Raw genomic sequence first — 144,179 nt, forward strand, 5'->3', positions numbered from 1 at the left:
GGAGTACCTGCATTTCCAATTTACGTTTGTCTCATTTCAGCTTCCCTGATACAGGATTTGTTTTGCATCATTTATCCACCAATTAAACAATTTTGAAGTGCTTGGTACTTTCTTCCCCTGAGAGCTTCTTCAAGTCAAGCCACCTTTCGATTTTCTTTTTACAACAATGAGTAGAGGAGGTCTCCCATCTGTGTCACCTCCAGGGGTTTCCTACAGCTATTTGCTGCACTCTCACACCTGAACATCCTCAAGAGTGGAAACCCAAACTGCATGTCCTGGCAGGAGTCTCAGGATTCCAATGCATCAGTAAATGCAGATCCTCTCCTTCACTTCCATTTATATATCCAAAGATGGTGGCAGCAACTGCTTCTACACCATCATGCTGGGGCTTTGCTTGAACATCGTAACCTCTAAATGTTCTCTGAATCTAAAACCTCCCCAAGGCAGCTCTGTTCTTGTGGCATGAGAATACATTTGCAAACATGTTTTAATTGGTGTAGGCTAGTGAGAGACTAAGCCTGCTCTAAATGATTTCCTTTCCTCATTATTTACTGGTGTAAATATAGAAATAATTCACTGTTATTACCTCATTATTATTTACCAACATAAGTTTATAAATAATTCAGTGATATTCATATTATTATTATGCATTATACCATGAATCATAGGAATAAAAAAAAAAATCACAGTGGTTACCATTAAAAAGTCAACATTAATCAACTTTTGCCTCAAAGTTCTGTAAGAGATAGTGTAGTCTGCTCTGTCCTCAGAATAGGAAATAAGTGTGGGACCTCAGATACCACAGTAGGGTAACAGTTGGCAGATGGTTCTTCTAAAATGGTAACCACTGCAACTAGAAGTGTAATTGGAAAACACATCATATCATGTTTGTTTAGAAAAAGGGAAAGCCACAGTTATTTAGCACTCACCTAAACTATCAATTGCAACACTTTCAAACAAATCTGTCCAGAGAGATTGCTCAAAGTGCCACCAAATATTTCCAAAAACTTCTGTAGATCTGATTGAAAAGCTTCTGTCAAGCTGTTTGGATGGTAAATGGGTCTTGGGGAGAGAATAAACCAAATTTAGGGGGTTTTGTTTGTTTGTTTGTTTGTTTGTTTTAATGTTAGACTTTTTAATAAATAGCACTAGTTTAAAAGGCAGGGCTATACACACACACACACACAAAAAGAAACAAAACACAGGAAGAGGGTCTGGGTTTTTTTATGCTAATTTTGTAAACATTGATAATTTTGCAAATACCTGTTATGTCACAAAGCCTTAGGCTGATGTTTTACTACCAGGATTCTCAGACAGCAAAGGTAAAACATCACATTTCTTCACTGCTCAGCATTTGACTAAATCTGCTTGTCCCACAAGGCTGCTTTAAATTAAAGTCTAATGCCTTTGCCCTGGGAAGGGACACGAAACATCAATGACTAATTCTTCCCTTTTCACTCCTATATCTAGATTTTAAAAGAAGCATTTCCACCAGTTGTTATGGTCAGACAATATTGTCTCTCCTAAAGCTATTTTGGAGCGTCTTCCAAACTCCAGCTGCTTTGGAGGTAACTTGTATTTGACATTCAGGTCACTCCTGTCAAAATTGTCTGACCATAAATCCATCCCTGTGGGTCATGTTGCCATCACATCAGAAACACACACACTTACATAAACTCTTCACAGGACACTTGGGCAGAAGAGAAGACAGAAAATTTCCCCATATCACAGAGACATTAATAGCTGATGGAGCCAGCAATGGGCAGAAATTGATGCACAGGAAGTTCCACCTGAACACGAGGAAGGATTTTTTTACTGTGCAGAGCCCAAGCACTGGAACAGATTACCTAGAGAGGGTGTGGAGTCTCCTTCACTGAAGATATTTCAGAGCCATCTGGCCACACTCCTTTGCCATGACCCTGCCTGAGCAGGGAGATTGATTCAGACATCCCACTGCGGTCCCTTCCAATCTGACCCACTCTGTGAATCCTTAAAGGATGACCAATGACGTAGCAAGCTCTCGATCTTTTACTCCTTCCAAGCCTTATTTTAGTTCAAAATTCAAATTCTGTCTTTCTAACTCGTTTGCCTGTTACTTTGTAGTTAGAACAGTGACTGAAGAGTTTAAGCCTGCAGTAGCACATGATGACTTTGATTAAAAAGGGAACGGTAGTTAAGATCTTCAGGAGCAAATTAGTTAGGCATGCTCAAACTGCAGATTTAAGTTCCTGTTAAGGGGACCAGAGTGAATTAAAATCAAAAAATAAAATCAACATCCCTAATTCCTTTATGGAAAAACAAAATTACCTAATCAGATGTTGTCAATGGATAAAGGGGATGTTTCCAAGAGTAAAGACAATTAGTAAATTAGGAAATAGTTGAAAAAGCAGTTTCACAAGATGTAGAAATGTCTAAAATTACTTTTTTTTTTTTTACTAAACTCTAGTATAAGAAGAAAAACAAGGAAAAAACACACATCTTGCATCAAACTAGTGGAATATTCTACAAGACAAAAAGAGACAATATCCCTCTCCTCAACTATTCTTCTCCCACAGTTCATCCCTGCTTTCCTCACCATGGAGTGACAACCATAGCAACTCGCTTATAATTCTCAAATTTGACATAAAATTACTGTTGCTGTGCCAGACTATCCATGGTTTGAGAGGACCAGCACCCAGAGAGTAAGGGTGATGAAGAACTCTTCCATTTCACAGAGACTTCCTAAACTGACAAGAGGTTACAAAACATTTCATCAATATTCCATACACATCCAGCCAAATGACATATTTTTCCTCTGAACCTAAAAGTGCTGCAGCAAAAATCATTCAGGGCTTTCATCACTTGAAAATTTTTTGTGTGGTGATGCAATGGACGTTGAAAACAACAATGCTCACTTTCTTTGATGCACTTCATCAGAGAAGATGCGACAGTTCCAGGTGACACATTGTTATTTATTAGATGCATCATGCTGTTTCCAGAGGAAAACCTGACTCTCAGCTATTTAGAGTGACAGCTTTCAGGTAGGAACAGCACAGCTCGAGGCTGGAATGACTGAACACCTTCAGGGCTTGATTCAAAACACAAGCAGCAGCTTTTATTTAGCTGGGTTGTGATAAAACCTTTTGCAAATGGCACAGATGTACATCAGCTCGTCTGCATTTCACACAATGTAACTCTCACATTAATTGTTTTAAATACTGAACTCAGCGTCAGGAAAGAAAAAGACATCTCACTGAGCTGGCCACTCTGGGAGCTTTGTGAAGTTATCAAGCCACCTTTCAATTTTTCTTTGCATATGAATGAATATAAGGGAGTTGTCCAATACCTAAAAATGCTTAATTACCTTAATTACTTTGGGATTGTTTCTCACAGCCTGTACATAAAGCGTGCTTGTTCCTCCCTAACTTAAAACTTGAAGAACAAGATACAGTGTGGATTTTTTCCTCTGGCTCTTACCAAGCCTTGATACCAGTCATTTATCCAACACCCCAATAAAACATGGATTTCAGAAAAAAATATTATATTTCATGCAAATAAAGAAACAAAACACCAGTTGAATTTTATCTGATGAAAATGGCTGCAAAAAGTCTCGATAACAGTACAAGAGCAAGTAGTTATTTTACTGTATTTAGGAAAACTAGAAGGAAAGAAGAAAATTAAACAAGAAGCATCTTAAAGATCAGAAAAAATGTTTTAGGGGTTCGGAAAAAAATTTGTCAATGCCATCCTGCACTGTGAAATTCATAGAGTTGGGAGAAGCCCCAGAAATTAAACAATCAAACCTTTTTGAGGTTCACCTCTCTGCAAAAAGGAGACCAAACCCAACATGCAACTGTGTCATTAAGCCTAAGAGCACATTCTTCCAAGTCTTGCCTCAAATTCAGTGCGTGTGGTAACTCATGAGTCATTAAAATGGAAAGGCTCCCTTTTGGCTTCAAGGGCAACTGGATCTGATTATACATGCTGCCGTACCTCGGCACAATGGGATGAGTGAAATACACACTGTCAGCCCCGGCTCTGAATTTGCTTTCTCACAGCACAAGCCTCACCTGAAACGGAGTACTTTATGTGTTAATAACATATTTGTTACAGCTATCCTGTGCAGTGCTTAATTAAAGTGATATTTTGTTTCAGTTGAATGATCTCTGGCTGTTTTATTGTCATTTGACATTAAATTGCAATTTGCCATGCCACATACATTTCTGCACACGTTGTCAATGTGATTAGAAAGGCAACGTTATTGACCAAGAACATAATACTTACTGAGTGTCTTGAGAAAATAGATTTTTAAAGTTCTACACATTCTCTCTTTTTTTTTAATTTTTTTTTTTATTTTTGGTTGTTAAACCTAAATTGCTTTGGTTTCTTTAAAGCTCTTTGCTGCTGAATAGCTCCAAGTGCTAACAGAATTTAATATCCAGTTGTCATGCATGTCTCAGGTCTCACCACAGTGGACTGTGTTCAAACTCAGGTCAGCTTTTCCCATTCATTTATAGGTGTGTGTGCATATTTTTGTGTATATATATATATATATATTTATATATATAAATGAGAAATAAGTATATCCATATATCTGTGTCAGGGCTCAGGTCACCACATGCACACAGGACACCAGATGTGATGCTGCCCCCTCCACAGCTCCTCTGTCCCTCCTACAAGAGCCAGCAAGGGGAGAGCCTGGGACGGGGGCACCCAGCAGCATCAGCCCCCACCCTCCTCTCAGGTCTCACGCCTTGGATTTGGGCTCCCTCCTCCAGGCTACATGAAACATTTCTGCCATGAACTTGTGACCCTGGCTCTGTAACAGCGCGCTGCTCCACCAGGACCATACGGCAGATAATGCACGGCCACTTTGGTCTGTATGAGACCTGACATTTGCAAAGCTGCACTGAATTAAGGCAAGACACTACAAACTGCAGCGCAGTTCAGGGTGCTCTGGGAATAAAACGCTTGGGTACTGTTTCCTAAATTCGGAGGGGAAAAAGCTAAATCCATGCCCTCTCCTATTTCACTCTGATTGAAGAGGTAAATAAAATAAAATAGGCTTACATGAAAATGTTGTCTGTTTTACTGCCATGTTATTTCTGCTTTACCAGCAGGCTGAAAAAACTTGTTGTACGTCTTTTTTTCTATTTTTTTTTTTTCTATTTCCTGCATTAGTTTTGGATAACTGGAATTGAGAGTGTGTTTTCTTCAACAAGAGTTTCAGCATACTACATTCCCTCTTGGTTAAATTTAATTTCAGCTCTATATTCCAAGTTTACTGATCTTAAATACAGTATTACATAAGAAGTATTCCTGTAACAACCTGAAAAAATAACCAACCAAAAATTACTAAGCTGGATGTAGCAGGTTACTGTTTCCCAATTGCAAATCCAGCCGTGATGGTAAATAAGAACATCCCAATGATGTACAGGAAAGCATAAGCATGGTTTGGTCTACCAGTTACAGTAAGGTCATCATTAGTTACTCTTTTAATGGCTCATTTAATTAAATACAGAGCTATTGTCTTGCAGTTACGTGTATCAAGTGGAATAAATACTGAAGTTCAATTAGGGATGTATTTTTTACTGGAATGGGTTTTATTAAAGTTGCTGTGTTGCCACAAATGACTGATAATGAATACACTTTTCTGACAATGACAAAATAAGTATTCTCACAGAAGTGGCTGGTATGTGTAATTCGATGAGTTCACTTAAATAGTTCGACTCTGGATCAAAAAAGCAAATTATACTCACTTGAATAGTTCGACTGCGGATCAAAAAAGTAAATTATATAAGTGGATACTGCAAGGCAGAAACATGTGGACACAGCTGTAGTGTCATGTGTCACAGCTTCGCTCTGTGCCAGCTGGCACCGGCACAAAGGCAGGCCAAGCCAAACAATTCCTGTTATTCATAACAGCAAATGTGCATTCAAAACACACAGTGAAGGCTTTATAAAATAACTTGGTATTCAAATGGATCCACACTGTGGAGTTGTTTTTTAATCACACATTGCTCTGCGCCAGGCCGATATGCCAAATTGTCCTGGTAGTCCAGAAGTTCTTGTCTTTACCCAAAACAGTGCAAACGCAGGTCTTGGCCCACATATCTATGGGATATTTGTGCTCAGGGTTCGCAGCCTTCCTTGTGAGCTCAGTAAATAGATGTGCACCCTCAGCGCATTAAATATTCAGCCTTTCAATTAACAAGGGTGCACAACATGCACATTTGTGCCTATATTATAATCAGAACTTGCCTAGCATGGAAAATCACACCATTTAGAAGTCTAGCTAGTGAGAAAGCAAGCAGTTGGGATAGTTTCACAGACAAACTCCTTCTAGACTGCGTTTATATTTAGAACTTAAATATGAAATGCAAGAGGTATTCACTGTACTCCTCTAAAAGGGGACCTCTTCCAAGTATGCAAATAGGCTCAGTGTATCTAACCTCAATAGGGACTTCATGAAATATGCCCCTAGTGATGGAAAAAAAAAAAAAAAAAGAAGAAAAAAAAGGAAGGGGGGGCTCAATTCAACTCTTTTCATTGCTATTGAGACAACTCTTACTTGAGAAAACATCTTCCCCAGTCATCAGCCTCTTTCTCCTTCCCAGTGATCCAAACCAATTTTACTATTGCAGGATCCAGCCTTATTTTAGCATACCTGAAGTTTCATCATACCAAGAAAATGAATGCTAATCATGGACTATTGTGCCTGAAGTCGTGCAAAAATGGGAATTTTCAATAAAATTTGGTTCAGTTTCTCAGAAGGTGCTGGCTGCAGGAGCTTTGTGTGTGCTCAAGGCCACCTCTCCAAGTGGGATTACTTTAGCTGGAAAAGGAATAACAAACTTTCCATGTAAACAAAACCAATGGAAAAGGCTTAGCAGCAATACCCCTTTTTTCACCTTCCCCACCCTCTGGCTCCATGTTGTAGATAACTGGGCATAGCTTCTGCTGAGATGGCTTGAATTTGCTTCAGGGAGGTCTCCAGGACTACTCCACTCTCCACCTTCCTGGGGATCTGGCCCCTTGTTTTTTTCAAAACCAGGCCTTTCTTCACTCCAAGAACAAGAGACCTCTTTTCCCAGGAAACATAAAAAAAGGGCTGTACACTGAGGTGATGGGGAGAAGTGACATAGCTTCTATTACCTTGTTTACAGTAGCCACTCTTTAATGTCTGGTGCCTAAGATTTGCCAAGCACATTCCATTTTCTCCCCTTTGGAAACAGAGGTGAGGAAAATCACCCCAGCATGTTCATTCCTGCCCATCTTTTACAGTTTGTGTTCTTGAAAAGTATCCTTCTTCCCATCTTCTGGGTGTAATTGGCATTTGGGTTAATAGATACCAGACATCTCCTATCAGGCAACATGGTTTAAATAGGCACATCATTAACATGGATTACTTAGGCCATGTCTCCTATTGAATTAGTGGTCTGCAGGCCAGCTCCAGGGAAGGGCTTGGGGGCCTGTATGCCGGGTACTGAAACATCTAAACTTTGGCCCCAACCTCAAAAGAAAGTGTGAAACGCCTTGGAAAGAATCCCAGCTCTTAGGCTATAACTGACGTTAAAAGCAAAGCTCCTGCAGACATCCAGAGGACTATTCCACCCCAAACACAACAGCACGACGGCAAAATCAAGCAGGAAGTTTTAAAAGGACTTTGGGACTCCACTTTAACCCTTTGCTAGCTAAGGCTGCTGCCAGCAGGAGGCAAGAGGGGTTGGTATCTGTCCCTTTGGAAGCTCCACTCCCCTTTTAATTATGCAAATCTTTTACAGGTTGCTTTCAAAAAGTGGATCTGAAATGTCTGGTGGAAGATGAAACCAGACAGACAGAGTGGGTACATCTAACAGATGCCTGCAGATGTTCCCAAAGCCTTTAGTGGCGAGTGGCACAATCCCATGTGGCTGATCAGGCAAAGCTGGGTGACTGATTCTCCTTTTTACAGAAGGAAGGAAAGGACATGGTACCAGCAAGGAGAGGTGGTCAGCACAAAAACAAAATAATCTTCCCTTTACCATGGTTAAAGACCTTAGATATTAATAAAACAAGGAAGGATATTCGTTTTTTTTCTTTAAATACAGGATTTTTTGCATAATATTACTCACATTTACATTACACTCAGTAATAAAGTTAACTGAGTTCCATGTAAAGCACCAGTGTTTGGGGTGTTTTTCAGTCCACATATAATTGCTCACAGATGTTACCTGCCCTATCCCAGTGATGTTGTTAAACCCTCTGGTTTGTGCTTAAAGTTAGTGATGAGCGAATTGAAAAGCTGAATATAAAGCAGGGAACATGTAGTTGTTATCAGCTGATCTGTCAGATCCACAAAAATTGGGACTGATGTCCCATGAAAGGAAACCAGAAGTAGACATTTCAAGCACATTACTGCGCATCAAGCCCTGGCTGAAACTCCTGCTGAAACTGTTTATGACAGCATAATCCTGTCCAAAAAGTGCTAATATAAAATCCTACCTTTTTATTTGGCCATGATGTGGATAGCAAAATTAGATTGACTTCACTGATATCAATACCTTCTTAATGGGGGGGACACATAAAAAAGGCAATACAATCTTGAAAATTCCCTGTGTTTCCTTTTTTTCCTCATATTCTACTGTAATAACTTTACTGAGCTGCTGAAAAAAAGGTCTCTGGAATAAAGACATATTGTTACAGCCTCTGAACTGGCAAACAAATGCTTGTGTGATGTGCTTAATGTGATGTAAAGTGTTTGCAGGGATGGAGCCACAATCCTGAGATGGATCCATGCTGCTTACAAGACTTGCTCAGCATCCCAGCTTGTGGACCAGGCTGTAGCAAGCTCAAGTCATGCCCTGCCATGGTCACCAAAACCATCTTTGTATCTCAGTTCATGGGCAGTGCAACACTGAGAATGGAGAGAAAAGAGCAGCAGAAACTCTGTTTCCTTCCCTCCACTGTTAAAGAGGAAAAGTGCACAGAAGGAAGAGGACATTTCTCCCCCTCTTCACCTGAACAAACAAGATGACAACTTGAATGGAGGTTACTGGTCTCTGTTGGGAAAGAGTAGATTTAAACTCAGATCAGCACCAGTCATGCTTTGGGTGGGCCTCCTTTATAAAGAGAGCATTTTATTTGATTAAAAAAAAGTAAAACAAACCAACAAACAAATAAACACACCTCAGAAGCTGTTTGACCATTTTCCAGTGCTTATTTTCTGAGTCTACTCTTATAATATCCCTTGCTAAAACAGGCTCATTTCCAAAGGTCTGAGTTAGACAGTTAAGGTGGAGCAGGAACCTGAAGTGGCTGCAGAGGTATGAAGTACCTGAATTTGACTGGCCTCATGTCCAAAAATATGCTGTATGCAGTTTGGATTTATACTCTGTAGCCTTACATATTTAAGGAAAATGCCTTAAAGAAGATAATTGCTTTTAATTGGGTGATGTTCTCAAGGCTTTTGAAGTGTCATGGTAATTTTGGATTGGTTTCAGTGGAAGTGTCATGCAGAGCAGCACAGAGAATTTCTGAGTGCCAGAGAAGATGTGGCAGGCACTGGGACCTAGCAGTGATGACCACAAAAGAAGGCAAAGCAACAGAAGTACCAATTATTGATCCTTTCTTTCCTTTAGTTTTGGGACAGATTACTTGCCTGGCTTTGAAGAAGCCATCTGGGGCTGCAGCCATCAAGAATAGCTGCAGGACTGATAGAGGACAGGAACTTCAGCAGTGCCCTGCCCATAGGTGCTGCCCTAGCAAGCAGCCTGATAGCTCCAGCTAACAAGCACCTTATTAACTCCAATCCCCCATCCCTTTCTGCAGCATCACCTTTCCCCCTGTCTAATTCCCATAATCCCAAGGAAAGTCAAAAGAACATGACCAAAACATGGTAAAATCCTCAACTGGTAAATTAACTTCCTTCTTGTAGCCATAGCCTTGATGTATTAAACCATCTCTTCCATCAGTCTTGCCAGTTTTGATTGAAAACCAGAGGTCATCTACAAGTCTGTACTTATATACAGTCACAGAAATTTGTCTGTGGTTGTCTGCCAAAAAGCAATGCAAGATAAATCTGGACTATATTCCAGTAAGGCTTTATCTTGTTGCAGTTTATTCTGTTTTCTGTAGCTGCAAAATTTACTCGCATCAGAAGTCTTCTAGAAGGAGGTTGAGCTTTTTTCTTAATTCTTGACTCAAAAATGTGTTTTAATCAGACTAAAAAGGAAGAATTGACCAGCAATTTCTGCAGCAGCTAATATTTACTGTGTCCAAGACTATACAGATGTTGATTTTAAAGAGGACAGATGCCCTGGCATTTTAGCAAAGGTTCTGCCTGAAGCTGAGTCCCACAAATCATTAGTCAACATCCAGCAGTAAGAACAGGATTTTGCTTTGCAAAGATGGACCCATAAAAGCACCCAATCAAGTTGAGCTTGAGGCGGTCAAGACATCAGTGAGAACCTCTAAGTAACAAAACATTTCTGCACATTTCGTTTTGGAAGCAGGATACCAAAAGCTCTCAAAGCCCCTTGTTGCCAGGTCTGATACAAAGCCAACCCAACAGCTCCTGCATGTAGAGCCACGAAGGAGTCCCTCCACATGATCTGGGTTTGCTCACTCCCGATCAGCCTTTGCAGGGAGGGAATCCCATCCTGCAGGCTGCTTCCCCAGGAGTAACTTGAGGTCCGACAGCCAGTGAGGTCACCCCCAGTCTGGCCAAAGCCTGTATACCATTACAATGAAGTAATAATGTATTTATAACACACCTAACCACTGATGGCTTCTATTCCTGTTGAGGCTCTTTTTTATTTTTTTCTTCCCCTGCATTTGCACAGATGTTTTTTGAGAGCTGGTCTCCAGAAAGAGCCTCGCAGAAAACAAGCTATGTCTGTTGATTCTGGCTGGCTTTTATAACGATAGTTGTTAGCACGCAGGATTTATGTTTCAAATATCATTTTAATTTCTTGGGCTGCATTTTTAACCACAAAATGTTAATTCAATGGTGCACTATAAATGCTGCAGCTCCTTTATAAAAATGTAGGACAAGCTGCTTCTAAGGAAGAATTCTGAGAGTCTGATTCATAGAAATACGACTCACATACATTTTCCATGGAATTTTCTCTGAAATATGTGTGGAATACATTCTACAATAAATTATGTACTTTTGTGATTCATTAAATCCTCTCCCTGCTCACAAGTAGTAAGCTCTTCATTATACACAGAAAAAAGTGCAATCAGCCCAAACCAGCAGTATTCTTATCATATGTGGCGGTTGCTTTGTTTTTGATCTTAAAAAACACAAACTGTAAAGGCATTTAGAGAAAGCACATAAATTAAGCTGGCATCCAGCTTTAATTTACACTAAAGCAAATTAATGATATCTACACCCGTAATTATTTCGATGTTCAATGGAAGGAGTTAGGGCTCAGAATGACTCTCTCAAAAATCACAGGGATTATTAGGAATGGATGACTACTGAAAATGACATTTCTAGGAATAATTCCTCTCACGTTATCCTTTCTTTTTATCACTTTGTCCCTGCAATGGTAACACTCCTTTTGTGCTTCCTGCCAGTGTGCAGGTACCTGTGATGTGGTTTCACTGGCATGCACCTTCCTGAACAGAGATTGGAGGTGTCACCTGTGACATTATTCATGTGCCATTTCAGCTCACACAGGGCACATTGAAAGCACTTACTGGACAGCCAATTAGGGGGAAAAAAATAATGTGTAGTTTATGTGGCTGATGACATTTAAACAATTTTAGCCAACTAGCTTGGCTAGCAAAAACCCAGATACCAATCTGCTCACAAGCACTTCCATGGGATAAACGACCTACTTTGCCTTTCCTAGAATTCCAGATATGTTGAAAATAGATATTTCTGCTCTTAGGCTTCAGCTTTCCCTATTCTTCCCCACTTTGCCAACAAAACCATTTTTCTTGAATGCCAATATCACCAAAGCCTAGTTAAACCATCTTACCTCTTGCTGGGAGTTACATCTCTGAAATATTCTTTCTCTGCCTTTCTACACCCTGCTGCCATTTGTCTCCAAGAACGTCACAGGGGGCAGCCCTACAGTGGAGGCCCCTGGTAGTGCTGCCCATGGGCACTGGCCAGGGGAAACTCAGGATCCAGACCTGGCACTCCACTTTGGGTACTGTCTGCAGCAATAAGACAAAAGGGAAAGAGGGAGGAGTGGACAGTGTGGCTTCTATTTTGAAGGCAAGAACCAGACTGGAAGTACCCCACAATCACCCACTCTGTACAGAAAGCCAAGATGCATTCTCTCTGCACAAAGGAAAATAAGAAATATAATTTCACCATTCTTCTTAAATGTCATGTCCCAGCATATCAAACTCATTTCATCTTCAGATCATCCCACCATGCTCCGTTAGCTACCAGAAGATGCGAGCCAGTGTTACCACCACAACAAACTCCCAGTACAACCATATAATTTCAATTCTTCACACATTTTCTTCCTGTGCACACAATGCCTTTGGTAGCTCAGTAAGTCTCCTCTCTCCAGTCCACTGCCACGGGCTACCAGGCTGAAACAAAGCTCAGTTTCAAAGCTGAAGCATAATGACCAAGCGGGAGGGAAAGAATAAAAGAAATAATCGGCGGTAGCTGTGCCTGTGTCTCCAGAGGTTCTCCTGGCTGAGGACTCGACCCAGGGTGGGCCATCAGCTCTGCTGCCCGCCTTCCCCATCCTTCTTGGATGTGTGGCATTGAAATGCCACCTCTTGAAGAGCCGCATGGCGAAGAGAGGCAGGCTGCCAACCAGAAAAACGTCAACATGTGAAAACCTCAAGGCCCCTGCAGCGTAGTTTTCTTTTGTCCCATTTTCCCTCTGCTAATACAGGTTGGGAAACAGGCAGGCTGAATGAAAGATATTCAGGGCAGGAATCATCTTTTGTTGTTGTTCCAGGCTGTACCCCGTGTATTGGGGTCATGATGTCCATGATACGAACGTTTGCAGCAAAATAAGCGGGAGCCATAAAAATAGCAAACAGCACCAGATATGAGATCTCTGACAGGGCAAGGAGGAATAGCAGTATCCCTGCCAAATAATCTCTGTGGGGCAAAAAAGAAGCAGGTAGCTCCCTGGATGGCATGGAGAAATAATGTCTAGATGAAGAAGGGGTTCAATAGTCATACTGTAAAAATACTTATAGATAGTGCTTAGTGCTTTCTAACAGAATGAAAAGTGCACAAGGAGAAAGAGGGTAGCAAGAGGAAGAGAGAAGGAACATTTTTCCTCCTCTTATTTTTCCCTTCTGGAGTGAATTTCAATCCAAGAGATCTTTCAGCCAGTTCCCCTTTCCCTTGTGAGTCTGGGCCTGACTTTTCACTCTCCACACCTTGCCTAGTCATTTGCAATCATATGAAGCCAAGCCAGAGATAAATAAAAATGCTCTCAAATTTGGCAGCATTTTACACCTCTGTGGTTAATGCAAAACAGAGCTGCAAAGTTGGCCTTTTTTTTTTTTTCCTTGTGAGAAAACCACACATATCTCACCAGTGTAACCATCTGTTGTGTATCTCACTTGGAAAAAAAATAATAGCTAATAAGGAATGTCACTACTCTGAAAGGAGGAAAAATGTTCTCAAAGAACATCAGGTTAAGACAAGAGTCTCCAGCCAGTGTGGCAGAGGTGTCTGTAGGATTTCTTTTCTTCTCCCACTCTCCTGTCACAGGACACAGCCATGGGAGGTCAGACCTCAGAGACCATCACCAGCAGCCAGCCACAAGGACAATTAATCCTCTGGACAGGTTTCAAGGCATGAAGGCATTAGTTTGATGTTGTGTTTAGGGTTTTTTTTTTCCTCTGCCCTCCCCCTTCTCACTGGTTAGACAGGTACTGACAGTGTTTTTGGCTATGTATTGCCCTGTCTGGATGTACCCCAGAGAGCCACAATGCTGATCAGTAGCTCTGGGCAGTCACAGCAACAGTGCAACAAGGCCACTCTTCCTCTCTTTTTACTGTCTCCCTTACCCCCTGATCATTTCACCCATCTCAGAATTCTGCACAATAAAATGAATTATAAAAATGAAATGTAACAAAGTTAAAACTCTTTTTTTATTTTTTTTTTTTTGCAACACTAAATTGAAAAGACTGGTTTGAGTTTCTACATTTCCTGAGTACTTACAGGCACCTGCAGAAGAGCATAAGGACTGGCAGAACACGGAACACACTATCCTGAAGTAAGTGCATCACAATAAAACATATTTTGATATAGCAGCTCTCACAAGTAATTATCACAAAGTGCTTTACAAGGATAAGTAAGTAGAATTTTGAGGGCAAAGTTTTAAGAGAATGAGAGACTCATCAGTATACTCCTGAAAAATGAAAGTTTGGAGGGGAAAAGAAAGGAAAAATTCTATGTCAACCTGACCTAGATTTAAGTGTTTGTTTCTCGCAAAACAAAGTACACATAAATTTATTTAGCTTGAAAATGCCATTAGACCTGAAAAAAACCCCAACATTTTGCTGCAGACACTTGTAAGAAAAATCAAACAACCTAGAGGGCTGGATTTTTCACACCACTGCTGCTGGCTTATTCCATAGTTCAGTGAATAGAGTGATGATGCTTAACCTTTCTATAATCCAAGGTCCAAGAAACATTTCATATGAAACCAAGTAAAGACAGATTTTCTCCCCATGAATTCCTTTTTTATTTGCTACTTCTTTGCAGATTTGCACAAATGGATTTAAAAGTACAATTACAACAGTTTCATGGAGCATAGCATGTTCCCTACAGTCTCCAGCCCCCAAATGGGACATCTCCACAGAAGGGATCAATGCTGGCTTCTCTCTCTCTAAAGGAAACAGCCTGGGGATTTAAGCTATTCACCCAGGACCAAACCACACAATCAAACCCTGCCATTACTCGTCTAGAGCAGAGTTTTGATCCCAATGTCTCCCACATTCTTGCAAAAATATCTCAACCCGTCAAGTTTTAGGCAGGGTTGCCATAAATTTCTGTTGCTGTGGTTGCCCCATTTTCACTCATAATTAAACATTCATGGGGTAAGGAAGAGATATGTTTATGGAGGAGGTCATTCATGTGTATTCAGTTCCCTTCGACAAGTCTGAGACAAGTGCTGTAAGCTGCAGTTAAACTTCCATTTTCCATTTTTATTTAAAATATCTAGTCTGAATTTTGTTTCTTTTCTGGCAAGTTTGGAAAGAAATTTTTAAGTCTTTTCAGAGAAACAGAAATGTAACTAATTAGCCCTCAGTGTTTGAAAGCAGTTCAGTTAAGTCTGTTTGGTAATACAGAAAAACATTTGACGATTAGGTGAGGCAACCCAAGGTATTCTTACTGGCCCAGGCCAAACTGAAGGAGTGCTAAGGGAAAAAAAAAAAAATGTGGAAGAGGTAAATTTTGGATGAACACAAGATAGAGATGCAAGAAGTGGGGAGCTCTGCAATAAGACAGATTGAATCAAATGTAGAAACCAGGGACAGCAGGGAACTTCCAGCAAAACCACTCAGGATGAGAGAAGCTGATGAACCGGTCAATGTTTCCAAAGGGAAAGCAATGTTTCCTTTGGTTTAATGCAGAAAGTCAGGAGAAAAATCGAGATTTTTCTCCTATTCTGTACCTTGCTCCATAAAGTGGCATAGGGCTCCCAAAGGTTTATGAGAAGGGGAACGACTTTCCCAAGATGTGGGTTGGGAAGTGTGACAGGGGCCAGGTGTGGGAGCAACTGCACAATCTCTGAAGATGCTGCATTTAATGAGCCCCCTCTGCAACTCACAGGGAGCTCCTTGAGCTCTTCCCCAGCGATGCATCTTCGTGTCACCCTCTGGCTGCCAGCCACGACAGAGGTTTCCGTGATGACAGGGGAAGCCTGGGTTCCACGGTGTTTGGGGGAACGGGGCCACGGCCCCGTCAGCTCAGCCATTAATCCAGCCCTGGGCAGAAGTGACAAGGGCTGAGTCTGACATAAAAATTCCATTTGCTGGATGAACCGGTAAATGTACTTCATCATGTCCATGGGACACTTCAGGAAAGCTGCTTTTCTCTCTCCTAGGTTCTGCCTAAAGTCTGGAAATTCCCTTAAAAACACACACAAAGTATCCATGGGGAAACTGTGATAGGCAGCAGACTGAATTTTAGGGAAGCTGGCTAGTAGCACAGGAATCACAGAGCAATACCACAGGTACCACAGCCTATAAAGGGCCAGAGATCCTTCCTAGGGACACAAACTTCATAAAATCTACCACACAACTGAAAAGGGGGGAAATTTTGTTTTAAAAAAATACATATGAAGAAGTCGAGATTCCTCTACAGCATGAGAACAAGCATGAGTCAGGTATGTTCAATGCTATATTGCCATGGAATACCAACCCAAAGGCTATTATCAAACAGATTTTAAAAAATAAAAATAAAAAAATTGAAGTGCATAAGGAGAAAAAGGAAAGGAAGCAGCTATTCTCCAAGATATAATGAAAAATCATTTTGGTTTCACCAAGTATTTTAATCTCCTGACACAAACAGGGAATTGAGTAGCTCTGTGCTGATCTTGTGGTTGTACAAAATGTCCAACATCCCTAAAAGGAGAATTTTCTCATGTGATGCTGAGCTGGGCTTTGGTGAACATGAATTCAGTGGGAAAAGGATGTTGTACTGTCAAAGGATTTCACAGTCTAGACCTTACAGGGCAATTAACTGAGCAGCTCACTTTCAAGTGCTTCCCAGTTCTGTAATTCTTCTTTTCTCTAACTGATTTTTTCCCCCAGGTACTGAAGACTCAAGGGCAACCAAATAAATGTAGATGCGTAAAAAGGTACTTCCCATAGAATTGTATCATCATTTGCATTAACTAGAGGGGTAAAAACTGATGCACTGTGTATTAAGAGTATCAGTTTCTTGTGCAACACCAAACATCTCACAAAATGCAAACATGAGAGGATCCTCCAGTTATATGGCTCTACTGCTCCTTTTCTAAGTTTACAGTCAATTGTCATCACTACAGAAAATCACCAGGCTTCACTTCAGAAAGTTCTTCAGCAAAAGCACAGATTGTGCATCCTATGAATTGTATGGAATTAAATTTTAACTATTTGACTTAATTAATTTATGCTACTGCCCCTGATGCATATACATGCAGAAGTGGCTGCAAGCAATTGGGACATACAATGAGCCCAACAGTGACACAAAATACCCTTACAATCAGGGCAGCAGATTTTAATAAACACAAAATGTAAAAAATGTTTCCTCTTATCAGAAAACAATTATCTCCTTTAAAAAAAGTCATAAAAGCAAAAAAAAAATCACAGTAATAATTTATCTAGAGTGAATATCTTTTCAAAGTGGTTTCCACAGAACAAATCCCATTTAGGACAAGAAAACACAGTCCTAGGCTGCACCAGGAGAAGTTTAGGTGGGACATTGTGAGGAACATCCTCGCAGAAAGGGTGATCAGACATTGGAACGGGCTGCCCAGGGAGGTGGTGGTGGAGTCACCGTCCCTGGAGGTGTTTTAGGGAAGACTGGAGGTGGCACTCGGTGTCTGAATGACACTGTGGTGTTCAGTCATGGGTTGGACCCTTGAGGTCTTTCCCAACCTGATTGTTTCTGTGATTATTTTTATCGGTTTCCAGATATCATTGCCTACTGCTACCTGTACTGCGCCAATAATTGCCAAAAAATGCAGGAGAATTGCAAAATTCACAAAAAAAGTTGATCAAACTTGTCTTTACTCTTGTCTGTTGGTTTGCTTTGTGATTTTTGAGGAGGATTGTGACCAAGCACAGAAGATGGTCTCTCCTGGGATATTTCTTTGTCATGGAATGATAAATTAAAAAATGTCACCAAAGACATTGGTTTCACTGTTGGTTTTACTTTGTTTTTGAACAATCCAACCTTGTTTTCAGGTGTGGAAATACATCCTATATACAACCTCAGACTGAGAGAAAGCTCCTGAAGCAAATGGCACAGTATTTTTGCAGTCTGAATAACAAATCACTGTGGATCCAGGAGCTGCCACACTGCAAGAGCAGAGCTGGGTGACAGTAGCTACAATCAGGCACTGAGATATATCAGACATTTGACTCCTTGGGATTAATCCAAAGCCCACTGACAAACCACAGACATTAGTTATTGTGTGTCGGGGGAAAAATCAGTTCAATGTATACTTGTATCTCTGCCTCATGTCATGCTTCTCATTGAGAGCATGGTCTGAATCCCACAGATATTCCTCACTAGTGGCTGATCTGCAATGGGATTGCAGAGTTCAATCCCATCTTGAACCATAGCAGGTGCCCAGACATGGATCCATTACCATCATATATGGAAAATCATAATTATGCTACTTCTATAGGACATCCAGTGAAAGCACAATGTACTCAAGCTAGGAAACGGTAGAGTCTGCTTGCAAATACTGCTAAGATTCCTTAACTTTCACAGGTTATGTTGCTATGATGGCAAACAGCTAGTTACTCCATTTAGATTTAGATATAATTCTTATCACATTAGCAATAGCATCAGCAGTACCCTTTAAAAGGAATTTGAGGCACAAGATTGCAGAGGACTGGCTACAATAGTAAATATTTAAAATGTTGATTCTTCACCTGGAAGAAATCTGTAAGGTTTCCTGAAAATGTACCAATTTCCTAGCATAGGATCAACCCCTTGGGTTTCAAAGCAAGATTTTTTTTTTAAGACTAATATCAAGCTAGAAAAATACCATCTGAAATAATTATAGCCTTGTTGTTAGCTTTTAGAGTTTAGCCTTATTACACAGAGCTCCACAAGAGTATTTTGCAGCTTAAAGCAATTCAACAGTATTTAAACACCAACCTTATTTGGGGTGGAAGAGATAACAGTCTGTAGTTCAACACTTGCTGAATGTATTTTCTATATCTTTAGGTTTTGCTTAATTACTATTACTTCTACTTCAAGTAGTCATAAGTAACTCTTATTAATTAATGGGGTATTTGCTGAAGTTCATTTCCTTTCTTCTTTCCTTTTACTGAAAAAAGGCACAGGGGGACAAGCAGAGAAGAGCTGAAGACAATGCGTATTCCATTTGAAATCCGTGATTAAAAAGCTTAAAAATTCAAATCAACGTAAAAAACTGTTTTATTTTAATACTGTGGAAGGTTTCAGTGAACTCCATTATTTTCACTCACTATTTGCTTGAATAATTTAGGCAAGAAAGCTAAATTATACATAAAGTGTACAGTTAGAAGAAAAAGTTCATGCACAGCCTCGGGCTATAGCCATCCCCTAATGATGTCTGTAGTCAGTGGAAAAGAACTCGTTAGACTGAGAGTAATTTCTCAGGGCTTAAATTTTTTTCTTAAAGCAATAATGTTCTTATAAAAATCTGACAAACACACTCAACCAAAAACCACAAAAGAGAGGCCGTTCCTAAAACCACAGCCTTATAACTTTTCATTTAATTTCATTGGAAATCTGGCTTTTCGCATACTATTTGTTCTTGTTGGCTGTCCTCAATGAACTGATTAAATGAGGGGAAAGCACGTCTTGATATCATCCAGCTCCTACTTTGTTTAATCAGAGACCCAAAGTTTGCAGGGAGTTAAAATAAATGCTATACAGCTCTCTGAGCAAAACTGAAATCTGCTGTGAAAGAAGGTTGTTTTACACTCAGTACACAGTCGTTTTTGCTAGTGGTTGCAACTTGCCCCGCTATTGTATTCAAGGAGCAACTCATACAATTAAACATTTACGGCTCAATTCACTAAAGCTTTACACGCCCTTTAAACTTGACTGGGGAAATGTGCATGCCCAAGTGGACCAGGTTACCAATAAATTGCTTCACCTCTGATCTCACATCTCTTCTCTCTGTTCCTCAAGATCAGATGCTGTACAGAGCAGAGCTCCCGAGAGCAGCGAGCTGGGTTTGAGCTATGCATGAGCAGGAGTAAGAACAAGAAGTCATTGTATGGAAATGAGCTAATAGTAAGTTTGTTGATCAGGCTTTTGATCAAAGTAACTCAACTAGATCAGAGAAAGAGACAAGGAATTTTATTCAAATTACTCCTTAGAATCCTTTGTATAAAATGAATAACTTTCTATAATATTAATGGTTTTACATCACTTTATACTTGTATTATTCTGTCACATTAGTTTAACATTACTACCATGTACAGTAGTTTAGCATTAATGTGATCAGAGGACAAATTACACGTGCACTTCCATATTGTTATATTGAAATCAAGGCCTTCTATGACACTAATACGAAGCAAACTTCAATAAAATATAGACTGTCTAATATAAAGTCATTTTTATATCCTGTTGGAGCAAGAACATGCATTATTTCTTCTCAGAATCACTTGCAGCATGGCACCCAAGCAAGGTGAGCGGAATAGTGCTGTATCAAGACAGAAATCAGTGGAGCTCTTGCCCATCCATGAAGGGATCCCACTCCATGGAGATCCCTGGGTTCTCTGGGTGACACATGCTCCTCAAAGCCCACAGTCAACAGGACAGGGGGATGTAGCCCAGTGCCCTTGAAGCAGATTAAGAACTGCTTCCCAAATTTCAGGGATAATGCAGGCCATGGAATAGTGACCAGGTTTCCACTGGTCTCCAGCAGCCCTCTCCCAAGTGAGAGCAGGCCTGGACCAGACAGACAGGAAGGTTCTCCATGACCTGCCTCTCTCCTCTATGGCACATGGTGCAGCTCAGAAGCAGCAAGCTTTGGAATAACCTGGAAAGGAAGGAATTTTGGTCCCTCTGGGTGACATCCCCTCCAGCAGATTGAGGACAGAACAGCCAGAGCACCCTGAATCTGAGAAAAACCAATACAGCTGCCTTCCCTTCTGCTTTCCACGCTCCAGGAAGCACTGGCTGGAGGACAAGGAACCAAAGACAGCTTGGGGAAAGATCAGAGTACAGAGTATTTGGCTAAGAGATGGGTAGAAAATAGGAAATAGTGCTTACAGACACAGCCAAGACCAAGTCAGAAAGAACACAGGCTTTGTAGCCAGCTATGAGATGACCCCAACCTCTCCTGAACCAAAGCTGGATGCAGTGAAGAGCAGCGCCCAGCAAATCCATACGGGCATTAGGCTATTTAGGATGTCTCATGTTACAAGTACAAAACTTCATTGCTCAAAGCAATTTCCTGGGCTTATTGTACTTACCTTTTTGGAAGATGAGGATATTACAAATAGAGCAGATGAGTCCACAAAAAACAAACAAACAAACAAACAAACAAAAAACTAAGGAAAGCAGTACTGATGAATTAAAAGTCCTAAACAGCTAACTTCCATCCAGCATAGAGGTATGTCCTGCTGCTGGATCATACAGTGGTAAAGAGTTCTCACCAAACACACCTTGACAAAGAATAATGTGAGTCCATGCTGGAAAAATAGGAAATGCCCCAGAAGCACCCAGGCAGAGTGTGCACATGACAAAGTGCCTCTGTGTGAGGACAGGCAGTACTGAACCTCTGGACCCACCATCTGGCACATGAACATCCTTCTCCCCACAGAAACAGCTGAATTAGGTAAGTGTTGGCCTCATCTTCGTCATATAGCCGAGGAAAGCACCAGCCATCCCTCCCTCAACCTCAGTCCCACAATGCTGTCTTAACCCCAGGAGCTCATTGCTGTATTTTTTCCTCTTTGGTAAAATAGAAGAGAAACCTTTATTATGCTTCCTGCTCTATGCATTTCCTACACCTGCTATATTCCATCTTATTATTCCATCACATATCTTAAAAACACCACCATGATCTTTCCACAGTTTCTCTGGCAGGAATTTTTACAGAACAGCAATGGAACTGAATCTCCAAAACTTAAATGAGAAAATAGTTTTAAATGTGGAAACTAGTAACTGACCGACAATGTCTCTACAGAAATCAATAGTAAAAGTACACTTAACAGAATTTTTATTGAAAATGGTTTATTTTTAAATTATAGCAGCCCCTTCATCCCAAAATTCAGTTTATCCATGTCAAACTGGTTCACCATTGTTATTAAAAAGCTCCTCTTCTTGATTTCCAAGGTGCACTCATCAGTTCTACAAGCTAAATTGTTACCTCCCTCCACATTGCTTTCCCCACCTCCCACAAGAGTTTTCTTCCTGGCTTTTTTCCACACCATCATCATCAGATCCCAGAAGAGCACGTCTGCTTGGGAGCTCTGAGCTTTGCACATATTTCAGTCACTGAAACTTTTCAGGCAATGGCAGGGTAGGGAGAAATTCTCTCAGTAGAAGGTCATGATTATAGTTTGCTGGTTTGTTCATATAACCATTCAAAATCCCACCTGCCACACCACAGGAGCTCATAGCAAGACAAAAGGAGTTACAAGGAGAACTCCAACTTTAGATCCACCAAAGAATGCAGAAGGAGACTGGCCAGGCTTAAATCCCTAGCTATGCCCATCATTTGCTGTTGTCCAGGAAAGTTCCCCTCCACTTTCTTCCTAACTGTCCTCAGAGTAAAATTCTTCAGACGGAGGCACAAACACTTGCTTATCAAGCTGAAATTTTTTACAGAATCATAGAAAGGCTTGAGTTGAAAGTGACCTTAGAAATCATCTTGTTTCAACCCCCTGCCCTGGGCAGGGACACCTTCCACTAGACCAGGCTGCTCAGAGCCTTATCCAGCCTGGCCTCAAACCATTCCAGGGATGGGGCATCCACTGCTTTTCTGGGCAATCTGTGCCAGGGCCTCACCACCCTCACAGAGAAGAATTTCCTCCTATTTTCATCTCACTCACTAAGCAGGAAATGTTTTGAGCTGGGCAGATCAAAATATTAACCACTGAAAGCAGGAAAATGCTTCTAAGATACATGGAAGTATTTCTGCACCCACTAAGAAGCAGCACTGTAGCTTCTACCTTCACATCCTTCACCCACTTTCAGCACTGACCAGAACAGATTTTGCAAGTGTGGTATGCTTCATTTGGGTGGGAAAATCAGGGGGATGGGAAGAGCTTTTGATGCTCCAGCTGTGAAGCAGCAGGGAACATGTGCCAGACTGAAACCCTGTAGACTACTATCTCCACTTTCTCATCTGAGACTGTAGCTGGCACAGTGAGCCAGGACTGACTGACCACAACTTGTCAGGGCTAAATATGAAATTAGCCTCAAGATAGATATTGGGTTTTTTCCTGCCAATGGTGTTTATTCCAAGTAGCACTTTAAGCACAGGCACTGGAAAGGAATTCTATTCAAAATGAAATGTGAATTTATTATGTTTTTAAACCCCCAAGGTTCCATTTTGGTATGTAAAACTGTGACCAGATTTTCTGAGTAAGGGGAACTCTTGCTGTTCAGGATGCTTTTGAAATCTGACTGCTGCCATTTTACAGAATATTCTGAGTTGGAGGGGACCCACATGGATCATCAAGTCCACCTCTTAAGTGAATGGTAATATGGGGATCAAAGCCACAGCCATGGTGTTATTAGTACCATGCTCTAACCCTGAACTTATCTCAGAGTTAAGAGACTTTATATTTTTCTCCCTAATTATGGCTGCTGAACAGTGAAAAAAAACCAAAACAAAAGTCTTCTGAAATTTTTAAAAACATGCTCCTAATTATATAAGTCATTAGATTGCTCTTCTGTTATAAAATTAACAGCACATCTTGAAAAGAGGGGGGGAAAAAAATGGTATTCATCTTTATTTAGATGCTGACGCAAATGAGAGGCAAACTGCTGAGCACGTTCAGGCTGGGGCTCAGTCAGTGAGCACCAGACCACAACGCCATCGATTATGCAGCCATCAGGGACAAACATGCTCAGCTGGCACAGCCACAGCGCTTTGAGAGCTGATTCCTGGGAAAGATCTCTCTCAGAAAACTTGACATCTCCTTTTGAACATTTTTCGTGATGAACAACATGCTGCCTTTCCCTCTCAGCCCTTGGGAAGTTCATGATCTTCATCCTGCTGCATTTTGAGGCTGAATGGGTCGAGCTCCACCAAACATTGTTTGGGTGTGAGGGGCAGGGTGGGGGAGAATGGAATGACAGGCTGGGAAGTCTCTCAGAACCCCTTCTGAGGACTGCACTGGGATCTGGCAGATTATCAGGGGCTTTGTGCTCCCCCTGCATGCTGTCCCAGCAGGTGATCGAGTCTCCCATAATCCTCAAGCTAACAAGGCTGGGCTTTCCTAAACTTCCCATAGTAAATCGGGTTTCCCAGTCCTTCAGTCATTCTTGTGGGTTCCCTGATGCTCACTCCTCACGAAGCCCATACGCCAGAACTGTTGAAACTCTGACAATTACTCACCCCAAACCAAGCAGCTCCGGCATTTATTTGCTTACTCAGACACCCTTTCCATCAGCCTTTATGACTTTAGGACTCTCACACACCAAGACCTCCTCACTTTAGACAAGTACATCCATTCAGCAACCAGCACAGGAAAACCTCTGCAAGGCTGCTGCTGCAGGATGGATCCCACAAGAGGCCCTAGAACACTGCAGGCAACCATCTCAAATCTCAACTTCTCACTTAAAACCAATGTAGCTTTCTAATTTCTCATTTATTTATTTTTTTTTAATTCCAATTATTCCTTCAGGAAGTTTGCTCCAGTCTCCCATTTCAGATGGTTAGGCACTTTTTTCTCCTCCCCAGCATAAAGGTATTCATGGCCAACATAAAGCCATTTGTTCTCATTTATAGCCATTTGTCCCTGTTCTGATGCAGTGTTGCAGGGTAGCATTTGCCTGCCACAAAGGACACTGAGGAGACTGGGATTCTCACCATTAACTCTGGAATGGGTCACTGCAGCAGGCATGGGGGAGGAGAGAAGGGATAATCTTCATACAGAATACAGAAATATGAAAATAATCATATTCAAGAAGCTACTTTATTCTGATTTGTTTATACATTATCCAAGCATTTTATTTTATTATGCATTTTAATAATGCAAGGGCTTAAAAGCTGAAAATGAGCATATTCCATGAGCTCAATATATTTCAGTTTGTACATCATCAATTGTTTTTCCTTGCAATTATGCAGTTTTACTTTATCATCCCTTTGATAACAATTTCTGCATAAAACCTGACTTTATATTTCATTTTTCCCGTCTGTTATCTTAGCAATACATCCAAAACACCCTTTGTATTGCTGTACTAATATAACAGATCAGGAGAAGCTGTGGCATAAGAAATCAAAACCATAATAATGTCTTTGGGTTTTGCATTTTAAATACTGCATTCATTGTTGCACTGAGGTTTGAGATCCCTTTTCAGACATTACTGAGATTACCTTTGGTAATGCCTATTTCATTGTACTTTGATATAAAATAATGTATGTCATAAATCATCTAAGTGACTGTCATTAGAGTGAAAAGCACCTACTTATGATATGTAACAATTTGCTTTTCTAATTTGAAGAGGATTGAGGTATTTTAATTATATAAGGTCTAAAGCCCTTGTGAATGAAATTACAATTCAATGTAAAATCACTTTCTGCAGAGAGCTGTAAGATAGGAAATGATAAGAGCTATACTCATCAATTTGTACATTTTGTCTGGACTAAATACAGGAACAAATAGAAAAACTTTTAATGGGAAAAGATTCATCATTTCAGTTACTAAAAACCTGAGAAAACCCTTCATATCTATTAAAAAAAACCCACTTTTATTATAGTAGACAAAAATCATCTTTACAGATTATAAGCAGAATTTTTTTCAATATCAATAATACACAAACAGACATATGAACTTCATGGAAGCATGGGCAGGGTTGGGCAGAGAAGTTTATTTAAAAATTATTGCCATGCTTCACATTTTCAAGACTGCTTCCATTTGGGTGTGAAATGGGGGTTCAGAGCCTTTTCTTTGTATAACAATTTAAAGTTTTTGGAGCACTTCACTTTCAAGGTGATCAGGGCTCTGAACATATACATTGTAGAGGGATTTAAAATAATGAGAGCTTTTCAAATTGTTTAAAACATTGATTTTTTTATAAAATTGATTTTTCAACGTTTTATTTTTTCAGTGACTGGGTAATTACAGTAGACCAGAAGCTGAGGTGCTTCTGTCTGAAACCTGGACTCACTTTCAGCCTCTCTCCCTTCTCATTCCCTCTCTTCTTTCCCCCTCTCTTCTCTCTTAATAAGTTTTCTGGTTTCCCTCGCTCCTGGGACAGACACATCACACTTTGTTCTTGCTCATAAATCTCTCTGACCAAGCAACCAGGAAGTTATTAGAGGTGAGGAGAAGGTCAGGTTGAAAATGCAGTTTGATCAGACCTGTTCTGGCAAAATAGCACTATACCCACCTCAAGAGTAATGCCAAACACAACTGGGATGGGGCTTTTAACCAACGCTCCAGCCACAAGCTGGAACCCTCCCATGTCTCTCAGAGGAGGTTACAGGGACTCCAGAGGACTGAGGAAAAAAACCATTAAACTGGGATTTAGTTACATGCACAGTTTTCCCCAAAATTCTTTTTTCTCTTGCTAAACACGAACAACGATACAGAAAACCCCACGGACTCATTCAGAAGATTCAGGTGTGCAGCACTTAAAAATCTCCCTGAAGATTTTGGTTCAATCAGACAGAGGGATGATGCATCTAAAGTTGACATCCTTTCCCATATTTATGAATTATGATTTTGGGAGGGTTGGGAGAGTGTGGGGTTGCTGATGGTTTGGAATTTTTTGTCTTTAAATAGAAATACAAGTACTAACCCTGCAGGCTAAAGAAGTTTTCTTACACAGACTGTATTTAGGATGCCATGGATGTATTGGGCAGAACAACCATATATCAACTGCATCTCAGCTCATGCAAAGCAGCAAAGCTCAGCATGGACCACTAGAACCAGGATGTTTCATGCTGCTAAAGATTCCTCTATACAGATCACTTTCATTATGGTTGTTGGACTGCCAATGAGAAGTAATTAATCAAGATATTTCTGAGGAATTTATATATATATAATGTGTGTGATAATATATATAAGAAGTTTGCAACTTGCCTCAGTGTTATCATTCTTGGAAAATAAGAGCCCAAAATATTTCCCTGATCCTCCAGAAAGTACATAAGTGCATCTTAACAGAGAAGATTTAATTGTAGGGAATAATAATAAATAACTTCTTAGGGAACAATTTCATGAATGTATTTTTAAATAAACACAAACACATGCACATATTTATATATATGTAAGTTGATTGTTAATTTCTCCTAGTCCAGAAGATGCCCCATTTGCCTGTTTTTAAAATAAAACTACATTGCCAAGGTTTGAACCAGGGTTTTATGCATTTTTGTAAAAGGCTATATCAAAGTAAAATGAACATATTACTGAATTTTTGTCAGCTTGAAATAACACCTGCCACACACAAGGTCTTTAGCCTTTCATGCACATCATAACTTCAGTCTAAATTTAAAGGAACAGGGAAAGCAATAGAGCAAAGCTACCCAGATGTTGTACGGTCTGTGCAATTGTAAATTTAAAAGTACCAGCTTTCCATCCAGATTTTAACGCACCAGAAACAATATGAAAATTCCAAGCCACACTGGATTATTGAAATGTCTGGCCATTTTGAAATGAATTTTGGAACAGATGTACAGAGGTAGGCAATAAAGCTGTGATAATAAGGAACATTTCTACATCATCTCACAAAACTACTAATCTATAATGAGGACCAAAACTATTCGTGGGAGAGGATGGTTTTCATTATTTTCTTTTTCAGCTTCAGTTTGAGTATTCCAATTCCTTTACTCGCTTGCTAGATTTTGATATTTTTGTAAAGCATTTGGTAGCTATTTGACTTTATCACTTCTAATCCACAACACAGGCAAGCATTCTTCTTCTTTGCTGAAGACAAACAGTGCAGACAAAGAGCAACTTAATGAATTTATTGTCCTTTATCTAATTACAATTAACTTCAAAATCTGTGCTTTTCAACAGTGGTTACTGATTTTAAAAACCTCCTTTGCATACACAAATTCAGACATCACAAGAGGCTCTGACTTTAAGACAATACAGAATATGTACAGCACAGAGTAGATGGATGAGCAAAGAAAATCTGGGTACCCCAAAATGTAACATCCCCCAACACCCAAGCCCAGCTGTTCTGAATTTTTTCCTGTTAACACAGAGTAACATTTGAAAGAAAGAAATTATTGTACTCTTGGGTGGATAAGGTGGTCTCTAGACATCATGTAGACAATGTAGAATAAATCCTTCATAAAACTAAGCAGAAAAGATTGAGGGAACAGACAAGCTTTAAGCTCTCAACTGTTTCCACAGGTCAGCTAAAAGCAAAGGTGATGCCTTCTTTTAAGCTTTCAGGTGGTCTTGCAGAAGGGCTTATGTGCCTGAAACCTTGTCTAATACTACTAATAGATAGCCAACTAAATTACTTTGTCTACTAAAAGATATCATCACTTCCAACAAACCTTGTCATGCTGACATAAAGCAGATTAGTCAGGCAAGTTGGGTGCTGTGCCAGATTAAGCTGCATACCAAAGGCTTGAGTTTACACATATTACTCACTGCATTTTTCAGCCTATCTGTTCAGTTCATCCTGTTCTGAAAAAAACACACATACACACACTAATCTGGGTCAGTCTTAATTTTAAGGTTTCTAGATTTAAGCTTTTTTTTTTTTTTTTCCTCGCAGGGATGTGAAATTTTTGTCTGTATCTGAACATCCCCTAAGCAAAGCCATCTCATTTTTCCACAGCACAAAGAAGGAGTAAAAGGCTGAGGGAGGAGGGAAGAACAACTAGTTCCAAGAAAAGAGCAATGATATCTTTATTTAGGCGAGTTATCCCCTGGAGTTTGGCCAGCTCCCTGAAGCATTAACCTGAACGTAGGTGACTGACAGTACTGGCCTGACAGTCAACAGATACTCAGCTTCTAAGTCTCTGCCAAAACCTGGCAGCTGGGCAGCTAGGAGCAACTGCTGGGCTGATCCCAGGAAAGCCACTGACTTCTGAATTGCCATTTCCCACTCTTTCCCTTTTTCTTGGAAGTTTCCTATCCCCAAACCTGCTTAATGATTATGAAACAGGACAGGAACACAACCCAAGATAATTTTGCTTTGGTATGCACCTGCTCATTCACTCCAACCCCACCCAACAACTGCAGCGTTTTAGATTTTTTTCAGCTTTGTTTTAGCTTCAGGTGTATGTACAACACTCCCTGTGCCTTGCACAGGTCACCGGAGGATGAGAGAATGTCACAGAACGAGTTTGCTGTTTTCTTAACCTGAAGAAAGGCCTTACTAAGCGCACTCTTTCACACCCACGTATGTCTCTGAGATTGCACATATTTCTCCCTGAACAAGCTCCTATGATTGAAAGCATGGTGGGGGGAGGGGAGGAAAAAAAAAATTGCTGAGTAGAAGTTTTCATCTGATCTCTGGAGTTTAAATTATCTGGGGGAAGTGAGAGTGGGGGAAGCAGGAGAGCAGCAAAGAGGAGGGGTCCAAGAATGCCAGAAGCAGTGCTGATATCCCAGCCACACTGGCTGCAGCTCCAGCTTCCCACGATGGCACTTCTCTAACAGCACAGCTGGCCTCCGTGTCCCAAGCCAAGGATCTCGAGCGATAACCGCGGCAGAAGTCACACCAAGGGCTGCGGCGGCAAGCGTGAGATACATCACAGAGGTGCAGGGAGGCAACAATGTGGCACTTCTTGACGCGACACCTAATGGGTCAAGCCTTATGCCAGACTGGTTCCTATCCATTTGGCCACATCTCCCTAGCTTTGGTGTGAAATCATCATTTTCCAGTTAGTCACACTAGTGTTCCAGCTCCGTCTTCCAGCAGAGCGAAGAGAGGTTTAATTTAAAAACAAAATATTTAAAGGCCTGAGTGACGACACTTGTTATGTGTAAGACAACAACTTGGAAAATTTAAAAACAGCCTTGTAATTAGGGATTTGAGTGAGTTATCACAAAGTTCAGGCTTGAATCCATGCTCTGCCTCAGTTTTTCTGTATTATTTTTGGACAGTCTCTTAGTTCTGTGTGATTCAGTTCCCCATCTGTACAGTAAATGCTTCTTTCTCTTTTTTGTATCTTGAATTACATGCATTTAACCGTACTGAAATCCAGATTTCATCTGGGACTTTGAAGAATCGAATAAAGGAAATTACTATGATTATTTAGACACCGAGGTGCATGCACACATAATGAACCGTTCAAATGACTGCTCCAAACTCTCTCACTATTCTAAAATGCAGAAAAATGGTCTCCTCTTCCTAAATGCTGTCCCAAGCAGTAAACTGCCTGTCCACACTGAAGGCATAAAAGCCAAGAAAATGCTTGATTATGTAAAAAAAACAGTATTTCCAAAGATGATGAAATTTTGGGAAATTTATACGTTCTTAAATGTTTTAATGTGATAAATTAAGCAATATAATTTGGTATTTGCCTTTTAACTGTGACCTCTCCCCCAGCCTTCTCTTTCAAAACTATGCAATGCATTTTCCAGATGTGTGCTGATGGAGAGGATTCTATCTTCAGCAGTGCCCCACATCACAGGGGAAAAAAGCTGATTGGGGGGTCCTCCATCCTACCTGCCTGCCCTGTGGTCTTAGGCAGAGGTAACAGCAGTAGAAGGGACATGATAAGAGAACAAGGAGGTTGGCATGTTGCTCTAGATGTGTTTAATACAGAAAAAATACATGTTCATATAATTTTATTTCCTATATTTGACAGCAAAAATATTGCCAGATTCTAGTCCAGCATCCTCTTTGGAATGTTATAGTGTGATTGGGAATAAAGCTTCGTAGAGAACAGCCATGCATTTGAAAAGCAGATAACCCTGTGTACTCAACTGAGCTGCTCTCAGAAGGTCCTCATCCTGATCTAGCTGCTCATAGAGTCTAGAAATAATTAAACTAATTACCTGCAAAGATTAAAGCAGTAGTACAAATATGACTGAGTAACTGCTGCCCCTGGATACTGCTCCAAGTACTGTACTGATTGCTCTCAATCCCCCAGACCAAAAAAACCCCAAGAAGTCCTCAGTCATCCCACAAGACAGGGTGACTATATTAATTTCACTGCTGATAAACTCATTTCTCAGCTCTTTCTACTGACCACCAATAACAGAAACTACATGGCCCCACCAGGCACCCTGTTCTAACCCAGTGCTACCATTATTTCTGGGGAAATTTTCCTAGCATCTAATCTGGAACTCTCCTGCTGTGATTTTGGCCCCAACACAAACTTGTAAAAGAGGTAACAACCTAATTTTTTTAGAAGACTTTAATGTACTTAAAGAGTAACTTCAGTGTCCCTTAGAAGACAGGAGAACTGTAGTTTTTCCAGTTTCTCCTCCTAAGCCATTTTTCCCAGACCCATAAATATTCTCAGTGTTTATTCAAAATCTTTCCAACTCTGAAGAATAGTAGCAAACCTAGTCAACACCTTATCAGTGCCAAATGACATAACAGTGTCTTGAGAGGTAAATGCCTTCTAAGTTCCAATTACAAGGTCTGCCTTTCTTTGCAATACCATGACCTGCCTGGTTTTAGGGTTATATTTGCATTCAGCTTGTGATATAACCTTAATTCACCAAATTTTTTCTCAAGTGTCGTCACCTGCACGTTATGCATCCCATGTTCATGAAGTCAATGAATTGTGAGCTTAGTCCCCAGTTGAATTTTATACCTTCTACTTTGTTGAGGTTTTTTTATCAGTTCCTCAATTTCTACATGCCTTTCTAAATGCCTAATCCTGTTCCCTAGTATATTTGCAGGCCTTTATAACTTCATGTTGTCTGCAAATTTAATAAGCATGTTCTGTACTGCACTGTGCAAGTCATTAATGAGAGCACTGAACAGAGCTGGAAGCAGGACAGATAGCTGTGGAATATTACGCATCACATTCCTCCAGCTGGACAGGGAAATACTGATAACAATACTTGGGATACAATTAACTAACTCAGAGAAGTCTCATCTGGTTTAATCTCTTTTCCTTTCTCCATTCAAGTACATGTATTCCATCTACCCTTTTCCAGTCCATTTTCAATGCATTCTCAAAAAAAAAAAAACCCAACCAAAACCAACCAAGCAAAACCCAAAAAAACTAATGGTTCAGGAATGTAATCAAAAGCTACAATTAATCAGACCCTACATAAGCAGGCAAGGTCCCTTCTGTCTAGATATTTCTTACTGGTCTAGGTTGAGATCTAACATCCTCACTGATGCTATATCAAATTTATTTATTAATTTAAATATTCTGATTTGGACTGCATGTCAGTTAGCAAAGATGTCAGAGAATCTAGTTGTGCACCCAGCACTTAAGCCCAGCAATTTGAGAAGAACTCAAAGACCCTATCTATACCTCATGGCTTCCTCTGAAATTAGAGCCTTGATTGCCCAAGAGAAAGGTCAGATGTTACCTGAAATACAAGTCCCAGCTCCAATAATAACTTTGGAAGTGAACTGCACAGACTGAATGGGTGGCAAGTTTAGATTAGATAATACAAGTTCTTTGCTCCCCATCCCAGTGGGCTCAAAACATGGGATGCTGAAGAAGTACTTTGTCCATCCCAGAATGTGATGGCATTAGTTACTAGGAGGCCCAAGCACTTCTGTCTCTCTGGGGACAGCCAAAAAAATTAATCCAAATTAATTTTAAAGAAGGATTAGTTAAATCAGCTAATTAGCTAATTATATCTCAGCAAGAAAATTCTGACTGAGACCTAGGGTGGACTAAACCCATTTTTAAAGCCAAGCCAACTTCAGGCAGCTTTCATTTTTGCTCAAGGGTGTCTGCACAGTTCATACACTGTGAATTCACACCTAATCCGAACAAACTTCCTGAGTGTCCCTCTGGGGGAGAGCTAACATGGAAAGGAGCGAGCACGGATTTTGAGGAAAAAAAAAAACAAAAAAACCCAAAAACCACTTTTTAAAAAATTAATAGCTGGATGATTCAGACTTGGACTGAAATCTATTTCCTATGTGTTACTCAATCAGACAGTTTCATTTGAGCAAGTGAAGAGCCAAAAATAAAGTTGTGTAAAAGCGCTCTGAGCAGCACGCAGAATGGAGCTCCATCCCTGTTCCCAGGCCTCCCTGGCATCCCATGCCTTTGGATGGCTGGGGACTGTCTGATGAGGTCTGCAAGGTTCCTGCAGGATGTGGTGCTAGTAGTAAAGCTTGCCTAAAATATGGGTTTGCATCAAAATGACGTATCAAAAAAGGAGAGAAAGTATGTAAACAAACTAGTTTAATGGCATTTTGACAGCAGAGCAGAGTGAAAGTGGTCTTGAATATGCCTGCCATGAGAAAAGCAAAGGACAACTCATTTCTGATTCTTCTCCACCCCCAAAGTGTTTTGTGTAACTGGTAAAGCAGCACTTTCCACTGACCTTTGGAAGCAGTTAAGAGGAAGATATTTTTGAATTTCTACCTAAAAAGACACTCATAAAAACAGGCAAAGATGGGCCAGCCTTACCCACCAAGCTAGACAACTGCTCTCTCGCAACCAAAAAAGGAGATTTTGATGTTTTTATGGCCTTCACTGCAATGCAAAAACTTATACCAAATTCTCTGGCATCTAGCTGGCACATCAAGGAAAAGATCATTTACAAGTGACTCTGGAAAACTGCCATTTTATATAGGACACGTAGAGAGTGGAAAGTCTGCATTTCCCTCCAGATCGTTCACACCATTTTTTCAGACAAAACCCAGTTTTATGGGAGAGCACTTAACCCCTGAACAGAACCAAAAGACTGTCAGTCTTTCTGGATGATCACAGGTTCTAGCACCTTCCCTGGACACAAGACCAACCTTTTGGCACAAGTTCTCCTGTCTGCCTGCTCGTGCGGCCTGGCCTCATGGCAAAAAACACATGGTTGTTCCCAGAACCAGGCTGCATCACCAAAGCACAGCTCATTCTTAGGGGATGCAATGGAATGTTGTGCTCTGGAGAAACTCTAAGGGCTTCAGATCTCTTTGACCCTTCTGTACTTCCACAAGCACTGTAGCTCCAACACAAGACGATGCAAGGCTCAATGACAGATTCCTTTAGTGTCTCCTCAATCTCACACCACTAAACCAGATCAACACTTAGTCTGGGGTTAGGGCTCCACTCAGTGAGATTCAGGAGAAGCAGACAGCTCTGGACAGCTTGTTTGAGCACATTGTGACTTCAAGCACATCTGAAGGGGCCCCAACTCAGACAGAACTGAACCTGCTGCTTAAACAGCCAGTATCCATCAGCAGTTCCAAAGACACTCATTAGTTCTATCACTAGATGTTATCAGAACAGAAGCTGGAGTAATTGGCTTTCAAAATAGCTAAAAATCAGTGGGCCAAACAGAGAATAAAGAAAGGCTTTGTCAACTAATCATCCCATCCTAACTAAATAGGTCCTTTCCTGCAAGGCTGCTCTCAACCTTCCCGAAGTTCCCGAGTTGCATCAAACTCTCAGGCCTACAAATCACTTCCTGATCTTGCTAAGATTTAAATCCATCTAAACACCCATTAAAATATGTTGCAAGGTCTAGAATACCTCTTGTGATGTTCACAAACCTTACTGGAGTATGAGGGCTTATAGAGCATTTTTGGCATTTTGCAGAATCAAGTACTGCTTGAACCTGTATTAAAAGAGTGTCTCAACCAGATAAGAAAGCTGTTGAGTTGACAGGTGTTGGTAAAGTTGATTTCAATGAAGAAATCACTACAGTCCCTTGAATGCCTGAACCTGTGCAATTAGTAATTTGGGATCTAACTTCATAGCTATGTATTAGCCCCCAAAGTGAAAATGACCTGTCAAACCCAGAAAATACTTTTTTTTTTATTTCAGCAATTCCTTAAATGAAAGTCTGTCTCCTATAAGGGTTATTCTTTTCTCAGGCACTTAGAAATACTATTTTTTTTTTTCCCTTCTTGGAAAGACAGTGGAGAAAAATGGGAAGCATTACACACACATACATAAGGAGATGGTTAAGGAGCGGATGGAACTATTGGCTCTTTGCTCCATCATCTGGGTATTTACCTTTTGTTGAAACTACTGAGACATTGGTAATTGCATCTTTATGACAAGGACAGGTTTCTGCTGTAGAATTTGTATATCAGCTAGGAGTGATTATCTTGTGACACAGTTTTATTACATAGTCCTCCCACTGACTCATTTTTCTTGGTGTTACTGAAGCACATGAGTTTCTTGTTTTTTTCTTTCTTTCTTCCTTGTGCCTCAGAAGAGCAGAATTACTGTGTGAATAGCTCGAAAATGAAGAGTCCTATTTATCCAAATGAGTCCTCTGATGCCTCCTTGCACCTAGGTTGTGTTATTCTATTTAGCTTGAATAATAAAAATACAAACTTTTTGTACTTCCTCTTTTTCCTCCATCAGCAATTAAAGGATGCAGATGCAAATAAAACACACCTTCACGTGGATACCCTTTCATGCATAAACTCCTCAGAAGCAAATGTATTTCCAGAGCTCATGGGTAAATTCCTTCCCACTGAGGAGTTTTCCCCAAACCCATCACCTTGGCAATCACAACCAAAATAATAAGGCATGGACACAGGCAAAGTTCTTGCTTTACCTGAGGGTAAGTCCCAAACCACTCTGTACGTGAAGCTGAAGGAAACACATGGCTGTGCTTCCCTAGGATATGAGACCTCTCCCACAAAGAAGATGGTGCCATTCCCACCTGCTGTAGCAAGCAGCTCAGCAATGAACCCCTGATGATGGATATCACACAAGAAGAAAATCATATTCAGTATCAGCTTCAATGGTCAGGCTGACTAAATTCTGACATTGCCATCATCTAATTTGAGGTGTCAGAGATAGAAATGGCAAGAGCAAGTCCCAGAATGAATGTTTCCTGAAAATCAGTCTGTCAGAAACCAGGAAAAAGCCACCTGGAATGGTGATGGCTTGGCGTTCAGCTGGTGGTCCACCAATTCAAATAACAGGGTCACCCCCACCATAAAGCAGACCACCACAGTCCTTGTCATCAACACAATCCTGAGCTCATCCAAGAGCTCTTTTGACAAGGATATTTAAGTCACTGAGCACTATCAGGCATGGAGCCCTCAGTGTCAGCAGAGGTGACAAAACTCAGCGGCTCACAGAGGAAAGCCGCGGTGCTGAAGGGCACTGAGCAGCACTACACTGTTCCTGCCTTGGGTCTCCTCCAGCACACCAACAACACTGCCCAGCTTCCAACCAGACCTTCACCTCTGGATGGGAGGGAAGTCCCACAAAGCACTGCAGTGGCAATAATGGCACACAAAGGCACACACACGTGCCAGAGAATCCTCTGGGCAGGTTTCAGTAACAGAGGAAAAGCCCTTCGTCCGAATAAGGCTCGGGAAGGTGCTTTATTCATCAGTGACACTGATGGCTGTTAAAAGCATTAGAGATTTTTCCCAGCTGTCACCACCCCTGCTCCAGTGTTCAGCGTAGGTAGAAGCTCTAGTTCTGGAATTAAATGCAGCTGCTCAGTGCACTTCAGATCACCAGCATAGGCTCCAGGAGGTCCTTCCTAGCTTAACTCTGCTCTCTTCCCAGCCCTTGTAGGCATTAAGCTTTAAGAATGACAAAGGTGGTAGCTCTGAAGTTGCTAATACATCCCCAAGAAAACAGGAGAGCCCCACATTGCTTTCACAGCAGAAGCCCAACCACTTTAAAAATTGAAGGGAAAGAGAAACCAAACAAAGCCAAAAAAGAGCAAACAAATTTAAAGCAAACAAACAAAACCCCCCAAACAAGCAAACAAACAAAAAATCAGGAAAACTTTCACAAGACCTGAAACCTGCTCATTGGTCTGAGCCTACACATATAGTTTTGCCGTCCATCCAGCTTGACAACATGAAACAACAGTTCATGTGAATGTGACAGAGCCAAGCTGAAAATAGAGAAGGCCAGCGGAGGAATTGGTGACTGCACAAAGACACCACAGGCACAGCCTGTCACTGCCCCCTGAACCTGACAGAGCACCTACAGTTATCCTGTCCTCAACAACGTTCATTTATCCAGGACTAAATATGAGATTTCTAAGCTGGATTTGTGAATTCCTGCAGAGGCTTTGATTTAGCTCCTGACATGCTACAGGGGAGGCATAACCGGAGTCAAGAGTTACACGCCATGCTCGCTTAATCTCCTCCACAAAATGCTACAGATAGGAGGTCCCTTTAAAAAAACACATGAAAAAAGGAAAGTGCAGCAGCAAAAGCACCTTTTCATGTCAGGGGAGATTTTGTGTGAGAAGCAGCGCTGGTGGAAGACGCTTTCTGCCACACTGTTAATTACCTAGGGTTGCCTTATCAAACAAATGGACTGGGATGATACGCCAATAACAGGAGGAAGGATCTAACTGGGGGATACCAGGGGGTAACACAGAGCATCTTGTTAAACTAAATTTGTTAATCTAGTGTATATGGGAAAAGGGCAAATGGGAGGGAGAATTCGTCCTTGTTAAACATTTACCAAATGTTGGGTTATTTGAGCCCTGGGGAGAAGTAAATGTATTCACTACTTAAAGGCTGCAGCATTTGGTCTTCTCAGTTGGAATTTATCCCTGATCTGAAGGGAACATTTTTTTCCCCACTTGGAAAGGTTAGCAGTCTTTGTCTGTGCGAGTGATTTAATATAATGGACCATGATTATTGTTGGATTATTATAATGGCACATTGGCACAGTTATAGTTAAAGTTTTGGCAGAGTTTGTCTCATAAACTGCTATTTTACAACTCGGCTGTAAAAGTTTACTTCGGACTGAAACTTGAGATACAAGATCTCAGTCCAGAAGGAGTCTTTTTTACATTTTTTTAAGTCAAATTAAAGGAAAAAAAAATGTTTGAAATTCTCTTGGCCAGTGTTTAAGTTGTGCAAGTATTAAATGCAAATTGAAATCTACTGGCTGAAGACACTTGACAGCATTTGCTTGCTCCTGAATGCCTTTGAGTTAAATCAAAAATAGTTTCAAGCACTTTTATGTAGAACCATGGTTTTCTCACTTTCAGTATTTTGAAGAAAAATGTGGACTAGTAAAACAGCTGGGATATTAAACAGAAAAATGGAGAGTGTGTCACAAGCACTTTTTTCAACAGAATTACTGGCATATATTTCTTATTAAGAATACAATTGATTTTTACTTTGCATATGTAAATACACAATCATTAGTTTAAAACCCAAAGCTTGCAAAAGTTTTCAGAATGCATACTGAGGAAAAATTCAACTTGTTTTAAGAGCCCCTGTGGCCTTTGTAGAGTAAGACTACAGGACAAGCTAAGTCCAACACCGTATCATCTTCACAAAGCCTCCAGATTTCTCAGTTCTTAAAGGCACAGTAGCCAAGAGACCACGTCAGTTCTCATATCTGCTTCCCCAAAGAACTCCAAAGGAACTCAAACACCAGACTGTGAAAACACTGTTTACTGGTACTGTAGCTATCATTTATATCCACCTGGTGCCAGAGACACTGCAGTTGGCAAACATACAATCGACCCCAGATGAAAAGTTTGCAGGAAATACAGGGCAGTAAGTAATTTCTGGACTAAAGCTGCAGAAACTGGAAAGAATAGAATCATTCAAGATAAAGCTAAACACAATAAGCTGGGGAAGAACCAATATAACTTTTTTTTTTAGGAGAATGTCGCAGCTTAAATTTGGGGGTGTGAAGAAGGAACAAAGATACATCCAATACAAGCCCTGGCCAGTTCCAGGTGCCTTTAGCCAGCAAACTTATGGCCTGAAGTAATACCACGAGAAAGTTACTGTTTTGGCATGAATGCAAGTTTCCAAACTCATAACATGTAAGCTATTTCTGCCCAATATTTTGAGGTTAATCTCTGTGTTTTCTTTGAAGCCTCTCTTTCCCTATTGAGACATTTATATCCAGGGAGGTGATGCAAACAGCCAGAATAATGAATCTTTGGGCACTTTTGAGGAGATGTGGGAGTATATCCCTCCCTGCCATATGGTAGGTCTTGGAAAATGCTGGTGACTCACCAGTGAAGACTTATCCATCCAGTTTTCTACGTAGCAAACAAAAACTGTTTCCCAAAAAAATTTCCTTCCAGGGAAGCTTTATCACCTGATCCCTGTGGTTTGTGCTCTTGCTGTTCAAAGCACAAAAAAATAAATAGAAGTTATTTTTCCCTGAGTGTGGCCCATCAGCCCACATGGAGACTGGTCAAAGAGATCTCAAGGTCAAAAAACTCAAAATTAAAACTAATCTGCTATCTGCTTAATCGGAGTTAACATTTTTCACAGGTTGAAAAGCATTAAAGGCAGCCTATAGCTTTCATTATTGAGTCAAATTAATTTTTTACTTTCAAATCCCACTTGTAGCACAGTTTTTAACATTCCAAGTCATATTTATCTTTTGCATATTAAAATATGATGCCTTTCTATAAATAGCTACAGGTTTCTTGGCAGCATTGGTGTGACAGAGGATTAATTAAACTGGAAAGCAGGGAGTGTGGGGACCAGATTTATATAATGAAAACAATATATCTGCTAACACCAGAGAAATGCTGACACTGTAATAACGCTGATATTAATATTTGGTACAGAACATTGTAGAGCACATTAGTAAGGTGGTTAAACTGGTGGGCTGAGAAATGATCAGAAATTACCAGAAGAAAATAAGGCTGTTACTTTGCTACTAATATTACAAGTCTCACTCCCATTCAGAAAGATTCACTGATATCTTGTGTTTTAATGCCCAGAGCCCACAAAGAAGTCCCCTGAACTCCCATGAGAGCTCCACTGCAGCTGCAAGATTATTCAGAAGTTTTATGGATTTTTTCCCTAGATAACACCACAGCAATCTACAGTCAAATGGGGACTAGAGAAATCAATAAGAAAAAAGAATTAAAATCTATCCCCTCTTCCAGTCTACCAGCTAGTTAATACAACCAGCTTGTTACATGGTTTTATGTTAACATAGCCTTATTTACTTCAAAAACAGTGAGAGAATGAACATCCAAACACCACATCAAAACAACCTATTTGACCTTATGAACATTTTCCAGGATTTCATAGAAAGTCACAAGCTAAAAATTACCTTTGAAGTTTATACAAAACAGGGAAGAAAAAAAACAGAAAATACACAAAGAAACTAATAAAAAAAAAAATCTTTCTAAATACAAGATGCCCTAGGGCATTTAAATATTCAAGAATATTAAAACACATTCAAACTTTACTTCACTGCTCTTGGAAAACAAAAGGCACCACCTAGTAATTTCCACTTGATTCCTTCTGCATTCCAACTTCCACCCCATCCCAGGACATTATACACGATGAAAACAAGTACTAAAACTAAGTTATTTATTAAAACTATAGAATAAAATGCCAGAGTAAAGATATATATGTATGTCGACAGTCCAAATAAATTAGGGTCATTTTCATCAGTAGATGACAATTTTTACATTTATTGCAATATTTTCCCCATAACTATTCTGTCTGATGACATTTTTGCACATATATAAAATATATGTGACAGTATATAACATATAGCTAGATATTTGACCATTGCTAAATGCTGCAGTATTTTGAATACATTTGCAGACTGTCAAATATTTTAGACTTTCAAGTGATGCATTTTAAAATACAGTAAAATGAAGATAACTTACAGAGTAAGAGACAGATTCTGCTCTTGGCTACTAATAAGAAAACTCAGCCTCCTGGCAGGTCTGAGAGTACCAGACCACATCTTTATTATCTTTAAAGGCATAAGCCATGTTAGGAAATAACAGAGGTGGGAAGATGCTTATAGGACCAGGCTGTCTATATAAATCTGTAGGAAGCTATTGATAAAGTTAAACCAGGTGTCACAGGCTGAGAATCTGGTCAAATAACTTAAATTCTAGCTCCTGAAGACTATGTGCTGACACAGGAAAAGAAACACGATCAAAGGCAGGGATGTTTCAATTTGGGGGGGGGGGGGCAGTTTTTATCCTGGCACTTGTCATTTTTATTTAGCAGATTTAGCCTGGAATGAGCACAGATGAAGTTTATAGTGAGAGAATAACAGAAGCCTCACCTACTGCAACCCAGCTCTTGTGTCTGTTCTCCTCCCCAGCCAGATCTCACCCTTTCAAACCTGTGTGCCTTCATTCACAACCCTGCCCTTCCATGCTCCAGCCTCTTCTCCTGACCTCATCCCTCATCTTTCTGGCCACAATCCAAGGCCTTGGCTCTTTGCCAGCTCCTCACCAAGGCTCATTGTCTCTTGTTCCTCCTCTCCCACCTTCCCAGTCCTTCACCTTTCCAACCAAACTCCAGGCTTCTGCTCTGGGGTTGCCTTCCCTGCCGCTCCTCTCATTGACATTCAGATGGGGAAGCCCTCAAGGCTGCTCTGGCAAAAATAAACCAACACAGAGGTGCAGGCTTCCTAACACGAGGGCTTGCCATCCTCCAAAAGCCCTGAGGGAATGGGAATGTGTATCTTCACCTTCCACCCTGCAGTGCTCTCTTTGGGCAGCTGGGCACTGCTGAAACCCAGCTCCTTGCTGCTGAATATGCATGAACCAAGATCGTTAAAAGCTTGTCAGCTTTGCCAAATTTGTGTGGATTTTGACAAAAACTGCAAAAGGCATATCCTTGAAACAAAAGTCAGTTTGTTGCCAGCTTTCCTGTCTCTGCTCCAAAACATGGGTGTGCCATACAGTTTTAAAGAAAATATCACCAGAATTGGGTGTTTCTCTGTCCTCACCCACCCCCTACCCCCATTCTACTACTGCAATACACTGTTCCAGCCTTTTCCCTGTACTGCTCCACCCTACCAACCCTATTTTTTGGGGGATTGTTTTGGCTGAAATTTTGTCATCTAAAGCAGATAGCTGAACTGGAAAGCATGTCTCTGAAATTATTAAACTTAGAGACACACAAACCCAGGACCTCCTAAAGGTCCATTGATTGTGAAATGCTCTTCCAGTTCTAGTTTCCCAAATCTTAGATCACACAGTGTACTCCACCTTCTTTCACAGCTAGATCCACAGGCCACTGCAAGGTGTCTTCCAGCAGCCTTGGGATGGAGCACTTCCAGGGAGCTGCAGGCTTCTGCTGATGTGCCAAGGTGTTTAGATTTTTGCAGGAAAAAGACTTTTCATTAAAATTCAGTTCCAGGAAAAAAAAAAAGGATGAACCAAAGTACAGAAGATGTGCATCTAGTATTTGTTAATGGCTTGTTTTAAAAATTTGTGAGGTGCTTTAAATTCAGGGTGGGTTCCAGACACACTGAATAAAGAAAAGCAGTATTTCCTCTCTGCCACAACTGGGATATAAGTAACGACTGACAAGCCTAGGGAAGGAAACAGATGTAGAAACTTTTATAGGTAATTCCTTGGATTCACTAGGAATACTGGTTAAGAGTTAAAAAAGAAAGAGCTCAGCATAAACAGTCTTTTATGTGCATCTAAAACTGACTTGAGCCGAGAGCCAAGACAGCCTCCAAGCTATCAGAGATACCATCCTGGTCCTCACTTTCTCCAGGGGAAAACTAACCAGGCAGCACCTGTCCAAGGGCTGTGCTGCATCCCAAAAGGCAGCACAGCACCGTCTGTGCTTCTCATCTATTTATTATAAGCCTTGGAAGCTCCAGCTTCTGTCAGTTTTAGCCACTAGTGGATTTGACAAAATTTTTCTGCTTCTTGCAGCAGACAGGGAAGCCAGGAGCTGATGAGCCACCACCACCCTTTCCCCATCCTCCATGCAATGCAAGATGCAGTACTGCAGCAGACCATCACTCAAATCCATCTCATATCACTCATAAATTCACCTAGTGAAGACCTAAGAAAGACCCCAGTATGGCTTTCTACTTTTGAACTGAGATTTCAAACTACTCAGGGCAAAGTTTCTTCTCAGCCAAAATCATAATATTCTGCATGGTTCAGGAGGAGAGGAATGTGGCATTATCAAGTAGCTCAGATGATGGAAAACCATGCAAATGATTTCCTTCAGAGAGTACTGCAGAAAGCTCTGCCTGCAAGTATTGTACATGGCCAGGCTAGAAGCTTTACAACAATTAATGACAACACAAAAAAGACATGGAATCCACTGAAACACTCAGCTCCAGTTTTGGAGGTCCAAAATGGCATTGGAGGTCTGGGCAATGTCCCAAATTCCCCAGTACGTGCCTTTCCCCATTTGGAAAAAAACCCTTATGTTCCTACAAACCTGAAGAAATTCTCTGATCCCCAACCTCTGTACCAAGACAGGGGCTCAATTAGATGAGAGTCAGCAGGTGATGGGATGTTTATCTCTTCCAGCATCCCATCAAAATCCTTCCCCTTGAGGGTCAATGCAGTTTCAGGCCAGGCAGGTCTGCCAGAACTTCCCTCTGTCAAAGCCTCTTCGAGGTGCACACGTAAATTTAATCCCTTCTCTTGAGAAATGATTTCATTAAGAACACCCAAAATGAAGGTTTTACTACAGGCTCAGCCTTGTCAGATACTAAACACCTCTTCCTTGCTTGATGACCATCAAGTGATAGCCCTGAAAGCCAAAATCCCATCTCTGCCTTGTGAACAAGGTCAACAGGAAGCCCAGAACAAACCAGCCCTACTTCATTTACAACCCCTCACAGGTCAGTCAGGTTTCACATGCAGGAAAACTTGTAGGTTTCAACTGCAGGAAAATCAAAGCAGAATTTCCCATCAATAGGGCACAACCCTGATAGTCAAGAATCAATAGATCAGCTTCCCCTTCTTGTTATGACACCAGCTCAGTGCTACTGAATGAAACACTTCCTTTAAACTCATCAGCTCAAATTCCTCTGCTGACAAACATCTGCACACACACCAGTAAGACAAACATTAATTATTTCCCCAGAGAAAAACAATTCTGCTATAAATTTCAGAAGCAGCTTGATTTAACAAATTAAGCTAAGAGCTAAGGACACAAAATGCAGTTAACTTCTTTGAAGCTAGTGGAATCAGAAATTATTTACAACACCTCTTTTGAAAGGATGAATACAGAGCTCTGCACAAAACTGCTGGCCTGGGTTTTTAAAGGGGCAAGAAACTAAACCTGACTCTAGAGGAACATCTTTCCAACTAATAAATCACAGGTGCATTTCTCTTCCTGACACTTTTTAGAATTTCCTACATGAATTAATTTATAGAACTAGAATAGAAAATATCAACAGAAGCATCCCATTCAGAGCATTTGAATTTTTGCTTTCATTATTCAAATTTTGGGGTTTTTGCCACATATTAAATGACATTTTTCACTTCTTCCTGGTACTTGGCATGAGGAGTTTCTTGTTATTTTATAACTACCTTATGAAAGGCAACAAACTGCTGAAAAATGGCAAAAATACAGTTTTCCTTAAGGAAAACAGCAGGAGTGTCCTGCTGTCATACAGCCTGGACATTACAACTGTTCAAGGATTTCTGTGCAGCTGAGGGCTTCTGCTCAAATTTCTTTGTTTTCCTTCTTTTGGTTCCTTTTGGAGGAACATATAAAACTCTTAAAAGATCCTTTCCTCTGAGAATTGTTCCTTCTCTCCCTCTGCAGTGATAAATGCCATCTCAGAGATGGTGACACACATAAACTACGAGGATTTATAGCACATTTCCAACACTAATATTAAACACATCCTTTAAACTTCTTCTTTGGAAAGATTTCGATTTTTTTCCCCTCCTTTAGTATCATTTAATAGCTGTTAAGTCACCTTCAAAGAATTAGAAAACCTTTGAAGTACAATACAAAAAATAGACTCCAACATCTTCCCAAGAGTTGCAGGTAATGTGCAGTAATTTTTGAAGGCACGCAGAGATAGAGCTGTGTAATGGCAAGTTACCACCTCCCACCCCACAGCCCTACTCCTGCCAACACCAATTTTACAAACATGCTTTTGTTCTATTCCCTTACTCTACAGAGGCAACAGGGATGAATGACAAAGATTGCCAATTTGGTTGCTTTTTTTTATTTTCTTTTTGGATAACTTATATATATTTTATTTTTAGAGAGGAGATTCTTCTCCAATTCTTTTGCAGTAGGATTTGGGTTTGTGAATTCTTGCTTTCTCTCTGTGAGGGCAAGGGATAGCTTTGCTGCCTAATTTCTTACTTCAGATCTCATTTGGTCAGTAAGAAGGAGGATTACTGCCTACCTGTCATAGATTTTTCCATTTTGTTGCCACATATCCATGGATTTCCAAGAAAAAAACCAAAAAAAATTTCCTAAGCCTTTAGGAAAGGCTTAGGAAATTTTTAGAACAAAGATTTCCAATTTTAACTCAGTCCAAACTCCGTTAACATGCATGTGGCCAAGTGGTGCTATTGCCCAACCACATGAAAACAAAGATTTCTAGCATATGAAAAAATAATTATCTGTACTTTAAAAGTTCAGAGTGCAGAAGTTCTGCATAATTAAAACATTTTCTGAATCTTGCTAGCGGCCCAAAGGTTAAACACTTCTCTTTGCTAGCACAGACCACATAATTGAGAGGAAACAAGTGAGTTTATTCTTTGAAAGGCCAAGGAAAAAAACCCTACAAAACCACCACAAGTTTATTTCTACTTGCAAATCCTTTCAGGTCTAAAGTACCAGCAAGATAATAAATTGTTTTTGCTGAAAACAGGAAGTCTGGCAGAGATGCAAAAGGACAGCTAAACTTTGGCTAGACAGCCCAAAACTCTGTGTTATACTTCGAGAGTATTTCCAAAATAATAATAAAAAAAAAGAAAAAAGAAAAGAAAAAAGAAAATAAATAAAGAAAATCAAAATGCCTCAAATCCTAATCCATAGAAAGCTAAAGGAACAGCAAAGGCATCTGGCAGTGGTAATTTGTTGCCAGATTTGTGGTTGTCTTGTGCTGGCTTCCAGGCTGGTTTGCCAGTTTGTAACTTCCATCAAGTGCAGCTGAAGCCCACATTTATAAAGCCTCAAATGCTGTCAAAGCTAGATAAGTATCTAGCAGTCCTTTCTTTCTTCTTTTCATCTGACCAAGGCCAAAGGAATAAATAAATAAATAAGCACCACTCATAACACTATGGTGTGTAGAGGGAGACAACAGAATTTTGGGTCTCAGGACTAAGTCCCCACCAGGTTTTTGCATGTAGAACTCTACAGGGCAACAGATACTCCCCACTCTGCCACCTCACTGTCACTCCTACCCCATCATCAGGCCACCAGCAGGGCCTTCTGGCAGGAGCAGTCATCTGTCAGCACAAAAGCAGCTCGAGGGCAACAGTTTCTAAGTTAATAAGTTTGTAAGTGTGGTCTCTTATAAAACGTGTACGTTCGAAACACATCCATCCCGCACACAACTGGAAATTAGCACAGACTCCAGACTTCCAGGGGGATTTTGAATAGCTTACAGGACATGATCACTGGCTATAGCCTGTGAACACAGCCAGGCTTACAGTGGGCTCCAGCACTGACCACTTTCTGCTGCTGTAGTGGCACTTTCTGGCCCACCTCTAGCCTAGGTGGATTGGCTCTGTCCTTAGCAAAGGCCAGGTGGAGTTCAGAGGTTGCCACAGGCCAGGGTTTTCTCCTAGGAAGCCACTCAAGCATTGCTGACTTCTTGTGGGAGGTAAAGGTTTCAGACTGCATGGATACGAGCTGTACCATGGTATTTATCCAAAGAAGATAAATAAATGTGGAGAGCAAATCCACAGCACAATTCCAGTAAAGGATGCAAAGGGTCCCTCCCAATTCAATACTGATATGAATGCATTTGTGTGAGGAAGGGCATCTTAAATATATTAACTTTGTTTTTTGGGCTAGACCTTCCTCTCTGAAAATGCTGGGGGTTTTCTCCACCCTCTTTTTTTCCCTCTTTCTTTTCTCCCTCCCCACTCACATTTATGAAAATGCAGATCCTCAAAGCATCTATTACAAAGCACCACTGAGTCCTTTGGGCCAAGCAAAATTTAAATATAATCAGCAGCATAAATATTATCTTCTGAAACACACAACCTTGAAATTCAATGATCATAAACTGATCTCTTTTTTTATAAAATCTATTACTATTGTTATGTATTCTTAACACCCAACTTACCAACAAGGGATCATCTTCACTATATCTGGGGTTTTTGTTCCTGAATCATGACCTCTCAACAAAGTCCAAAAATAGAGTGTACAAGAAAGAGAGCTCAAATCTTCAAACCTTTTTCCTCATTGTAATTATTTGCCTAATTTAATTGCAGAATCCCTCACACTTGCAGGAGCACAGTCGAGATAAAGGCAACACACTGGTATACTGTGAACATGGAATATGCAGACAGCCAGAATAGAAAGGTCCTGAGAAGTTGTAATAACTACCAAGAATAACAAAAAGGAGAGAGAAAAAACCAAAACAAAACCAAAACAACAAACCTTATTTTGTTTTACAGTGTTCACCATGAGAGTCTTAAAAAATCAAGTTTTAGAAGGACTAAAAGTTAACTTACCAGTTAGAACCCTGATATTCTCAGTCCCTCTGGAAACCTTGACCATGTATTTCACATTAAGCCTTCCCAGCATCTGCTCTTTAATAGTTATAACAGCAATGATACCAACAACACCTACATCTTACAACACAGCACTTTTCATCTGCTGGAAACAAAACTCTCCCCAAAGGAGGCAAAGCATTATCATTCCTTGTTTAGAAACAGAAATCCAAGTATGGAGAAATGAAACCACTTACCCAGGACCATTCAGCTGGTGCAGCAGCAGAGCCAGGTGAAGAAGCCAGAGCCCCTGTGCAGATCTCCAGTGTAAGCCTTTAACACTCAGCACCACACCTCCAGCTTCAGTAGAGCAGGTAATGCTCTCCTCTCTCACAGATCTGGGCTGAGCTTTAGGTACAGTCTGGAAGCACTTCAAAAGCTGTGGATCAAAAAGCCCTGTATAAATGCAAAGTGTGATTATAATTCAATCAATGTTGGAAAAATTGCAGCAGTTTATATTTGTTTTTCTGTATTTGTGGAATTTATGTTGCTTCAACACTTGAACAGCTTTTGATAATGACACCATCTGTTAATTCTCACCCCTCACTAAATTAGAACAAGTGGTGGAATTGTTAGACTGCAGTTTTACAGATCCCAGCTTATCAAACAAACCTGAACCCAGGGTCAGTGAGAGGCATAACCAGCAACAGGAGGCAGCAACCAGTCAGGTACAATTTCCAAGCCAAGCAGAAGAAAAGGATAGGACAATCAGGAAGAATACACCTCTCAGCAACTCCTCTGGAGCAGTTCTTTGTTGGGTTGTGTTTCCTTTCCCAGCCCTGCCAGGTGAACAACATTTCCTCCAAGGCTGCTCAGATTGGTGGGACAGCCATGGGTGGGGTATTCCTGCTAGGATCTGAGATCACTGCCAGGTGGAATGGACTGTACCTGGGTACAAGTTTAACACTCTTCAATTGCAACAAGTGGGCAGAGTTCTGAGTGGCTCTGCTGTTGCCAGATTAGTGTCCAAACTGGTGTAAATTACTCTAATTTATGCCTGCTTTACCTGCAGAAATATCAACTGGGGAGCATGAGGAGGGCCATAGGCCTTGATTATACATTTACTAAAACTGAAGTTGATAACCAACATTTTGGCCACGCTCCCCTTCCACCCACCCCCCTCCATTTTCCCTACGTATTCATATCATTCTCTCTGCGCTAAGAAATGCCCTTCCTCTGTTTTCATCTTATATAAGAATTTGTTTAATATACTTGTATCTGCAAAAGGCTTAGATTATTCACATGCAGATCAAACAGTGAAAATACACAGCTCCTGGTCTCTAGACTAGTTTTTGCATATGTTGTTAAACACTCCTTAGTTCTTCTATGAACCTTTTAGTTCTCTCTTTCTGAATTTGCGTCAACAATTTCATTCTTTCCTTAGATAGTGAACCAAATCCCCAGTAGTTGTAATCTTCTATTTCACAATGACTTTTTAGTGTAGGGATGGACTTTTACTAATGACACAAGTGTGATACATCACTGCACAAGGAACAGGGAGTTTGCTCATTTTATTTATGAATGTTCAGGACACAGCTATGGAAACCTCAGACCCTGCTACTCCTGATTATGCAGGAGTCAGGCACAAGACTGAAGTTGCACTTGTCTAGGAAGGGCCTGGGTAGAGCTCTTCAAATAAGGCGGGTTTGGTATTCAGCACCGTGGTAATCTCCTCACACACCCAGGAAGGAAACAGGTTTCCCACCTGCCATTAACACAATTCCCTGTCACCTTCAGTGGGCTTCTAAGAAAAGTGCCCAGAGAATTGTGGATGCCCCACCTCTGGAACCATTCAAGGCCAGGTTGTTTGGAGCCCTGAGCAACTTGCTCTAGGGAAAGGGGTCAATATATGAGACCACACTGAAAATGAACCTTCTGGTAACCCCAAGAAAGGCAGGTAAAGAGCCTCAACCCCAAAGGTGTTGATGCTGCTATGATGGGGTGAGAAAAACGTCCAGGATGCAAAATCTGCCTGACAAAAAACCCTTTGGTCCTCAGTTCCACTGATTGTGACTATTGGGAGTACATAATAATCAGCTCACAGGGGACACCAAGGTACCTAAATTCACTTGTTGCTGTCATTTAAGGGGTAATTATTCCTAGAAAAGAAGAATGAGACATTTTCTGGGCATTATAGGCACATGGTTGACATCACTAGAAGCCAGTCCAGACCCCTGAGTTCAGGCCAGCTTTCTAAAACCCTTTATGTCACTGTTTTACAAAAGGTGTTTGATACCACTGCTGCCTTCTCAGATGTGATCTCATCCTTGACCCTGAGTGGCACTTTTAGGAATAGCTCCCTCAGGTTTACTTTTATCAGATCATAAAGTACATCATATTCTCTCGCCTATGAGATGTGCTAAAACTTGTATCATTTGTAACTGGAAATCCTATAAAGCTGCCTGACATTTCTTTGTCCACAAAAAATTGAAGTCAAAGTTGGAATGGATGAAAAAGAAGTTTCCAAGATTAAAAAAGTGCTTGTTTGGTGGAGAAAACTATAATCAGGTGCACTTTTCCATGAATACAGTAAGAGCTAAGATTTTTTGTAATGAGAGCAGGGCTATATCCCTTCTTGGAGTAATAAACACATGACAGTGAGTTTAAACACTTAACTGACTTGCTCTGCTAATGTTACAAACATACAATATTTTCTATATTAAATACAATCAGTTTTTTTACAGAGAAAGTGGCGTGGTACAAAAATATCCAGCATCACATCTTACAGCATCCTGTCAGGACTCTTGGAATTCTCCTTTACTTTGCAGATCTGCAGACTAAGTAAGAGGGATTAAAAGACTTGCCCAAGGTCTCCAAGCAAGACAGCTGCCCAGTCAAATTTTCACGGTCAAAGATAAGTACCATGCCAGCAAACGGCGTGAATCTAAACAAGCAGACAGGTTGGAGGATGTCAGCAAAAGGAAGACTTGAGTCACAGCTGGCATGGGTCAGCCTGTAAGTCGAGGGGGCAGAGAATAAGCTGAAGCTAAATATACTCCAACTCCTTGTAGACTCGGTGCTGGCAGTAGGCCAGGCTGCAGCAGTAATGGCTGGGGTAGGTTTAAAGTGCTCTCCCCTGCCAGCTAGTCAGCCCTGCCTTAAATTAACCCAGCTGACTTTAGACTGAAACAGATGATGGTTCCTTATAAACTCAATTACACCAGCTCAGCCACGAGTGGAGAAGGCTCCAGATGAAATGTGGTGCTTTACCAATATCTTGAATCTCCATTGCCTTCCTTGCAGTAACTGTTGACAGTGACTTAAATTCTTTAAAGCCATCTGAAAGACAAAACTTCAGGTTAAGCAACATCACCTTCAGGGGCCTCTGCCTAAGGTTGCTGTACAGATGATGAAAGGAGGCTTTCTGAGACCATTTCTCCACTGGATGTCAACATGCAGCAATGAATTCACTCAAGATGTTCCTGTGGATTTTGCTGGTAGGGTCATCCATTTCTGTGGACTCCTTTTATTACAGTCTCTGATCTTTCCAACTGCAAGAAACCACAGTGCTGCTTTACTGGAGACTTGTTTAAGTCCTGATATAAAATGATGCTCATATACACCCTTAACAATTCCACTGCAATCCAACCATTTACTCTTATATTAGTTAGGATAAAATAAAAACCCTGGGGTCTGTAAAAGCATGTATATGTGCACAGAATAAATATAGTTTGACTCCTAAACTTACATGCTGAGACTACATTTTCTGTAATAAAATATTAAAGTGGTTTCAACTCCACAGTTGGGTTTTTTTAAAGAGACAGCAAAAGACATCAGTGCAGGACAGTATCCACTGGACACAATCAGTCACTCAAATGAGTAATAAAATGAGTATCTTCATTATGGACTGACAAGGACCAATACAGACTTTCCCAGAGAGAAATAACCTCAATGCTGCCACCTCATACCACCATAAACTAAGCTCAAGTCTTCATGTGAAGATGCATTTCTAATGCCTTGCATTGCATTTAAATATCAGAAAAGTCTGATAAAGAATTGTCTGAGGCTGAGCCAAAGCAGAGTAAATGGCAAGACTGTAATAATACAGAAACTTGTGGAGGCTTTGGAGAGCAGTTAATCACTTCTGTGGAATTTAGTAAGAGCTAAATCTTGTGACACTTAATTTTTTTTCTGTGCTTCTTCAGAAATTAGGCTCTTCTGAAAAGTCACCTTTGAGGATGGTTTGTCATAGCCAGGGCTGGACTAGTGGCAGGAGTTGCTTGAGCTGAGTCCTGGTAGTTCAAGTAGAAGCTCTCCCACTTGTCATCACAGAATATATGACCTTATTACTCCTCCCTCGGTTCTGGCACTGATTGTTAATGCTGTTTGCAGCCAGTGAAGTTTCCTCAATGCTCTCTGCTGCTGTCTCTCCCAGCCCCTTCTGCTTTTGTTTTCCTATTGCAGCAAAAAATACGTGAATCCAGTTTTCTGCCAACACCTAGATGAACCAACTCCAAAATATAACGTGGAGGACAGCAAAGCAGAATGATTTGTGTTATAGTTATACTACTAGCTAAAAATGCATTGAAAATTGCAGGACTTTATTTGTATATCAATGACACAGTGCCACTTCCTACTGTAGGACCTGAACAAATTAGGTACCAAAGTCCAGCCCTCAACAGCTCAGATTTATCTCAGATTTTACTGGCAGGGAGAATGAGAGCCAGTGACAGGACAAACCCACGATTGTGAAGAAAGACAGCAGCAGACCCAGATCTGCTGGCTCACTTCCCTGGACATTTGACTTTCCACAAGCTTCCTGTTAGCCAGGGGTATTGCAGAGAGCTGGAGAACCTGATTATTTTGGGCAAAGCTTTTCCACTGTCACTGAAGTCACCAGGCAGGACTGGAGAGATGTCAGGGCTGCAGCTGACTCCTCTCTGGCTGGGAGCAGTCCCTCTGTCAGAGCATGAGCTCCCCTTGCTCTCTCCCAGCCCTATCCAAAAGGCATTGTCTGGAAGCAATTAGAGATTTTTAAATCTTTTTCCTTTTTTTTCCATCGTTGCCTGACAACTTCAGCAGACGCACATGTAGCCAGCCCCCTACGCTTCTAAAGAGCTTTGCTTACTGTTAACTATTTAAATGTTGAAAGTATTAAAGCTAATTTAACTCACTGCTCAGAGAACCAAGTCTGAGGTCAGCTGTCATAGACGGCAACACTGTTGTGGTAAAAGAACTTTGGGGTAGTTTAGAAATCTTTAGAAAAGCGTTCATGCCTGTCCACATACTTGTCAGTCCTACCTGTCACTGCTAATGTTGGGGGGGTGTTTTAGGTTAGGGAAAACAGATGGAGCTGCTTTGAGGAGCTCCTGGAGGAATGGCTGTAGTTAGTGCTGAAAGTGGTGACAGGAGATGATACTCAGCTGGCCAAATTTTAGGCACCTTGCTTCAGGTGTTTAACCTGGCAGAGTACGGTCCAGTGAGACACAAAGGCCATGGGAGGGGAGAATAAAAGACAGCCTCTTCCACAGAGTAATTCACATTCATATTTAAATACTCTAATTGCCTCCCAGAGGAACTGACTGTCCCCTGATCAACTTTATTGGAAACCTGGAGAAATTCTCCTGTATACGTAGATATTGTGAATATGCTCTTAGTATCAAATTGAAAAAGTCTTAGATGGTAAATGAAAAATTCTCTTGACTTCAAAGGTGTCACTGTTTTGTAAACACAGTAAAGTGAACATCTTTATTCTGACTGCCATACTTTTTTCTGTGTGTGAGAAAAAAGGAAAGGAAGATGTAGCTGGTGGCTGCTAATGGTACAGCAGCAACAAAGGATTTTTCCCTAAAGGGATCCTTGCCTGCTGTAAATCCAGAGCAAGGGACACATGAGGATCAGACTTGTAAAGATGTTCATAGCATTGTGAGAGCATTTTCTACATGCACAAATAGACTGTCTTCCATAACCCTGAACCGGTGGCCTTGGGGGTACAAAGTCTTTTGTTCCTAACTGGAAAAAACAACCTGCTAGAAATAAACAGCAGGTTATGCTGATTTTATAGAAGGGTGAGTTTTCTTTAAGGAATGCTGAAGAATGTGAACATTCCACACATCTAGAAAATCTTTGCTGTCAAAGACTGAAAGAAAGAAAAAAAGACAAAAATTAACATTTCAAGTAAGCCTCGATTATTTCTTATTTTCCAGGTCTAAGGCCAATAGATAGGCACTTATGTTTTGTAGGAGGAAAGGAAGTCTGCTGGAAGCTTGATTCTGGAAGGCCATAAGGGGACACACAGCCAAGTTCTAAAGCATAGCTGCAGTTATGGTTTGTCTACATTGTCTTGTCATTAATTCTCTAGCCAGTCTTCTGGGGGATAACAGGAAATCTCCAGATGGCAAAATCCATGCCGTAACCTTTCACATGTGTGACTATGGCCTTGCAAGGAACAACATTTGAGATTACACCATGCTTTGAACTACAGGCAAGAGGCTTAGATCCCCAGCAGCACAGGGAATGGTCATAAATGACTTGGTCTTACTTACTCTACAATCAGTCAAACTTTGTAATCTGTACAAAACAATGAATTACTATGAAAAGAATATGAACAGCCCAAAGCAGCTCCAGGGCTCTTCTGAGGGAAAGCAAGGGTCTTGCATTTGTCTTCCACTTGTATCAGAAAAGGAACAACTTGATGACCTCAGAAATGGAGTCATTTTTAATACCTGCTCTTTCCTCCCAGTACCTGGAGGGGTAGAGTCCTGCATGCCTCATCTCACTGGTTATCATTATTATGTCATCCAGATCAATCATTTCAAGCTCATTGGGTTGTAAATGCAGCTTTGATCATTCGTTACACTTTGTTAGTATTTATCAGAGCCAGGGCTCTGTTAATCCAAAACAGCATCACTCAAACAGCAAGGAAACCTGGGCTCCAAGAGCACTCACTGCAAGTTGGAGGGGCGGCGTTGGGTTTTGTTTGTTTTCTAAATTATTCACTTCTAAAAATTTCCCAACTGCTGCAGGGTTAATCTCTGAAAGGCAGAGGAAACTTTTCCTCTCTCGAGACAGGCACAGCAAGAGCGAAAGGCGAAGAGCTTGCCTGTTGCTGTAAGCCCATCACTGCTCCAGAGGATCGGAAACAGGCACAGGAGAGGGAGGGATTCCTCTGAGGGCAAAACCTCTTTTATGTCAAAGTGTGCGTAAGGCTCCTGGGGCTGACCCACAGCGCACTGAAGTCATCCAAACCGAGAGGCCTAACTCATAAAGTGCTCCAGAGCAGGTCTCTCACTGCTTTAGTCTCCTTGTAAGCACCAGCCACAGCTGATCCCGCATTTAGGACAAAGAAAAAGCGCCTTTTTAATCGTGAGCCGGGAACCGAAGGGAGGATTGGACTCCAAATGGTCTCCTCAGCAATGACAAGCACAAATTCTTTAGCACCATCTAGCTAACAGCGAAGGTAACCCACACCGACACTCCTGCCTACGAGGCTCCCAAAGCCGGAGCCACGGGAGCCGCACGCTGATGAGGGGAAGGACAGGGTGGATTTAGCGCACCGGGAGCGGAGCGAGCGTTTCACACAGAGACAGACGGAGCAAGGACCAATTCCTCTCTAATATAAAAAAAAAAAAAAAAAAAAATTTTAAAAATGTATAAATGGGAAAGACAAGTACAAATTTTATAAAACAAGTTAAATTGTACCTGAATTGACAATCTGAGAAAACACGAGAGAGGGACATGGATCAGAATCAGAATACCTTTTTTGCTGGAATGTCAGACAGAAAATGGATGAGAAAAATGCTGTGGAAGCAAAACTGAGTGCAGAGAGCTTAGCGAAAGGCTACAAAATTAATGGAAGGTGCCTAGAAAACTTTGAGAGAATAATCAGATAGTCACTCAAAATCTTGAAAACTTTCACGTAATATTTTCTGAAATGTATCTCTAGATATAAAAAAAAAATACAGTAGGGTGAACAGTTTAATACAGTACAGTGTTTTGAAGTGAAAGATCTGGAATTTTCCTTTTTGAAGGCAAATTCTTTCTTAATCTTGTATAATGCTGTATTATTATATAAAATAATTATATAAAATTATAGAAAATTGTATACAATTAGTATATACAATTATATTATTATATAAGATGCAAAAACAAATCCCAAAAAATGTAGTTAGTAATATGCATTGTAATTTTATAAAAAGAACATTTTCCAAGTCCCCTTTTTTCCCAGCTGGTGGAAAAATCTGAAACTGATGAACAATGCATTTCTGAATGAAGCCAAATATTAAAAAATTCAAAGAAAGTATTTTTCTCCCTAAGAGTTTCACGAAAATTTTTCAGAATTTCTTTTTTCTCCCTTATAGTTCTGAGGAGAAGTCAGTTAACCTGATATTGGAACTGCCAGCAGGATAAGGTACAATATTTAAAAAACTATTTATCTGAGGAACATCCCCAAAGAATTGCTAGTACAGTATGTATTTACTTAAAATATTGTTTTACATAGGACTAAATAATTTTCAGAAAAGAATAAATCTTCAACTTTCATGGCTTTGTCAATGACAAAAGAATTAAAATACACAAAAGCAGGAAACATTTTGATTTAGCACCGCCCCAATGATCTATTTATGTTTAGGCCTTCAGAAAAATCCAACTGAGTTTTATTTTCACAGCCAACTAAACCAATATTTTAATTTTTGATCTCTACTTTTGACCTAAGTTATTTTAAACCACTTGCTAGGCATTCTTAAGCTTCCTCCCACAATGTGTTTATCTTATGGTGTTGGTTGGGGTTTTATTCTTTTAAGAAACCACCTAAAACTCTCACAGAGCATGTTTCTGCAAGGAAGACCATGGGCCAACTGGTGCCATTTTTTTATTTTTTTTTTAAGCACTTGTACCCTATTTTTAGACTATAAAGACCAAAATTCAAGCCCAACGAGGGCTGGTCATAGAGACCATGGTTTCCCGAAAGGAGAGAACGAAAGAAGGTCCAGATTTTGGGAATGGAACTTGTGTGGGGACAGAAGGACACAGAACTGGAGAGGATCACAAGCTCTTCCGTAGCAATATCAGGAACTTCTGCCAAGCTGTGTTGCACTCAGCAACACAACGTATAAAGTGGTCAAAAAGTGGAGGAAAAGGAAGCTACTCCAAGTCTGATGAAATCAGTACCCAGGTTGCTGAGTGGTGGATTTGCTCGTGCCAAGGAAACGGGAGCCAACACTCCCACGGGTCCTCCAAACCACCCAGCGTGTGGCCAGCCCGGCTAGCACAGCAGCGCTCCCAAGGCTTTGGAAACAGCCTCTCTTTGGTTGGATCTGCTTACCTAAGGAGAGAATCGAGAGATGAGCTTTTGTTTGCTTTCCTTTTTTCGCTTGCTTTCCTTTTTTTGCTTGCCTGCATTACTCGGTTCTTTTATAATTGGGCTTGTACAAAAATATTCTGTCAAGGTGCATGTGGTGGAATTGCCTTTGAGACTCCGAGCACACGCTAGTCCCACGCCCTCTCACACCCTGTAATAAGCTTTTTATTCTATTGTAATTAACATCCAGGAAACAGCCCCTCTTCTTAAAATCACAGACAGCTCTACACTTAATATTTTTTGCTGCTTTTGCTTTACCTGCTAATAACCCTTTCCCCTCCCTGAATTGCTTTTGTATACTCATTGCCTGTCCAGTCACTACATGCTGAATTCAAACTCCCTCACTACTTAATTAAGTAATTTTTACCTAAATGCTGCATATTTCATACCAAAAGCTTCTATGTTTGTGAAATTAAGGAATACTTCCTTCAAATCAGGCGTACATATTTTGGGGAGATGGATCACTGGGGTAAATACAGACTTTCAGTCATATCCACAGATTGTTTCCTGAATGTTTTTCAGGTCCTCTTATTTCATACTTCTAAATTTCAGAGTAATATTTTGTCGTGCAATGCCGACACATACAATTTTATTCCTCCAGAAGACAGGTGATTTCCAGTGGTCCCAAATAAGCAAGACACTTATATCTTCCCTAAGAGAACTTGTACAGGAAATTAGGAGTCTCAGCTTCACTAAAAAACTAATGAAAACAAGGTAAAATTAGGAATTTTTACCTAGTTCATGTAGATCATTTACAACATTTTAAATGGGGGTTATCATCAAATATAGGTTGCACATAGGACACCCCTGATTGAATTTACGTCAGCTTAAACAGAAAAGGTGTTCAACAGCAGTGGTTCAGGTTACTAATAATTATTGGCAATTTTAAAGGATAAAAAATGTAGTGTTCACACAGGAATGGGATCCAAACCCCTCCTGCAGTTGGTGGGCTTCCCATTTAATGACAGGCATTAGATCAGGCTGATTATATCGACTGACATGGGGACAGAAACCGACTCTTTTGGCTTCATAAAAGCAAATGTCTTTTTATCTGAATAATTATTATTATCGTTGAAACAAAATGTATATTTTCTCAGCTTTTTATTTACAATGTAAAGTGCTTTCCACAGTAAATCAACAAATATGAGTATTCATGTCACCAAAAGCTGATGATTAAAAATAATTACTTTAATGGTAGCTGGCCTGATGCCAAACATGATTAGCTTTCGCATTTCAAGCATGATAGTAGATAATTTACATCTCCTTTCACACCAATACCAAACTACTCCTAATGGATTCTATTTTAGTTTTTATGAATTAATAGAAATTTAGTGTCCAATTCACTATGTTATAGACACCATTTGCTTTCAAAACCAAAGAATTGTTTCAAAAAAGGGCAGAAAGTAACCAAATCACAGGATAGGAAGCCAATAAACTTGGCTTGCCTGCTGACAGCGTCCTTGCCTGTGCCCTTAGAGCTGTCAGAGGCAGAGTGAGAAGAAAACTTTTCCCAGCAGGCCAGAAAATCCTGTCAAGGGGGAAAAGCCATAGAAGTATCCAGACTGTCTCTACCAGCACACATGCAGATTGAAGCTCTTTTCTCTCAAAGACCAAGGAAAACCTCCCACCCATCCCAGTGGACAGGATTTTGTTCTGGGGACAGTGAAGGAAATTGGACTTTTGCCTTTTGAAAACATCACAAGCTGCTCAAGGACCTGGTGGGTCAAAACAGAAAATATATTTACATTCTTCTAAAGGAGTTTTAAAACCAGTTGCCTTTTACCTACCCATTAGGCCTGAGAACAGAACCCTGAGCATATCCTGTGGGGATAAACATGCAGGATGGCCCTCACCCACCTCAGTTCAGGCTCAGGGTGTAAAAAATGACCCAAACACTCTTTGTGGGAGGAAAAGGAAGAGCAAAGAAATTCCATCTCCATCTGGTTTGGAAGTTTGTGCCCATAGGAAATGTGGAAACCCAAAACACAGAGGGAAGACACAGTGGGAAGGTCAGAAGGACAGCCTTAGCTTTCAAACACAGGATCACTGCTTCTTGGCTGGAAAGGAGCATACAGGAACACCAAGACAAAAAACACCAGGGGTGTTCATGTGAGGAAGGGCTCACCAGGCATATGAAGCAGGAATGACAGGTAAGAGAACATCTCCCATATAGAAGATAATAACCTTTCTTGAAGATAATAACCTTCAGCAGGCTGGAAGAGGATGGTTTAAGCTACCAGAAAGAATAAACCACCCTGGAGACTTGGTTTCCCTTTATTCCCAGATCTCCATCTCTAGCAGGTGCAGCAAAGCTCCAAGCTTTGCCTGACTTCCACCAGGACAAGGCTCTGAAAAGTGTGACTACTTCTGATGGCTACAGGAAGTTGGAACCAGTGCTTTCAAAGAAAAAATTTGGTAACAGTATCCAAAAAATGCATAACTAAAATGAAGCAGAGAACCACCCCCTCTTTGCCAGTCTATTTTACGTCCCTCAGCACTACAGGAGACAATTTCCCTGTAGTCTGTGATTCCCTAAGACTTTTCAGGGCTGCAATAATGAACCCAGCCCAAGCTAATGTGTTTCACAGGACCTGTAAACATCCATTTTCTTTTGCTGGTCACTGATTAAAAGAAAATACATTAGTCAAGTTTAAGCCTTCACCTTTCAGCCTACTGCTGGCACAGCACATAAACACTTCTTGTGAAACCCTTCTAATTTACATTTCAATGGACCACAGCCCTCATCTACTCTGGCATTAAAATGTCCAGCACTGGCAGCCTCAAACAGAATGGATGTGGTGCCAGCATCCCCCAGTTTCTTCTGATTTTCTATAGGCTCCTATAGGGGCTGACAGGAAACCAAAGCTTCACATCATATCAGTGTTTGGTTTGTGTGGAGAGTCTCAGCCCCAGCAGCAATTAATGCTGGAGGTTAAGCTGTTTTTTACTGGACAGCCAGTGCAGTTTTCCTACAAAGGTCACTCACGTCAGAGGTTGCAGAGCAAATATCTGGAGGAGAGAAGGTGCAGGGAAGAGCAGACAAAACTGCTGGGCTCTACTGGCTGGAGCAAATTTGGAGCTGCTTACTTAGAGATAAAATTCAGTATCACAACAGGAAATCCCAAGGCCTGTTCCTGTCCCCTAGGCTAATTGCTGTTGGTCTGGCAGTGCACCCCTGTTGCTGAGCCATCCCTTCTCACTAGAAAGAGCTCCCAACACCTCCCCCCTCCTTTTGTTTTGGCAGAAATCCGAGTGTATCCTCCGCACTCCGATCTAAAGTAAACCGCCATGTCATCGCCCTAGCAGAAAAACACACAAATACCCTCCCACCTTCGGAAAGCAGCAAAACATTAAGCTTTATGGGTACAACAACTAATATAAAAAAAGGCCTGACTATTTAATGCAATGTTGTGGTTGAGAATTTAACCACACAAAAGGCAGAAAATTCAAACGTACAATTCCCACAGAAACCATAACTTGGCCACGTTTCACATACACACGTCAAGGCAGAAACTTTAACAGCGCGTTCCCCCATCTGAATTATTGCATTTGCAGAAGAGGTACAGCTCTCCTCCTCCTCCTCCTCCTCCCTTTGCTTTTTTCACCTCATTTTTTTCTCATATACAAATCCCCAGTGGCAACATGTATGAAAAATTAGGGAAAGGGGATGCCGGGGGGAGGAAGGAGGAGGGAGCATGACTTTGGGTAAACACACACGCACTGGACAGGGTTGAAAAGCAGACCTTAGCCTCCAAACTCCAACTTCAGCTGGTTTGTGTCCAGGCCCCCGGGCTTAAGCTGTTTTCTGGGGCAATTTCTGAAGTCTGCACCCAGCCCCAGACACAACCCCCTGCAGACTTAAACCTGGAGGGTGCTGCCCCACAGACAACCTGCCAAGTCTCAGTTCCTTTCTTAGCTCTTCAACATGAATTTCAATTTGGCTAAAGATCTACCCAAATCCACTTTGGCCAACACACTCCTGTTTCCCAAGGCAATGTTACGTAGGCAAATGAGGTGGCTTTAATTCACCCCTTAGTGCAAAAAAGCACAAGGGCAGGCTGAGGGAGATCAGCCTTTGCACCAGTCTGGAGCGAGGACATAAGTCGTGGCTCTGGATCTACAGTTGGTTACCTTCAACCCTCAGCCACTGCAGATGAAACAATGCCAATACTGCACAAAACCCACCAATCCCAAGCTTCTCTGCTCAGCTTTTGGAATAGTAACCACTGGTATTTTGTATGCAGGCAGCAAACCTTCCTCCATCTGCCAAGCTTGCTGCTTAATCCCTTCCTACCTGCTCCAGAGAAGGAGGTACAGCAAGCAATACAGTATTTTCTTCCTCAATTTCCATCCCCAAGTTTGGAGTTGACTTTGCTTGAGTATCTTTACTCGTATAAGCAAATAGGCATTTGTACCCAGAGGGAAGATGTGGTTCCAGCCATTGATCTGGACTGCCTGCCTCACTTGGCCCCAGGCAGTCACAGAGGCCAGTAAGGAATATGTTATATTTAATGTGCTGTGCTGCATCGTTTTTGGCTCTGAGGAGCCTGTCCTACGTGGCCCAAGCAGTTGGAAATCTGAATTTCTTGGCACTAGTGAATTTCAGCTTGTAGAGAGGAGAAAAATGAGGTAACTTGCCTATTCATTTTACAACAATTAAGAACATAAAAATAGATGAGCCATTCTGAGTCACTGATGGCCCATCCAACCCAGTATCTTGTTTTCCCCAGCGGGGAGCGCTGGGTGCTTCAGAAGCAAATATAAGCAGTATGGCAATTACAGTGATCCCTCCTCTGATATAACCTCTCAGATTCCAGCAATCAGCAGTTTGGGGACTTCCTGAGCCAGAGGTTGCATCTGGACCATCATGTTTAATAGCTCCCAGTAGACTTCTCCTCCATGAATTTGTCTAATCCCTTCTTGAACCCATTTATACCGTTGGCTTCTACAACATCCTGTGACAAGGAGTTTCACACTACAATTGTGCACTGAGGGTGTTGGGGAAGCGGGAGGGGGGGAGAAAAACTTCCTTTTCACTGATTTCAACTTGCTGCCTAATTATTTCAGGGAATGCCCTCCAGTTCCAGTAGTATGAGCAGCAGTAAAAGGTCATTGCTTGGGAACTTGCTTACCACCATTCAGGCCATTATCAGGTTCACCCAAGCTTCACTTTTATGGGCTAATCAGTATCTCATACAGTCTATTTACTGTCTCTCATAACAATGTAATTCCATATATTCACCACCTTTCTCAGTGCTTTTGTTTCCACTGTAACCCCTCTGATACAGGAAAGTTTTCTTTGGTAATGGATGGTCCAGATAACTAACATGAATGTGTTCACCACAGGAGTTTTGAAACCAAATTATTTATCCCAAAAATACAGGCCCACTTATAGAAAAAAAAGAGAAAGTTATTTTGGACTTTGGTGGCGCCATTGACTTCAATTCAGTGACTGAGCTTTACTCAGATTTATGTCCAACCTTCTCTCAGCCACACAAGATATCTCCTGAGCTCCTACATACACCTATTTATAATAATACAATCATATTACAGCATAATGATATATTATTTTTTCAATAATTACTATAATTGAATTATGTAGTAACTCATAATTATATAGTAAAATGCTATGATGATATAAGCATAACACACACATATACATTTAACTTTTTTATACATATGCATACATGCATACTATACATAACACATAAACAATACAAGTTATAACTAAACAGAAATTTCTTTGACTAATTAAATGAATTAATTCCCTAATTTAAGGGAATGTGTCTTAGTTAGGAGAAGTTTACTGACACTGATGCCTTTCAGGATCAGGGTGCAGGTTAGAGGGGAAGAAGTCCTATAACACCACCCACACCATGCTTCTCCCATGGCTCCTTCTTGCCTTTTCCCTCCTCACTCTGCTTCTGCTCCTCTTTGACCTGACTTCTGCTGCTTTATCCTTCAGATAAAGAAAGATTTCACTCTGTCATGCGTGACCCTGTCTTTTGCAAGGCTTCTGTGACTACAAGAAGACGCGGGCTAAGACGCAATGCCTTTAATTACCCAGCAGATCTGAGTTTGTCTCAGGGCAGAGTCTGTAGCAGCCAGTAAGCAAAAAAACAGCTTCTGTCTCAGGTGCTGACTATTCCCTCATCTCTTTCCCCTTTCACATGCATTTGCTTTGTCCTTATAGAAGGCTTGAACTACAGCTGCAAGGACATAGCCACTTCAGACTCTCTTCACCATGTTTCTCTCCCCAAAAAATATTAATCCTACTTATTAAAGGTAATTTTAGGAGAATCTAAAACTAAAATGGAGTTTATGAAAATTTCCTGCAGTGAAAAAGAAAGAAAATCATATTAAATCCAAAGAGATACTTTATATTTACTACATCTAGGGCTTTAATTAAGATCCCTTTTTCCCTCATCCATATTTTTTAAGAAATTTTAACAAAAATAAATGAAAGGATGCCATAAAGCCAAAATCAGATACTTCTTCTTTAGGTATAGAAGAGAAGGAATAATAATTCAATCTTGGCCAACAGAAGTTTTGAGAACCAGTTACTACCTGCCAGCAATTAAAGATATACTTAACCAAATACCACATCAAATGACAACACTATACACCCATGTTACCATGGACCTTTGTGCAAGTGTAGAAATAAACATTTAAGAGCAATTAAATCTTAGTCAGGTACCTAGAAATAAAAAAATGTGATTTGCTTTGCTGTTCTCATGGAAAACATCTGACCAAAAGTTATGGCGCCTGGTGCCTGGTGAGTTTTCTGAGGTTTCTCTTTAACCTTTCATTAAAGAAGTTTGTTACTTCTTTCTTTGGGGCAGATACATACACACAGACCTCTCTAAATATATTGATGTGAGTATATTAAATAAAAACATCCATTCTGCTTGAAAAGATTTTATGAGGGCTATTTAATGTCTGCACATCATAAAGAAGACTGAAAAGCACTCTGCATACACACTGTATCACTCTTATTGCACCTTACAGTCACTCACATGGTATCAAGCAAGGGAGAAGTGAAAAGGGCAAAACTCCACTTGGTGAAAGGTAAAGGCAAGAGGAACAATCTGTGCCAGGCTGCAAAGGACTTCTTTGCTGGCACCTCACAAACAAAGCAAAGCAGTGCTAAGTGCATTATTAATCTGTGTCAAATGCAAAAGTCAGCTTGTGTTCCTGCATGGGCTGCAAGATCTGGTTGTCCACAGGCAGAAATTTTGCCTGCTTTGCTCTGGGAGAGATAACACTCTACAGAGGGGGTGCTGGGCAATGAAACAGTGCAATCTCGTTTTTTAAAAGGGTTTTTTAGAAGGATTGCAAGCAAAACCTCAGCACCTCTGTGGGGAGGTTTCCTGCTGGACCAGAAACACCTGCACATTTTAGAATCATAGACTCATTAAGTTTGGAAAAGGCCTTTGTGATTGTCAAACCATCAACTCTGCACCATTACCAGGTTCACCATTAAACCATGTCTTCAGACTCCACATTCACATGATTATGAAGTACTTCCAAGGATGGTGACTCCACCACTCCCCTGAGCAGCGCGTTCCAATGCTTTACAACCCTCTCCATGCCTTGCATGTGCAGCTTATGGACATTTTGATTTGCATGGACCCAGCACAGCACCAAACTGACAGACTGTGGAAGGCAGCCACCATATCCCATGTCTTGGAGGGACTTCCAGTAACAACCACACACACTGTGGTCCTTTCAGGCAGGACAAGCCACATGTCAGTCCTCCTTGACACAGGTTTGTCTCCCCTGGTCCTAAGGATGCCCAGTAGCAGACACCTCCTGGGCTCCCCAGGCAAACCTAGTCCAGGGTTCCACCAAACTGCATCATTAAGGAGGTTGTTCCTACTGTCTGACACCATCTCCCCTAACAGGGAAGGAGGCAGGGAAGAGAAATGAAGAGCAAACAGTGTATCCAGCCTTCATTAGCAGAAATGTTTTTCGGTGTCTTCTTGGTTGACCTTGCCTACTAAGACATACTGAGAGATAATAGTAATAATAATTAGCACTTACATAGCACTTAATCCTCAAAGCACTTTACAAACATTAGCTAATTAACTAAAAGGCAGATTATATATGTGTCTGTACATATAAATAAATAAATATAAAAGATCTGGGAAGCCTGCCACATTCATCCTTGCAGAAGTAAGGCCTTGCAAACTGCCTGCACTACACAAATCTTACTGCTTTCAGAACCATGCCAGCTTGGTTCAAAGCCTACAAACTGGCTTATGAGTGTGTACCCTGCCATCTATTTAGACCTGCAAGTAGGGAAATTTCTTTAGGACAGCCTTGAGATGGTATTAATTAAGCAGTCTGACTTAATTTAATACTCAATAGGCTTATTTTCCAACATGAGGAGTTGCTAATGACTGTAAATACTTGCATTATAGTTGCTATCCACTTTAAATAATTGCTAGATACCAATTAAACTCACAGAAAAAGAAACAAGGTCAGGAAAATGGCAGTATTTTTAATCTCCCACTATCTTACATAATCCCTGTGTATTTATTTTCCTTTTAACTCAAATTACACACGATCTTATGGATGAGCTCATTTTAGGAAAGGTTTCTCCTTAAACTGAGCTGCTTCATATGACAAGCAGGGGGCTTTTTTTGTGGTTTTTTGTCATATCCATGAAAACAATGGTGCTGGGCCCATAGGTTGTGTCAAAGGGGAGGTGAAGAACCTGTGGGCTGATATGAGGACAGAAAGGCTGGGGACAGGATGCATGGAATGCCCCATGTAGCATCTCCTCATGTTCTATCTACTTATCCACCTCTCTGCACTTTGACACAGTTGTGGGACTGTCCCAGAGACACAAAGCCCAGCAGCAGTGGGCAATGCTCTCCTTGCTAAAGGCTCTGCCTTTTTGTACTTGCCTGTCACTTTGAGAATTAAGCCTTCTGATCTTGTTTTTATAGTTTCTGGCTACTTTCTCAGGAAAGTAAGTATAAACATAGATGTTTATACATTCCATTAAAGAAATGACTTTTGATGAACGTTTCTCAAGACCAGTGTGGTTGGAAAGGTGGTTACCTGACTGTCCAATCCCTGGTCATTGTTAAAAATCTATAAATACTAGAACCACAAAATAAACCACTCCTTTTTTCCTATCACACATTGAGCTGTGCCTGTCTAAATCATTTCATGTCCAACAGTGACACTTGCCTCCACCTTTCCCTTCACCTCCCCCCATTTTGCACCTTCTAATGTTGTGACTGAGCTTGAAACTCCAATCCATTCCAGACTAGTGGCCTGTGGCTGGTGATGAAACTTCAGCAAGACCAAAAAAAAAAAAGTTCAGCAAATTAAAGAATGAGACTGTATGAAATGTAAATGGAAAGCCACCTTCCTGACTTGTGGGCAAGGTGGTTGTCATGCAATGAGATCAAATTCATACTGCACATGCCTCCCTTAGAGAAAAAGAAAAAAAATCAAATTTAAATTGCTATTCTCCTTGCACTTAGAAATGTGACTTGGCTGCAAATGCTGGCTGTGAAATCCCTCCCTGCTCAGGTTTTGCTTTCCCAAGCACATGTACACATGTGTACATGCAGCAGACACAAGGTGTCACACAGCAACACCCATGTCAAATCAAGAAGATTTAAACATCTGTGAGAGGAAAAACACACAGACATCTAACTCTACAGATCCTCTTGTGCAGTGGCATGGGCCAAGCCAAATTTTCCTACAGAGTTAGAGCAAACATCTCTTTCAAAATTCTGGATCCCTTCCTCAGACAGAAGATCTCTGCCTTAAAAACCATTTCTTACTCTGAATTTTCTTTAAAGCTGTAAAAAACACAAACAAAAAATCCCCAAACAAACAAAAAACCCACCAAAAACAAACAAAAAAGCAACCAACCAAAAAAAAACCCAACAAAACAAAAAAAGAAAAAAAGGACATCTAAAAGAAGTGACAGGCAATAGCTGAACATTGCTTATTTTCAAGTGAACTACAGCTCCTTCTGAAAGAGTGCACAGATAAGACAAGGCTGCACTGCTGCAGATCCATGCTGTCACCCCCAGGTTGAGATCATTATACCTGGCAGGAGTAATAAGACTTGTTAAATTGAAAGGGGGAGCAAGAACCTGTTTCCTACTGCACAGGTATAATGTCCACAGAAGGCAACAGGTATCATACCAGGCAGATGGGAAGAGAATTTAAAGCTTTATATTGTCATTTGTTCTCTTTTAAGAAAGGAATCAGACTTGAACACAAGACTGAAATGTGCTTGCCTAACACCTTAAATATTCCCACCACCGAAACAAAAGCAGCAGGTATGTTGCTTTTTATTTTATTGTATTTATTTTTCCTGGTTGCAGTGGAGTCCCTCCCTCTCTGGATACAGCTGGACCATTTCTGCCAGAGGACATACCTGGGGCTCAGAAAAACACTTCTAAAGAGCTTTTTTTTTTTTTTTCATTTGGAATACTGCAGATTGTATCAAGCGCCAGATATTTTCAGAACATTTCCCAAGGGTCAGTACTACCATAAATTCTTCCCACATTCACTTCTTAACTTTCCACACTGTGAGTGCTGTGCTGTCCACAGACCTGCTGGTGTTACCACAGGAATCAGGGTAAAGATTTGCACTGACTGAAAATTGGACAAGGCTCCCAGTGCATTTCAGGATTATGAACAAGAGAAAGCAGGCTGTATTTAAATACACAAATCCATAGGATAGCAACTTTTTCACTTCTCCAAATGCATAAGTTAAAGGAATTTTATAGTCGTTGAAATTACTAATTTAGAGGCTGACAGATCTTTAAAAAAAAAAAAAAACTGAGAAAAACTATTACTTTCCTTCTGGCTTGGTGATCACATAATATAGTTTTGATATCTGCACATTTTCTCAGAATTAACACACTCAACAGATGTCCAGACAGAAAAGAAGTAATTTTGTTCACAAAGAAGCACACTGTACAAATGGTGAACCAACATTAGAAAACTAAATCCACCTACATGTACTCAAACTTAATATGGTGTATGCACATATTTGAAAACATCTGTGTATAAGTTTATTTGTATTACAGAAAACCCTGGAGAAGATTCTGGTATGTACCCAGGGTCTCCAGATAAATTTTTTCTATCCAGAGGGCCCATGAGATGAACTTGTAGATCCACTGGCCTTGTTAAGCAGCATTTCCAATGTTTGAAGTACCTCCATGGAACAAAGGCCAACATGGGACTTCAGCAGGCTGAAGAAGCAGCTCTGAGAAGAGCTGGAATTGGAAGAACACACTTGTTTCATCTTGTTTGGATTGTCTTATCTTTTTGGACTTTTTTCTTGAAGAGGAGAGTGTGCTCTCGTGTTACGGCGTGCTCATAGTCACAGAACCACAGAAAACACTGAGTTGGAAGAGACCCTTCAGGATCCAGCTCCTGGCCCTGCACAGGACACCCCAAGAGTGACACAGCCTGTTCCTGAGAGCACTGTCCAAACACTTCTTGAGCTCTGTCGGCCTTGGTGCTGTGACCTCTGCCCTGGGGATCCTGTTCCAGTGCCCAGCCACCCTCTGAGTGAAGAACCCTTTCCTAATATCCAACCTCCCCTGACCCAGCTTTATGCCATTCCCTTGGGTCCTGGAACTGGTCACCACATCAGTAGCCATCAACCTAGAAATGAGGTGAAGAGGTAGTTGGTAAGAAAAGGAGAGTAAAGGGGAAGACAAAATGTTTGAAGACACTGCGCCGATACGCCAACATTATATTGCTTACTTGCTCCAAGCCCTGCTGGAGGAGTGGCTGACCTATCGGAAGGAGCCAGAAGGAGCCCTTCCTCACCCTGGGGCAATGCAGGAGCTGGGCTGCAGACTCGGTCCTGTGTGCCTTCAGACCCAGGGGAGGGAGGTAGGGAGGGCACACAATAGAGGGAGTCGCTTCTGCAGCCAGGAAGAGGAAGGAGAGGTGAAGAGGACTCACCATCGCCTCAAACTCCTGCTTTGCGTGTTCCCACAAGCCAGAGAAACACCCACCTGCCCCTGGCAGGGAGATGATGTGTTCGGAGATAAATACTCACCCTGCCCACAGGCCTTCCAACACCCACAGCTACTGAGCTCTGCCCACATCTAATCCTCCCTTTCTGTAATTCCCTTGAAATCGGGCATTAACTAACTTTCTTTCTACCTGTCACAACCCACAGGGAAATCCCAGGCCAGATTCAGCCCACCCAGCCAGCTGTGACAGGAAAAGGTTGCAAGTACACGGCAGCCTCATCAGAAACAACCCTCATATAATACTTGAAAAGAGAACATGCAGAAGAGCTTTTCCCAAAAGGTACAAGTCCTTCCTTTACTGTGTGAACTGCTCTGTGAAACCAATGTGCTATTTATGTCTAAAAATGAAAGGCAATAAAAAAAAAGAACTGTTTTATGTTGCTCAGCAAGCAATAGCACTCCTACATAACCCAACTCTTTAGAGTAAGGGTCTTTGCACACCAGTCTAACATTCCTTTGACTCCAACAAAGTGGAATAAAATCTATTTCAAATATATTATTTGATGAAAGCAGATGTCAGCAGATACTGCCTATGTAATTGATATTTGATTTATTCAAGATTTATGCATGCTGTGCCTTAGATTTATTAATGATAATCCCCTGCTCTTGTGTTTAATATAGTGGAACCAAAACATAATTTGCTGGGATCAGTCAGAAATGCATCAAAGTGATTAACTCTACATGCAAACCATTATCCAGTGACATCCCTACTGTGCATAGTGCAAAAGGAGGCAATAATACAGTAATTGGCTTCACTTAAGCAAGTCAGATATTTGCTGTGATTGCTGGTAAAATTTGGTCCCTTTAATCTCAATGGTGCTACTTCTTCACATCCTTCATCTTCCCTTGATACATTCCTGTTTGCAAAAGAGTCAGAAACTTAAAATAATAATTTTTAAAAAAAATTAAAAAGCAGCACAGCCAAAATTCCTCCAACTACCTGGCAATTTAACATGAGGAAATAATCAGAATCACAGTCAGCACAGCAGTGAAGCTCAGCTCTGCTCCTGAAAGCAACTGAGAGAATCATGCTATTTGCAGGTTGTTCATGGCATCCTCACTGCAGGGATGGAATAGAGAGCAGCGCAGCAAGAACAGCTTGAAAAGACCTCAAAGGAGGGATTAAGTTCAACAGGGAGGAGAAACTATGACTCTGTGAGTAATCAAAGGCACATCCTCAATTTCAGCTCCACCTCAGCACTTGGGTGCTAGTCCTTTACCCAGGGAAGGTGTAGGAGACCCTTAGCTCTTGGGGCTGGGGACAGAGACTTGAATGAAGAGGAAGAGGGCAAAAATGGCACAGAAAATCCCAGTCCACACAGGCAGAAGGCAGAAAGCTGTTGGAAAAAGGCAGCCTGTGAATTTTCTCACTGGAGTCATGACAGCCAAAGTCTCCATTTAGCCTAATTAATTTGTTCCACTCTTGAACAATACAATTTCGGTTACATGTCTTACGAGTTGTTACATTTCCAGGCAGATCCATTGCCATTGCAAGAGCAGCCATGTGTTTCCATGTTGTGGAACTAATTTTTTATCTCCTGGACCTGCCCAGTCATTCTGCTCCTGATGACTGCCCGACCTACAGGACTGCCTGGATTCCTTTTTGCAAAAGCCAGGTTTCTTTTTTCAGAGTCCCTTAAGCACAACTCCTGAAGCTGTTCTGGGGGATAGTATTGCCCTAACAAACAGTAAATGTGGTGTTCTGGAATTCAGTCTAATCAGAAAGGAGGTGTCTTGAGAGAGGAGACGTTTTAAAATGAGATGTTTAAATCCACCATCATTATCACTTATGGAAAGAACATATGCTTAACATGATTTTCTCTTCCTTTCCACCTGAAATGACAAAATGTAATAAAAAAACCCAAAGTCTTCTTTCTCCTAGATACAAGGGTGATGTGCTATGATACAGAATTTCCTCAAATTTCCTCAGAAAAAGTTCATCCTGCATTGAGAGTGCTGGCAGAAGAGCATGGTGCATGTAAGCCAGCAAGTTTGATAAAAAATACAGAGTTACAGCAATTGGAACAGGACACTGTGCCTGCCCTGCCACAGACAAGTTTTGTGACCTGCCAGATTGAAAAGAAGAACCCTCTGGATGTCTTGTTAGACCAGATGCTGAAAGGAAGAACAAGAGAGTGAGATGGGCAATTCCTACTTATTCATCTTCTTGTCTTCCAAGAAGACAGAGCTAGGAGGCACCAAAATCAAGCAAGTCCCAGCCACATGAAAGTAAAAAAAAAAAAAAAAAAAGGAAGTAACAGATAGTCTACATTATTAGAAGAGAAAAGGAACTCTAAATTTAATCACTCTTGGTTTTTTAATCACTCTTGGTTTGCTTTGTGGTCTACTCCTACCAAAACAGGCCAGCCTCCTTCCTGTGGCTTCCTCTCCCTTGATACCTGGAGAGGAGCGTCTATGCCTGTCCAGCATAAGCCTCAATGTACCAATATTCATGGTTTTCACTTTCCTGCAGCTATTTCTGCATATTACAGAAGAGACCTCTTCTCATGAAGGAGGACTGTCTAATTCTCCCAGCATGGAGTGTGTGCTCTAACCAGCTTCAGCAAGTCTTTCTCTTTTCTACCTGGATATTTAAAGGAAAAAGTTGCCCTGAATTTCCAAATGATGTGGTTAACAAGCTGAGATTATGACATCAACCCTCTCTGGTAGGGTCTACAATTTCCTACTGAATTTATTGTTGAACAAGATGAAAAAAAATTCATAGTTTCAATTAAAAAATAATTCATATCACAAGCAATTTAAAACCCCAAAATCTTCATTAATATATATTTTTTCCCAGATTGTGAATAATCACAGCCATCTGGAGATCAAACTGTAAAACAGAGACTTGTGCTGTAAGAAGGAATCTTGTCACTCAAACCTTGTACAACTTTGTCTTTTAAAAAGATTGCTAACATGGATTTTATAATGCTCTGCTTCATCCTTCTTCCAGACTCCTTTATTCTTTAAAGTTGTTCCAGAACACTCCTGGTGTACCCATGGAACACCTGAGACAAGAGTAGCTCCCAATCACATAATTTCACTGATGAGACACTAACGAAAGAAAGGAGAAGAATTACCAGGAGTAGAGGAAATATCCATTAGGAAAGTGAATATCAAAACCCAGACAAACAGCCTAATTTCCCCCACAGATTCAGAGAAGTCCCAGAGACAGCTGCTGCTTTCCAAGTCCCACAAGCTCCAGCTGGGGCCCCTCTCCTCCAGAAGGCTAATTCCAAAGAAACCTCACAGAGGAACTGTAGACACTGCCAAAAGAGAGGCTTCTGGACACTCAGAAACATCCTCCAAATACTCCTTCCCCCTCCAAAGATGTTTGACTGCAGCCTATCATCACCACCACCTTGTGCCTTCCTTTCTTCTGCCCTCTCCTCTGTTACCTTTTCCTTTGTAGACAAAGTGACCCCTTTTTCACAAAATACAGCTTGTTCCCCCACACTGGGGAATTGAAAGGGCCTGACCCTGCTCCCTGAGGGCATTTTCCACCCACCCTGACTTTGCTCCCTTTCCTGTTTCCACTGGAATATCTCTGAAGACAAGAGACACCTACGGCTCCACCTTGGTGCAGTGAAGGATGTCTGTGCCGACCTCAAATGCCCTACTGTGTAATAAACACTATTCATGGCAAATCCCACTTTCAAAGCTCAATGAAACAACCCTTTGCATTTTAATGACACTGATTAACCTCATTTAGAATACAAAACCAGAAAAACTTCAAATCATTTGTGCTTAACCCCATTCAAAATGATCAGTACTTTAAGGTTCACTATCCATTCCCTAATACACACACAAAAGAAACCAAACTTGCAGCCTATTGCATCTCAGAATCATAGGACAGCCACCCAGAAATCATAGGATAAGCTGAGAATGAATGATATACTGAAAATACTCTACTTCAAAACTCATTCTTTACGCCTTCATGGATGTGATGCTCTCTAATGGCCACATCTTCACGGTCTTTTCCACAGACAGAAGGCCTAGCTCTTTAAGGGAAAACTGAGGATTTCCTTTGAATGCATGCCTTCAGGAATTGCAAGATCAAGGGAAAAATGAAAGCAAATGCAAAACATCAAGTATCAGAAGAGTCATGGTTAGAGAAGAAGGATGAGCTGACAACAAGGACAGAAGGTCAGTTCATTAGGGAAGATCTGACATAAAGCACAGGAAATTTTTCACAAGAAAACAAGGAAAATAACAGCTTCAATTAAACTACGCATTATTTTGGGTGTTTAAAAAGATTCCCTTATTTAAGAAGTGGTTGAAGTATATAAATGGTTAATCACACAAGTAACATTAATCCCCAGCCACATCTTCTGCTCTGTAGTATTGTTACTGGGCCAAATATCACCCTAGTAAAAAACCCTTTCTGTCACTGCATACCACAAAAGGCTTGGACACACAGAAGTGTTTCTCATCTCTGCTGCTACCCAGAGCAAAGACCTATGAAAAGCTCAGTGCAGACCCAAAGCAAGGAATGGACTGGCAGAACTTGCACCCCACCACAGAGCCAGCTTTGAAATCAGCTGAAATTTCCATGCCCCTCAAAGCTTTTAGATGAGCTGATGGAGGACAGGAGCAGTGGGAAAGAATGACAACTTGATGTGTTCTTCTGTTTAAACTCACTGCTGAGCTATAACTAAAATGCCTGAAATGTTGTCCCATATTCCATACACACCAGGAAAAGATATGAAATACCACTTTCAGCACTGACAGCTTTGACAATCCTCTAAAGAGGGTTTCCCAGGAAAAAAAACATCTCTCTGAGTCCCTTCACTCGTGAGCTGTGTCTCTGTTGATGTCATTTGTACCATTCATTTCCTTGGTGGTTTCCAAGTTACCCCTCCACTACCCACATCCCTGAGCCCAACAGCAGCTGAGCAGCTCTTTGCTTAGAAGACACCCTACAAACACTTTATACGAAACAGGAAAGAAAGCTGGCTCTGAAACCCTCCTCACATCTTGCCCTGTGAACAGTGCCCTAGGTAAAATGCCTGACCATAGGCAGGCCACAAGTTACAGGACAGGGATACAAGCCATGAGCTACCTGGATAAGGAAAAGGGCCACATGGTACTACATGGGCTGGTGCTAATGAACAGGACTAGTCCCTGCAATAAATCCACACCTAAAGACTGCACCTCTGAATAAGGACATTTTAGGGATACGAGGATGTTAACAGGATATGGCGTCAGTGATTTAAGACAGTGAGTGTCTCCTTTGAGCTAAGTATCCCTGCCTTGGCAGAGAGGTGATGGTATGCTGGAAATATTAAACTAGCAACCTCCGTGGAGATACATAGCTGCAAGTAAGAACAGAATTTGAAACCCTGTCGTCAGGATAAGTCATCAAACAGATCCTCCTAAACAGCAGCCAAATATATATCCGCATCTACTGTTGTAGGTGTTAATGGAACAGCTCCCAAATATGAATGCTGAAATGACATCCTGATCTCCTGTAACCAGAGCTAAGAGGATTTGCCATTGATATACCAGCTCTGAGCTGGATTTACTTCAAAATTCTCCAAAGCCCCTGCAGTGGTATAAAGCACGTTTTTGTGTCGAAGGAATCTGGAGGAGTGCTTCACATGGAGCACTGGGCAATACGTAATGAATTCCACATTCTAGCTTTGTCCCCAGAGAAGGCTTCCACAGATTCCACAATGGAACAAGAGGTTTATTGAACAGGACAATGCGAGAGGAAATCTATTTTACAACTTCAAGCAAGCTTCTGTCCACAGAGGATGAACAAAATTTGTTGCTGAAAAGAAAACTAATACTAAGCAAAAGAGCCTAGATGGAAAAGAAACAAAATGTCACCTCTTGTAGTTCTTCACTCATGTATTTCTTTTATGTGTGCACCCTGCCCTACACATGTGTCCATGAAGCATGTACACACAGATGTTATACAGAAGCACTCTCCAAAAACAAAGGAGCTAAAAATGACATAATCCTGTCCTCTGGAAGTTCTTGGTATGGGAACAGTAATTAGATAACTCTACATTTGAATGTAGTACAGTTAATCAGAGCTTTCCCAGGGGCATTTTAGGGAATGCTTAAGCATTTAGGAGGAATGTTATTAAGGAATACAAATGTTTTATTTCCTAAACTGCCAATAAAAGGAGACTATCAACTTGAAAAAAATTAAAGGCAAATATAGTAATGGAACTAGGTTGCTTTAGAGAAAAAAAAATCAGACCAATTCATTCCAGTGTCATGAACCTAAACAGGATGTCATTGTGCCAGGGAATTAATTGGATTGTAAATAAAAGTGAAACTGATCAGTAAGATTTTATTGCTTGTGATGAGTGAAACACAAGTACAAAAAGCATAAATGATGAAAGTTGAATTTGTTCTGAAAAAATTCTTTCAGTTTGAATAATCTGCAGGGTATTAATGGCACTGGTAAGAATTTTTATTATAAACATATGAGGACAGTGTGAATCAGGAATAAGTCTATTTAAACCAATGGGATTGCACTGAGGACACATTTTTGAGGGCTGCAGAATGGAAACTAACTGAGATCTACATACCCTTTTGATGAGAGCAGAATGGGGACCACGGTTCCCTTTTTTTTTTCCCCCTCTTTGCTCCACACTTGCTTATGTGCTCTTACAGAAAACTCTTTTCTTGATCTCCTGGCCCTCATGTGATGACAACATCCGACCCTGTGTTGACAGCATCCCTCTCACCTAAAACAAAGACAACTACCAACAAAGCCAGCCAGCTGGAATGCAGCCTCACTGAACTGAAGGCTGTCAAAAAAATGCAAAATAATGCAGTCCCAAACCTTTCCAAGAGGTGACCTAGGTGAGACAGAGTCATTGAGATGGTGAGGAACTTCTCCAAGGGGAAGACACGTGAAATCAAGATCCACAAAATAGGAGAACTGGAGTGAGAAGGTATACCCTCACTTTGTATTTTTGCTAGGACCTTGTGCCTCCTTTTTCAAGGAGCAGAAAAGAGTAGATGCTGAGGAGGTCTCTGTGAACAGACAGCCTGTTGGAGGTCATACCTGATGAATGGAGGTGAAGAACAAGGACTCACACTTCTGCAGCCCATCCTAACCATGAGAGGGAGAAAGTCCTGCCAGCTTCAGGTGCTAAAGAATGGAAGGGGAAGCTCTGAGGGATTAATGTCCTAACTAAGCCACACAAGCTAGAAGATGTAAATACAGATTCTTCTCTCATCTTGCATCTCCCCGTTATCTAGAGACTTAAAAACGCTCATGAAAACTGCATGCAGTATTATTAATACCCAAAGCAGAGCAATTTAAATTAACTTGAGTAGAGCTACATAGCATCATCACACAATAAAAGCATGATTGCTATCTGAAACCTGCTGGGGTAGAAGCCCAAGGAAAGAAAACACCTTCTCATATTAACAGATAACAATAGCACAAAGCTATGAGTTTATTTAGGTGTGGAACAAGCACCAAACCTGTAACTAGAAGAGCACTTCTATCTTGGGATGATCACCTAAGAGGAGCCACAGAAGTGCCCTGCTGCTCAGGTCTCCTGACGACTTCCTCCATGGAAAACTGCATTACTTGACTTTCTTGCTGTAGACCTGGGCTTCTGCCTAACGTGGGACAGCTACACAAAGTATCTTATTAGTCGATCCTACACAGCCTAAAAGGGTTTTAGGAGATCTGTAATGAGGGTTTCAGGAACTGAAACTCAATTTGTTTATCCTATCTCTTAGGGAAATAGCTCAAGGAAAAGCAATACAGGGACAGAGGAAGAGGACATGCGCAGAGGAGATGGACTCCCGTAGAACAACATAGCATACTAATTCATTTTGATCTTGCTATTTAGTACCTGCAAAGTCTACCATTATGCATTATTAAATTCATGTATTATTGAATCACAATCCTTGTTGCCTGGTAAGAAATGTGGATGATTTCTTAGCTTAAATTAAAGCACTGCTTCCCTTATTTGAATAAAACTGCATTACTGGCTGCCTCTCATGGTAATCAGAAAACTGCATTAGGCAGGTAGTACTGTATGAATTAAAAAATAATGAAACAAGACTTTTCAGTCAGACATTGTTCCCTTGCCTGCTCTTCATGACAGCAGATTCCCTACTCTGACTTGATAAGACAACAGCAAATGAAGATAACAACATGAGAGCAAAATCATTCACTCTAATAGGCTCCACCTGTGCAGGCTCCAGCTCATTTACATGACTGCAGAAAAATTAGAAGTCATGCAGCAATTAGTCTCTTCTAGATTATGCACTGTGTCAACTGATACCACTCTGGAGAGCACTAGTGCTAAAATGGTTTCAAAAGATAAATCTACTAGCCTGTGCAAACATTTTTAATTACCTGGAAAACTGGATTGCCTGTTTAGAAAACTCTGCTGTAAATGAGGCTGCCCACACAGCCCTGGAATCAAATGTCACCAGCTTCAAATGTTTATATAACTGACTTTTATAATGTTTGATGGCTTGGTGAAACAGAACCACATATCTGCTTTTGCTGCTGTGTAGCTGAGGGAACATCTCTTTAGGGGGAGGTAATGGAATTGAGGTAAAAGGAATTTTTCTTACTCTTTTCTGTGTTAGCAGGTATTGATTCCTTTAGTCTCAGATCTCATCATCCACTCTGGTCATCCATTGCAAAACGATGATCATTCACAGCACTGAGCAAACCCAGCAGCTATTTACAGCATAAAAATTAAGGGCTGTATTGTGAGCCCTGCACTCTCCCCAGTAAGGAGCTCTTCACCTAAGAGGCCCAGTGAAGTCAATTTAAGGGCTTACGAGTAGATTTCATCCTTGTGAGGAAGCAGTTCACAATCTGGGCTTCAATTCTCTGCCAGGGTTAGCATATGTGCTGGTGGAAAGGCAAGTCTGCACGTCCAGCTGGTGCAAATCTGCAGCGCTCCCAAACTCACAGAAGCTCTGCAGATTTGCACTGAGCAGTGATCCGGACCCCTCGCATGAAGCACGTGCTCTCCACATCTTGGCTGTTGCTAATGAGGTTTTGAAATCACCTATTGGAATTTGAAAATGCTGTTTCCTTGGTATATTTAAATCTTTCCCAAAGAAAAAAGAAATCTTAGGGTAATTGGAAAGGAAGAGAGAAATGAAAGCGCCGTAACTTTGAGAGCTACAGAGTTTAATTCAGAGCCAGGTCCTTTCTGTTTATCTGACTCATTCTCTTAAGAATTCCAGAGCAAGGAAACACCTAACTGTGAAGACTGAAACCTTTAGGACTGCTCTTGGGGTCATATTCTGTATCTGATATTTCCACAGAGTGTAATAATGTGGCTTTATAATTAGAACTGGATGAACTCATGAGGGGCCACCTCAATGGCACAGTCACAGCTTTGGTTATGTAAACTGTTCCTGCAGGCTGAGTTTAAATGCAGGCTCCAACCCTTGAAATTTTTCTTTCCCTCCTTAAAATACTGCCCAAGCCTTTTTGTGTCACACAGAATAAATTCTACGGTTCATACAAACAGATTTGATGAGGGCCACCCCCACCCCCTCAAGGTATTTACACAGCTCATTTCTGATGTAGCACCATGTTTGCATTACTCTCAATTCAGGACCACTGAATTATCCCTCTTTAGTTATCAAGACTTCTTGTCACAGCTTTTTAGTTTCAAAACCCTGAGCTGAGCATCTTCAGCACTTCCAGTTACAAATTAAAAGACCTTACTTGGACACAGCTGGGAAATGTAGGTGCCATGGAACCACAACCCTCCCAAAAAGCCAGAGATCCTTCAGAGCTGTCAGGTGTACGTGGAGCTGCAGTGCTGAGGGCTTAGCTGAACTGGGGAATGCCTTGCCACAGAAGGATTTGAATATTAAAAAGTTAGTGTGAAACAAAAAACAAACAAAAAAAAAAACAAACCAAAAAAACAGACTGGAAAGGATGAGGGGGCTGAGTGCAGCTGTCCTGATATATATCTTAAAAGATACCTTATTCTTCCCCTAAGCAGCCCACAAGCTCTGTGGGCTGATACCCGTGAGGGAGACATCACTCTCATTATCCTTATATTTCTGTTTCCTTCTCACTAAACACACTAAACTTTGTTTCTGTGCAATTTATAAACAATTGAAAGGTGAAAGGTAGGTTGAGTTTGTCCTTCTCTCCAGCACACAGCTCATGCAGAGAAGGACCCACCATCCAGATAAATGGCCCACAGACCCAGGGCAATTCTGTTCTGCTCGTCCTTTATGCAGGATTACGTGTCTTCATCCCTGCATAGTTCTGTGATCACAGCCTTCATGGAGGCAGTAGCCCAGAGTCCTCTGGCACAAATCACACAGACATTTCATCCCTGCAACCTTTCCTCTGGTCTCTGCACTGGACAGACTCCCAGTGGCTCCTCTCATGCTCTAGTTTTGGGTGGTTACTGGGTGCTCATTCAGGAAGAGTCGTCATGCACAGCTTTGTGCTGCTGTTTTGATTTTAACTCAAGCCCAATGCAGTTTAACCATTTTGAGGTTGTTGCATACATGCTGTGGACTGCAGCATAACCAGCCACACTATAGCATTGTACAGGAAAATGATGGTAGGACAGGGCCCTTTGGATGTGTGGGGACAGCTGGACCAACAGAATGCAGCAACCCCGCTTGAAATATGACCAGAATGCAAGGGAGAGGTTCTGGACATGCTGCATGGAGATGTGCATATGAGCACCTATCCTACTGCAAGCCAGTTATCTCACCTTTAGTAGGAAGGACTGGCAAGGAGAGCCTCCTAGCAGTCTTAATTTACTCCTTGATGATGCCACAGTTGGTGGTACTGACTAGGATTCAAATATAAAATGGAATTTATGGAGAAATTTATGAGTTTAATGGAGAAATCTGTTAAGAGCCTTGAAAGCCCTTATAAAGCTAATGAGATGTTCCAAGTCCCCCAGCAAATTCTATGTTTGCCTGATGAGGTTCAAGTTTCACAGTTTAACCAGACAGCAAAGGGAAAGAATGACAGTGTATGTGACAGAGCCATAACACTGACCGGGGCTGCTCATTTGGAGGCATCTTGGAAGACAGGTTATGAGGAATGTTAATCTGTCATTATTAATGACTGAAGTCAAATCATTAACTGGGTAAACCTGATGTGAGATTGTTGTGTCTAATCTAAGACTTGTGGATTTAGCAATGTGCACAGAAACTGCAAAATAATGCCTCAGATTTGCAAATATACAGTATCTTAAAAGCATCAAGGATGATGCTTTTAACAGTGAGAGAAAGGGGGGGTTCACACTTGCCTCACTTATTGGGTTTGCCTTAAGGATATATGGGCAAGTTGAACACTGTAGAATGCAGGAGTTGCCACAAGATGGGACATTCAGCTCACAAATGTGAAAGTTGCTGGCAGAATACTGAACTTTACATCTAATGAGTAAAGCTGGCTTTATAAACGGTCACTTAAAGGAGATAATCCTTTGCTCTCTGTGAAACACCTGTCAACAGGCTCCTGATGAAAACCCTCTCCTAAAGGGGAGAATTTTGACATTGGTGACAGAGTTACTGTTCAATTCTGCCTTATTTGTAACCAACTGGTGAAAACTGGGAACTGGAAATGTCATCCTGCAGGTGTCCTAGATGTCCATTGTTTGTTTTCCTTCAATTACTTTAATGGAGACTCATCTATGGCTGCAAAGTCAACTGGGAAAATGATGCCTCCACTGGGGAAACCTCTGAACCTCTGCAGCTTCCTCCTTCAAAGGAATCCTCTCTTCTTCCACAAATTAACGTGTATTTTCAAATGCTGTGGCCAAGCTTCCCACATTCAGGCCACACAGTGAGCAATCAAGCAAGCAGGCCGAGTGTAATGAATCTCTGCTGCAGACAGCGAGTAGACTCAGTGGTAGCAGGACAGCAAGAGTAAAGAAAGCAAACCTGGTTTTAGAAGTCAACATAATAACATTCAAATAGTTGCTTTCCTCTTTGCTCTTCGGCCAGTTTTTTGGGGGTCTGGGGGTTTTTTGTTTGATTTTTTTGGGGTTGTTTTTTCTTCTTGGGGTTTGGGGTTTTGGGGTGTTTTTTTTTTGTTTTTATTGGTGGTAGTTGGAGTTCAAATCCTAAAGGCACTGCAGACTCCTGGATAAAAGGTGATGGATGGAAACCTAGCTCCTATGACGTGTGTCACAATGAAGGGGAGGAAAATAGTTCAATAACTTGCCTAATGCACCACATAGAGATAGAAGCAAGGAAAGCATGGCTGCTAGAAGTTAACATAAAAAGCACTAACCCCAAATCCAGCATAGGGCCAGGTTCCAAAACGTAAGTAGAAGTGGCCTAGAAAACCTGCACAAAGCCAGTAATTTACAAGCAAAGGTTCTTCTTTTCTTGGTTCTCTACTTCTGGAAAATAAACTGCCTGTGCCACTAATCTAGGATCTGGAGCAGAGTAACTGAATCTATTAGGTTTAGACTGCCTGAAGGCATAACATTAAACTGGGGAGAGACTTTTAGTTTCATCTCCAGCATGACAGATGTCCTTAAGGGAATTCCATGTAAATATGCAGTGCATTGTTTTTTGCCTTCTTAAAAAAGCTGGAGGAGTCAAACCACCACTCTCCTATCTGATGGCATGGACATTTTTCTCTGCCTTGAACAAGATGTGGTTAAGTTTAAGAGCCTCCCTATGATTCCAGTTCACCCCTTCCCCTGGGCCAATGTAAATCAGCTGCTTTAGAGGGATGTTTTAAGTAACCCTCAGCATGATGTGCTGACTGTATTCTCTTTCCATGCGCCTGCACCTCAGGAACAAGTGATGTGGTCTTAACAGCAGCACCTCTGACTCCTCAGCTTTATATAAAACAAAACATAGTGGTGGGTTACAAAAGGCAAAGAGAGAGGAGAGAGAAGATGAAACATTACCTTGAGATCACAGAATACAGGGGCCCATATTATATTTCCTGCACCAGATAATAAACCTATTTTTGAGGGCCTAATCTGGGGAAAAAATGTTATCTTTTGGTAGATTTTAAACTGCAACTTAATTAGACAATGTCTCACAATATTCATATTCCTGCCTGATATCACAGATTTAAACTGGAATGAGTTAAACTGAAGGACAGGGTATGGGGTGAAATGGGTCTGGTAGGAATTCTTTTTAAAACCCCTGCTTTCAAAATGAATAATGCAGACAAACACTTAGGGAGAAGTCTGAGAATTTTCCAAAACAGCCACTGAAGCAGATGAACATACAGATTCATCTGAAAGACAAGAAAGTCTGTGTGTGTCAGCCTGCAACTTCACAAACATGTGGTGCATGCAACCTCCAGAGTGACTGAAATGCTGAAAGCTTCTCTAATCCAAAACTAAGCTGATTTTACACTACAACCACAATTATTTTCTTTTTAAAATGAAGCATGCCACTGCCAGCTCTGTAGCAGGTGCAAATCAGCACAGGCTTCAAGGGAGTAGTCTGATCTACAGCAGCTGAGATCTGGTGTAAAATGAGATCATCTGCTGAAGAATTAAGAGAAAGGCATTTCTATTTGTCATCTGCCACCTCTTATAATTGCTCAGTAATTTCTATCTTGCTCCTCTAGGAATCTAAGTGATTGACTTGCTTAGTGCTCTGGTTGTTCCCCACCATCAGCAAGCTCAGAGTACTAATGCCTGTGTCCAGGGATCCTTCCCCACAAGACACTTATTCCCAAAGGATTTTGGCTGGATTTTGCCAGATAGAAGCCATAAGGCCAATCCTAGCTTTACCTTCAGTGAAAAAAACACTGCATAACCTGCACCAGCATATCCCAGATGGAAAACAACTAAGAAAGATATCTTTGTTTCACTAGCAAGGATTGCATCCTAAAAAAGCAACCAGAGCAGCAGATCTGAGAGAAGCCCTTCCACTGAGGCAGGTTGTTTCCCTGAGCAAAAACTGTACTCCAAACATAAAGCTGCCACTGTGATCTCTGCTGATGGCCCGGTGCTGAGCTGTCTACCCGCGCTCCAATAAAGGCCTGGAGTTAGCGCCGGGAGGAAATGGAGCACCAAGGCAACAACATCAACAAGAGTGTTTAAGACACCATGGAGTTTTAAACCGCTCTAACTGGGTGGATGCCCAGCATGAGGGAGCTTTATGGATTAGTTAATGCTGGCATCTTTCTTCTGTAGAAAAAAAGACTGGCAGGAACCATCTGTGTCACGGTGTATGGCCGACTGCCATGTGACACACGGCCCAGAGGGTTTACAGAGCATCTATTCTGAGCAACTCTGTAAACCCTGAGCAAGATGATCCCAAGAGCATAGAACAAACCTAAATAGCATTAGTTTTTCCACATCTAATGCATCCAAGTGTGCCAAAGGAAGAGAGGAGAACAGAACAAGGGAATCACCAAAACCTATTTAAGAGAAAATGTCTAGAGGGAACTTGACAGTCCCATTCCATAGCCCAAGAAGGTATGGAGAATGTAAGAACACCGTTGCTGCTTTTCTTAGCTCCTTAATTTTGAGTTTATGAGACATATGAACGACCATTCTCAGTTCACTGTCTGCATTAGAACTACTTGTTTCCACCCCTGGCAAACTTCTACTCCTTTAGAAGAGAAGGAAACCCCCCAGAGATCAAATTATATTTATAGGAGAGAGAAAAAAAGAGTATTTCTTAATCTGGTCATTGCACACAGTGCAAAATCCCAATCCCAGTAGCAGTGATTACCCCTTTTAATCTCCATCCATCAAATTTGCCTTTCACAACACATCAGTTGTAACTCCTGCCTTGCTTACAAAAACTGAGACAGTCAGAAGATGGTTGGTTTCTACTACCAGTAGAAAAATTCTTGCCAAACTTTCTGAAGCCCCACACAGTCCCAGATCTCCAGGACTTGCTGCAGCTGAATTTGACCTACCATTTTCCAACAAAGATTTTATTCACTGTTGTAAGTGGCAGCTCCTGTGACATTCAAATTGTCATTTTATAACCGCCTTGTTACATATCATGCAACTACTCCAGATCCTTAAAACTGAATGCAATGTTTGGGAAATGGGTCCAGTTGGCAAAGATGCCCTCCCTTCATTTGCATAATTATAGGCTATGTTTTAATACTACTTATGGTTAAGGGTGCCTGACACTTTCCATTAAGAAATTCAGCTTTCATTTACTCAAGACATTGCCAAACTCTCTATGCTTGGTATTAGATTTTCCTAGCCAATGTCTCTGTCTTGGGCTGAGTTATTTGGGAAAGTTTCAGTTAAAACAGTTCGGCCGTCTCCCAGAATGAAGTGAGGGGGGAAAAACAATTTGTCTGCATAGAAAAAAAAAAGCAATAACCATTTAATGGAGAGGTTCTCACAACCATACGCGCTGAAGCAAGAACTTATAGCATTGGGGAAGTATTGCCTGTATCAAGCCTGTTGCTGCCCCCCCTTTCCCTTTTGGCCAATTTCTCCTTTTGGTGGACTTCAAACTCTGTAGAAGTCCCTCAGTTCAGGCATATTATCTGGACAGTTATTCCAGCAAAATTCTCTCAAGTCTGCTCTGAGTATGCTCCAGATTCACAGAGCTCTTGCAGATAACTTTCCAGGAGCATCTCTGCCAGGTAACTGCCTATCCCAGGCACAAGAGTCATTTTCCATAAGTCAAATTAATTTCCTTTCTTCCTCCTACCAAATCATGCTAAAACCAAGGTGATCAAAAGAGTGGTAAAGACACGAGGAGCTTTTCCCTTTCCTGCCATATAGTTTTTCCTGTCTGTTCCTTGCCACTTCAGAGACACAGAGGACTGGCTGACATGCTCTCTTTTGGGGTGGCAAGATGGTAACCTTCCCCTGGAGAGCAGAAACTGCTCTTCTCTTCAGCACAAGGAGGTCCCGAACCAGGCTGGGCAGCTACACTCTCTGGCTCAGAAGCCCTAAAGTCATCCATTAACTCAGCAAAAGGAAGCATGCTAGGGAGCTCTCTTCCAAAGGGCATTAAGCAAGAAAGGGATGAACTGAGAAAATAAAACACTCCTTCTTCAACAGCAATCAAAAAAATTCCCATGTAAGAATCCCAAATTCCACATATTCTCATTCATCACTAAAAATCATTTTCCCGCTGGAAGTATCATGCTTGTTCTCCATATGAATAAGCACAGGATACAGAGCAGTAAGAAGAAGAAATGCTGCCTAGGAGTTAAACCACAAAGTCAAAAGATTCCAATTCTATTCCTGGCAAATACCCAACACCAGCATTTGCAAACCAAACGCCTGAAGCAAGGCACCAACATCCATATTCAGGCACTTAAACACAGTCTTGTATGCAACAGCTTTGCAAGGCCAGTATCAGTTACCCATGCTCCAAAAATCTCTGCCTTAACTGTTTGGTGTCTTGGTGTCTAGCTAACAGTGTTCAACTTGTGGGGAATTGTGTGGAAATGTGTGGGGAGGAAAATACTGGACAAAACCCCAATTAATCTCTCTATGTTTTCTTCCTACTGGCCAAAGGTTTCCTCCCCACTTAACACTTGGCCATGGAAAGAGCAAATTTCCTACTTAGCAGTTGTGGTGGGGCAGAAACCTGCCAGTGTGCAGCACACACCTGGGTTAAGGGTTCTCAGACACATATCCCCACCCTCATGGCACAGACAGTGAGTGCTAGAGGAGGCATCAGATGTTTCAGGTGTTGTAAGGCTTGGTTAGCAATAGCTCCACACAGGTGCACTCCTCCTCCAGTATTGCACTGGGAGCCCCACAGTGGGATTAAAAGCAAGAGAAATTGTTATCTGTCATGACATTCTGGGAATCACCGGCTGGTCTTTCCTGTTTAATCATCAGAATAAAACATCTTGTAGTTTCAGGTTCCCAAAGGAAAGATTTCAGCAAAAATAATTTGCAATTAAACTCTTGCCCTAAGTGGTCAGAAATATCTTTCGTCTTTTCAAAGAATCATAGCATCACTAAAGGTTGGAAAAGACCTCCAAGGTCATCAAGTCCAATCTTTAACTGATCACCTTGTCAACAAGAAGTATTGCCTGAACACTTCCAGGGATGGTGACTCCACCACCTCCCTGGGCAGTCTGTTCCAATGCTGGACAAGAGTTTCAGTGAATAAACTCTTCCTGAAAACCAACCTGAACCTCCCTTAGTGCACACTGAGGCCATTTCCTCTTGTTCTGTCACTGGGTACCTGGGAGAAGAGGTCAATCTCCACCTGGCTCCTCCGTCCTGGCAGGGAATTGTAGAGAGCAAAAACATTTCTCCAGGCTGAGCCCCACCAGCTGCTCCTCATCTTACTTGTGCTCCAGACTCTCCCCCAGACTGTTTCCCTTCTCTGGACATGCTCCAGAACCTCAATGTCTTTCTAGAAGTGAAAGGCCCAGAACTGGACACCAGGTAGGAGGTGGTACAGCTTCACCAGTGTTTGGTCCAGGGAGACAATCACTCCCCTAAAGAAGGACAATCACTTCCCTAATTTTTCCTTTTACTTAAAGCATTAGTGATTTCACCTGGGTTTAACAATGTATGCCAAATGTGAGCCTCTGCCTTGCGAGAAAAAGCAAGGAACAAATCTCCCAGGCAGAGCTTTCTCTGAGCACTATATGCACAGAACCTTTCATAAGTATCAGATTTATATATTTATAAACAAATATATCAATAAAGGCTTTTTATCTGTTGATAACAGAAGACTGAACTCTGCCCTCAAGTTCATTTGAAACAAATGCTGAAGCCAGCCAGTGCCTGACACTCATGAGGTGGGGCTTATCAGAAAACACCTCCTTGCAATCCTTCCAGCAGATGCTGCTTCTCAAAGAGGAACTGAAGGGTTCCCTTCATAGCCTGTTGAGCACAGTGCTTGTAGGAGGGGAGGAAGGTAGGGGTCTGCTTTGGAGAAGCTGTTACCAAAATAGGCTGCTTCCTGACACCAAATATCTTCATTTTAATGCATTACTTGTCAGTCCCAACCACTCCTGGTACCATGGATCAAGGGTATTTCTCTATTTCTTCATTAAAGCTGTGCTATCAGCCCAGTCAGAGCAGGAGCCCAGCCCAGCTGGCAGCAGCACCCTCACACAGTAGGCAGTGGTGACTGAAGGAGGTCATGTTGCCCGGAGAGCTTGGAGCAAGGCAAAAGACAAGCCCTAGTGAGTTATGCCTATATGTGAATACAGCTTTAAATTTTGACTTCTTGTATAAATTCTTGATCCTGTTTGTTAACTAGCCATTAGATGCAGCTACATTCCTTTGCATCTTACTAGAGAGAATTCCTTTTTTCCTGAAGAAATAAATAAAGTGAATGCATACTAAATGCCTAACAGATGAAGCCATAACAAGCTGTTGCAAAGCACATAACTTGTAGATACTGTTAAAACAATGTGTATGCCTGTTAAATACTGAAATATTTAATGTTATTATTAGGTATGTTTTAAAATACACCATATTTAATAAATAATATTAAAGTATTTAATAATATTAAAGTATTTAATAAATAATATTAAAGTATTTATTAAAGTATGGACCCTTCTTTGCTAAGCAACTGGTTACTACTGTAACAAATATGCAATGCCAAATCTATTATCTAGGCTTTTTAACTTCCCTGAAGTGTTTTTTCCCCTCCTATGAAAAAGCAGATGTTCTAAAGCAACTGCAACTGTAAACTTCCAATATGCACTCAAAGGCTGAAATCTAATATTTAAAATGAGCTGTTCTAGTACAAAATGTCTCCATGGTGACCCTTGGTAGCTGAGTGGGAACTGGATTTGGCAGCGAGTCGGAGCGGATGCAGCTCCTGTTGGTGGCATGCACTGACCAAGGATCCATTGCATCTGGGCTCCAAACCAGGCCAAGGTGCCAAGTACTGCTCCACACTCTTACCAAAAAGAACTAAAGAGGGTTTTCAGCAAACTCCTTCCACCAAGCAGACAGAAAAGTTCCTCATCTTATCATGAATTAGTAATTTATGTAATGAGGTCAGGCTTTATAATGGGGTTTAACCCTAACGTTAAATCTCACTCCAACCTGCAACCAGTAAATAACCAGTTAATAACCAGTTTTTCTAGTGAAGTGTCTACAGAGTTAAAAATATGAAATTCTCAGTTGCTTAAATATCCACATACCTGTGCACCGTTAAAATTAAATCAAAGGTTTGTTTTGTTTTTTAAATTAGTCATTTCAGATAACTCAAGCCTCAAAAAAATGTGCTAGAGCTCAACAACTAAACACAGAATCAACAATTTTAATTAAATATTTAAGCATCACAGGCTATGTTACAATTGGAAGAAAACAAATTCCCTGCTTCATACAAAAAAAAACCCAAACCCTGGAGTTCTCCCAAATTGTCCTGTTTTTTAGTTTTAACTGTAGAGGAACAAAAGCACTAGGATAAAAATTCACTTCTCCTTCTCTATCCAAAATCTCTCTTCTGATGAATGCTGGATTGATGCCAGTGGAGCTGACAGCAGTCCCTGCCTCCTGATGGGGAAAACCAGAAAATTATTGTTACTGAAAATTTGAAACCCTACATAATCTGGTTAAGATTTAAGAACAAGTAATGTTTTCTCTAATAACAGTTTTCATAACAGAGCCTTTCTCCCATGATATATTTTTCTTACAAGCAGGATGACATTGGCTAGGGGTTGGGGATGGTTGCCAGTCAACTTGAAGTGCTCAACACCCTCCAGGAGATGGTGAGTGCACATGACTGGTCCTTATATTGCATATAAGTTAGGGAGGAACATGGAGCTTGAATGAAATTCAGCTGTGGGGCTGGACTCTAAAGCTGAAGGAGTTTATTAAAGCCCACCTGGGACGGGAAGTAGGTTGTATAAAACAAATTCTCAACCTGCTGAAGGTCCATAAGCCCAGGTGGTTTGAAGGAAGCGAACACACTTTTAAAAGCAAGTCCTTTCTCCTGCTTCCTTTACAGACTGTAGCAAATATCAGCAGGGTGAGAAGCACTAAAGAATATACTGTATTTGGCCAAAAGAGTCAGGCAAAATTTTTCCTGGGACTATCTGCAACAATATTTTGATTTCAGATACAAGGCAATGGACCTGTACAAACTGCTGATTTCAGACACAGGGTGTGACAGATTTACCCCTAGGGATCAGACTCGAGAAAGGAAAACTTCTGTTGCTGAAGTTTTACTTCCCTCTGGGACTTTCCCTCCTATTTCCTTGAAGCAGACATACACCAGGAAAAAAAAAAATCTTCTTTCAGGCAAGGCACAATGTAGTGATCTCACCATGAGGTTTCAGTTCAGCAGAAAATTTTTATTTCATACTTATGAAAAAAACATGGTAATCTGGGAGCAGTTGAACATTTTAGTCACCAATGTCCCAGGCTGAATAAAACTGAGCATCTCTTCATGAGGGTGCCAAGGAGCTCAGCCCCACTGCTGGTCAAGATGTGCACATCTCACAGTGCAGCTTGGACAGCAACAATCTTGGCTTGAGCAGGAAAGCAGGCAGGTCCAAGACAACAATCTGCCAAGTAAAACAGACATCCCAGGCTCAAATTCCCATCCCTACCATGCACAAGTTCCGTCCTAGCTCCCATCCCTATCATCACCTTGAAAAGAGATGGCTCAGTTCCAGAAACTATTTCAGGACCAGGGAGTGAATGAAAGCTGGAGCGGCAACTCTTTCTTGCAGAGTCTCAAAGGACAAATCAGGCAGCATCTTTCAAAGCAGGAGGTAAGTCCTGTTCCATTTATGGCTAAGATGATGACTGGGAGAAGAAAACAAACAATTTTCGGAGATCAGCCAGTACAGGAGCTTTGGCTGCAAGTCCTCAAGGAAGAGACCACGTCTAATAACAAACTGCCACATCCTGAACCAGATCTGCTTCCCAAGTGGATTGTAAGACATAGCCCTGTATTTATTTTTGCAAAGACCAAGCATATGTGTATTTATATTGCTCGGACAAAGAAGGCTGACCAGAAATGAGCAAACAAAACCCACCTTCCTATTCCCTGCCTCTGGCTCAGGTGGTCCCAATGACACCACAGTCTCTCAGCTGAAACTGCAGGGTGCCAGGAGTTTGTCTGATACACATAAAGGACGTTGCTCAGGCTTGTCTGAGCAGAAGCATTAGCTATCCCAGAGCTCTGCTAGGTGATTCCAGTCTACTCTTGTTTCTTTTTACTACACAACAGTAACTTTGGCCCAGTGAAACACGTACAGTGAAGGAAACACTGGCACAGCCTCAGCACTTCAGTCTGCAGAGGCCTCCCAAGATGGGTTTTCTCCAGGTAACTCAAAAATACCTCCTGCATCCTCAGTCCATGTCAGGAAATACAGAGCCACATGCAGAGATGGCCAGCATGATGATGTCTGGTAAAACAGTGACAAGCAGAGAGGAGTGAGCTGCAAAAACCAAGTTCTAAGATAAAGCCAGTCTGCTTCAATAGACCAACATATACACTTGGACAAGCACCCTGCCAGGTACACACATTTTCCAGCAGATTACAGAAAACATCTCTGGGTGATGGTGGCTCAGAGGTAAGTCTGTGCACCTGAAAGCTACAAAGCTGATAAAGACATTATTGCTACTGACAAACTTTTGTCACAGATGCAACAACATCTGCACTTCAGTGAAAAAGAAGAGGACTCTGGAAAGCATTTCATGATAAAGCTGAAGAGCTCCTTGAACTTGCTCTTCCAGTCTAGATAACTCTTGGCTGACTTTGCTCCTTGGCTCTTTCCACCCTTCTCAATGCAGAAGCTGTCCTGCCTTGCTGCTCCAGAAATGATCCCAGCATTTATGTCACCTCTCAGCCTGGTCAGTTCAGTTTGCTGCATCTTGGGTTTCAAACTTAGGTGATGAACTTTCCATTATTTGAGACTTCAAAAGGTTCCCATCCTGTCAGAGTGGCAAGTCAAGACACAGTGTTCTAGTGTAAACAAAGATGCAGATCTTTATTTTTACTCTTCACCAAAAAATATCCAAGAATAGATCCAATGAAAAAGAATTAACTCAATGCCAGAACACACTCCCCTCTTCAAGTCATTCCTTCCTTCCTTTAAGCACTGTTAATCTCTATCATATTTGGAGATGTTAAACTGCACCCTCAGTAATAAGCCTGAAAATGAAATGGTGCAATGTAATTCAGAAAAGGGGAAAAGGTAAATGTGTCTGGCAGCTTAAAAATTTACCCAAGCTCCTTCACACACATACACACACCATTGTGATGAAATGCTACTTTATTTCAAACACTGGTGGAAAAGTAGGCTTCACTACCAAAGTCTGCCCTGTAACAGCCACTGGGAATTAAATTAAGTCTACCCCAGCTGAAACCAGCACATGTGGCTTCAACTGCATGAGCCCTGCAAGGGATGAATAGAGCTTCCAGGAATGCTAAAAACTTAAATTTGCCTCTCTTGGTCTATTTTTCCTCTTTTTCTAAGGCAAACAAATCCAGACAAATAGGGAGAAACCAAACAGGTGGTTAAGTATACATCAGTTCTAGATATATCACAAAATAAAGTAATACTTGCTGTATAAAGGAAAGTGATTAGAGTACACTCTTCATTTCAGAATAACAGTGTCTGGAAAAAGTTACAAATATGTGCTACACATTAACTTTTAGGATTGGTTTGGTATTTTTTCACTAGGGATATAATAAAGAAGGGGAAAAAAAGGAAAAGAAAACATTGAGAAAACACTGATTTTGACATGTAAATCAAAATTAAATCTGCAGTATAAAATCTAGTTTATGAAGAATTAGTGAGATACAAAAGAAAGTGGTGTTTCAGGAGAAAAATTAACTTGCTATTCCTGTGTATATGCTAATTATAGCTTCACTAACACAATATTAAGGACTAAAAATAAAGTTTGGCTTATAACAGATAGGAATCATAATTGCCAAATGCTGTAAATGCTGACAAAATAACTTCATTGAAAATATATTTGTTAGCTCAGACAGAAATTCTGAAGCATGGCAGTAATAATATCACCTTATATAGCATTCTAAGGGGCTTTTTACTGTTCCTTTTTATGTACAAGTTTTTCTTCCATATTTTTCCAATTTTTCTTTTTTTTTTTTTCAGGCTTTTAGAAAAAAGAAAAGATTACTAAAAAGTTAAAAGAAAAAAAGGCACTGTTTTTGTTTGCCCACAAACTCTGTTTGACTCATTGCTGTTGCCCAACACAATATCAGAGTCAGTGGAGAAAAAACCCTTGAAATCAGTGCAACTACTTGTAAGGAGTCATCAAGACAAGCACAGGCTCAATTTTTGGAGCTGCTATTCTGATCCAGTTATTGTAGCTAAATGAAAGGGCATGATTGGGAGGCATGAAAGGATTCAGTTTTGCTGCCTTATTCACATTCAGGGAACTGCTGAGGCTTTCATGTTAAACTGTATCCTCATAAGGGCAGGCTTTGGCCCAAAAAGACATTTCAAAACAATTCAAACAGATGGTAGCACTTAATATATCCACGAGAAGTGTTTCACACTCCCATGCAAGCTTTCTGAGTGCTCAGCTGGGCAGAATAGGGAAATCTCTCTTTCAAGTCGTGTTTGTTTTTTTCATGAGCATATAGGGTTCTATAATGGGGGGAAAATTGGGGAAAACTATCCAGTATCACTCTGCAACAGGTCAAATTGATGAGAGAAAAGGAGTCGTTGGAGACTCTGAGTGCATGTCCATGTGCAGGACTTTCCTTGAAGGCAATTTTAACTGAGCAGCTCCCATTAAGTCAAATCCTCATATTTTGCAGTAGCTATTTATTACACCGTGAAACAAATGTGCTTTGTTCAGGGAATTTAATTCCTAATGATGAATATGAAATAGTTTTGTCAAGTGACTCTTTTCTCAAATAACAATTTATTATTGAATGTTAAAATCCCATTTTATCCTTATTCTCACACAGGCTACAAGTATGGTGAACTTCAAAGTGAGTATTCCTTTAATCAACAATTCTGCAGGAGGATTTTCATAGGATTTTTGTTTGTTTGAGGACTCAAGAGAGCTGCTATCTTTTTTAAAGCAAAAAAAATTCCTGGATTCATGTAGATTATGAGATTATGAGATTATTTAACCTGCAAGGCAATTTCTAGCAAAAATGGTCATTAGAAAAATTAAGAAAATAAGATTTAAAGGTAACATGCACAACAAGAACTGAAACTCCTCTTCTGAAGCTCACTACTATCATGATTTCTAGGGCATGACTCCAAAGTCATGGCTATTTGGAATCATTAGTCTTTTGCCTATAAACTATACAAATAAAACAATTTCTGTGACTTCATTGAATTTCTTTTTCATGTAACACACTCTTCTGGCCTAAAACTTCTTTCCCCAGAAAACATTTTCCTCTGAAGCACGAGACAGCTAAGGGACCCATCAAAGCCTTAAGGAGATCCTTGCAGTTATAAAACAACCAAAATAAAGTTTAAAGCCAAGAGCCAGTTAACCCTTTCTCAAGCAGTACAAAGATTTCACGTGTGTGGAATCTGAAGAGGAAAGAGCATTAATATCCTTTGCAGTTGTTATCTCAATGGGTGCTCTGCCTTCATTCATGGAATGAAAGTCTCACAAGATACTGTGTCTCATTTCAGGACATGGGCAGTTCTTCACATTTATTTCAGATTATTTATCAGATTATTTTACCTGGATAAATAAGAGAAAGGTTACCTCCTGCTGTGATATATTTCTAGCCTCCTGGTTGTCCCATTGTTTCACAGACAAAGCTTGAAAATTTATTTTAATTATTATCTTTTTTTTAAATCAAAACATTGCTTTTCAGGCTGTAATCTCAACTGCCTGAAGTCAGTGAGTTTTACCCCTAATTTAATAGAGGCAAGATTCTACCAATTGCCAGACGTTTCTTTTCCAGACTCCACACAAACAGAGAAATTAGTTAGAATGTGCCCTCTAATTCTGACATTGGTAGCAGAAAACGAATTATTGAAATTAATGCAAAGCTACATGAATTTGTGTATTTATAATCTATACCAATTACATATAATCCTGACTTTGCACGTATTCCTTTCAATTTTTAGTTCAACAAGACTTTTCTTTTAGACACAGGGTTAAAAGGGACCTTTCTCTGAACCAAAATTAGGAGATTATGAATCTTGACTGTAAGAAAATAAAAAAGAAAGAAAACCTTAAGAAGTCTGATGTGAAGTTAATCTCTTGTCCTTGAGATAGTTCCTCTCTAGCTTTTTATTGGGGAGAGTGAACCCACAGTCCCTGAAGGGTATAAGGATCACTCACTGTTTTCCCACTGCCTGATGGGTTTCTTTTGGCTATTTTAGTGTTTCCAGTCCTTCATCTCCATGTGCCGCTAGACATCATGCCCCGAGCAGCCTGGGAACATGGCCATTCGCTAAGTCTCGCTGGCGCCAGCTCCATATTGTGCCAGCTTGAGTCTTAATTTTTATTCAAGTGTAACTACTAACTCAACTGCTAATAAAAAGTCTTTGAAGAACCTCATCCTTTATTTGTATTCTCTGCTGAATTGTACAACAGCAACCTGTGCCCAAGCACACAGCTGGTGGAGACAGTCAGCAAACCTGATTGTTGTGACACTTCTATCTCAGAGTTTGAGCCATTTTCCTGAATTTTACTGTTGTAGAGAAAACTTAGTATTAAAAAACAAAGAAACACAACAAGCAGCTAAACTCACCTGCTTGGATTATATGAAGTTAATTAACTTCCCATCCTTAAATCAGAATTTGTATTGGGTCACAAGCCAGTCTGAAACCAGTGCTTAGATCCAAGGGCCAAGGTTTAATCAGCTGTTTCATATCATCTATTCACACATTCCACCTAGGAGAAAATATCCTTTCAACTAATTGCAGTCCTGAGGAAAAGTCAATGGTTATTTTCACCTGTCCCCCTAGCACCTCCTTTTGGTTAATTTGAGGCCTTGGATCTGCTTCAGTGTTCAGAGAGCTGCAATTATTAGATTATTTGGCTGATGGTGAGAGGCTGGCTCATTCTCCCCTATAAGATCAGAGCATTGTGCCCAGGGCTCCAGGCACAGACCTGAACACAGACAGATTTTCTAAACACAGAGTTAATGCAACCATGTCATCTCATAACCACTCAAGTGGTTATTTACCCTTTCAAGTGTGTCTCGCTCAGCTGCTAAGAATGAGTTCAAAAGGGAGTAAAAGTCCAAACTGAATATGAAAATTTTACCCGCCTCTTTTTGGGGCATAGTCTAAACCACATTGATTTAATGGAAAAGCTCCAGCTGGCTGCAAATCAAATCCAGTGTGGAGGTCCTTAAGTGTTACTGAGTTCTTGTACCATTAACTGTGGAACAATTATTATAATTTTCATATCAGTTCCTCAAAATATGAGAGGGCCTTTTGTATTATTTATGTCTTGTGCTAGGGGTTGGTAAAGTTTATTGTATATGTAGCAAGGATATTAGTCACTGATTTTAATCTTTGCCAGTTGTGATAGTGCTTGGGGTTTCTTTATGCAGGTTGAAAGAACAATATGATGAATAAATAAAAACACAGAAAAGAAGGGAAAAGCTACAAGAGTTTCCCTACTTACTCAAATATATAGGAAGCCAAATGAGCTCTTTACCCTGCCAAAACATGTGTGGGAATAAAAGCAAAATGTGTATGTTTGGGGTAGTTATCATCCGTGTATTTTGGACAAGCTGCATTTGTTTCTTGAGTGCTCTATAAGACAAGGGAGGAAACCAATGCCAACATTGCAAGAACACACACAAAAGCCTGGGGAAAGCCAACCCCACTGTGCACTTTTGGTGCTAAATTAGGGATAAAATGTTGGAAAACAGCCCTAACATAGCAAAAAAGAAACAAACTACCCAGTGATGGAGAAACTGCAAACAGCTTGGTTCAGAGACAGGGTCTCAACTTCTTCTCTCAATACATAATTCCAGGAATTCTGAAAACATGGGAGAGCAAGGGTGTAAAAAAAAATTAATTTCCCTTTTCTAACAGAGAAATTTCTCTTTAAGAATTCAGTAAATTCATAAATACCTTCGCTAATGATTTGCTTATCACAAACCATTCATTTTTTAAACATGGAATTAATTAGCCCATAGGAAGTACAACTAATAAATAGATAGAGATTAAGCCAGTGAGTATAAATTCTTTACTGTGGAATAATGAGAAACATATCAAGACATGAGGAAAGAAACATGCACAAGGTCTTTTTTCTTGGCCAGATGACAGCTCTCTAAAACAGGAGGGAAAAACAATGAAAAGAGAAACCATCAATAGCATTGATTTGTGAAGAGGAAAAAAAGCTTATAGTGTTATGTTTAGAAACCGTACATAAACAGAGACACAGTGGTATGCAAACACAGAAGAAACTCATTATTCTAAAGAAAATGCTTGGAAAAAATCAACCTGACATGCCTATATATTTTCAATACCACGTCGTTAATGGAGAACATGAGAATTGATCGGCCCTTGGCATGTGGTACATGGGAAGCATCATTGCAGAATCTGTAAGTTTAGGAATAATGAAAATTCAGTGGAATGCCTATCAGCTGGAGAAAGCAATGTGAAGGACTAAAAGGCAGCAGGAATGGTCATAGTTCTGACACTGCTCTGAAATGTTTCACACAATTTCTTTCTTCTTCCTTGAAGATTCCCCCCGCTACTATGTTGTTGTTGAAGATTGTCATAATGTTCTAGACTTCTGATTACTTTATCCAGACTCCTTTTTAGAGGGACAAGTTAAGACCATCCATCAAAATGAGTAGTTGTATATTTCCTTCCCTAGATTTATCCACCAAGCTTCCTCATCATCCTTATTCAGCTGAATTCATCTTGTCCTGTGTAAATGGGTACAAATTGGTCCTTGGATCCCTTTCAGAATATCCTATATGTTAATTTTGTAATTCTACCTCAAATACTACAGCTAAAAGTAAGCAACTGATGAGAGAAGCAGAAAAATAGCATTAGGAGCCATGAGGAAAGAGGAAACTGTGTTTCCAAATGGCATTTCTATTGTAAAAGGAGGTGAAGGACACAGAAAGATACGTGAAAACTGCTTCAAATGGCAGAATAACGGAGAAGATGCTTTTGTGTCAAGACAATAATTGCTGTGAGGAGATAGAGTTTAGGCCAATACTGAAAATAAGGGAGAATCATACCTTTGTTGTTTGGATGTAAATCTACACTAAATAAATCAGTCTTACTTCAAATGTAACTCCATAAGCTAAGACCAGAATATAACACGGTATATTTAAGATTGTAAAGAAATTTCTCCATACAGGCAATTTTCAGCCACTATATAATGTCTGTATAATCAGACTGAATCTGTCATTTAAAACTTTACTGACTACAAAACTTGATATACAAACTGTTTCATTTATTTTGTTCATATCCAAACTCTCTGTTCATTATAAATTCTGATTTAATTCCAGCCCTAGATCTCACAGCTTTTTCTTCACATTAAAATTCAACTTAGATTGATTGACTTTTTTATGCAAATCATTGCCAAAACAACCTTTATCAGCTCTGGGGAGACACACCTTCACCTGTGCCTCCAAAGGGGGAAAGGTGAGAAATGGGGACACAAACCCACCCAGCTCTGGCAGGAGGGCATGCTAAGTAGCTGTAGACATATTTTATAAATTTGGTAAGTCCTATGAATTCTTGGATCTCTTCCAAAGTTCTGACCTTAACCATCACTGAAAGACAGAGGATAGCAAACACATATGGCATCACCAGATACAAATCAATTTACTTCAGTGACCAACTGTGGTCAATTCTGACAAAATGGTGTTGACTTCCACCTGGATTCCAAACAGGTACTATGGAATTCATTCAGAATGAATTCAACCAAGATTTTTATCTGCCCATTGCAGAGCATTACAGGATTGTTTGTCATACCTTTAACAATACCCATGCTAGATTTCTATGAAATTTCCTTCTTCATTAAATAACTTATTTTGAATGGCTACCTCATTTAATCAAAGTTTTGAATCAACATGTGTATGAAATTGATTGATCCCTACAAAATTCTCTGGTGTTTTTGATAAAGGGAAAGGAAACAATTTGTGCCTTTTCTAGTTTGTTATCCCCTCATTCAATTTCAAACTAGAGCTGATGCCTTCTTGCTGTCTACCTAACCCCACCAACACCTTCTGAATTTGTTGTCCAGCTACAACCAGATTTGCTAGAGGGTTACAAACTTCAGGGATTAGGAAATTCCTATAAATTTCATGAAAAGCAGTTGGATTGATGAGAAAGGTCTGAATCAGCACTTGCCACCCTAGAGAATAGCTGGCTCAGACATTACAAATGCTGCATGGGAGCGGTCACCTAAGCAGCAGAGTCCCCTCCCCTGCTGGTTTGTGTGTACAGAGCTCCAGGTAGACCACACACCCAACAGCAACCAGAGGTGCAGCCACACAGGCTGGTGTCATTGCAGCATAGCAGTATGGCAGATGTGGATAACGAGAAAATCCAGTTTTATTCATTCTGCCACTCATGGCACAAAGCATCCCCTCCTAAAGGCCAAGCCCAGCTTGGGCAGGTCATCCAAACTAAGAACATCAGACTAATTTTTTGTTTGTTTTAGCAGAATTTACTAATGAATAGATGAAAACAGACACAATTTCTATTCTCCAGATAGTGACTGGACATCTCCTTTAGCAAACAAGAGCCAGAGGCACCCCTTCCCAGGCACTGAAGTTGAAAACTTTTGCTTCATTTAAGCCAGGCACACCACTCCCACTGACTTCAAACAGACCAGGAATTCATTCCAAGCCTTTGGAGCTATTCAACTTGTGCTGACAGTTCAGGAGAATTACAGCTCTACAATTCAGAATAAAGGGACGTTTGAAATGTCTTACCCTTCACTAAGAAATAACCAAGATCAGGTGGCCATGTGATTCCATTATTTATGTAATGCCTCAAAATGTCATTTGTCTTTTAATAAGAGATGACAGGTTTCGCATGTACAAGTTTTCTATAAGAGTAGCGTGCTCATCTTGATCCACTCAATACACACATTGCTAATTTCAGATAAAAGATTTATCACACAGATCCTGTAGTTAATTGTCTGCAGTAGCCCCTTTTTTCTCGTTACTATGTAGATTTATTTGGAATTTCTTTATACATGTGCCAATTTTCAAAACTGATGTATTTGGACCTCGAGTTTCTTTAGGGAAAGATTTTATTTTCACTTTCTATACCTCAGTACCTCACAGTATGTGTTCCTGATGCCTACTTGAGGCTTTCATGTGTTCCTGCATGCTCACACAAACAGAATAAAAGAAAATTTGATGTAGAATTCATAGTTCTCTTTAAGCACCAATAAGAAAATTGTTCTTTTTAGTTATTAAATTTCACTTCACATACAAAAAAAAGTCTGTGACTTCAGTGAATTAAACTTTTGTACTGAAACTAAGATTTAACTGATTGAAATTAACAAAACTGGACAATCCTACAGCAACACTTTTTTTCTCCCATCTCAAGGAAGCAGCATCCATCATTATTTGTCATTAGTATCCAAGTATTTGATAACAGCAGATAGTAGAGAAGAACTATAACTGTGACTTGGAAGATGCCTCCTCTCCTGAGAGGAAAGTCCCTGCTGTGCTTCGCAGGAGTTTGGTTTCTCCTCTCTAGCACACGTCTCTTTGAAAGTCCTCTCCCTTTACCTGCTCTAGAAACTGGTGGGTTTTTATTATGGTAGATTCCTCTTCTGTCCATGATTTCTAAAAGACCAGCTCTCTCCTCGGACAATCAAAATCTGTCCTGTCTGCAAAGGTCTTAGGCAGAAGGTCAAGGATATCACCTGACTGTAGTTTGTAAAAAGAGAAAACAAAAGTGCAACTCACAAAATGAAAAAACACATGGTCTGCTTCAACTGACCCTTTTACCAATTCCTTCAGCTCAGAAATAAATGAGGCACAAACACATAACTATGGCGCTGAACTGCCAGAGGTGTGTAGAAAGTAATGTTGTTTAGGCACAACTACAGAAATTCCAACAACAACCAGATCTTTGCTTAATTAAAATAAATGGTTGGACCAAGACAACGTGAAGCAGCATTGCAGGCCATTGCCGACTTTGTTTTCTGACCTCGGACCTCAGGCTTTGAAAGGATAATGGAAACACTTTGTTTCTTTTTTGATGATACAATCTTGTATCACAGACCTGCTCTGTGATGAAACACACAGGTGTGGCCTGAATAAAGCCACCTGAAATGCACAAAGACAAATATCAGAAACAGACTTAGAGTGGCCACTGCCCTGACACCATGAACTGCTTTGTTTCCTGCAAGACTGTTTGCTTTTTATCACCTTTATTAATGTCCTTCTCCAAATTCCTTCACCTCCCGCATTTGTCCTCACTCTCACAGATAAGAATCAAAGCCACATCATCATTTCAGCTGGGAAATGCTCCCATCTTCCCCAGACTGAGGGTCAAGGAGGGTGGCAGACACTGCATCCATTGGACTCCTTTGATCATCTGTTTTTTGAGGAATCTCTAGTTGGGTTCAAGAAGAACATCTAATACGATGTTTAGAGAGCTTGATTTAGGCTATTTTTGCTGAAAGTAATTTAGCACAGGCTCTGCTTATTGGGACAATATTCCAATCTCAGTTCCAGACTGGATAAATCTCTTGTAGATGTACATAAGAGATAAAAAACTCAACATTGGTATTTTGGGTGATCCTACATAAAGTCACTTTTCTAAGATCAAGTTCTCAAAATTTGGCAACTAGAGTGAAGTGAATATGACCTTTCCCCAGAGGGGCAGATGCAAGAAAGAAAATTGGAGTCTTGGAAAAGACACAGACTCCTAACATTATGATAAAAAGAAGCCACCCTTCCTGGAAGAGAAACACCGAGGGGCCTGAGGCCAGCATTTGATCTGTGCTAGGAACATTTGGATATTTTTATGAGCAGCAAGTTCATCAAGAATCTTGCCTGAGGTTAAACCTCACAGAAAAGACAAAATAAGGTTAGTAAGGACTGTTCATGTGAGATGTACAGGAAGAGGCCAATGTGTTGATCTTGCATTATGGAAATCAATTAAGCATTAATTATAAATGTTCCTGAAGGTTAAGTGAAGTGTGCCTTGCTACGGAGCCAGCAGGCTGACGGACCCAGCGGGCTTCCTGACGCAAACAGCCGTGGGTTCCTTGGGAAATGCTGAGCTCCATGGCCCCTCTGTAGCTGGGCACCCCATCCCATAGGCATGGCAGGGATTTACCATGGGCAACAGAGGGGTCCTGAGGAACAGCTCTCTGAGACCTGCACCAAGCACTGGCACAGCCTTGAACAGGAACAAGACCAAGAGCAATCACCAATCCTCCTGGGCACTGCTCATTTCCTAAATACTCTCACTCCTAGTCTTACTGGACTAAAATAGCAAGCCCCTCCAAGTTGCTTCCCTCAGTGAAACTTTTGCCTCAGCAGGGCCAGAGTGAAGACAACAAGCTTTGAAACATTCCCTCCTTTGACAGTATTCCCAGGAGGAAGGCTGCAAAAAAATGCCCCAGTGGAGGTTCTGTTTGCTGAGGACATGGTACAAATAATGTTGATTAAGCAGTTTCTGCCTTCCCTCCCTTCCCTGTCATGCAGTTTCTAAAAAAGGACTTCTCGTGCTCTGCTACATCTGTGGAATAAGGTGGTTTGCCTCCACTACTCCGATTATGTACAGCTTAATTATCTACTGACTAATTGCACTTGCCTTCTTGAATGTCTCCAGGTAACAGGAGTACTGCTTTCTTTTTGCTCATTGGGCCGTGAAGGCAACCAGTTTGTCTCATCCTTTCTGGTACTTCCAGACAAAGAGCCTTTCAAAAGAAAAAAATCCTGAACACATAATCTAAGTAATCCCTCTTTCCATGCCCCAAATAAGATAAATATATGTGTGTGCATGTGTCCATCCTAGAGTCAACTTTTAATGCAGTAACTTGACTGCACCACCCTGAGAGCTTTACCTGTACCCAGAGGGAGGAGTACCCTGCCCACAGTCACTTTCCAAGTGATTTATTTAAAGGAATTTTCTGGAATGCAGGGTTAATCCTGACAACCATACCTGCTAGCAGCTTGAAGCAGCAGCACAAACGAGGGTGTTGTCACTCAACATGTGCACGTCAGCATTCCTGCCTTTCACCCAGGAATGGCCAGCTCTCATCCAGAGGAAGTGCCTGCCTATTCCCCTGTCATAAACCAAGCCAAGCAGATGACACTTGAACTAGAGACAGAAATCTGTGCTGCAGTAAAACAAGAATGGGGGGTAGTTTGGTAACCAGTTCACATCACACCTGTGTGATCAGCCCTCGTACGAGGGTCAGCACATATCCCTCAGGAAATTTTCTTTTCAGCACCCATCCAAAATGGGAACCAGTCAAGAAATATTTCCAGTCAGAGGTCCCTGAGCCAACAGAAGTGCAGGTCTCAGCTGCACATCTCCATGTGGCATGCTGGGGCTCTTCCAAGTGCGCCTGGCTTCAGCAGATTCCAAGCGTCTTCAGAGACACTCTTCTTGAGTTCCACAGCTGGGAAGTGCCACCGGATAACAACAGGCAGAAAAATACCTGCTCTGAGGATCCAAACAGATTGTAAACCCAACAGAGACTCAAATCCTGCTGGGAAAATTGTCAGGAAATACAGGCTCTATGTGTGTCGGTGAGTGAACAGGTAGATAGGCGCTCTTGCATATTTTCTGTCACCATTACTTATGGAAGCCTGGTGCAGCTTTTGTGCTGTGCCTGTTCTGTGCGTGAGAAACATGTACAGCCAAACCAACAGAAAAAGGCAGAGGCTGTGGTTGAGAACTTTGCCTTTTCAGATAACACCTGCCTGCCACAGAAATTTTGCCTTTCTGAAACCTGAGTTGACCCACAGCTTGAATGGCACAGTATAGGCTGGTTCTGAAAACAAACTTCTGACCACACACACAGAGCATCAGACACGGACGTTTCTACTTTTACAGCTATTACACCTAAACACAGAGTTTTGAAATCTGTAAAAGGCAGTGTCTTGATCAGTAGATATGAAGGATGATACAAAGATTTTCTTCAATGATACCATAATTGTGCTCCTAAAAATAGAAAAATCCCCCTCCAAATTATGCATATTCCCCACTTCCCCTGCTCAAATCTGTTTTCAAAAATTGATTCTGGAAGACCAGAAATTACACAAAAATTTGCGTAAACCTGCACTAAAAAGTATCTGAGTATAATCCAAATCTGGATATCCTGGGATGGTGGTAAGAGATGGTTATTGACTAAAATGTCAAAAGAGCTTTCATTTTACGACAACCATCAGCCTGATACTCCCTAGAAGCCAATAGCTGCAATTTAAATTTTGTATTTTTGGGTTATCAGAGTTTCTCTTTTGTGTACTGTTTTTGGGGGGGATTCCTTCCAACCCCGTCCAGTCAGATATAGTGAGTTAATACATTTAATTCCCTTGATTTCTCTCTCTTCAGTCTTCACCATCCTCCCTTTGCTACGAGTCAAATTCAGCCCATTAATAATAATAAATGAAAAATATTCTTTCTCCACTATCATGATTTTATTAGCCCAAGAAGAAAGACTCCTTCAAATTTTGTCAATCCCCACACCACTCTTACATCCATTCACGGGGTCTTTTCTTATGTTGCTTTGGGCTGTGGAGCTCAGACCTATTTAACACAAGTGCAATCTTCTCAGCAGGTCTTTGGAACAGGGTTTGTTAAGAGAAGAGGGCACTACTGCCTGTCTCTGGTTCAGTTTTAGACTAAAAAGCCCACAGTTGTCGTGTTTTTAGGGGTCCAAAGACAGCATGGAAAAGGACCCTATAAGAAGAATTAGCACGTTTTTCTTTTCCTGTGTCTCACCAACACTTATGGGGGGAGCAAGGAACAAACTGCTCAGCGTGGGGCAGTTGTGGGCACAGAGGGAAACAGATTTCCAGGTTGCTGAGGAACGCAGAGCCCAAACTCATGAGAGCTGAAGATCATACGCATTAAAAAAGCAGCTACTGCTGCAGAACCACCAGAGAAGAAAAGCCCCTCCATAGGTCCTCAGCACCAAATTGGGGCACCAAACTTTTCCTGTAGATTTCATCTGCAACAACAGAATTGGAGAGGGAAGGCTTTTGATTAGACAGCACCTGCTGGGGAGTTTACTCCTGTGAGGGACTAAAACAAAGCCACAGCATCCCTCTGACATTTATACCACTGAAAGAGAAAATATCTAATTGAGCAACAAATGCCTTATTTGCTTTCATGCCTGAAGTTGACCAGAGCTACTCTCAAGAACAGCCACTGCTGCAGAAAATAGAAATTATCAGGGAAAATATATTGCAACACACATAGGAGGACAATGCCAATAGCTGAAAGAAATGAGTAAATAAAGGCAATTATCGAATGGCATATGAAAAGACAAAAATTTCCCATTAATACTCTGCTTTTACACTAATCTTATCTAGACACATTGTATATTGGCACTCAGTGAAGTTAGACAAGATGCTCAATTCTTCTCAGCACGTGGGCACTGATATTTATTTCAGAAATAAAAGGGCCTTGTAATTAATTAGTAAGGCTGTACATGGTTAATTTTTGATGCCTTGTAAATGCTAATTATGAAAGCAGATGTTAAAGGGTTCCTTAGGAAATCAATACTTTATTATACAATAATTGCATCTGCAAGTTTAATGTTCTTCATAAGACTCTGAAAGAATGGAAGAGGTTGGGAGGCCAGATGATGCAAAGGTGGCTGCGTGACCTGGAAAGTTATCAAGAATTTGAGGCCTAGTAAAATGCCCAGATGTCATTAAAATATTTTTAAAAATCCAACACTTATTTTGGAAAGGAAATTGTGAGTACATCTGCCTAGATGACACTTGGGCCCGATACAATCCTAGGCACATATAATTGAAATGAATGTTTAGTTATTCATCCAAGAGCTTTGATTATGCCTTTGCCTGGATGATTTGTTTCTCTCAGGAGAAGCATCTCAGCTCTGTCCCCCCTCATCTTCCCCTGGCTCTCTCCCCAGTTGTTCCAGCTTTCTACATAGGAGCCAGCGAGGAGCTACCATTAGGGTTGTAAGCCCTGGAGACAGGCTACAGCTGAAAAATCATTCTTCCAAGAATTTCTGGGTCACTGTCTAATTGATACTAGCATTAGCATGCTTCATATTCATGTTCCAGCTCCACAGGCAGTACTTACTCTGTACCCAGCCATGTGGGACTGCTCTAGGCAGTGAGTGAGAACCCAAAACAACGCTACTGTATCAGCCTAAGAACGAACCAGCCCCAAGAGTTTTAGCACAGCAAAACAGAAAAAAATAGTTACTTCCACTGTGGTCAATGCAGCAGCACATTCCTCTGGTTTTTATTACACACTTTTATAAAGAAATATAAAATGTTTCTTAGACTTATTAATTTGTAAAGAAACCACAAGTTATTTCCTTACATCATAGGGTTTTAATTTTTTTAATCCTTACAGACTATGAAAATCCAGGGACTTCAAGGGAGTGAGTTTAAGACTCAGTATGTTATAAAAGGAGTCCAGACCACATTAACAAATATGGTATCTTTTGCTAAAAACAAAGTATTTCACAGGTTGTATTGCAGCTTATACTTTGTTGAGAAACTGAATAAGGAGTAGAGATTCATAAAACAATCTGTACATTTAACGCGTGATAAAATAAGATAGTATTGCACAGCTTTCTTAGAGAGGCAAAAGGCAGTGCCTTGTGATCAGCAAACTACTCAAATAAAAACCCAGCAGGAGGGGATGTAATGCTGACTTGCTGCAACCACTCCTAGTGATTCATCTCATCTCCAGCAACTCACCCAGTCAGCACATCCAAAATGCAATAGGAGAATTTAATGCATGCCCCTGCCCACTCACCCCCAAAGGGATGAAAAAAGGACAATATGTGCGTGTGCCCACATGTGTGCTGTCCGTGAAGCACTTCTCTGTGAAAGGATGTTCACTTCTGTGCTACCATGAGAATTTTGGCTTGGCTGCCTACAGACAGGTCAGAGGGAATCTGCCTCAATGCATCAGCTATATGGTGACAGGGGTGAGTCCAGGAATTTTGTTTTTCAAGAGAAAGCTTGGTCTTTGCTGAACACACCAAACACCCAAAAAATCTTCAAAAGTTAGAATCCTGACATGTTGAAATATTCTCTCTTCCCCTTCTGCCCAATGATGCAATTTTGTGGCACTTGTCCATGACCAGCAAGATGCAATATATATACATTTATGAAGGAGTGACACATCACTGCTTGACAACCATAAGCAAAACATGCATAAGAAAGTAACCTCATGTTTACTGGAGAACTAGCAATACCAAAAAGGAGTTTCTTTTTCCAATGTGTCAAACATGACCTCACTCAGAACCATGAAGGATGAAGAGCTCAACCTGTATATTCTATCATCCCTGGCTCAGTGCTTTGCAACCTGCAGATGTAGTCAGCACAGGGAACACAAGTGAACCCATCAACTTATTCCAAACTTTTCTGAAGGTATTACCAATATCTGGGACATGCTTTCTGGGGGCAAATAAGCACTCAGATAGTCATCAAGCTAAGCATCCTGGCTGGCTGAGTCCTGTCAAAAACTCACCCAGCAGTGCTTTGGAAATCTTGCTCTTGTTGTGAAACCTATTGAAAACCTGTCCTGAAAGTGAGCTATACAGGGACAGCTTCTTCAGATTTTTAAAACAACCTAAATGCTACAAGCCCAGGCAAAGGAATGAAATCCTTAGTCCTAGACAGAAACTCAATCCAAACTAAAACAAAACCAAATAAACAAAAACCACTAAAAAATAACAACCTATAACAGAGATGAATAAATGTGCTTACCCCTTAATTTTTCCTTTCTTCAGGGACATCACCCACTTGGATTTCCCAATACCTTCACAGCTGCCTGGAAGTCTGAGGACCCAGTCCATACTCATCCTTCCCTGCCACAGGCACAACTCTCCTGCTGAAAAGCCCCATTAGCTGGGATGACCCAAAATTTATGACTGAAAATGGGTCCTTCTGACAACAAACACCTGTAGCTCTGTCAGACATGGAACTGTGTGTACACACTAAGTGGGGAGCACAAGAACTCTGCCATTCAGTCAGTGACAGAGTAGCAACAGCTTATCTTTGAGCTGCTATGTAATATGTAACCAGCACCTCTGCCTGAAGAAAGGAAATGGCAAGGTAAACACCTGATGTGGCTTCTATTCTTCTGCACAATGAAAAACACAAGGACACCTTATCATCCACACAAGGTGTGGAAGGAAAAGAGATTAGCTTTATAAATACAATGTCCATAAGGAAGAGTTCATTAGGCACATTACTTCCTGCTCCCAAAACACTAGGCCAGTTTCAGACCATGGAACTACCTAGAGGCATTTCAAAATAGATTTGGTAATGAGCTGTTCGGTCTCAACAGCAAGATTGAGATGGGGAGTGGATGGAGACAGCTGCTGCTGGAAGGGCTGCCTGAGCCCTACCAAAACCAGCCATGTAATCACAAGCTGCTTGTTGAACAAACTCTACAGATGCAGCTTATAAAATGCAACCGTCCTATGGATCAATTCTAACAACAGTGTTGCTTCCCTAATGGTCTTAGGGATTTCAGGACGTGATCTTTTACTGTATTTCTCAGTCATGCACATTTTCATGTCCCCAGACACTGAAGAAGTGTCTGCAGCCCTTTCCAGGAAGATGATGAAGCATTACCAGCTATTATCATAATCTTGGGCATGTTTGGTTCTGGAAAAGCTGCTGTGAGGACATCTCATTTAACTGCATCTACTGGACACAGCAGTTTGGCAAGGAGGGATCCTAAAAGCAACAGGAGAAAGGAATAGAGCTGAAGGGGGACAGCCTCCAAAGATATTCTGACAGTATGTAGGATTTTATCCTGACATCCCCAGGCAAGGCAGCTCATATCATCTCCCTGAGACAATAAGAATCCCCCTAACAGACAGCTATACTGCTCCTCAAGCTTTTGCCAAGAGTATTGTCTGTGAGAGCAACTCAACAGTGCTGTCTCCAGGGGAGCTGACTATCTGCTGCTGGCAGCCTAGACGTGCTTAAAGAAGTCCAAGTACTTGAAGGAATAGTTCATTGGCTTTTATATGGTTTCCCACAGCACCTGATATTGCCACTCTGGGATGATGTTCCACAATAGTGATAGCGATCTTGCACTATGCCACCTCAAGGGCTACTTTGAAGTAGAAAAGCAGCACAAGAGCAGCCCTGACTAGAGCCAAGTGCTAGTCAGCACTCAAAGGGACAAGTTACAGTGTGTCCATAAGAAATAGAAGCTCCTCATGAGACTGAATTGGAATGGAGACACTGAGATCATTCCTGCTACTGACATGTGGAGATGCACATTTCAGTGAGAAATCACACACCCATCACCCTTAGCAGGGTAGGATGGCTTTACCCAAACACAGAGAAAAGTTAGGAGGGAAGAGAGTAAATAATTGATTTCAGTGGGATGACACATACACACACATACAAATTCCCAAACAGACTGCCTTGAGTGTTAAAAACTGTCCTTTTTTGGACTACTTTTTTGGATTTCTTGATAGTTCAAAGAATACCTTATTAAACACACCATTGAAATGAGGAATAAAGCAATGTTTTTTCTTACTTTTTTGTGGGGTTTTTTGAACCTTTGGGTTTTACATTTTCAAGTAATATCCAAAGCCTGGGATTTAATGAAAGTTGAGATTTTCACATAACATCTTCACTTCAGAAACTTGAATTTTATGAAAACACAACTACTGCCAGGCTAACGACAGGCTAATGATAGTTGGCCCCTCTGAAATTTGGTACAAACACCACCTGTTGAGTCATCAGCAGATGCCTCAGATTGGAATTTGGGCAACATTGTTTTGCTATGAAGTCTCTTATGTGCCACTCTGAATAAGAAAATATCTACTTCAGCTTTGAATTGTCTGGTTTCTGTCGAGTTTTTTGTCACAACTTCGCTGCCAGTGCTGTCATCTCAAGTTCGGCTGAAATCATAGATTTTTGCCAAATAAGCTTTCTCAGCGTGCTGCAAGAACCAACACATTCCTATGACTTTAAAACAAAAATTCCAGAGCAAAGAATAAATAGAGACTTCTGTGGTGCTGAGAACTTGGAGGTTGAACTGATTATAGACAAAAGCAAAACCCACTTCAACACCATGTTGAAAAGTAAACACCAGGGGGTGGGGGGAAGAAAAGAGGAAGAAAAAAAAGTTAAGAGCATTTTAATCTTTCCCTGTTGTCTCAATTTAAAGATTTTTATACATAACACATTTTTGAAGATTCACTTTCCTCCACTGACTTCTAAGTCTCCAGAAATTTTTCTGTTGCACTAAAGATTTGTTCTTTGTACTAAAGCAGTAGTTCAACAATGTCTAGCCCTGATGCAATTTTTTAAAGTAGATTTTAGAGTATCATTATCCTCATTCCATAGTTGAGGAAATAGCTTATGTAAATTGCTGAAGGTCACTAACCAGTCAACAGTGCAGGCTCAAAGTTCTCTCCCCCCTCCACCACACTTTACGGGAAATGGAATTAAAGAAAATTTCCAAATGAAAAATGTTATTTTTCCTTTTAAGTCCTGTCCTTAATAACTGGCACAGAGACCACCAATTATATGCTCTGAAATGTCTGAGAAAGGAGAGAAATATCCAAACTGATTAGCTAGTCGGAACTCATATAAGTAAATGTGTGAAAAACACCATACAAACACACTTTCTTTCTGGAAGTGTGGGTGCTGAGGCTCTACCTGATTTTTTCTGCTTCATATAGTTGGGTACATGTCAACCCATAAACATCCAGGCAGCCCTTGTGCATTTTTGCCGAGCAGAAATTTCCAGCCACCCAGTTTCCCCTTTGCAGGGCTGCAAAAAAACGGAGAGGGGATGCTCTGCTCTTCATCTTGACCAGAGGTAAAAGGGATCTCACACACAAGGGATTCTCCTGCTCCAGCATGCCCCTTTAGCTTGAGGATTAACATAACAGGACAAGTTTAGTTCATGAAGACTTGACACCACATGTACTTTGCAGAGTCTTCATCTACTCTCAGCAGTTTTCCAGCTCAAACAATGAAACACCAGGTGAGTGGTAGTAAGGAAAAAATTGCTGCTGCCACTGATGCTACTGGCACTCATGTGGATACTGTGTTCTCCCAGCAGCTTGAGTTTCTTTGCCAATTAGTTATCCTTCTCTCTTCAAAATAATTAGTCTTTTGCTCTTCTCTTTATAGATTTTGAACCAGAATATTCCTCTATGCTTTTGAACAGTAATTGGAGAAACTCACGGTATTTACACAGTAGTGCTCGGTGGCATGAGGCAGACACACTGGTTTGTGTCAAATCTATCTACCTAGGATATCACCTGCTACATGCAGAGCAAGTTATTGAATTCAAATAGTTTCAGCTGGCCCCTAAAGAAAAGTGATTTCCATAAAGCTTGCTCTTTCCCTGAAAGGTCAAACATTTTAACCTGCCAGACACATCTCATGCTGAATCTTGGCAAATAGTTTTATGTGCCATTAGGTGTTGGCTGCTCATCAGAAAAATAAATAAATACATACATAAATAAGTAAAATCACAGCTAACAAGAGTCAGCTTCGGATTTGCAGAAAACCAATGTTGGTAGCCCTGCCATCAGGAAAACCTTACACAGTTAAGGACATCCCAAAGCAGAATGCTGGAAACTCATATCAGTGAGATGAGACTGACTCAATTCAGCAAAAGTTCTAAAGCATTTTTTAGGCCAAAAAACTATTGCTTTCAGCAGGATATGGGGATGCTTAGAATGTAAATTGACTCTAAGATTTCATGCCTTTTAACCCAAGTGGATGCTCACAAAATTTTCTAGTCTTATTCTCATAGACTACATGGAACAGGTCAGTGTCCCCTGCATTAACCTCTATCCATGCTTCGATATAACAGGTTTTATGTTAGCAGTTTTTTCCATTTTCATTGCACTCTGCCCAGGGTTTTTATACCTAACACAATCTGCTTACTCTCCAAAAGGTCACTTAATCTGCAGCCAACAGAGGGAAGAAGGGATGTTCCTATGCTTCACTGCAAGCAGGACCCAAGTGAGGGCAGCAGTGATCATGATCTCTTCACTGGAAACACTCTCAGGAAAACACAGGGCACCTCAGTTGGAATGGAGAGGACTGGTGGTCATTCCAATGTGTGGTTTTTAATTTACATGCGTAGATGTAGATATTGTAGTAAATGGATTTGTCTTCCCCAGCACAAGACAGGCATAGACATACAGAAGGAAATCCAGTGAAGAGCAACTAAAGTAATTAAGGGACTGGAGCATCTGTCATGGAAAGAGGCTGAGGCAGCTTGGGTTGCACGGGCTGAAGGCTCAGGATCTTATCTATGTGCATAAATATCTGATGGGGATTTTGGATGGCAGTAAAGAAGATGGAACCAGGTTCTTCTCAGAGATGCTCAAGAGGAAACTGGAACAATTTGTATTACAGAAAGCTTCATTTAAACATAGTGAAAATATTATTAAGTGTCATTTTGGTTAAACAGTAGCAGGTTGCCCAGAAATTTGCACCCTCTCCATCCTTGGAGATATTAAAAAAAAATCCCCTGTACATGGTCTTGAACTTCCTAAATTGAACTAAATAATTAGTTATTAGCAGTCATGATTGTGAACATCCACAAAGTACAAATGTTTGCTTATTTAGATTAAGAAACCTTTTCCTGCCACCTGGATAAAACCTCTCAGCTGTCCAGTGAAGATCTGCCCCTCATCACAACTAGGGATGATGAAGTACCTTAGCTTCCCTTGCCATGTGTGTCTTGCCTGAGACCAGACGTCTCCTTCCAAAGGAAAGGTGGGAGCTCTGACTCCAGTACAAGGCAAGCAAAAGGGACCAGGACATCCCAAGCTCAGAGACAGGAAGGTTAGGGCACAATGGCCTAAAATTCAGTGACCTCCATGTACCACGTGGAGTCTGAACTACATCCAGAAGTTTGGGCTACAACATCTCCAGTGCTTTAACATCACAACAGCTAAAATTAACACAGCTCAGGAGAAGTAGTCTATCCTATTGTAATAGCATTGAAATGAAATTCCTCCTGTGAGGTTTTTTTAGGATTCCTCTGCACATGCCCCCCCACCAAAAAAAGCCTCAAAAGTCTCATCTAAGATACAAAACAGTTTTATTTTCACTCCCCCCCGCAAACACATCTGTATTTGAAGTGCTGGCAAAACCAAGTTAGAGTATAAACTAACAAAGCAAGTGGGAATTTAAGGCATACAAGCCTTGCCTTGATGAAGGTAATTATTAGGTCAGCCCAAGAAAAATTGATGAGCCTAACATAACACTCCCAATCAGATCAACAGTCTTCATATAAATTTTGGTCCTGGCTTCTATAAAACCATTAGCATTCCCTAGTATTGTAATTTACAGCCTGATGATGCACTGAATCATATTTTAATTTATCTGGAAGATATAAACAAACATTCTTGGGTGGAAATTAATACCTGATCTTTGGCTACCTCTTGTGGTATAAAAATCCAGAGAGAAATTACATTAAAAAAAAAAACCATTAAAGAAAATCATTGCACAACTGATGAGCTTGTCAAATAATTCTAAGGAGAAAATTAGTTCTTAGGGGTTTTGTGTATAAGAAGCCTGGAATATTTTGCTGTGAAAATGAATACCAGGGTAATAACAGGGTTACTATTTCTGTAAGTATATGCCATGGATGGCATCTGTTTTCATACACAAGTGGAGGGCAAATAAAGAATTAAACGAAAGCCTCAATTCTTCCATTTTCCTAATGCCCACTGTTCTGCAAAATGTTTCATGCTCTTGAAGAAATTCTGTGTTCAGAGAGAAATCTATGAAGCACTGCTAACCTAAGGAGAAAAAACCCAGGGTGCTGACACAAACCCCTGCTATGCAACAGGAGCTCTCCCACATAAAACCAGGCTCAACAGCTACAAGTAATCTCAAGTATGGTAAAGGTGCAAGATATACAGTTATGGAGAGAAGAATCATAAGTGCAGCCGTCATGCTGAGAGAACATCTGTACACTTATTGTACCACAGTTCATCAACTGTTTATTCCAGCAAGTACCAGATGCAAAGGAGAAATGGGAAGAGCGTGAACACAAATCAGAGTTTGTTCGGATATAGAGAATCAGATGGCCTGAGGCAAAGAAGAAAAGCTAAGAGATTCTCAAAATCAGACAGAAGGTCTGTCCAGCCTCCAACTGGAGAAAATCAGAGGAGCCCAAACAAAGCTCATGGCTCTTATGAGGCCTTATGTGGCGTACACATACAGGAACCCAAAGCTCTCTTTGGTGGTTACAACAGTAATTCAAAAAGTGGACATACTCCCTATTTAAGGTAGGAACAGAGACTTGTCCAAATAAAAACAGAATTTGTACAACTTCAGTGTCTTATGGATTTTTTAAAAGGCCTGACAATTTGGGTTCTAGAGTAGAAATTCATGTCTGGCTCAAGTAATATCCCACTACCACCCAACCAACTGGAGAACCAGCAAGATCCCTGGATCACATTCAACAGGGAAAAAAACCACGCTTCCTTTAAATAGTGTCTTTCCTGCACAACCAATTCAATATAGGGAAGAGAGTTCTTTTTCCTGACAATTTAGCATTCTCTAGCACTCAAGAAAATATTCCTACCTGTATTGCTAAAAGCTTGGCTTTTGGAAACATGAGTACTACACTCCTCATCATGCTGTGGGTGGTAGGAAATAAGCTCTTCTGAAAAGACTCTGAAGTGTCCAGTTGTAGACAAGCAGAAGTGAATGACAGCATTGACTTCACCACAGCAGAGCCCCCAAGCAGCTGGAAGGGCTCAGTGGCAGGACTTCTGTGAAACAAGAGAGGTAGCACAAACACTACCTCAAAGGAAATGGAATACTTTGCTGGATGACAAGGAACTAGAAGGAGATGACTCCTGGACAACCAGGAGCACACAGCAAAGGGGATCTCCACGTGGGATTTTTCAAGAAAGTAAAGTGCAAAAGAGAAGGTTCTCCTAAGGAGGAGTAGATCAGAAGAGTTCAAAACATACTTATGTTCAAGTTGTCCTTTCTAGCCCCACATCCTGCAGAAAAAGGCACGATGTCTCCTTATGTGCTAATCTCTCCATGGCCAGCACTGACATTCAGATGGGTTCAGAGCGAAATAAGATTTCATCACCAACTCAAAAAGCCATTATAAAATTTGCTGAGGAAATTGCAAACCCAAAATGGAAGCCAGCTGAGACCACAGCCTGCAGGGTCATGTATCATTAGCGCCAAGTGAACCAAGTCCAAATGTCCAGCTTACTGTTGAGGAGGAAACAAAAGCACTACTATATATATGGGCAAAGCATCATCTTTTTCTAATCAAACCTGTCTTAGGCCTGGGTTCAGAAAAGCACTCAAGCATGTGCTTAGGGCTCTCTTTTTTTTTTTTTCTTATTTTCAGAAAACAGCTCAAAACACACATTTACCTGTAAGCACTTGCTAACACTGTGAATAACAGTGAAAACCATAACTAAAATCTTCTGAGGAAAAGGTGTTATAAAAAAAAGCAAAATGTGATAAGATGTGATTGTCCATCATATTGCCCTATCTCACATCTCTCTGCTAGGAATACTGTGGGATAACCAATGAATAACACAAGACTGCTCCCAGACTAAGACAGCCACAGACATTAGACACAATATCCAAGTCACAAAAAATATATAATTATCACACTAGCATATCCTTGGGTTTATTTATGGCAGCACCACAGAGACAGTAAAAAAGTAATTAGAACAGCTCCATGTTTGAGACCATTCTCAGCCATACAACTTCCAAAAGAGATCTTTTGGATGATTCTGAAGTGAAAGTAATGACCCCATTTAGTGCCATTCACTAATGGTAGTAAACATGACACAGTTTTCACACCCTGGCTCAGCCCTGATGCCTGCTTGCAGTACATTAATAATCCTGTCAGAGCTGTCAAGGGGACACAACACTTGCTGTTCTGGTGATGCTCTGTCACTGTCTTCATTCAAATAATTTGTCTTTCATCACCGTCAGAATTGTTTTGCAGAATTTCTGTTTGACTCAATGACTTTTGATCTGTGGCCTAATATTCCATTCACCCTTACCAAAAATCAAAACCCACACAGATCTGAATAATTACCTAGAAAGTTGCTGGCTAACAAATCCAAAAGGTTGCAAAGGCAAACTGTCACCAATCTTATCATGTGATTAATATAAGTTGACTTACATCCCGAGGAGGCTACGTTACCTCCCTGGGAAATTCTCTTCTGCACCAGTTATTCTTAGGTGTTATTTCTGATTAATTATGCTCTCGCTCCATTAGAAAACTGATGGCCAACTTTGCATCTGTCTCTTTGCTTTGTATCTTACAAAGACAAGTAGTTATAAAAAATTCATAGGAAGGAATGAATAGATGGTCAGTGTGTCCAAGGAGGTGAAGAAGCTCAGGTTTTCTGTCCTGGGAGTATAAAAGTGAAGGTCATAGAAGCATCTGTTGATACAGAACCATATCTTCCCAGGTACAGGTGTAGTTTTTCTTTCACAAAAATCTATCTGCAGTTTCACACAGTAGAATTATTAACAATTCCATGAAAAAATACCAGATGCATCCTCAGTTTTATGAATGCAAATAGCCCTATTGGAGCCAAGGGGAATACTCACATGTGTTTAAGTTAGACACATGCATAAGCAAAGGCAGGATCACAGCCCCAGCTATAAATATTTATGTCTGCAGTACAACACAGCCTCAAAAATGCATTCACAAAACAGACTATAATGCAAGATCCTGACAATATAGGTTACTCCATAGAATTTCAATGGGAGGTGCTTCTTTCTTGTGTCCTTTTGAAAACCCCAGCCTCTCTTATTTGAATAAAGTTACCACTGTCATTTCAGCAACCTTGGCCAATAGCACACACAAGAAGCAAAAGGAAATAAAATACAGTAAAATATATATTAAAAATAATTTGTTACTGCAAATGTAAAAATCTTTTCAGACTATTTTTTAGCTCATTTATTGATTATAAGCAGGGTGCTAAAAAGATCTGACTTTGGAGCACTAACATACATCTTCAACTAAGATTAGCACAAATCAGGCTAACTCCCACCTCTCTCTTCCTTAGAAATTTAAAATTAGATTTGGGTGACTAATGCAGATAAAAATATTCATTCACTTCAGCCATACAATCTGGTTTCCTGGCACAACTGTTTGCAGAAAACAAATGTTAAAGCAAATGCCGTTATTTACTTTGGAAGAATATTTCTACAAACCAATGACAGAATAGAAACACCAGCAGGTGACTTATGCAGCCAGTCAGAAAAAATATCCCTCACGTTTGAAACAGTCAATTCACAGAGGAAGAACATTCATGAAAAAATTTTGTCAGATCCATTTGAGCTCAGAATACATAAAGTAGAAACAAAAGTACTGAAGGAGAAGATGGACTTAGTCAAAACAAATCCCTCAATCTAAACCTGAGCTGATAGATTGTTTTTTCCCTTCAGTTCAAAAGATTTTGGATCAGGCTCCTCCAGCTCAGTTCAGTTTCAAAAGCTCACACAACCCTGGAAGCATCACCCTGCAAGCAAATCTCAAGCACTTGGTCTGTACAGCATTGCAGGATCAAGTCTTGTAGAGCATCAAACACAAGTTGTAATTAAAATAATTTACATGCTGCTAGCAAGTCAGCTAAAGCAAACACATCATGTTCCCAGCATGGATTTCAATTTGCTTCAAAATTACTCAAGGATAGGAGCTCATATTTTCAACATCATCCTAGTTAGCCTAAAAAAAAAGCAAGACCCAAGTGACAGCTATTTGATTGGAAGAAGGTGGGGGTGGCTATTACTTGGTAGGTGTTTACTCACTGCCTGGATTCATCATGAAAGCAAACATCCAGACTGTGCATATGCTACCAACAAACGTGTCGTCAGCTGCAAAAGGAGCAGGCTGGGGTGCTTTCCTATACGGAAGGATGCACAATGCTGCACTGTCAGAACAGCTCTGTAACTCCTAGGGGAATCTCACCTAATGGGAGTCAGTCCCAACACACGGATCCTGTCCTCACCCTCCCTTATAATCCTCAGGAAACCCAGTCCTGAATAGAGCTGCGCTCTCCTGGCTTCTTTCTTCACCTTGGTGCTGTTTCTTCACAAGCTGCAATCACTTAGCTGGCCGTAAGATCCAGAAGGAGCCACCTAGATGGGTCTTTTACCTTTTGAAATACTGAGATTAGCTCTAGTGGGTCCTGGAGCAAGCAGCTATTCTTCTACAGGACCACCTATATCTTCAAAAGGACAGTGCAGGTGGAGAGAATGTGTGAAAATTAACCAGCATGTCAGAAATCAAATTTCTCCTTCTGTGGGTGAAACACCTCAGAGAAAATGAGTTGATGATGGAAAAGATCCCACAGAACACCACCAATGTGACTGCAGTATTTTCTAATAGCCATGTATATTACCTAAAAAATTAATATATATATATATACTCTTAGTGTATTTGGTTCAAGCATTTATAAACTGTTCATCTCAGCTGAAGTATGGGTTCTTGCTTTAAGGAGAACTGGACACAACTGGTTTTCTTTTTTTTTTTCTTTTACTTAGGAGCAGCACAGTTGTTGAAATCTCCTTGTGTTCTTTTTGGTCTGTTTTGTTTCTCCATTGTGGAAATTATCTTTTTAAGGTCAGAAATAATTCCACTCCAATATTTATCCTTGCTAACATTACAGGGCAGCTGCTGTAATGCCAACTACCTGTCTCTGTCATACAAATTTTGACATGTTTAATTGCAAATATTTCAGGAGTTACCATACCCAGGAGCTCAGCTTCCAGAGGTAACTTTGCCTGCTGTGGAATCACCAGATTGGAACATCTCTGCTGGTTCTTCTGAGACTCCAGGACAAAGCTCTAGGTTTCCTCTTACAAGAACAGTTAAATTTTAAAACTGAAACCCAGTGCTGACTGGCAGCAAAATTTTAACTTCCTAGATCCTTTTCTGGATCCTCTGCTTTTAGACATTTCTAAAGAGGCCATAGAGCTCTTGACAGGTCTCACACCTCGTCTGCTGTGACAATTCCTTTGCTTCTCAGATCAGTAACATAAAACTTTGTATTTAAGGTTTTGCAGCGGAGTTTTTGGTGCATTAAGTCTCATTTATGCTCTATCACTTACTGAACTGACAAGTAATTTAATTATTCCATTTAGGAAATACCAAAGTTTATGTGTTGTCCTGAACTTATTAAGGATAATAATTAAGAAGCCTAATTCATAGGATGGCATCTGAAACCAGCAGATTAGGAGGGAAAGTTATTAGCCTGGATTCAAGGCTTTAACTGGAATAATGTGTGTTCTTGATCTCCAAGGACTGTGTAATCAGAAGGGAGATATCTGGCTAGATGGGATTTTGCACATCTGTCTGCTACATCAGAGATCCAAATGCAAAAGCCAGCATGTAAGGACATTATGTGGATTTGTGTCCCTCTCCTGAGGATCTGGGGTCCATAAACCAATGAATGGATTACAAGGAAACATAGTTATAGTATTTTCATCTGTGACAGATACTGCTGCAACTCCAGGGCAGCTCCCAATATTTAAAGGGAAACCGTACCAGCTCTCCACATAGCCCCTGAGAAGATGCAAAAAGGCACTGCTCAGCATTTAGAAATTGGAAAATGTATTTAGCATCTGACTTGAAAACTCTAGAGCTGGTCAGAATCAGCACAGTATGTTTTTCTTCATTTGTATGTGCTCTCTCTATAAATCCATGTAGAAGAGTGAGTGGTTGTTTACCCTGAACCACTTATTAGACACATGCAAAGGAGCTCATCAGAGGGGCTGTAGTTCCTAGTAACCCAGAACTGGATGCTATTTAATAAGAAAACTCCATGACCCTGTTTGTGGACATTCCCTATCAACCCACCCCATACATCTCAAACTCTGCTTCAAGTATCTTAGCATGAGAACTGCTGAGCTTCACATCTATTTGAATAGATATTTCAGGGAAACCCAGGAAACTCCAAGAACAGATGAAACTGAATGACTAGATGTGTTACAGATTAGAATTTCAAAATGCCCATGCCCAAATTCAACAAATTTCCCACCTTCACCTAGGGAAAAGCTGTGAAACTAAAATTCCAAGGGAATTTAAAACACCAAACAGTGCTAAACCCACAAGTGAATGCATTTGAACCCATCAATGTTTGAAAAGAGACAACTAAAAGCTAAATCTGGTACGTAGAGGTCAGACAACAGAATCCCCCAGTTCATAAAAGCCTGTTCGTACTCACACAGCACTGGTGACGACATTTCCTCACAAAGGTGACCCCAAAACGTCTCAATGCTTTGCACACCAGGTCTGCTTTCAGTACTCCACACTTTGGAGAGTGAACTGCTGAACAACACATCTTCTCTTGGCTTCTCCAGCATGGTAACCACTAATGCAGCTCTCCATAAACCTGCTGAAAAATCACATTCTCCCCACTGATCACCCTTCTTTCCCAAGATTAGGTCTTTTACAGTCACAAAGGTCATATTCTGATCAAGATGCACCCGTTAAAGCACTTTCCTCACTTCAATTTTCTCTTTCAAGCCCAATGGCGCACACAGGCTCCTAACAAAGTACAGGGCATACCAGCCATACAGGAATTTGCAGATCTCTGAGTGTTTTACTCCCCAGAATGATAAGCGCATCACTTTATAGATACTTCAGACTTGGAAAGCTAAGATAGCAACATATGAACTTTTTTTATTTAGCCACACAACATAAAAGTGTTTACTTGACCCACTGGACTATTCTGTGTACATCCTTAGTCAGAGGGTTCTTTGTTTCTGTGTTCTCATGAGGGCAGCACCATCAGAAGAAGATATTTTTTTCCTTCAGATCTTGCTTGGAAAGGCACTCATTTTAATTTGAAACCAGGACTGACACTATTTGCACCATGACAAGACATTACTTGTTGGGTTTTCTCCTGAGTTCACCTGTTTATGTTTAATAAAAATGTTCTTTTGTAACTCATGATGGGCTAGAGAATTCCCAAACCATTCAAAATACTTTAAAGTTCTTTTGGGACACAGCCAGATACTTAATATTGTATTACATTTTATAGTTGTCACTTAATCAAGCTATTTAATATTATAGTACATTTTAAAACTGTCACTTAATCACATTTTCTTGACCCTTTTATGTGAATTAAAGATCACTGTAGATAAAAAATGGCATGCTTTAGTTTAAATAGATTCAGTATGTCCAGTTTGACAGTTACTTCTGAGACATTAAAAGAATTTTCTGTGATTAATGTGACCCCCACACGTTAGGTAGTATAATGTTCCATTTCTTCAACCATTAGAGGAAACGGCATTAGACAGAAGGAGCCAAAACTTATCTGACTGTATGTAAAGCTAAGAAAGCCTAAAGATAATGTACAGCTCTGTCTGGTGCACTGTGAGACCAAGTTAAACCAAGTATCTTCTGTTTCCTTACAATTCAAATGGAAAAAAAGTTCAGTAGTTACACAGTAAGCCTACATTCCATAACGAAAGAAAGATCATATTGCAGCTTGCTCAGAAAAGGAATAAATGCACTTTCTGCCATGACAGGTGAGCAGGACTGTCTGTGCTTAGTATAAATGATTGATAGCCGTGCATTCTAGTCTTGGAAGAATTCTTACCTATGCATTTACTCACAAGAGCAAATAAAAGTACGTAAGACATGTCCATCCTCAGAACCATTTATAATGGCCATCGTCATCATCACCATTTTATGTGGTTGATCCAGAGCTGCCTCATTGAAAGATTTTATGCTTTTAAGTCATACATAGTAAATTACCTTCTCTTATAGGCATGTTTAAAACTATTGTCTTTTACTGTAACCTTGGTCCTAAGATCCTATTTAATTTATTGAATTCTAATTGCTCTTCCTTTGTATCTTAATCTTGAATCAGATGTACCACATTTGTTAACAGCTGTGACTATAAGTGCTGCCCATTTTTAGAACATTCTGTGTGCTTTTCTTGATAGTTTAATTAGAATAAATACCCTTTTTAATCCATGAAGTGGGACATAGTATAATAACATTGATCTTTCATTTGACAGCAAATTTGTTTGATAACAGAAAAGGGTTTAGTGTAACCAAGTCAGCAACAGTAATTCATTTGGATAGTCAATTAAAAATAGTGTGTATACAGTACCTCTGCAAACAATGAACAGTGGGATAAAATAATCAAGACATGAAAAGAGCCTGCACAGAAATCAGGATGTTGATGGAGAAAAATAGTTCAAACTTATTTACAAGACCTGCCAATGAGATGCATGTGGGTATAAAAGCATGTCTCTCTAAAAATGTGGTCACAATGGGAAAAGAAATCAATTAACAGGGTCTACTCAACAGAACTGCTCATTTTTTCCAGAAGGATATTTTCTTAATCTAAATTCTGCAGACAGGACAGCTTTTGCCTTCTCCTGGGGGAACTGAAGCAGCTTTTGCATTGGACTCCCAGCAACTTGGGGAGAAGAGACCTCCCCCTCCATCTGAGGGCAGACATCTCAAACAGCTCCTTCCCACCAGCCACACTGGCAATGGCCCAGGATCTGACAGCAGCAGAGCCTCGACACACTGGGCTACAGCTAACCTACACCTTTCTCCTATGACACTGAGTAAAGCATCTAAAAGCTAAGGTACAAGCACAGAGAGCAGCAGAAAGCCAGATGCACACTTTTCCCTCAATCCAAAAGAAATTCTAGCCATCCAGACTAACTGACCAGCTCAGTCAACCCAAACTGGATTAAGTCCAAGTTAATACACATTGTTACTGCAGTAGTGATGTCACAGGCATTGAACAGTGCTTGAATGGAAGCACAGTAGTAGAGAGGACAGGTACTATTGCTGCCAGTAAGTAAATGGATATTATCCTTTTCCCTTCATTTATTTTTTCCCTTCCTGTTTATCATCAGCATTCTTGGATCTTCAATTAGATTGTAAGCTCCCTGGGACGTAAACCAGGTCATTATTGTGTCTTCAAAAAGGCATCATCACGAGGGGCCAAAACTGTCAATGCTGCTTGCAGCCTTTGGGCAAAATATTACTAAATTGCCCTTCAACTCCAACCCAAAATTATAGGCATGCTGCGTGCAGTATTTTGTAAGCCATTGTTTTGCAACGTGGAAATATGCAAGTGAACATGATACTTGAACAACATAATTCATTTTCCATTCATGAGCCACAATGGGTATCTCATGGTACTGTTTGCTCTTCAGTTTCAAATGTGAACTTGCATACAAAGTCAAGCAAATGAGCTTTCCTTCACGTTGTTTTATTAAGCTCTTGGACTATACTCTAAGCCCTAGAAGAAGAAATTACAGTTGCTGTTGTCTCACAAAAGCAGTGAAATTCCCAAAGAACTGAAGAACTTGGCCCTAGGTTGTGTATGAAAGTGGCTGTAAGCCCTCTGCTGCTTTTCTTAACCTTCCTCGTGCCAGCACTGCATTTGTGTTCAAAATTAAGTTTTACAGCAGCATTCCATGAAAACCCTCATCTTAACTTTTGGAGGATATCCTTAATGACATTATTGGTTTGAAAAGTTTAAAGATAGCTTTGTTTTAATTTCTCTTTGGCTTTTCACTCAAATACCCCATGTATGACATTATTATAATTCTTCTGCTGGGTTTATACCTGCAAACTCCTCTCCTATTCTTTTGTTCTTGGGCTAATCTTTCCTTTTATATTAATGAAGCCCTTTGAAGTATCTCTTCAAATCTTCAGCTAGATTCCTTTGTGACTCTTTTCCTCCCCCTAAACCTGATAGGGTCTTTTTATCATGAAAATTATTAATACTTCCCCCATTTCTAGCGTTGTACTGTCAGCTTTAAAATGTTCTATTATTATTTCTGATCTTAAGCTGCTTTCTCCCGACCCAGGAATATTGGCAAATTACCGACCTATAGCCAAGCTTTTATAGGGAAGGTCTTGCATCAAGTGGTAGCCTTTCAAGTGCTTAACCACCTAGTAATAATCTTTATGACAAATGGCCTCCAGGTTTGCAGTTATGCCTAGAGTGCTATGAATGTCCCTTAAAGTGGTCAATGACTTTTTATAAAACCAAACCCTGAGTATCATGTCAGCTCTTACCCACCTTGCTATTAGCACACCTCGAGACGCTGCAGATCACAGTAACCCTTTCTGACCAGAGGCCAGCTTATAAAGCACAGGGGGCTTTGTTCAATCTGCAGACATCAACTTGTCACTACAGAACATCATTCATCTGCATCGAGCAACATGCATCATCTTCTCGTAATCAATGCGGAGTCCACTGCTCCTGAGCATTACTGCAGCTAATCATTAAGATAAATACAATTGTTAAGAGTACTGACACTCCTTTCAGCTCCTTTATGCAAAGAATTGATTTCTACACATACAGGTTGGCATTTTACTGTGAATCAGTCCTTTTTATTTTTTATTTTTCTTTCTTCTCCTTTATCAGATTGCCCTAAGGGCAATGCAATGGTTTAAAATTATGGGTTTTGCAACAGGAAGTGTTTATGAGTAGCAATTTTCCAGGATTTTGTTTTAGGTCATCTCCTGCAATCAAAAGCATTCCCAAACTTTTCTGCAAACTAGAAATCAAGACTATTAGCCATAAAGCAACATGAAACAAAATGCTTCTTAACAGGTTCTTTCCCGGTCAACCAGCTGAGTAGAAATTCTACAGGCAAACAACTTTTCACCTCCCAAGCACAATTCATTGCTTTTAAAAATTGCCTCATCATAATCAGAGGTTTTGTCATGGCTTTCATCAGAAAAACAGATCCAAAAACAAACACAGATGACAAGAACTGTGACAGATGCCTTTGTTTGATGCAGTGATCCTCCCTAGGTGGATAAAGAACCACAGTCAAGAGTGGTGAGTATTTTTTGACAAGCCTCATTTTGCTGAAATGGAAATATTGAGGGAGGAGGTGGCTGATGAAACTTTTTCTCTTAACTAGAAAACCTTCATCTAGTCCACAGACAATGATATCCTTATGATTTTCTCTAACGTGGTCTCCAATTATCCAAAAGATATTTTTTTTTACCAAAAACAGAACAATCAAGCTTATAAAGTGACTTTTTAATGTTCAGTTATATTGATCTCCATTTGGTCCAGTTGTCCTGCTTAATCTAAAAGATGAGACAAATGCCACACATGAATGACAAACATTTAGCAAATGCCATGTTCAAATAATCCTGTTCTCTCATATGCCCACAAGACCTTTTGCATATCCTCAGCATTCCCAAACACAATTCAAGTCCTCCTGTTCTCAAATTAACTCCTACCCTGATCTCACAATAGAACAAATTAGAAGGCAGTCCGTAGACTTCTCAAGGCTTACGCAAAGAGACTCGGGCAGAACCAAGAGTGAAATGCAGAAATCTGCTGGCTCCAGCAAAACCAACCTGAGTCAGCTGGAAGCTCCTAAGGGACAATCAAACTTCTAGGACAGGTTGCTGGTCACTCCTTTGCTTCAGTCCTTGGCCACTGAGACACATCACAGGTGACAGTTCCATTTGCACAGTCAGCATTATTCTGAAAGTTCTGTCTTGAGGCTGGAGGGGGCCTTCACAATTGAAATACATTTGAAAACACACACACACACACACACACACACACACACACACACACATGCAATCCTGATGCTCCAAAGCTGAACTTGGAGCATTAGATGCATACAGCAAAGGACTCCAACACAAACCACACTTGCTCCTGGCAAAAAGCTATTCATTGCTGATCTGGGGATTTGCCTCTAAGCTTGTATACAGTCAATGTTGATGAGGGAGAGGAGCAAGCTGAATATTAAAAACTGCTGCCTCAAGAATAATATAATGTACAGATTTAATCATAGTAAAAAATGATCTGCAAGTAATTGTAGTCATTACTACATCTGCTCAGAGCTGTGGGTAATCATTATGTATGAGTGAATTAAATCAAATTCCATATCATGGGCCTGATCCTAGAATTTCTTCAGTAAATTCACCTCATATTAATAATCTCCCTCAGTGTAGTCTATTCACTTCTATGGATACATTTCTTACATGAGTAATCTTGTGACTCTTCCACATTTTACCTTTAAATTTAATTAAAATTTAACCCCAAAAAATTAAAAAGGTAGACTAAAACATAGATTTCCAAAGATGGGAAATGAATTTGTTTCACTCTGCTCTTCTTTCTGTAAAGGCACTAAAGGGGATAGACAGAAAGAAGTTTCAGTGTAGAGCCTGAGTAATGGAAAAGGCAAAACCCTCCAAGATAAAAAAGTTGAGCTCAAAATTCCTTCCTTTTGTCACTAAATCCAGGCATTAACATGGTACTGAAGACACAGGTGAAATTTATTGCACAGAGTGGGAATGTCAAGCTCTGACTCATGAAGATAAGAAAAATCCTGTTTACAAAAAAGCTGCTGAAGGGCAGAGCTGGAGCCAAACTCAACCTAGATCAATAGCCAGATGAATTATTAGTAAAAGAAATAAAGTATTGCTGCAGTTTCTTCTCTGACACATGCCAAATGTTAGAGACTGCATTTCAGTATATTGTCATGAAAATATACCCAAACCAGAAAGTTTTTACTCCAGTAGTCTTATGCTGGCCTCTGTGTATGTTTGAAATGAGAAGTAAGAACTGATGTCCTAGACATGATGTAGAAAGGACAAGTTTTAACCTTCCTAAGAGTGCCCAAAAGGCATTGTGCTGTTCCAAAGATGCAGGACAGAAATCAAACTAGGTCTGAACTCTTCCTGTCATGCCTGTGTGAGGTCACAAGAAAACATGTTATAAACTGAGTTTAGGTGACATTTTTAATGTCTTTCTCATGGTGGATATTCTAGCAAAAACAGTCTTGAGGGCAGCTGGTGCAGAGAGAGACTACAGTGGTTTGCTTCTGCACATCTCCCCATCAGCCACAGCTAGACACGTACACTCTCACTGCTAACATAGGTAATGGAGTGCAGTAATGCAAAGGATCATTTTTTTCCTCCTGAAACAGAAATGAGCTGGCAAGTATAATCAAACAATGAGAATCATTTTTCCAAAGAGGAGCGACAGCAACAACAACAAAAAAAAATCCAGTGAGAATTATGACAACAATGTAAGAATGCAATCAGTACAGAAATCCTGATAAATGAGGACCTTACATTTTTAAATGCCTTAAAACCAGTAAAAATAAATATAAATTTGAATGGAATTCAATGCACAATTGAATTAGACGGGGAAAATTCAACCAAATTACTAAAATTCTACCATAGAACTTGAAAGTAGTTTATCTAGATAAAGCTGTAAAATGAATAAAACAGCAGCAAAAAGGATTGAACTTTTGCTGTCAGTAAGAAATCCAAATCATGGATGCGAGTATTACGAATGCTGCATAAAGAGCTCTGCAAAATATCCTCCAGTGGAGAGGAACTAATGATAGATGAATGTGCATATGTAATTGAACATGCAGAAAAGAAAACCAACATTCCAAGAAGGAAAGCAGAAAAGCTATCAGGAGTACTGGTTCATGTGAACATCCACAAGAATGAGATACATACAAGGAGAAAAGGCAAATTACCGAAAAGGCAGCCTGCTCTGTAAAATAAAATACATGTTTGGCTCTACCCATATTCTTCATTAGATTATCAAGGGAGCATGTGTCACACACACAGTCATGAGGAATGCTGGCAGGAACATTCAACCACATAAAACTTGCCTGGTTTTGGGTTTCATTACCTACATCAGCCCCCATGTTGTTCCCATGACAGGAAACTTCCCTTCGACTTCATGGAGAAAAGGATCAAGCCCTTGCTCAGCAAAGGGTTAAAAAATAAAGTGTAGCAAAATACTTGAAGTGCACCTCATCCCAAAATCAAGCCACTCCAAAGGACTAATCCCTTCTGCATTCCTCACCATAGGAAATACAATTTTCCTACCTGTGTTTTGTGTTAAGTTGTTTGGCTCAGCTAAATCAAAATTCAAGCAAAGCAAACCCGCACGAACTTAAAATCAAATGAAATTTCACACTCCCCCTGCACACTGAAGCAGCCCTACACAAAGGTACTTTCAGCAGATGAAGCCAGCACACCTTTTAAGAGTAAGCAGAAATAGAAAACATTTGTAACAGACAAATTAGAAGCGCATCAAGGTATTGGAGGAAAACATTTTTTGAATATAAGCCAAGTACACGGTAGGAGCAGGTTAGAAGGTTAAATCATTTCTAACCACAGCTTAAAGAAGGCTTCATAGTAAAAATATCCTTTTTTAACTCTTGTCTTCCAAGCACACATCACAACTTTTGTTTCCATTGGTTTTAGTCCCTATTTCAAAAGAAGCATTTGCAGTAACAGCTCATTTTTTCATGCAAAATACTGAATCTAATTGCGGAAATATGTCATTCCCTCCTCTCCGCCACATGGCATGAGTTAATGATGATGAATGAAAGTAATAAAACCCAAATCTTTTTCAAACTAAAGCTCCTGTTAAATTACTGGAAATTATATGCATGCGTCTACAATGAGGACACTGCAGAAGGTCAAAGATCTTGCTTCCTGCATTTGGCCAAACTATTCAACAGGCAGCTTGGCTGAACCTGCACAGACACGTTTTTGCTGAGGTCTGGGGGAGCCACCTAAGAAAAGCAGCTTAGTTCAAGGCTGGTGATTTCATTAGAGCATTTCTCCCCTTCCCCATGGAACACTAAATATTGTTCAGCAGAGTCTATGACCTGCCTTACATGTCCATGGCAAGCTATTTTTGGATGTTCGAGACCAGGGTTTGGAAGAGTAATATATCACCCAACGTGATATACATTTTTAATGGAGGTCCCAATTTCCCTAATACAAAACTTTATTCTGTGGCATTGACATGAAGCAGAAGGACTACAGCAAATTTAGAGCCAGATGCTGTCCCTCTCATTCACTCTGCATCACACCCAATTTCTCCAGTTGGTCCACTAAAACAGGTAAACCATTCAGAGATTAAGGTCTGTCATGGTTTAACCCCAGCCAGCAACTAAGTCCCAAAGCAGCTGTTTGCTCACTCCCTCCACCAGTGGGAAGGGGAGAATCAGGGAAAGAAAAAAAAAAGGAAAACTCATGCATTGAGATAAGAACAGCTTAATATTAAAACAAAGTTTTAAAAGAAAAACTAAATCTAGTGTTATCATTAATAATAATAATGATATTTGTAATAAAAAAAGGGGAGAGAGATGAAAAAAAACAAGATAGACAAGTGATGCACAGCACAATTTCTCACCACCTGCTGACCAAAGCTCAGGCAGTGGTCAGCCCCTCCCAGCCAACATCCCCCAGTTTATGTACTGAGCATGATGCTCTGTGGTACAGAACATCCCTTTGGCCAGTTCTGGTCAGCTGTCCTGGCCATGCTCCCTCACGGCTTCTTGTGCTACTCCTTGCTGGCAGAGCATGAGACACTGAGAAGTCCTTGACTTAGGGCAAGCACTGCTCAGCAACAACCAAAACATCAGTGCATTAACATTGTTCTCATCCTAAACCCAAAACACAGCTGTGTACCAGCTGCTGAGAAGAAAATGACCTGTATCCCAGCTGAAAACAGGACAAGGTCCTACTCAATAAAAACACAACAGGCAAAATGTATTCCTTTCCTGTCTTCAGACTCTGTTTCTAATTCTGCATGCTACAAACTGCATCAGCTTATTGCTGCTCTCCCCATTCATTCGTTTCCTCATTTTTGCTTAACTGGTCGACAGTTCTGTGGCCCCTTCTTTTCCTCTGGGCATTCAGGCACTATGTCCTCCTTTCTTTTTCCCCAGCTCACCCACAGCTCACTTTGGAGTCTTTTTGTCTCCCTTCCTTTCATCATCAATTCATTGAGGTTTCATTGTTTTTGTCTTCCCACTATGTTGATCTCCCACTCCCTATGCTTCCCCCTTATGGTCCATTCCACAGATGGACCACAGAAGACATGGAAAAAACATAAGGAGAGGAATTCCTAATAAACTCTCTTAATGTATTTCCTTCCCACCAATGAGTTTGAGTGCTTTGAATCTTGGACGGGTATAAATCAAGGTGTTATTTTGCACAAGTCAGCAGGGGTTATTTTTTCATTAAAAAAAGTATTTGTAGGAGCAGGTTTAACAGCAGCAAAGCAAAACTTACCATCCTTGCAAGTTTACTTTCTCTAGCCTTGATAAACAGTTTGCAGAATTGAAATGCGTAGAATTAGAAACATTGGTTTTCAGAAACAAAAGAGCTAAATTCTGCCACTTATGTTCACAATGAGGAATAACTTACTCTCTAAGCAGTACTCATTTGGAGTACTCATTTAGAGGGCTCCTTGGAGCCATCAAGAAATCAAGTAGAATTCAAGTCTCTAGTCCACTCATTGCTCATTATTTTGTCTTTCACTGTATAGGCAAGAGCAGAGATGCTATTAGCGGGTAAATAGCATAAGGGTTATTAACAAGCTCCACATTTTCCATAGGACTCATGTAAATATGTGAGCAAGAAGCCAAAAACCTTCCATTTGTTTCAGCCCTAGTCAGTGCATACTTGGCTTTCAGAAGTTGGCTTTGGGATGAGCCAGTGGATGAGCCACCCAGAGCTGCCATGTCCCCACTACACTATTGGGAATAGCTAACTAAACTACTGTGAGGAAGTCACTTCATTTTGATCTTGGTCATGCACAAAAGGAGGAGGAAATCTCTTAGACCCACTTGAGGTGGTATTTCACACACTATATTTGAATGCAATGGACGACCAGAAGTTTCAACAACCTCCATCAGCTTTGAAAAAGAAGATATCTAAGGGATGAAAGAAAACTAACTACAAAACACATCTGCAAGCACAATCCTGGTCTTAATTTTTGAAGACTAGGTTTTTTGGTTCAGCACTTTTGCATGGAGCTTAGAAATTTCATACAGAATATATTGTTGTTTTCTGGCATCTTATGTCCACAAACAGAGCCATGTGTTGGTGTGGGTTTAAATCCATTTGCAAGGCTGCATGTGCAATTTAAAAGAAGCACATTCTAAGCTTTATCTCATTGTAGGCTGAGATAAATACTCTCATCCTACAACTAGAGGCACCACTTCTGAACACAGGCCTTCAAGGGCAGAATGACACCAACTGCAAGAAGTAGGTTTTGTAACCAAAGCTGGGCCATTTGAGCTTTTACATTTTAGCTCAATATTTATAAGAACATGTCCTCATTTACTAAGCTTCTGGGAACATTTTCACAATTAAAAACCAAAACAAAACAAATTGAAAATAATTGTCAACATACTGACAACAATTGGCAGCTTTCAGAACAACTCACAATGCCATCTCCATTCCTTCAAAATCTCTCCCACAGTGAAACTTTGTTACCATCCCATCCAGATGCTCATGTTTAGCTTTGGAGGTCCCCTTCATTCCCATGTTCCCATCTATGTTAATGAAACCTTAAGAGTTGAATCACAAATCCTACGTCATGTTTAAGAGTCACACCAAGGCAGTTCTTTGGACTTGCTTCAGCCTCATATAATGGGTTATTAGCAATGTCATGGTCCGTGTAGATGCAACAATTCGTACTAAGGTGAAGAACAGATTTGTGGAGACAGCATATTTGTGATCAGTGCTCTCAAAACGGAGCTGCAGTGAAGTTATACTGTAAGCATTCCTGATGAAGTTGTAACTTACTATCAAAAAGCTCCCAGGACCAACCCAGGACAAGGGCAGCATGCAACATCAAAACATTTTGCAACTTTATCTCGCCCACACAGATACTGGCAACAGCTACTGAGAACAGGGAACTCCAAATTACAAAACCACCTCCTCTAGAACCTCTGAAAAATGAAGTGGAGAAGCTGCCACAGAACCACAATTCAGCCTTGGAAAATTCCACAATAGCACTAGGCCTCAGAAGACCAGCACAGGGAAGCTGAGATTTAATCTGAGAGGATGGGGAGGCTCAGATCATATCTGAGGTGATAGAAGAGGCAAGCCTGATGAACCCACTTTGTATTCCCTAAAGGTAGGTCCAGCAAACACTGCAGCTCTCTCAGAGCAGAGGCTACTCACACAAGAAAAGTAAAACCAGAACACCTGGAATAATGCCCTGAAAAGACAAAAATAAGCCATTTCCAAAACCACACTATGCAAATTTCACCTAGTTGCACAACATTCGCTCTTTGTGCAAAAAGTTTTGCATAGCTGCGACTTCATGAGGTCCAGCGCATTTCAGGAAAGGAGGAGGGAGAAACGCGTTGGGCAGGAGGCTCACTTCTGGCTTCGGCACAGCCGGCATCACGGAACTCTGGAGGCATGAATCACCAGCCGGCTCCAGGAGGGCTGAGTTTTGGAGTCTCTGTGACCGGCACCCACAGAGACACGATTTAGGAGGAATAGACGTCTCCAAGCAGGACCCTGGCAGGCCACATAACGCTTTCACAGATGGCACAGTCATAACCATTAAACAGTTATGACCAGCTTGAGTGAGAGAGTGAAGAATGCGAGCACGGGGTGATAAAACACACCCACTAAAGTTGAGAAAAATACACATATTCTGATTTTAGACACATGGGTTATCAAAGGGAAGAGAGCCCTCACTACAATATGATCTGTTATCAGAAACCTAAGGCAGCTGGTTGGATTCTGAGCTGTGGCTCACAGATTCACATATGGTCACAGTTTTCTGGAAAGAGAGAAAGAGGGGGGAGAGAAAAAAGCCAAGGTCGCTTTTAGCGCAGGGAGTCTAGTACAGCCAAATGGTTTCTTCTTCTCTCCATCCCTGACCCCATTTAAGTGCTATCTTAAATATTCCTAGGGACCCACTGTTCTACAAAGAAAAAACTCTAAAGAAAATATAATCTTTCAAGGGCTGACATTACCTAGTTCCCAGCACAGCTACAGACTAGTTGCTGTGAAATGCAACAACCTGGTGGGAATTGGAAAGCTCTCTTTTAACTGCCATTATTATCTCTAAAGCCTCTCTAATAGCAATCCCAGAATATAGGTTTAAAGAAAAATCATTTTAATGGAGGTCCCAGTACTACATTTTTATATTGCACCAAGTCAGGCTATTGATTAGCTTTACATTAATTTTAAAAGCACAAAGAATTTGTCATGATTTTTCTCCCTTTGATATCAGCGTCCATCAGCAATTGCATCAGTTTTCTGCTGAGCTGCCAAGGAAAGTTAAATGATGATGCGCTTCCTCTCCCTGACTTCTTATTGCAGCTTGGTTCAGCAATCTCAACCAGCCACTTCCTGTCTCCCCTACTGCACCGTCTGGCACTTACTTCAGACAAGTCAATACGTTTAAATTATACCTGTACCAGGCATAATTAATCATAAAGCTTTCTGCTTTGTAATGTTATTTGAACTTCTGCATGGTGTTCATAAGCAGAAAGCAAAACAAAAGATCAGTGATGAAACCTGTGCCATTCCCCCCCACACCCCCTCATTGAGTTGGAGCTCCTTGGATTACAGAACAAGAGACCATTTCTCAGGAAGTCACTGCTCCCCAGAGGTTCAGAATTATGTTGCTGAACTTTAGTGGACTGACAATAACTATGGAGAAAACTTCAATAATCAGAGACATTTTGTATGGGACCAGCCTGGAAACACAGAGAAGTTTTTTTTCATGTTTGTCAGCTTGGTGCTCCACGTGTAAGAGAACAATCTTAGAGGTGGTGGCATGGGACCCACCTCTGAGTCACAGCTCTACCTTTATAGCTGCAATTCCCCAGGGCATGTAGCAATTTATAGCCATTAGAGGCCAGCAGTAAATTACTCCCCCAGTCTGGCTCCAAGTCAAGCTCTCCAACCAGCCACTGGAGACCTGGCGGGAGGGAAATGCAGAGAGCGAGAAGTGGTTGGCATCCATCCCTTGTCCATTCCAGCCTTGCCTACTTTTAGAAAAGAAATAAATAGACAGCTTACAAGATTCAGCTGGACAGGGTGCTGGGCCACCTAGTCTAGACTGCTTTTGCCAAGTTTGGGCCAGGTGGTCCTCGAGGTCCCCTTCCAACTTAGGTCTCTATGATCCTATGATAAGTATTGTTTTCTCCCTCCCAGGCACTCAGCTCAGAGGTCTGGACTACCTTCCCATGGTGGGGAAACCCTGTCCAAATCCAAACACTCATCCTGCAAGGAGGGAACCCTCAGCAAGAGCTTAGCCAGCCACTGAGGTACTTCTTTTAGGTGTTTCAGGAACAAAAAGTTGCTTTTCAGCAGAAATGAGTCTTCCATATAATCCAAAACACAGGCATCTTTAAAACATTTCTAACAAAAAATAAAAGCAACAACAACCCCTTTTTTCTTAGAGCATCCCAAGCAATTTTACAGGGATTAATTATCCTTATTCATTTTCGTCTTTCCGTATATTTCAGCTCTCCCACAGAAAACTAATCCACTGGATTTCAAATTATGGCACAATTAGCATGAAATTAATTAGCATCTGACCTATCCCCTAGTTTTCCTCCAGCTGAGACTGCCAACTTTTAATATAAGCCTAAAGCAAGAACTGTAAGACTAATACATCAAATGGGACAAAGGGTTTTTAAATTAAAGAGTGTTTAAAAAAATGCAATTTACGGCCATAAGCATTTCCCTGACAACAACCCCAAAACTCCAGTCCTCAAACAAAGTGTAGAGGAATATTTCACCTCCCCCCAACACAGAGTTCATTTGCAAAACCCACAATCATCCTTCCCAACATTTAAAATTCTCATGGCCTTTCACAAGCAGAGCCTATAGTTATCAATTAGCAATGCCTTTTAGTCCCATCATGCAAATTTTCTTTTTCACATCACCTCTCCAGACACCTGTAAGAATTTTTAAGTCCATCACATATATAGAATCAGTCCCCCAACTGCATCTTAGCTTTCACAGTTTCCTGCATCATTTATAGACTTCTGCAGTGTCTCTTTTTGCCACTGTACATATTTTCCACATTCCTTCAGGTTCCTATTCACTATCTAGTACTCAAATTTGTTGCTCTCCTTCCTCTTCAGATTTCAGTCATCATTATCCAAACGCCCCAGTTTTCTTTCTCATAGTTGCTTCAATCACTGCCATTCCTCTCTTTCACATGAAGCCAGTGAGTCACAGATACCAAACAACATTTAACTCTTGTTTTGTCCAGCTGGAGTGGCACACAGTAGCCTGGCAGGAATCATTGCCTCCTGTGGAACACAATTTTTAACTCAGAAAAAAAGGACTGTGCTAAAAAACTAATCAAAAGGAACTTTCCCTTGTGTCCTGCCATGTTCATGTGTTGTTACAGCCTCTGTAAAGTTTAGTCACAGGCTCTCCCCTACTTTGGAAGGAACAAAAATTTCAGGTGCAAATTCCACTTCCTGTGCACTAGGAAGAAATTCTGTAACACAGATTCAAGAGGGGGATTTTACAGCCCAGAAAGTGAAATGTGCAGGTGTCACCACCATCACAGCAGGCAGACTAACAAGCTTGGATAAAGCTTGCAGCAGAAATGGGACTAAATAAAAAAAAAAAATTATGTGTGCAGGAAAAACAACACCAAAAAAATTTAAGGGTAGAGAAGACACATGCAGCACATAGAAGACTCTTTGAGAATCTACACAAACCCTTACAGATTCCATGTGTACAATGCAGAATGCACTTCATTCTCTCATCAGTAGAGGCTACATTGAAATCTACATCTTGGTCAATAGAGCTGCAATATTGTCAGTCTTTGAGAACACTGCAGCTCACTCAGAAACCAGAGAACAACAACCAGAAAGAGAGAGAAGAAAATGTTCTATACAATCACAATATATTTTCAATATTATATTTTCATTTCACAGGTCTTTTGTTCACCTGGACACTTACTGATGTTGTGGCCTAAAAACTCTGCTCTTATAGATTGCATGGGCTGTTCTTTCATTCTGTGGTTGCTAACATTGTTTTTTCAGTGGTTTTGGTTTGTTTTTTTCCCAAAGATGAAAAAAGAGTGCTTTAGGGTTTTTTTATGAGGTGGCAGCAAACAGTGCCTCAATCCACAGCACTGCAAACCATCCTGCACTTTAGTTAAACAGCCCTGGACTCTCCACTGCTGCTGTTCTTTTTCCTTTTGGCAATACAGAATCAAAAGAATCTTTCCAAACTCAGACAGATGAGGAGCCCAGTAAAAACTAGAGCAGGAAAACAGCATCAATTATCACAGCTAGTCGAAGAGGAGGAGGAACCTTCCTTGTGGCCAGGTATATTTTGATCAGAGGAGCTAGGAGTGGGGTGCAGTCCAGCTGCTGGGCTGTGCAGCTGCTGAGGTCACTCCTCATGCACACAGATGTCATCTGCTCTTCTGGGCTGGGCACAAAGAGAGGACAAACAGCAGGTCCTGCCCTGAACAGGTATTGCAATCCCATCTGTTGGCCCACATGTTACATGTCAATGCATTTGCCCAGTTCCCAGCAACAGTAGGCAATTTCAAAGACTTCTTTTAGCAGGATGTCAAACTGATGAACCAAAATTAACCATCCTTTAACTTAATTTCTCTTCTCTTATCCCTAAATAGTTCTTTCAGAACGGAACAGTTTCTGATAACCTGGCTCACACTAACCCTTCACCCCTTCAGAATCCATACTATTAATTCTCATAATAAAGCCTATTTTAAATATATCTTTAATCCTCTGAGAAAACCAATTTCATCCTTGAATGTTCCATTGATCTACAGTAAATAAATAGGCATTAGGGAGAAACATTGTTTATTTATTTGCTTGCCACTTAGAATTTAATCCTGGGATTCTAAAGGGACGATTATAAATTTCTCTAACAGTCCCTAGGGTATGTTTTGAATGTAGTCATCTAAGACAGGACTCTTGCACTCCAGGATGCCACTGCATTACAGCTTAGAAAGATTATAGCCAAACAGCACTCATTTATTATAAAGAGGGATGAGTAGTAATTCCAGGACACACACTTGATGAGATTTCAGCCCTGCCTAGTTTGTGTACAGTGTGGAACGTACCTGGAAGCTTTCCAAAGCCTGCTTACATACAGCGCAGTCTCACCAGGAGACTTCCTGGCAAAATTTTGTTGGTAAAGAGAGGTGTTTGGAGCTTCTTCAGTGAAAGACAGCTTCTACCACTTATCAAGCTGAGTTTGTACAGCTGCAGATTTATGGCCATGTGGAAGGACTGTGGACGTCTGAGCTCTTATACTGGAAAATCTAAGGTCAGTGGCTGCTTTACTCAAACTTGCATTCTTCTTGAAAATCAAAGGATGGGGTTTTTTGGAAGACACAGGCCTAGGAACAATGTGCTGGAAGGGACCAGAAAAGTCATTGCATCCTGTCCCATACAATTGGAAGAATCAAGTCTGCTTGACCAAAAGCTCCTACAACCACAGACCACAAAACCCTCTCCTGAGTCCAGAAACGAAAAGCTTAAGCTCAAAAGACTGAAAATTATGAAGACCTCACTACATACCCAGGAAAGCAGTAGTTAATCACTCTTACCATTTAAGGGAAAAAAATAAAAAGAAAACAAAACAAAATAGAAACAAAATAAAAATACCCAAACAAAATCCTCATTACCTGTTTTTTCCAGCCTTTTCCTAGGACAGGAAAAAACTTTCCACTAATCAAAAAGCTCTTCATTCAAAGGGCATCTAGGAATCATTAGGTCATGGTGTTGGATAAACTAACTAGGCTGAGTTTTCGTGTGCAGGGTTTCCAGGTCTCTGATCCTTCTCCTAATGTCCTTTCCTAAACCCTTCCTGGTCTGTCAGCCCAACTTCAGCAGAACCAGATAGCAAGGAATGGCAAAAAAAATGAGTAAGCTCTTCAAGCAACATATTTCTACCGTACTTTCAAGGAGCAGGAGGATGCTATTCAGTAGGGAGAAGTGAAAGAAATGGCTGCAGCACAATACAATCTTCCTTAAACGCTTTGGAGACTCCAGATCCCCAGTGTATGTCAACACGCAGCCTGAAGGAGTAGCTGAGCCAGAGCCCTAGGTTGCACACAGCCAAGCTAAATGCTCAACACAGCAAGGGTGAAGTCTGCTTTGTGTCACTGGAGAAAATTAGGCTGATATCTAACAGATGACATTTGCCAGTAAAAAGGATTGTTCACATTGTGTTTGTCTTCCGGGAGAACATTCCACATCTGACATGCATCCACAATCCTAGCAGGTATTGAGTGTAACCTTGCTGTAGATGGCTTTCAACCTGCTATGCAGGTCCTACCAGGATACAAATTCTCAAGATAACAGTCTTTTCCATTTAATTTATGAATCTCCTTCATGCTCAGGCATGCTTCATGCTTTAATTAATATTAATTAAAGACTAATCACATTCATTACAGCCAGGTGCTGAACAAATTTGTCATTTGTCTTTGCAACGTAGAGCACCATGGGCACTGGCCATGTGGAGAGAAAGGCAAGAATGAAGAACACCTCTGTTCCTGCCTTGTGTTATCTCTGGGCTCCCATTGCTCACCTTGGTGCTCAGAGTTACAGACTGCAGCCTCATTGCATAAGGAGTTCTGTGAACACAGGACACCAAGGCGGTCTCTGCCTCAGAAACATCTATTGTACCCTGGCACGAAGGCAAAATGCAGACAGCCTGTCTGCACCACCACTCTTATTTCCTCTCTCCTTACAGACTCTGCACTGCAAATGCAGCTGCAGCACCATAATGCCTAACATGTAAACCAGCCAGTGTTATCACTTCTGGCTAGATTTGGGGGCAATGAACAACAGAAAGGCCAGTGACTTGCCCCAAATCACAGTGAAAATTGTACACATAATTGGAATTAGAGTACTTATCTGCATGGTGTCTTCACTGTATGGTCAAAATTCATCAAACTGAGTATTTTTCCACTGAAAACTGATTGACTGCACACAAGAACACATGGGCTCAGTTTCCTTTAAGTCATTTGCAAACCAGAATTTGGAGAATAAATTCCTGTTTCTATTTTAACAGAGATTTTCTTAACACTATGAATCACATAGTATGGAGTGAGACATTCCTGTCTCTTCTAGATCTTATTTAAGTCAGACACAAAAAGTTTAGCCAGGCAGATCATGCACACAACAATTACTTGAAGCCTATGAGAAAACCCTCCAAGGGCTCATCTTGCTTCTTGAAAAGCCAACACACAGAGGAGTTCCCCGCGATGCCTTTCATGATCTCTATTGTTCACAGGGTGCTAAAGTAATGAATAGCCTTTATTTTTCCAAGTTTCAGTCACAGAATGCGCATGCTACCATTAAAAGGAAAACAAAAGTGCAGAAATGCCAAGATACTATGTAACACACAGCCCTTCATCACTTGCCTTGATGCACAGTGTTACAAATTTTATCTAATCAACTGACATTTTAAGTAGTGCAGAATTTAACAAGAATAACAATGTGGTGACAATTTAGTCTTTCTTACCCCTCCATAAAAACACTGTCTTCTGTTTGGTCTAGATTTAGGTCAAGACATTTCACTAATTTGCTAGTCATTAAAAAGATATTTTTATACCCAGCCTGTAATATTATACTCTTCAGTGATTATGATAGTTCCCAACAGAATTCCAGACTTGAAAATGAAGGCTGGGAAGCTGAGCTGCAATTATGATACTTTAAATAATTCCACAAAAGTAGAACCACTGTTAAATAATTTATAGTCTTTGATCTTGTCACAGATCTACTGAAATCTTCACATCACTCAAGCTAAATATTTTCAAACAGAAATGGGATAGGTTACTTCCCTCCACCCCCTTCTGTCACTCTGGGAGCCGAGGAAAATAACGGTGCCAGGGGCCAAACTCTTCATTACTTTGGTGTAAGCTCCTTCTTGTGTGAAAATTCTTCCTCTGGGGCTCAAACACATTCAGAGATACCTCTTTCATCATAGCATCTTGAAAGGTTAAGAAAGTAGTGCTTATCTTTGAATCATAGAATTGTTAGGGTTGGAAAAGACCTTTAAGATCTTCCAGTCCAACCATCAACCCAGCAACACCACTATTTTCACTCTTTAACCTCATGCCCTCAAAATAGATTTTCCTCCAAAATTATATCATTCCCAAGATTTTGCAAAACAGAAAATGTAACCTTTCAAACTACCCTTTGCACAGCTATAGAATCATAGAGTTGGAAGGAACACATCAGTATCCCCACAGTCCAGCTCCTGGCCCTGCACAGGTCACCTCAGGAATCATAACAGGTGCACAAGAGCATTGTCCAAATGATTCTTGAGCTCTGTCAGGCTTGAGGCTGCAATCATTTCTCCCAGCAGGGGAGCCTGTTCCAGCGCCCAACCACCCTCCGGGTGAAGAACCTTTCCCTAGCATCCAACATAAACCTCCTCTGATTCAGCTTCAGGCGGTTCCCACTGGGTCCTCTCACTGGTCTCCACAAAGATCAGCACCTGCCCCTCCTCTTCCCTCCATGAGGAAGTTGCAGACTGCTGTGAGGTCTCCCCTCAGTCTCCTCTTCTTCAGGCTGAACAGACCAAGTGACATCAGCTGCTCCTCATGTGGCTTCCCCTCCAGACCCAGCACCTTGCCGGCAAGCAGAGACAAGAGAAGCTCCACACAGGACATCAGTCCTCACAGAGTTCTGTGGATCTGTCCCAGGAAGGTGAGGGAACCTTGCACGAGAGACCAAACCTCAGCAGATGCCCTCATGCCTAAAGAGGCACTGAACACAGCCACTTTACTCAAGTAAGTGTCAGCTCCTAAAGTAAACTGGTAAACAGGGACATACATGAAAATGCAGACCGTGCTAAACTGTGCAGTTAAAACAGAAAAAAAGCCTCTAATCTGTGGTCTGTTCAGTTGCAATCCACCTCAATGTGGTCCTTAACAGGGCCCTCAGCACAAGAAAGATGTGGACCTGGCTGGACCACGTTCAGAAGAGATCACTGAAGACAGTGGGAGGGATATCAGAGGGATAGAACATTCTGATAGAGATAGAATCTCTTATGGAGACAGGCTGAGAGAGTTGGGCTTGTTCAGCCTGGAGAAGAGGAGGCACCAAGGAGACCTGATTGCAGCCTTCCAGTACCTATAGAGGGGCTTATGAAAAGAAGGGAAAGGGATCTTTCATATGGGAAAATAGTGACAGAACAAGGGGCAGTGGTTTTAAACTGGAAGAGAGCAGGTTTAAATCAGATGTTAGGAAGAAATCCATTACTCAGAGGGTGGTGAAGCAGAGGACCAGGCTGCCCAGAGAGGTTGGTGGATACCCTATCCCTGGAAGTGTTCAAGGCCAGGTTAAACAGATCTTTGAACAGTCCAGTCTAGTGGGAGGCACCCTTGTTCATGGCAGGAAGATTAGAAACAGATAACCCTTAAGGTCCCTACAAACCCAAACCATTCTATGATCCTCATGCCCTGCTACTCATGGATACAGACTGTTCAGTTACTATCAAGTGCAGTGGCCAAATAACTTACTCTCTCGCAAAAACTGAGGTTTTCAGAAGCACCGGTGTAAATTAAAGGCTCACACACAAGATCAAGCTATGCTGTCGGAAAAAAAATTACCTCTAATTAGCTGAGCCCAGTAGCTAAGACAAGACAAGATAGCATATCTTAAACACCTTTTGCTGGAGGCAAACCCAGGTCTGCATCCCGTTGCAGCCCTCAATGCCTACGTGCATGTGTATGTACAATTACAGCAGCTCTGCTGACTGATAACTTGTTAAATTGACATAACTTGACTGTCAGGGTCCTAAGACTAATGAAACATGTAAAGTATGCTAGAAGTAAACAGCAGCTTTCCAGGAAACACTTAATTTGCATTCTAATTAATGCAATGTGGGGCAGAAGTCATAAATAAAGGATTCAATCACAGCTCACTGTATAATAGGCAGACTAGTTTTACACACCTGATATGACAGGCAAGTACTGATGTGGGGTTATTGAAGATGCCAGACCTAAGCCAGCTCTTCACATCTGCAAGAGACAAAGAGGTGCAGCACCTAAGAAAAAAAAAAAAGGTTTAATGCTGCAAATCTCTTCTAAAAGTTTCCCTCCCTAGGAATAAATCACTTTGTTTCTTTTCTTAGAAGATGACAAGTGTAAAGAAAATCTCATCTAGAGGAGTCCTTGAAGGTGTGACAAACAGGATTTGAACACCACACCTTCAGGCTTATTACCACTGGTGATGAGTACTGCTCATACCCTTAATGCCCTGGTAAAGATTGGAGTCTCACTTTTCAAACAGCTTGCAGAAGTCTTCCCAAAATAGCTGCCATCACCAAGGAGCTCTGTGCATGCTCCTTGAAACGGATGAGCTCCAGGTCTGAATCTTGCTATTACATTTTTCAGACCTGCCACACATGGCATTTTTTTGATTAGGTAGAGTTTGAGGATGGATTCCTGCCATAGTCTCACCTATAGCCTCGCCCTATCATGATTACGGTGTTCCAGGCACTCCCTTCTAGGGACCACATTATGCAGTTAATGCCAGCTGGTGAGCTCTGAATACAATGGGGCAGCAGAAAAGGAGGCTGGTTCTATTTAGCCAGAATAAATTAATCAACATAAAATCATTCAGAAATTCAATTTTGATGTCTTTTCTTTGTGGGATGGTACATGTGGTTTACGTTACTTTCAGAACACTTTGGTAAGCCCTCTGTTGTATTTATTAAATGCAATCAAGTCAATTTCAGAAAAAGAAATTAATTTATTGCTTTCTAATTACAAATTAACAAAATCATTTTAAATATCCTGCTTTTCTTCCCTGCTGAAACTACAGTAGAAAAACTAGTCTATATAAGTGACAGAAGGTTATTGCAAACCAAGCTGATGAAATGAAAGGGAACAGAAAACATCAGCACAATAATAAAAGTAAAGTCCCTTTTTGCTTTTAACTGCTTCTACTCACTCGCTTCACATTTCCCCACTATTCCACCACAAGCAGCAACTCTTTCCATGGAACCCTCCATGCTCATTCATTTTTGTGAAAAATACTTCCTCAGTAGCTATTTGTTTTTTTGCAACCATAGTGATAAAATATATTACTGGCAGAACTCTCAGGATTATAAATAGGTATCATTCTTTGTTTAATTTCAGTAAGCCAGGACAAAATCACTGAGGTTTTTGCACACATGACTTTCATTAGGAGCAATGTACAACTGAAAACACATTAGGCTCTTGCCTTTTATTTGTCCTTATTTCTATTTGTTTATGCCTTCATGTAATTAAAGGGCTGGAAATTTTGGGGGTGTAATAGCAAAGGTCCCAGGGAAAAAACACTGACAGCTAAGGAAGGGGCAAAGTCACTCACACTAGGACAGTAACTACCAGTCTGTCAGAAAAGCGTTTTGTTTTGAGGTTTTTGCTTGTTTCCATTTTTGTTAAATTGTTTAAGATGTGTTACTTTGGTAAATATCCATCTAACTCCAAGTGCTACAAGTTGAGCATGCTGTCAACACTGTGCTTGAAGAAAGCCTAGTCTGAAAATTTAATGCATTATTCCAGCTGAAACCTGCCAGTAACTTTCCTCCCAAATGCTTAGGGTCCCTCACTGAAGCCATGAGAGACCAGAACTGACATTTCATATACCTCGAAGTCAGACAAGCAGTGCCAAAAATAACCATGAAAAATGAGTGCAAGTTTTTCTTTGGGTCAAATCTTTCAAGGATTTTCCTTAAAACTCATATCAATGATCTTTAGGTAGGACTCACAGTTTTTTCAGGGCTTGGAAGCACTCTGTATTATGAGCAAAGACTCAATAAAACAACACAGAATTTATATGAAAAGTAGAGGAAGTCCTCAACACTTCATGTTTGGTACTGAACTCTGCAGCAATCCCCATCTTGCCACCATGGCCATGGACAGAGGAGCCACCACCAGGACTAGCAGATCTCCAAGGGTTAACCAGCGACGGGTGAGGGTGGGGTCATATTCCAGACTAGCAGTGGAGCTAAACCACAGCATTCATAAGAAGGGAGCTGGAAGGATTCGCTGTTTGGGAGCCATTTCATGCCACCCTCAGACAAGTCGCCTGTAGAAGTCAGCAGGACGCTCCTCTGGTTATGGAGTGCAGCAGGATTTGGCTTTGGCTCTGAAGAAAAGGGATTCATAGGGGGAGCTTCTGGTAGCAGCATGTACACAAGGGGAGCTGGGCACAGCAGCATTTTTCTTTCAAAATCTCCCTGCTCCTGAAAGGCCACCCATGGGACGCAGCCATCTCTCATGTAGCTATTGTTTTCCGTGGACATGTGCCATGTATTAACAGCCTCTCAGGCCTTGTGCAGAGAAGACAAAGACTGCCCTCTGCCTTTCTGTCTTCAGAGGCCACTCACAGCACAAACAAGGCAAGGCACCAGAATGTAACTACCCTCCCAAAATAGGCTCCAGCAGCACCCAAGATAATTCCTGCAGCCAGCATGGCAGCAACGGAAGGAGCCTTCCTGGAAGAGTTGAAGGGCACCTGGAGCAGATCACTCCCAATTACTGATTTTGTAAGCACATACTCCAATTTAAGAGCCAGGGGCTGTATGGTGGTGAATCAGGAGGAAAAAAAGGAACAGCTTCACACAAAAATTGTACTAATTTCACCACTGTCAGGTTGAACTTCTCTAGTACAGAGAAAATGCAAGGAGTGGGGGCTGGAATGAGAAGGCTTGACTCCAAAGCCCTTTCTCAAAGCAGTATTTTAAGGAGTGCAATTAGGTTTCCTTGCAACCTTCCCCTTCATTCCTTCCTTCGGTTTTTTGGGGAGGCAGGGCAAGCATTCCCTGCAGAAGCAGGATGAAATTTAACAATAGCAGAGTTATCAGAAGCCTCATGTGTCAAATAAACACTACATTTCTCACAAATAGAAAACATACAAGTCATAAATCAAGGGTCCAGCAGAGAGAGGCTTGTCGCTGGGAAGTGTCAGTGCACATGGATTTGGATGGCTTTTGCCCTCAGGCTGCCTAAAGGAAGTTTTGACCCAGGATATTAATACAGCTTATTTGATACAGAGTGAACCAGGCTGGGGCTCCAAGGTCTGTTTACATTACAAGACTGTGGGCCTTTGGGAGATTAACACCTAGAGAAAATGCATCTGTGTTTGTTCTGGGTGAGGCTACAATTTAAATTCTTATGTTATCACACAAACTAGACATGATAGATAATCAATGCCCTGTGATAGTTAGTACTGAGGAACTGAGCTAGGTTTTTTTTTGCAGGGTCATTATTCGGCATATCATTCTTGCATTTTCATTTCTATTTAAAGACAAATCAGGCATTTATTTTCCTGAGGCTTTTATGAATGCACATACACATTTTCATCTCTCAACCATAAAGCAAAACTGCCTGGATTATGTCAGTTCTGTGTTTTTTTTGCAGGGATATAAAATATATTATATTGTTGCAAAATATTATGTCACAGAAGTCGTACAGACGTCAGACTAAAAGGAATCTTGAGAGTGCCTCCAGTCTATCTCGTTACCTAGAAGCAGTAGCAAGTTTACTTGCAGCCATGATATATGTCCATCAAACTTGTCAAAACCTTTAGAAGAGAGAGAGTCTGTGACATCCCTGGGTAACCTATTCCAGTGATTAACAATCCTATCCATATAGAATTTTTTTTAAACTACCAAAAGCCTTGTTTTGCTACTGGTGAAGCCAGTCTCTGGATCTTTTTCACATCTTTAACCTACACCTTAGGTTAATCTACACTTTAAGTAACACCACCCCTTTGAAAACACTGACAGCTGAATGCAAAGCTATAGACACACTGCCCCTATAGATATCAAATTAAATACAGAGACACAATGGCAATCTGGGTAGAGA

The sequence above is a fragment of the Pseudopodoces humilis genome, chromosome 3 (genome assembly GCF_049639895.1).
Source record: "Pseudopodoces humilis isolate 2021_Gansu_Grassland_sample_001 chromosome 3, ASM4963989v1, whole genome shotgun sequence".
Classification (NCBI taxonomy): domain Eukaryota; kingdom Metazoa; phylum Chordata; class Aves; order Passeriformes; family Paridae; genus Pseudopodoces; species Pseudopodoces humilis.